This window comes from Aulostomus chinensis, chromosome 2 (genome assembly GCF_037954235.1).
Source record: "Aulostomus chinensis isolate RoL2024-O1b breed Wild chromosome 2, RoL_Achi_v1.0, whole genome shotgun sequence".
Classification (NCBI taxonomy): Eukaryota; Metazoa; Chordata; class Actinopteri; order Syngnathiformes; family Aulostomidae; genus Aulostomus; species Aulostomus chinensis.
In genome coordinates, this window is record NC_141321.1 from 23,201,097 (window position 1) to 23,345,275 (window position 144,179).

Genomic DNA, 144,179 nt, shown 5'->3' on the forward strand with positions numbered 1-144,179 from the left:
AATTATCATAAACTTTATAATAAAATCTTTTTGTTTTCATGAAGGAATACAGAAAGACACAAAATCCTATACCTACTGCTAATCTATTTTTATGCTAATGCATCTCAATATCTAGAAGATGTTCTTTACATTCAGTCATTGTTTAAAAGCAGGGCTAATGGTCTCATCACATTATTTATTCTGATGCTTCATTCCAATGCAGAGTGAATCTCCAGACCACAGCTTTGATATCTGTATCATATTGAGGACATAGTAATTACTTTTCTCCCCACAGCGCTGGCTGCCATATCCAGCACCTCCCTGCAACGCCGTGGAGCTACCCTACTAAGAGAAGTTCCAGCTAATGGATAACGGTCAGTATTACCCCTATCATGTTGCCGCTGGCTGAATGTGGGCAAAATGGCAAGGCCCAACTAAACTGGTGTGACTGAGAACGGTCTGAGATAGGGCAAATTCAACTCTGCTCTCTCTCTCTCTCTCTCTCGCTCTCTCTCTCTCTTTCTCTCACACACACACAAATGCACGCACACACACACACACACACACACACACACACACACACACACACACACTCACACACAGTCACACACCAACACACACCCAGGGGCCAGGAGCTGACAGTAAATAAAACCAGAGTCCCTCCTTAATTAGCTCTCTCCCTGAGGGGGAAAACAGAGAGAAAGTGTGTCAGTCTCTCTCCATGTTGGACACTGCACTGCCGCCCCATCCCTCTGATCATGGAAGCCAAGGAACATGACATTTCTCTCCTATGTAGTCTATATTATCCACCTCAGTAGGGAGTGATTTTAAACTGCATGTTTTATTTTATTCCTCATTTGATTGCATTCCCTGATCATTTTTAATTGTCACATCATTTAAAACCACGTGATAAACACTGATAATAACCTTAATTTAAGATGGCAGAAAAACTTAGTTTATATACAGACAACATGCATGTAAATACAGGTCAGACAGACATGAAATGCCAGGATTAATTGAGGTGAAAGTTATAAATGCTGATTAAATTAAACAGAATAAGGCCTATCTATTGTCGGTGCATCAGTGACGTCTCAGTCTCTGAATAATATCATTATGTTTTTTGGAATACAAGCTCTTCATTTCATTTTTTCTGGGAGTGACCCTCATCATCATTTTAATGGGAGACTGTAAGCATGAAAATAATTATGATGTTATAAGCTATATCTTTTTATTTCATGTATCAGTGATTGGAACATGGAGAATGACATATATTTACACAGTATATCACATACAAATCTATGAAATGTTCTCGAAGATGTTAAATGTCATAAATAGTCAGGTCCAGGTAAAATCTTGGCGCAGCTGGTTTAAGGAAAAGCGGTTCTGCTGGTGAGAAGAGGTTCTGATAGAAGTGCACTACTGACCCCTGCTGGTCTAATGCTTCACAGACAGTAAAAAGGGCTCCCGTGAACTGTTTGAAACTTCAGAGTCTAGGTTTACGTCTGAGGGGGTCCGGGTATCTCTGGTGTGGCTCCTTTCTACACTGATGATATCACCCTGACCCGCACCCTATCCTCTTTTAAAATTCTGTGTAAAACATGCTTTTCAAAGAGTGCTTTTACCAGATTTGAGCTCAGAATGTCCCACAGTTCTAAAACATTTTTATACAAAAACGCTGTCTTATTCTGCAACTATGACGCTTTTTGAAATATAATTAAAACACGTTTTACTTTGTTTTTAAGTGTTTTTGCCATTTCCCTTTAATTCTGGGGATAGGAATAGTGTGTTGCACCCCTGAAGGCTATATGAGTACAGTTTTTCATTATTTATTACCAATCATCACATGCCTTAAAGTTTGTTATTATATAGGCCTTTTTTTTTTGCTGTACTCATTATAAATAAACTGTTGATTTCCTTAATTTGAAAATAGAAAAACTATTTTATAATAAATAGAAAACATCAGCTGGATTTACCTTTAATCACTAGAACACCCTGCATGTATTTGCCAACATACTCAAAACACGTCTATTTTACTGGAAAATATTCACACCAAACAGGACTGTGTGTCACTTCGCAGCGGATTTACACTTTGTTGCTCATATGATACCACTAATCCGTGGGTCAGTAGGAGGTAGTGTATGCACATAAGCAACTGATCGGTGGTGGGGGAGTCAGGGAGTAAAATCCATCTTGTAGAAGACAAAGTAGCAATAAAGGTATAAACAGAAGGGCTGGGCCCTTTGTGTGCTGGACAGTTGCTGCTCAAAACAAATGATGTTGTGCAGCTTCATGCTCTGTTTGGAGCGTCTCCTCTGACCACAGCCGAGTGTTGTCTGAGGCAGATTCATGTTAGAAAAGGCCAGCAACTGTATGAAATCAGACAAGTACAGGACACATGTCATTAGCAGCACATGGCAGTGGCCCCGGAGCCATGGCTGGCTATGAGTGGACTATCAGTCTCCACTGTAACGAAAGGCCCAATTAAGAGCATTAATTATGCTTCCTTGGCACTTTATCACTCTCTTTTTTAGCCCGGAGAGCATTTAGTCTGAAGCAGCGGCGGCACGCTCCCTCTCATGCTATAATCCGATCTAGTTGAGGAAGTTTGTCATGTTTGGCCGAACTGGACTTTCTGGGATGAGCTGGGATATCCAGATGGACAGGGGTAGCAGGGCTGAGCTCATCCAAAGGCTAAGGATGTGTAGTCGAACAGAAAATGCAGAGTGATCTCAAAGACTGATTGTACAAGGTTCTCCTAATGCGCTGTGAAAAACCTGTGAGGGAGGCAGACACAACATGTTTCACATCAGCACGCCTGAAGACGCTAAACTGATACACGCTTAGTGTCATTTTGAATTCCTGATTGTTATATACAGAGTCAAATGTTCTTTTACTGTTAACAGTGCCACAGTGCCCAAGGGAGACATGCTGCTGTTATATATATATATATATATATATATATATATATATATATATATATATATATATATATATATATATATATATATATATATAAGGGGTTGTGAGCTTCAAGCTCCTCTTCCTTTCGTGCGGTTCACTAACTAGTAACATAATCAGGTTTACCCACTAGTTCTTTATTCTTGTAATTCTTCCTCCCTTTGAGATTTTTTCTCAACAAGTATCTTATTTCTTTAACATGAAGATATTTTACAAGTTTTCAAAAACACATTTATGTATTGGAGGATCACATCCAGTCATAATAAAAGTCTAAAAAGCCTTTAAATCACATTATAATTCAATTTACATAGTTTATAAACTCTAACTGGGAATAAAGAAGATTATAAATGTTATCCTTTTTGTGTGAAATTTTTAAATGAGTTCAAAAATGATGTGATAAAGTCCGAGTTAGCCGATTTCACCTGTAACTATAAGTCCTCTCTACCAGACCCTCTTAACCATCAAATAAGATTGTGTGATGATGAAAATGAACACATCAATTCATCTGGCCTACCATGTTTGTTCACTTCTGCATGAGGAGAGGAAAACGTTGAGCTCCTCTCTTTGTTACAGATGTCACAGCAAGGCAGATGGAATCTACTTTATAAACTTGCATAGTTGCCCAGACTTCTTCCTCTTAGAGGACCAAAAGTGAAACTGCAGCAAACAAATACGTGACATTAAAATGAAAAATAATACCAAGATCCAAAGTTCCCTTCATTAAGATTTTACATTTTTTTAATAAACAATGTAAAATGGAACGGTTCAGTGATAATTAGATGGATTTTTATAAGGCCCTTCCATTAAATTTCAGGTCATTTTTTTTAAGGTAACTGATTGAAACTATCAGAACCAGGAGAACATGCAAGTATTGTAACATAATATTCGTAGTAATAATATGTAACATAATTAGGGAAATTACATATTTTAAAGAAGTTTTTATCTCACAAAAAAAAAAATGGCACAAACAATCATTTACATTTTAATGTCTGGTTGAAATCACATGTGCACCCATGTTATTGTGCACCAGCAGCCAAAGCTACCACTAATAGGTTCACTCTGACAGCCACTGTTTAACAGGGAAGCTTTCATTGCACTCTAGCTTTGAATGAATGATGACAAAATTAAGTTTTTTCTTAACACTCATTGAAATTCAAATTGAGGGCCTTAATTTAAACACAGTCACTGAGGAAGGCAACTAACTGTCTTTGCTAAAAAAAAAAAAAAAAAAAAAAAAAAAAAAATCAGGACAGTCACAATAAAAGCAACTGTTGCAAAAGGTTATCTGCACCCAGCAGCACTATGAGACCAATAAAATGGAGGGTCTAATGCTGCAAAACTTCTTTCTTTATGATCTGAAAGGAATAAGAAAATGACCAGACATCCGTTTTCATTAATGTGCATCCTTAAATTTTATTGAAAAAGTTTTTGTCTTGATCAAATGTCCATTAGAGTTCCAACCTGCAGCACCCAATCATCTCAGTAGATGATCCAGCTCTAGGATTCCCAGATTACCAGACCTCAGTTTTCATGGCCAACAGAACATTTGCATGCTTATTGCTCTCACCGATTATCCTCACTGTGTACGGTACATTAGCGAACTGTACGATTGGCCAACCCCCTGCCTGCACAATCAACAGAGAGCGTGAATGAATGATCAGCCATTAGCAGGTCGGGTGTGAACTGTGAAAATGGGCTCTCACACCAATGACTGCAGGAGGCCTTGATTTGCTTTAGCCTAACCTAGCATCATGCTAGCAAGGCCCTTCACTTGTTCCATTGTAGTAGCGCATGAACTAGCATTAGCCTGCTCTGCCCAATGTAATGCAGTGGAATACAGACAAGTGTAGCGTGCTGAAGCCCAGTCTAGTGGAGTGCTCTGTGCAAGATCATACTAAGACTCCTTGCTAGCATATGCTTGTGTTTAATGCAGCGACCTGCTTCTGCATGGTGAGTTTACACATACCCTGCAGTGAAGGTAGTGTGTGTGTAATATCAGTAATCAGTGTACCTCAAACAGGGAGAGTATAACTAGGCCTGGTGTGGATGAGAGACATCAGACCAGCTCTCTGCCAGCCCATGTTGACTGTTTATGTGAACTTGCTGTGTGTGTGTGTGTGTGTGTGTGTGTGTGTGTGTGTGTGTGTGTGTGTGTGTGTGTGTGTGGGTCATGGATATCAAGATTGGAGTCCCCACTTTCAGATGCCACCAAGAGAGCAAGGCCCAAAAGTTGAGGTAATTAAGGAGTGCTTGTTTTGCATGCTGCGTGGAGCAGTATACTTTTAAGAAAGAAATGGTTCCTGATTGTTTGTGTGTCTTCTCATAACACTCGCTGCATCCTGCATGCTTATGCAGTATTTTGATGCATGCATGACCTCTGTACTTTATGCTAGAGAGAAGCCAGCGCTACAGAAAGAAATGGTACAGCCACGTCCCTTGTGTATGTATGTGTGTGTGAGAGTGGATCAAGCAGTGTCAGTTGATTCTCTGTGGATAGGATGCTATTAAGGCTGCCAGCATGAAGGCGGCAGCATGTCGGGTCAAAAGAAAATTTCAGATGGACAAAAAAAAAAAAAAAATCAGGAAACAGAGAACATAGTCAAGGGATCCTCAGTTGCAATGTATCAAAGTAAATGTAAAAATGACACAAAGAGAATTGGAACAACTTCCTGCCAGGGCACCTCAGGAAGTTGTTCGTTATATTATTAGCAAAGAAATTACAAAAAGGAAAAAGCTCGACAAAGTTAAAAAAATAAGTTGCAAGCATTTCTCTTTTGATTTTATCTTGACTGATGGATTTGTGCATTGCTTAAAAACAATTCAGGTTTGAAAGAAGAGAAACAGCATTTCAAGAAGCAAGAGCCAAAGATGGCGCATTAGTCACGACAGATAAACCAAGATAATTCTGACTGTGGACAATTTTCTTTATTGAGTTTGACAGTGCTGAGGTGCCGGAATGAGACAGGCGAGAGAGCATGATACCGTGTTTCAACCTCATGCTTATTTGGTTTTTCCACTTTCACACCCTGGTCCAATTTCACAGCTCTGAATCCTGGCTGCATGATGACTTGTAGGAGTCCCTTGAATCAGTGGACCAGGGCTGCTGAATGAGCCCACTACTCACCAATATCAGTTCAACACGCTAATGCTTGCATGCGCATGGTTAATTTGGTTGTTATTGCCGCTTTTGTGTGTCCCACTGGGGCCGATGCATGTTGGTTTGTGGGCCAGGTTTTAGTTCCACTCACTGGTCTAAATGTGAACATGAAGGCTGATGTGAACTCCCTCTGGGCCACTCCCACACTTCATGTGTAAAAACCTGAAACTCTTATCTGACACTGACTATATCAGTTGGGATTTTTTATTTGATTGATAGAGATTCAAGAATTTTCAGGGGAGTTGCCTTTTTGTGTGTGTCAAAACCAGTACTTGCTGGCTTATATGTTATATAGAAACTACTAATTTGACACGTTACAAAGGATCAACTGATTATAAACATGTAAATACTAACTGAGTTCAAAATTATCACCTCATTTGCATAGCGCAATAAAATGAAAAATGTATGCTGTGGGACAGTGACGGGTTAAAAACCTTGATTTCACAGCCAGGCAGCTCTATGTGTTTTTGTGCTTTAAACGATGACATCTCTGTTCCCTGCCACTGAACAGCCTAAGGACCTTAAATCTGTCATATTCACACCACAATGCATATCCAGGATCTCTTGTGCACAAACAAGCATCTCATTATCCCTCTAGATCCCTAATTCATCCATCGAACACTTCATTCCTGTTTTTGAGTAAAGTTCCATTCATATATTAACATCTCACTTTCTGCATCCCCACATCCTTAAAGGCTCATTTCTGTGGTCAGTGGCTGTATGATTATGGACGTTGTGTGGTCGCATGCTAATAAGTGAGCTTTAAAACAACTAATGGTTGAGCTTTACTATTAAACTCTCACACGAAGGGTTTGTAGATTAGTGTCGCTTTTCAGTCTCACATCTTGGACCCGTTGAAGTGGCATCATGGATGGACGTTGCCCCGATTCTAACGCAGCCTTGAAGTCACGATAACGAGCAACAGGATGATTGCGACAATGAGCTATGAGACAAATACTGGATGCATGTGCTGTAAAGTGTAAACACTCTTAACTGGATTCACCTGATTTGTGCCGGCTCATGCCTCGATGTGCTGAGCTGCGTTAGCTATTCAGCGCCCAGGCTCATTTTCAGACCTAATTTAATGGACCTGAAGTTGTAAACACGTGTATGTGAGTAGGGGATAACCAATTAGGAATACAGCAAGAGTGAACTGCGGGGATTTTTTTTTTTTTTTTGCACCAGCGAATAACGAGAAAGTATGGTGCATTTTGTAGTTCCTTCACAGTGAAGAAAACAAGAGAGAAAGCGAGGCGGGACAGTGCAGGCCCAGCTAGTGTTCCATGCTTACTTGGGTGTAATGACCCATCAATTGTGACATCTTGTTTCATCAACTTCTGCTTCTCTTCACTTGCCTGTCTGGACCCAGCCTCTCCTTTTCTCCTGCCCATCTCCCCTCCTGCCTCCTGAAATCCATCTTCTCTCATGTTTTCCATTTCTGGCCCGTGTGCCTCTGCTGCTGGATGTAAAGAACAACCCTAACCAGGCCAACAATCCTGTTTCCTGTTCAGATAGCAATGTGACTGAAATCAAGGTTGTTGTATTAGTAGGAATAATTTGTCACTTTTGAGAGGATAGCAAATGCGTTACAGATCCCTATAAACACAGATACACAATACTACCTGTTAAACTGTTCCACTGTCGTCATAGTTGTTGATATTGTTGTCAATATCAAGGCATTGTTGTAAGCTTTTATTAGCCCAATGGACCTTTTGTTTGTGCTATTCTCTAAGTTTGGAAATTTCATAGTTTCATAGTGGTTTTAGATAAGTTACTCATAATGAATTAATTCAGGTAACTAAAAGGTTCCTGGGGAGTCATGGGCTGTTTTCAATGAGGGGGATTTTACTTTATGTATGTTCGCATACAACTCCACCAGTTTACTTATGTTTTGGAAAATATGATATTTGTTTGGAAGTTGTGTGACAGCTAATGAGGATCTGATAAACTATTTGTACCTTTTCAGAGGATTTTTTTCATTTATTCATCCTGGGATTAGATGATAAATCTTACACGTGTTGGTTTGTATTTTGGATGAAATTTTATTTGTGAATCAGTACTTTATTGGTTTGGTTCAGTGATGGTGCAGATCAAGTATTAATATGACCTAAGTTCTGAGAAATGTTGGGGTTAAGAGGACATGGTGACAATGTGAAGTCCTTTCAGTTATTATCTCTGTCTTGTGAGACATAACTTTTTCTTGTACTTTTTGTTGTTGTTGTCATATTCCCCTTTCACGTAATCATTAATATTCTCTATTATTATTATTTGATTGAATTTTAGGGACATAGTTTCCCCAAACAGTAAGGTTGAGTGTACGAGGTATGAACATACAGACTAAAATTGCATTTTAATGAGAGAGAGAGAGAGAGAGAGAGAGAGTGTGTGTGCGTGTGTGCACATGTGTGTGCGTGTTTGTGTGAGTGTGTGCGTGTGTGAAGAAGCAGGGGGGGCCAGCTGACGAGGCCTCTCACTGGGACGCTGGCAGGCCCAGCTCGCTGCAGGCCCAGCTCTCAGCTCCACCTCTGACAGGCCTCATACTTATTGCTCAATGACATTCGATGTTTTCCTTCAGTTTGCTGTAAGATTGATTTCCCACATACGTTTGAAATATCTCCAGAGCCCTAAAGCAGGGTGACTGGCACTGTGGCACACACAGACACAGCCAGACACTGAGAGTGCAGAGGAGATGTGTGGACAAGACACAGAAACATGTAAATACGAAGAGTGAAAACTATGTTCAAAATCAACAGTTGTCTGTTCCCAGCAGAACACTCACATGTCCTCACAGTCTTCTTCAGGAGTACAGCAAATACAAGTCCAGAATTTAGTCAAATCCAACCACTTATTTTTAGCTCAAAGATCATGGACACACACGATGAATTAGTTGCTTGGTTTTGTTGTTGTTGTTGTTGTTGTTGTTCAAATCAAGTTTAATGAGTATTGAGATCATGGCTGGATAAAAAAAAAAGACTTGGATTACACCACATTTGAGAGTTTGCAAAGAAACGTTTAGCTTCTATTAAGTTTTGCTCCCTATTAGCTTCAAGCTAATATGAAGCTGCTATCCAACTTCTAACGTCATCAAGAATAATGCAGGGAAAACATGTATTTTGAGTTCAAGCTATCTAAGTGTGAATACTTAAAGACAAATGACACTTTTTTGATGAAATATCATTTGAATACAGAACAGATTATTTAAATATCATCTGTTGAATATTTTTACATTTCAGTCATTTATTTTTTGCATTTAAATTCAAAGTTGATGCTTTTAAATGTCTTGTTTTGTCCAGCAGAACACAATTACAGCCTTCGGGGAAATGATATTTGTCAGTTTAAAAGATGGAGTACAAACTGGTTGGTTAACAAAATAACTGCATAGGTTTGCTGAAATTAGCCAGGATGATAGAAGTTAGTTCGAACAACATTTGGCATGATGTTAGTATTGACTGAGGAACCGGTTCTTATGACAGCCTTCCACACAACCAAATGGTTGTGTGAAAAAGCAGGAAATAAAACAATTTTTGGACTTAAAACAGTTTTGTTTGTTTTTTTTACTTTTTAGCACATAAACAGGCCTTTTCTATAGATTTTATTGTATGTCTACGAATGACATTGGGCCTGCACTTGAAAACTCAAAAACTTTATAAACTACAGAAACAACGGCTGATTATAAGACTTTATTGTTTGTTATAACCGACACGCAGTCACTCCGTAGGAATTTTGCTGTGAAAATGTACGTTTGTCAGTGTTTCCTATTGCAGAAATGATGGGAAACTCTTTCTAAATGACCAATGAAGCATTTTAAGTTATTTTTATCATGCACTTCACACAATCAACAAAAATACACTCCTATATGCAACAATATAGTGTGCTGCTTGTGTTACACAATTTATGAGTCTTGATCCGTTTACATGACAAGCATTTCCTCAACTGTAAAATGTTCGGCCCTTGACACTCTAAATATATTTGATGATGAATTAACAAGTACTTATTTTGTTTACACGAAGCTTTCATTGTTCTCAAGTTCACCCGGTTCACTATGGTGATGTTCCTTTTGCTAGTTTAAGCACAAATTGTGTTGTGCAGTGTTGATGCAGCGCGGCAGCCTGTCAGTCCCTCTGGCGTGACTCCTTCTATCAAGTTCATCTATCTCCTGAGGTGCATCATGATTGGTTAGAGCCTCATGATGACCCCCCCCCCCCCCCCCATGAAAATGGATCCTCACTATGTATTACACCGTGTCACGTCTCATCACCGAGCCACTGAGTTCATGTACCGCTTTGTTTTCTCAGGAATGGGACGAGGGTACAGATCTACTGTTTTAAACACTTTAATGCAATTTAACAATGCCACGTATTCTTTTCACGTTTCATTGGGGTCCTTTACGTGTGAAATTGCAGAAGCTTGCCCAGCCCGAGCGACACGGCACAGCAGAGGCAGGGTCACGCCGTAGCGCCAGATGTGGGAGAGAGAGCGAAATTAATTGCTACACATTGTTCATTGGGTGTGTGCGCACCTTCATTGAATTAGCCGCTCTCAGGGTGTGACTGTTTGAATAACGGGAATTAGGTATGAGGCCTCTCACTCACAGCTGAAGCCAATTGGTGCCATTGCATCCAATTAGCTTATCTGGCCCCAAATTCACATGCTTAACTTGTCATTTGTTAGTGCGTAAAGCCAGAAAACTATTTCACGGAGAACCCTGGGCACACCTCTCTAGTTTTTCAAAATCCATTCAAGTGTTTTTCAGAAGATGCAATTTTATTTTTAAATATTTACTTGATTCAAGTGACCTAATCAGATAGTTCTAATAGTGATTACCTGAGAGCTTTACATTCGGTGAAAATGGCAAACCAATTATGGACAGTCAGGTTGAGGCCATTAATGAGGATCTTAACGTCTTTTATTGCTATCAGATGAGACCTCACATTCTGGTGGAGAGCAGAGGTAATGCATATTAATGACAGTTGGATGCAGATATTAAGAGAGTATGGGGCTCTCTAATAGCCCTTACCATCCCTTCATCTATATACAGAATGACAACACAGCATTCCTCACATTGTGTCCCGATACAACTTTTTTTTTTTTATCACAGTTGACCTTATTAAGGTAAATTTAGCTCATTGTTTGACATTACTGCATGATTTCCATCATATTCCGCACCATTACCTAAAAACCTACAGTTTCAAGAATGGCAGTACATCGTCATATTCTCTGAGGTCTACAATTACCATCTAACCAGCTCATGCTGACCCTCACACACACACACACACACACACACACTTCCAGCATCATTCATATCAGATGTTACAGTGGCATACTCACCCTAATAGTGACCCTGGCCTAGTCTCTAAAGCTCTAGCCCCACCCAGCAGAATAGCGCACCTCGTCCCTCCACCTGCCCCCTCTTGTCTGCATTTTCCTGGGCAATAGGAGAGTGAGGGGGTGGAGGGGTTGATGGTGAGGTGGTGGGTGAGGGAGGGATGGATGGGGGACGTAGTGGCGGTGTGTGTATGTGTGTGGGGGGCACTCTGATTCCCCTGGGGCTGCCTGCTGGAGCGAGGTGACCCAGCTTGTCGCTCGGTGACCTGTGAGAGGGACATTATGAAGTGTGAGTGGCTGTCACCCTAACTGCCTGTGACAGCACGGCTCCCGGCACAGCTGTGCCAGCCTGCCCCAGCCAGAGACCCAGGGCCCATGGAGAAGGGGGCGGGAGAGAGGCCGCTTTGGTGATGGCGCTGGATGGGGTAGGGTGTTCAGAGAGTGTCTGTGGCAGAGCAGGAGGGTTGGTGTAGAGGGAGGAAGGAGGTGAGGGTGGTCAGGGCCTTTGCTCTTACCAGCCTTCTCCATTGATTCCTGCGCTTAATGGATGGCCCTACAGCCCTGCAATGTCAAAGCCAGCTCAGCTTGTCTTTCAGTTATAGGACAGCATGAGGAAATGAAGGTAGAGGTGTGAGGCCTGCTGTTCGTTTACAAAAGCAGAAATGGATCCTTGTGCTGAACTTCTTACAACTTTGTCAGTTTCTGCTCTCAGTCAGAAGTTTTTCCTTTTTGTGGCTGAACATACTCAAGATGGGTTTGGAAGACGCATGATAGCAGTCACATACAAACATCCTGCTGTTTACCAAAGCAACTCATGTCCCTCATTACTTTGAAGACAATTCTTTTTAAATATACAGTATAAATTGCACTTTTGCTCTCATAACCATGGTGTCATTATCAAAGTTATGATTTGACTCAGCAGCTGGTGATTCCTCTGACCAACCAACCCACAGGCAACAAAAGATTTTTCCACAATTCTAGACAAATGTTTGTCACGTGAGGTGGAGGAACGTAAATTGGTGCTCGCAATCCAGATGAGTTTTCCTCCTCCCTGAAGCCAGAGCTGGACAGTAGCTGCTCACTCTGACCCTCAGGTCAAAGACAGGCTGTTGAGAGTTGCAGAGCAAATATGTTCCACTGTAAATACAAATTTAAAACATTTGGTGGTTGCATAAAAGTAGTACAAGCCACTCTGAATTATGTATCTGTGTTGGAAAATGAGCGCTGTTTGACAAACTCCCACTGCAGATCGAGAGCTGCGCTGCTCTTTTGTGATCAGAGGGGAGGCTGATCATCGCAAAACCAATACAGGGACATTAAATGTCCTTTTTAATTCTCATGATGTTGAGATTCAAAATGGTCGACCTAATGTCAGCTAATGCGTTAAATTGAGATAATCAAAGAAAATCTGTCGCGTAAAAAGGTCCTTTTCTTATCACTAGGCACTATATACCAGTACATTTACAGTACATCTTCTTTTACTTCCAGTGTGACTATATTGTCAGTTAACTATGAAGTAAAAATTCCATTGGCTTGGGTGGCAACTTCAAATCTTTATTTTTGAGAGTTTTTTTTTTTTTAAATTTTCTCTTGATTCTCCTTTCCACATTTCATCATGTCCATTCTTCTCTTAAATAACATCTCTTTCCCAGTGAACCTCCCTCTGTGTGTCCCTGTGTCACGGCTGACCTGCATCCTCTCTCTGCAGGGTCTCTCCTGGTTGTGCCCAGCTGGCGCAGTTCGGATCGGCTGGGCAGAGGCAGGAGGCCGTGCCAGCTCTACTGGTGCAGAAAGGGGCACACCCGGCGGACAGGCCCAGTGTTCGTAGCAGCAGCAGCAGCAGCAGCAGCAGCAGCAGTCGTCTATCCCCCTGGCTTTAACACACACATATGCCTGCATTTATATTGCTGCAACTGAAACGCATGCACACCAGCATCAGCGGACCAATGCCAAATAGGCTTGGTCCGACTGGGACCTTGTTAACTGGGACAAAACATTTGTTTACACACTACACTAGAGGGAACCAGCACACGGACACATGGAGCCACACACACAATTGTGTAGCAGGATAGACACTGTAGAAATTTCTCATAATGGAGCCTGTTGAAGTCTGAGATATAAAATGTTTCATATTGAACAGCATGCATGTTATTGACCTGCATTTATATATATGCGTGTGTGTGTGTGTGGGTGTGTGTGTGTGTGTGTGTGTGTGTGTGGGGGGGGGGGGTCACTCTGGAGATTGAACTGAAAATTTGTTCTAGAGGGTACAGGGCCGTGAGTTGTGTGATGTCACCAAACCTCCCTGGCTCATCCCTGCCTTTGATTGTCTGACTGACATTACTACTACATGCCCCGCCCCTTTATCTACTACGCACATTGTTTCTCTCAAACAAAAATCACCATGATAATCTCTGACTTTGATCTCGGCCATGCTGCCTGTCATCTCAGTCAGTGTCGGGCTGGAATCCTCCCTGACATCCTGTCAACTTTGATCTCTGATTTGACGTTGATTGGACAGACGGTTGTTGAGATAAATGAGTGTGAGACTGACAGACATGCGGAGATTTCTACTTTATAGAGCGATGATGGAGCTCAGGCCTCCTGCCTGTAGTTACCAGTGTTGGTTACATTGCATGGTTAGTGTTTTTTTTTAACAATACATTATTGCCTACTGAGAAGAGCCTTTTACTGGAGTACTTTTGCATTGACAAAAATGAAAAGCCCTTTATATTCTTCATATACGCTGACTTTTTTTTCTAAATCTTTATGAACTATGATGTATCATAAAAGTATATATCACAACAAAATCGCGTGAGGCACCTTACCTCACTGAAAGATGGAGACTCCACAGATGATAGATGTTCTTGTTCTATTCACCCACAGTTCAAAAGAATGGGAGTCATTCCTCCTGATAGATACTTTTTGATTTTTTTGAAACTTTGAAAAAGTAACAAAATAACCGATAACTGCAAAATTTGCGCGTCACGAGTTACATGTTTTCATACCTGCTGCCAATCACGCCAGCCTCATCCAACGACTACTTTGTCAACCTCACCACCCTGTAAACAACGGGGACAGAAGAGCACATCACTTCTTGACATATGATGTTGTAACTTGCGAATCGGCTGGAAATTGAAATGTCAACACGAATGTAGCAATTCATATGAAAGTTATCTATGCATCTGAAAGGGAAAAAAGGAAACTTATGGATTTGCATACTGTTTGATTATCGGGGTCCTGGGTATTCATCCAGACTTCCTTATTTGTATTTGTGCCCCTGTGTGTGTTTTGACCTCTTTCGTACAGAGAGACCCCCAGTTGTGCTCCAGTAGCCAGCCGAGCTCACTGAAGCAGATCCTATATGCTCACTGGCATTTCACACACTCAAACGTGTGCATGTAAACACACATGAATAGCATTTATTCTGCTGGCGCCCCATGTGACACACACAGATACGCATGCAGACACTGGCTTGGATATGGAAATAATGGCTACAGATTTATCGTCTAATATACACCATGCATATCACCTCTACAGCAGAAAACCTTTAGCCAAATTTCTGACTAAGTCCAGCACTTGAGCCAGCAGGTCAGCCCACCCTCTGCTGTCCCCAGGTTATGAGGCATACTTCCGCCTTAAAAGTTGTACACCACTACCTTTTATAATCAAGATAAAACCTAATTGAGCTCACCCATGCAGAAGATGCTCTCGCCTTTTTGCGCTCACACACTTTTTGAGAAGATGGGGGCCTATACTGTTTCAGCTCATCCAACTGTGAGATTCTCCTTTCCAGGCCTGCCATCATCTCACTAATGGTGTTTCTATCTCTTCTCCATAGGAGGTAAATGAAGCTTTTAAGCAGGGTGGAGGGAAGGGGGACCACTGAAAAGATTAATTGACTTTCTGCAGAGCTTCACTTATTCTCCACTGGCACCTTTGACTTGTGAGTGTATGTGTGTTTAGACTATGTGATTATATCACAATTATTATGGCAATTTGTGGTTGTCGGGAAATATCTAAGGTTGTGCCATCAGCCATTTTATCTACACCGACTGCTCTTGGTATCTTTATGCAACTAGTGCAGGGCCTGTTGTTTGAGAGGCAGGGCCATCGGTAGTGCCATGCTACAAAGTATCATTTGCTATCCAGAATCTAACTTTCATCTAGGAACTCTGACCCTGTCATGAAGCCATCTAATCACAATGGGGCTTAACAACTAAAAACAACTTTTGACAGCTAAAAAGTGGAAGCGCTCATCCAAATGACTCCATATGCAGCACAGCACTTTCTTCAGCCCCCAGCAAAGCACACGCCAGGTTTGACGTCAGTCCGCTAACGACCGTTAAGGAAAAGACCTACGGACTGAGATTTCTTGCTTTACAGAGAGAAAATAAAAGTGAAAGAAAGTCTTTCAAAATATTATTTTGCTTGACTTGAAATTTTAATTGACATGAATGTCATTTTAATTTGAAATTGTTAGTTGAAATAGAATTGCTTTGTTTATTTGACATGATAAAGCACATTTTCATTAATGAATAATGCGACAGTAGTTTAAATGTGTAACATCGTGTTTAAACAACAGATGATAATTCATTTTTGAACTTGGATTACTTTGTTTGTAGAAATTAAGCTTATATTGAAACAGACGACTGACATTTTTAAATTCAACAGGTGAACTTCTCTAAGTTTAATCAACTTGAAATTTATTTGATTGAATAAGCATCAACATGGAACTTCACATCTTCTGTGTAGGATGATGGACAAGGTACACACTCGTACTGAAGTAACTTTGACTTTGAATAGTCTAATGGTGAGAGAGAAGAGCTGAATGTGTGAATGTCCAGAGTGAGCTCCCCACCCCCTGCTCGCTGCTGTAAACTCCACCACCCACAGCTGCAGACACTTCTCCTGTCACGGTGATAATCTCTTTGTCAGGAGCCGTCTGTTGCAGATTTATCCGTCTGATTCGGTGAATGTCCGAGTGGCAGGTCTAGCTTTAGTGCCACAGGGTGTCCGTGTCTGTGTGTGTGTGTGTGTGCGTGTGTGTGTGAGAGAGAGAGAGAGAGTGTGTCTGTGTTCCCCGCGCCATCGGTGGTGGGATCTTCATCCCTGTCACAGTGTGTATGTTACTTGTCTTCGGATATCTGTTTTAAGACAGAAGAGGAATGCTGAGTGGAAGAAGAACAAGGGTCTGGTGCTGTAGCTGTTTGGATCTTACATTTAACACTCGATTTAGCTTCAAATGACTGTTGTTTGAGTCCGCCCTTATTTTGTGTCTCCTGTGTGTTCACTTTGTGATAATAATACCATTCTCATCACAGGAAGTGATAAATAGAAATTATCTTCTGCCAGATGACTCTGCTTCCTGCATAGAAAGAATTTCAAGACACTTGTAAATCATTAATTAGGTTGAAGTACTCTTTAAATCTAAGTTCTTCACTATCACTATTATTGGCTGTCGTACCAGTACTTAAGTACTACTCCACAGGAAAGGGTTCTTCAACATGACTGTCTTGACCTATGCTTTTGTTCCACACAGCTCAAACTTTTCATCTATCCTGGGAAATATTCAAATACGAACGTGCTATTTTATAAACTGACACATGTATTCTAAGGTGTGTTGAACTCTGGCCCTGACATGTTCCAACCCTGACTAGCAAACCACAACCAGCCCACAGAAATTTCATCGCCTCCCAATAGATGCAAATATAAACATGTCAGTGCTTGACACCAACAATCAAAAACTCCAGTACAAGAATACAAAGTTGTGCTAACAACTGTAAGTGTTCTCACTAGCGGGCCGCCACTGTGGCTACCATATTAGGCCACCAGTCATGAATGCCTGCATTTGAAGCTGACTAACACATTCACTCCAACATAGGAAATATGGCAAAGTTGTTTAAACCCTTCATCCATATTTGAGTACATTAGGCAACAGGTTTGGTTCTAAAGGTTCAAACCCCGAAGGAAAAAAGAAGTAAAACACTGATTCATTTTTGTTGGAGGATTTCGATTTTGAGGACACTGTAGATCAGTTCGGGCATCCCCTCTGACCTCGCTCTCTGGACCCCTGAGGTCCACGCTTGTACCAGCTGGAGCAGCCTGGCCCATGATATTCAATTCAGAAATTCAAAACCGTGGAAAGACGGCCACAGTGCAGTACAGGTAAGTCTCTCTGTGATTCCCACTGTAAAAAGTTGAAGTTTATGGTGACATTTTGGTTGCTGGTTAACGGCCTAAGATAATTTTTCCACATTTACAGCTAAAACAGTAACCATGGAGTATTGGCTATGACGTCATGTTCTGCCCTATAACTTTGACTCTAAACATTGATTAATTTTTTAATATTTTGAAATAACAGATAAGGGGATATTAACATGAAGAGACTTAGATTGATAGACATTATATTGTCTAATTGCTGGGTTAAGTTAGTGTTTCTCAGAGGTCTTTTTCTTTCTTTTGCCTTTCATCTCTTGCCTCCTGACACCTTTCCCTTCCTCTATCTGTTGTTTGGTCTCCTCTTGTCACTCCACTGCAATCATCTTTGCAGGGGGGCTTGTCATCTGTATCTACTCATATCCCACCATCCCTTTTGCTCTGAGCACTACTGCACTTAAATGTCAGGGTCTGATGAGCCTGCCACACCCACCTGCCACATCAGCTCAGCGCCTGCTAAAAGCTTTTATGGAACAGAGTGTGAAGCTGGTGGTTGATACAAATTAAATAGTTTTTTTCTTGGTTTTTTTGTAAGGTCTGTAGCTCTAAAACAACTTCCGGAAAGAAATGGAAGATGGAGAGAGAGAGAGATCAAAAGCTGTGTGAATGGTTGCCATCTAGTGGTTTTCACAAGCTCTTGCTGACACAACTCAACTATGAATGCAAGAACTCCCAGTCTAAACGTCCGTCCATCTTAGAATCAATTGACGAAATAACACAAATAAGACTGAAGTCATAACTTGAGTTGGTGCTTCAAGGAAGTTCAGGACTGAGTTGAAAGTCTGTGCAGGATCTGCGGTCCAAGAGGTCAGAATTCTGGATAACTCTGATGTTTGTCTGTTTCTTGGTACGTATGTAATGAAACCTGATGTTCCTGGGTGCATGACATTGGATTGAGTTAGTTTAGCAGGAGCATGAGACAGCGGTCAAACACTCGCAGCCACACCGGTAGCGGGGCTTCCACAACAATCGTCATTTCTTAAGCTGCTAGAATGAAATAGAGGAAAATCATAATTGAGTTGAGAGTCAAAAAGTAAAACAGGAGCTCAGAAACACGCATGTGCATTCGTATCGTTCCATACTCGAGTTTCTGTTCTGCCCAATGACAGGAATGTTGTGAAGAAACAGCCATTTCAGGTGTCAATGGAAGTGGTGATCGAACCAGTCAGAGATCGAAGTCAAATGTTATGAAGGAGGTTGTGTGATGTCACACAATTTTCTGTCTCATTTTCAAGACCATTAAAAACTACAAGCAACGCAGTGTTGTGCTTTAGTGAACCCGGCCAAAACAAATCAAGGAAGCATTTCATAACATTAAAAGTTTTTGGTATTTTTTTAGTGATACAGATGAAATTCTTCTTTCAAATCTATATTGACCTTAAGATGCACCACCCAGACTGTAGGCAGATTTAACCGTAATGAAATTCATGGGTGGTGAATTTTTCTTCCAAATTGTGCATGTTTTTTTTATACTCTCCCTCTTCATGTTGCGCGATCATCTCTGATGATTGATCAAACTGTTGCTGCTCGGTCACGTCCGTCATAGTAATAAATACTATTATAAAGCAGAATTGTTTCATTTTGTCATATTACTACAACTACTTCACTCACCTTTGTGTAATACCGAGGTGTCCTCTCATATCGGTTTGCTATTGCTTTTTAATCTTCTGTTCCACTTCTTACCGCATTTAACAACAATATCCAATTGTTTTTATTTCTGTAAAGTACTTAGTAAACCTGCCATTCAGAAGTGTTATATAATAAAGTTTACAATTAAAACTTCTATAGTAGGCTTCTTTTAAATATTCAGATCAGAGCTCAGTAAGAAATTTCACACATTTCAGGACTATTTCTGTTCTTTTCCTTTATTTGTAAAACTTTGGCATTCTAGCCAGCAATGTCAATAATTGGCCTGGTATAGACAGTATTTACAGTCTCAGCAATGGATGCACAACACAATATCATATGTACAATCTCAGTATATCTGCATGATATGTACACTCTCACTGCTTGCTGATAGCTGTACATCACATATACATCTTACCTCTTGCAGGTGGTTTTGCATGACGTTATGTACAATCTTGATTATTTAACAATATTTACATCTTCACCTCATAGTTGACCAGCACAAAAATCTTTTCTGCAAGCTCGTAAACCAGCGCTACTGTTGCTAAGCGTTTCATTCGGTCTGCATATACTGGCCAATATGACGCCCAGCATTGTTTGCACATCACAGTATGGTTTTACCTCTGACCAGTAAGTATGTATATTTGTGCATCATAATCTACATTCCCACTGGTTAAACTGTACAAGAAAGAGGGCTACTTATATCTGCAAAGTTCAGTCTTAACCTCGTACGTTTGAAAATACAACTTAATATACACAGTCAGGGCAGCAGCAATAAACCATATATTTACACGGGACTGACACAGTGGTTCTCAAACATATTGGCTCTCAGACACTATCAGCAAACAGAATCCTAACAGCAGCCACTCAAGCACGCACATACACAGAATAATGAACAATGATAATAAATGCTGATTTAAACATACAAAGTAGTATAGGCTGCAGGGTTTTGCAATGGGTGTGGCACTAACCGGAGAGTTTTCCGTGCCTCTACGACTAGTCTGAAGCCAAGTAACAATTTCAACTTGTTTTAAAGCTACGCAACAAACTAGGTTCAACATAAATACCCTCAAAGCTAACTGGTCCATCTGACCCGGGAAGTGCACAAGTGGCACAGTAATTGTTATTATTATTAACTATACATATCATCAAGATTCAAAGGCTGTATTTATGGAAGACAACAATACATACAGTACAATAATTAAGCATTTTATGAGCAATAAGACTTTGATGGTGGTATCAACTAAAGTTGTAATTCCCTTTGGTAGGATATTTACATTTACAACATGCATGTCTCTGTAGAATTTGATTAGAAGGACACAGCCTCATTCAAATTTATCAGACTATTAAAGCATTAAATATCCGTCTGCATGTTCGTCTATGACTACATTATCTCAACAACCGTTTACCCGATTGACGTCAAACTTGCCGCGTGCATTGCTGGTGCCTAAAGGAAGTGCAGTGCTGAGTTTGAAGTCTGGGGTCTGAGATGACAGTCAGATTAATTGCAATGACAGTCAAAATTCTGGAAAACTTTGAGGTGATCTTGGTTGGTCATGAAGTCAGAGATTGTCAGGGAGGTTTTGCGACACCACAGACCCATGGCCCCGCCCCTCGGGCACTGCTCTAGCATGAGTAATGTATGAGTAATATGAAAGACGTTATTACTACCGACAAACAAGTACCTGTTAAACTACAGAATGAAAGTTAACAGACTACTAGGCTTTTTCATTGTGTTACTGAAACAGCTGATTTTGGCTACCCGACTAATATGTCCCACTCTCAGCTGCTACAGTTGTGTTATGTATGATACGATATGAGTTCAGAATTCATCTATGTAACGGAATACTTGGAGGTCTCAAAGTAAAAATGATTAGTGCAATTCATAGCTATCGCATACCGTTGCTAAAACTATTAGACAGGTCGTCTAAGACAGGCTCAGGATGGAATTAACATGAGAATTACATTTTTATTTTTCTTCATATTTGGTCTTGATTGTTATCATTTGTCTACAGGAACATTTCAGTTACGACTGAAATGCCCAAAGGACAACAGAAAAGGCTTTGTTTATGTTGAATGTTGAGTAAAATCACTGTGACTTCTTGTTCAAGCTAACAAATGAGATGTTGGATCAAACTACAACAGATTTGTAGTTTCCAGGAGGTTTTGACTGGACTGGCTCAGTCTAGAGAAGACTCCAAATTTGATCACATTTTGGGTTATTGGATAAGTTCATTTCAGCTTCTGGGCTCAGTGGCAATTTGTTACAAGTTTTGTGCTTTCAGAAAGAGAGTTCATCTTTTTATCTTATTATACTATTGGTATATTAATTTTCTTCTTATAAGTCAAGTTTTGATTGTTGAGTCTACTCCTTCCCTTTAAGGTCTGAATTCATATTTGGACTCCCCACTTTCTTCATCCCTCTCCGCTGGGCCAAGCTGGAGGACTGGACAGGCTCCAGGACCGGAGCAGGAGCACAGCGCCTCAGAGCAGAGTAGGTGGCAGACAGTGCCCCCTGGTGGAATATATTAATTCATATTAATAATAGTCCATATGACCAAACAACTATCAGACAACGACACCTGATGGAGAGACTGAGAAAAACATTGAGACGTCATGTTGCAGAACACTGCCACAAATGCTGGCATGAACTTTTGAACCCAAATTCATCCTGACAGATTCCTTCAGATGTGAGTCATGCAGGATTATACTGACACTACCACACTAACACATAGAAATGAAACGGCATTCAGCAAAGAGCTTGGTTTTCTGGTGATATCCATGTGTACGGATATCACTGAAACACTAAATTAAAAAAAAATACTGAAATAGAAATGAATGGAATATAACTGCTGTTTTGAATATAACTGCAATGGCTGTTTGTCAAGTGAAGAATTTGACAATGAAAAATACAAACAACTCAGTCAACTGATCCTTGTTTTGTGGGTCACCAGGTATGTTCAGATATAATAATATATTTGTGTTTATGATGAACACACATTGAGAGGTCTGACCTTGACAATGAGCGGATCTTGTCTGGAGAGAACTGTGTCAGAGAGCTGGTCTCTCTCCACAATCCAAGGATGGCGAAGAACCTAAAAAACAACGAAGAAGAAATCTATAGTCCAACCTCAAAGTATACAAACAATACAGCAAAGCTAACATATGCTACATGTATGTATGTATGTATGTATGTATGTATGTATGTATAAACTCACATTGTATGACGGTAATGATGTGATGTATAATACCTGTCAAATGATTTTCCTTTTTTATCTCAGCGCAATTTCATAAAAATACATTGCCTGTGATATATTTGTCAATCTCCACTGTCACAACTATGGTGAAAAAAAGAACTATGAATAAAACTGCATTAGTGTGAATGCTGAGCTTTTGCCTTGTTAAGTATCCTACCTGGGGGGCAGTCAGGCGTTGGTGAGGGTCCACATGGAGCATCTTAGTCACAATGTCCTGTTAAACGTATGAATACATGAGTGATTTAAGAAAATTTGATGGAACTACTTAAGTATTTTTGCGCATGTCTCTATGATGTCATGCATTCATATCTGACCTTGGCAGCATCTGACACCAGGTCCCAGTTACCTCCAGTGATGATGAATTTCCCACAGCCAATTTGAGCCAGAATTTCTTCTGCTGTGTCCTCAGGGCTGCTGGCAAACGGGCTGAAACTAGGCAAAAAGAACACACCGAAGATTCTTTTGAGATATAATAACAGAAAACAATATTATTTAACCAATTAAGTTTACTCAGAGAATATAGTGTGTCTTATAAGAGAGAATATTAAAATATCTTCATCATTTCATCAAATGTTTTTAAGGGAAATATCCCTTTGATACATTTACACCTGACAGTTGTCCTACACTGCAATACCCTGTCACTGTTACTTTAAACAAAACAAAAAAATCAACTTTAAACTGACCCAGCAATCATGGTGTAGAGCAGGATCCCCAAGCTCCAGATGTCACATGCTGCATCATAGCCCTGCTTCCTTAGAACCTACACACACACACACACACACACACGCACACACACACACACGCACGCACACACACACACACGCACGCACGCACACACACACACACACACGCGCACACACACAAAACACACAGCTATTTGTATTTGTGCACTGGCTGATGAGTGACTGGATGCTTCTTGTAACGGTTCCTGATTCTGTACCTCGGGGGCCATGAAGGTAGCTGTGTAACACGGGGTCATTAGTAAGCCATTCTCAGCCCTGAGCTGTTTAGCAAAGCCAAAGTCACATATCCTGAGGCATTCTGGGAGGCCTCTGTCATCACAGTAGCGAATGTTACTGGGCTTCAGGTCCCGATGCACAACCTGAAAAATGACAAACATACACACACGCAATTATTGTAACACAAAACTTGTATGGTGATCAGCGGGATTTTTGATGTACATTTTAGATGAGTTCCTATGGCTCTCTGTCCTTCCATCTTACCCCTTGTGAGTGTAAATATTCCACAGTCTTAGTCAGTGTACAGATGATGTCTGATGCATCTTTCTCTATAAAATTCGGCACCAACAACACTCTGTCCAGCAGCTCATCTCCTCTTAATAGATCCTGAACCAGGTGCACACACTGGCCATCGTCAAACACCTGTAGACAGAGGAGCACATATGCATGCATGCATAGGCAGATGTGTTAACAGGGTTTATTGAAAAGTGTTGTCAAAGATCAAATTCTGTCCCTTGTTAAACTTCTCTCAGCCAGCTGTACTTGTAGCAGGTGCAGCACTCTAAGTCAGACGTGATTGTGTTATACCTACATCCTTCAGGGTGATAATATTTGGATGCTGTCCATATCTTAACAGGATCTCAATCTCTTCTGATGGATCTTTCCTCGCTTTGTCAATAATCTGCAAAAAAAAAAAAAAAAGAGAGAGAGAGAGACCGCATATTTTATAACAGACACTGCTAAGTAAAGAAGGTGCTGTTTGGTATGGCCACTGGGAGGCACCAGAGCAGCTTCAGGTCACCTCTGTATAGATTCAGTATGTTCACAACATATTTTCCCTTGTACCAAAGTCGTGCATTTACATTCTCATCTCCAAAACTGGCTCTTATTTAAAAGCTCAATAAACCCTGTGTTGAGGTTTCGGAGTGCGCTACCTTGACTGAATACTCCACAGCAGTAACTCTGTGCAGACATCTTCTGTAGACGGAGGTTGGTGTCTGTCCAATGTCCTCCTTCAGCTCATAGACATCAGTGAAGGCCACATCACCACGGAGATGCTGCAGAGAAACACATAATCACATGGAAGCAAATGTGCATTTATTACTTGACGATGAGTCATATAAGTAAAGTTTAGGAAGGTCGGTATCATTTAATAGTCGTTCACTTACTTCTTCAGGCTAGATATTATGTTCAGATGGAGAAGGAAGTAATGTTCTCTTCTGTTCAACACATTCTCACAGCCACCATTTCACTCATCACTACCTGTCAGCAGTGGGCAAATGTGCCTTCTTTCTCACAGTCACTTTGTAAGAAGTAAGACATTTTGTTCTATGATTTCAACAAAAGTGAGGATTGATAGGATGGAAGCTGAGAGACTTTGAACTTTTATTTGCTTCATTTATGACAATACAGTATAAAAAATGTATAACTTGTCACTGAGCAAAGTCTCCTGTTTTTCATGATAAAAAAACTGAGGTGACAACTGTGTCAGATCAGCTGATTGGACTGTGTCTCTGATGGCTGCAGTCCTAACACGCACATTTCTGTCAACCTAACTGCTGTTTCTACTGATATTATGGTTTGAACACATTTTTATCATGGTGTTTTACTCTGAGTAACGAGCTAGAGTCCTGCTGTTCATGTTTATCTGATGGGATCAGTCCACCTTGTGGTCTTAATACTAACGTAGCATACTCAAACAGAAATGTCACTCGAACACAACAACTCATGATATGTAAATCCTCATGAAAATTAAAGTGTTTGTCACAAGGCCTTTTCATCGATCTCTGTTACATGGACCTTGATGGAGGCCTGAGTCGTCATTACTTCACTCATCCAACAGCAATTCAATGCGTTAGCGAATTTTTTTCACTGAGAAGATTAGTGATTAGTGGAGACGTCTATGAGCTCATCTCTTAAATGAAAAGTGAACCTGTGCTATGGGGTTGATGTTGTTCATCTCCTGGCGGGACGGCATCACCGTAGTAACACTGGGCTCCTGAATTTGATTCGTCGCAACAAAGCTGAAACCACGAAACAACTGGTGTGTGTTTGCGCTGGGAGGGATGCCAGGAGAGTCTGGATAGGAAAACAAACATATAAGTTATACTTTGTTTGACGTGATGCTGCTGTGACAACTACTGTAGATACTATGTGTTGTGTAGCTTTAATCTACCAGTGGGTGTTCTGGAGGTGAACTCAGGGTCAAAGTGGAAAGTATCCTCAGGTCTTCCAACAGTTGGTTTGAACGGAGGCCTCATTTCTTTCCTGTACAACTTCTACAGAAAAAAGACAAAAACATTTACATAGTACAGATGGATCAAAGGCTGAATTTGAAACCTGGAAGGAAAAACATGTGTCACTGAATGGTCCACAAGAGGAAACCAAATTAAATGTATTCAAGCTGGATGGGAAAACCCTACAAAATTTCCTGTAATCAAGGGAAAGAGACACCTTTATTATGATGAGTGTTGTTTGACCTGTCCATCATGTGAGAGGAAACACAGCCTTACCGTAATTCCTCAAGTGTATTCCTGAAAATAAGCGTCACTACTGTAGTGTCAGTTTCCTGTAAATAGCACATCAGGTCTGCGTGAGAAGTGTGAGCACTCTGACTAAATGCTCCAAAGGGGAAACTACTAATTACTGTAAGTATTAATAACTTTTAGGAAGTTTAATTTAAAAAACAAAGCTTTACTGAAATGGCATTGAATGACATGAACATTGACTATAACCAGAAATGAGATTTTGCCCCCAGAACATTGATGTCACATTAAAACTGACCTTTGACCTTCTGCTCACTTCATAATTCTATGCTATTTGACATCCATCCATCCATCCATCCATCCATATTCTACCACTTGTCCTGTTAAGTGTCATGGGGGGGGGGGGGGGGGGGCTATCCCAGCAGCCTTTGGGTGAGAGGTGGGGTTCACCCTGGACAGGTCACCAGTCCATCACAGCACCAACACATAGAGACAGACAACCATTCACACTCACAGTCACACCTACGGTCAATTTAGAGTATCAATCAGCCTCGTCCTCTCTTGATGTCTTTGGACTGTGGGAGGAAGCTGGAGTACCAGAGAGAACCCACACAGGAACAGGAGAACATGGAGACTCCACACAGAAAGATCCTGTGCTGGAGCCGGGGCTCGAACCCAGAACCTTCTTGCTGTGAGGCGACAGTGCTGACCACTGCACCACCGTGCTGCCCCGCTATTAGACATCTTTTAAAAAATGTTGTAATTGTTATTAGTATGATGAATAATGGCCGATTTATTTGTGTAACCACATAAATCTAGTCTGGGTTGAAGTGATTTCCTCAAGGGGTTCCTGAGATTTGTATTAATGAGAACAGGACAGCCCTTAAAAAATGATGTCTTATGTTGCAGAGTCATAAAATCATTGTTTAAGACATCATGTATATTTCTGGTGAAACCCTTATCAGTAATCCATATTCTTGAATCATAGCACTAGCCATAAGGTCCAATCGAGAGGGCAAGGACACAATTCTAGTCGGGTTTTCTTCTGTAATTAATCAGAAACGTACTTATCTTTTCTTTGAGGCCTGCGCATCATTCATTATGGTCTTAAAAAAAACATACTAAACCTGCGTCCTCGTCCTCTCTATTGAATTGAACTGTCCATGTCCTACTGCAACTGACATGTCAGGGCTGTTTGGGAAGCGTGAGCACATTGACTAAATGCTACATACAAAAGCTACCAGGAAAGAAAAACAAACTGATTTAATTAGCATCGTGTGGAAGAGAGGGTAAGCTTCTTATTGATAGCTTGTCATACCCTGCCAGCAACACCATCTGTAAAAGGGAAAATGCAATATTTGGCAGCGAGCAAGTAGGTAATGTAGTGAGGAATTCAGGGAGAGCCAGTGGTTGGAGTGGAGATTAGTACGCATGTAAAGCAGATAATGGTGGATTTTGTTAGAAATGAGAGCGTCACTAGTCACAACCAGGGATAAACAAGATTCACAAGCATGTCCAATCCAGAACATTTCTGATGAAAAATGGCTGAGTACAGTACAACAGTGGGGCCATGCAGCTCTGTAGAAACAGTATATCTACAAACTCCACCTCTCTGTACCTCTAATAGAAGAATAAACTCTTTTTCACTTTTAATCTTAACAAACGTGATATAAATAATTCATTTTTCTTACTGTGGATTTTGCCTTTGCTCATTTTGTCGTACACTGCCCACTGAGCTACATCCTCACTGCTGCTGGTGAAGGCATAAACCCTTTTTAGAAGAGAACTTCTGGAGGAGATGTAAGGGTTAATTTATGGTTGTGCAAGTCATGTGTGTAGCAATATTTGTACAAGGGCACACCTTTACCGAGTTTTGTTACTGAAGATAAGAGGATTTGTATTGTAAATTACATTAAAACAGGGCATAACAGGCAGAAAGGAGGATAAGAATAATAAATATCTTTCTAAAACTACTGGTAGGCCAACTTACATTCCAGTCTATCGATGCAAAGAAACAATGCCTTTTAATCTCTTCCACTCCATCTGGTCCTGCACCTGTGAACCACACAGACGCAAACAAATTAAGAAAATCATATCATGACTCTGGCAAATAAAAATAAACACAGTTGCATTTCCAAGGAACTTCCATGATGGTATCAAATGTGTTCGGATTTTTTTCATCATATAAATCGTATTTCTCAACATCACTGACAGACTGTTGATGCTGATGTTGATTCGACCACATGAGGCGTAACAGCATGAGCTCCCACAGTGATGACGTGTGCCATGTTAGTTGAGTCAATTGTTTTAAACTTCTGAGTGACTGAAGCAGGTGTTGCCTACATTTGTCTAAGATGAGAAATGACCTCAGTATCCAGCATGGTGCAAATGGCCGTTGTAAGGGAATGCTAATGTATAAACATGAAAACATGACTTTATTCCATGTGATTCCTGATGTGTGATGTGCACAGCACCTAGTCGATTAGCGGGGTTCCTCTTGAAGAGTGCTCTTAATAAACTTTGCACTTCAGGGCTGAGGAACTGAGGCATTCCCAGTTTAGCCCTGCAGACAGGAGGAGAAACATGTTCACGCACATGTCTGTATGTGTTCGTTAATGTGAAAAAGTAATATTTAGGGTTGGATCCATTTCATGGAAACTGAATATAAACATTTTTATCTGAAATTAAGTTTCTCTGAGACCTATCAGGACTGTTTCTGCTGCAGCTGAGGTGAGGTTGCAGGATTATGGTACGATAAAAAAATGCATTAAAATACTCACTCCTAAAATGAAGAAATATAGTTACATTAATAGGAAACATAAACCTAGACAGAAGGAGACTGCTCTGTCAGAGAGTGCTTAACCATAACTTCAACAACTTAAAGCCAGAACTTTGAGAGTCGCTTGACCGTAAGAGTAACAGCAGATGGTTGCAGAAATGGTCTTACTTTAGAATAAGCGCCATTGTTTCCTTACGATCTTTTCCTTGAAATGGCAGTGATCCCGTTAACATTTCAAACTGTAAAAAACATAATAATTGTCAATTGTTAATATATATATACATATATATGTATGTATACATACATACATACATATGTAGATATATACATAGAGATGTATAGATATATAGAGAAATACATATACACATCTAAATATTGAATTTCAAAACGTATACAGTGTGTATTGTTATAATTTTTTTTGAAGATTTTATCACAGGCAAAAAAATCGACAAGTTATACTCAAATGTTCAGCTTTTTTATTTGGTCTGGTCTTATGTTCGTGTAAGCCAAGGGCAGTTAGCGGTGACACCTTTCCCTGGTGCCCTGATGTAACTGCCAGCTGTCAGTAAATGTCAACCTCCTTTTCAGTATTAGCAAAATAAGCCACCAGCGAACAAAACAAGCAACATCTGACAGATGCATGATGGCTAAAAGTGATGGGTCATAATCTGGTGGATATGGTAATTATGCAGCTTTACAAGCAAAGGAAAGCCAAATTAAGGAACGCTGACACATCATCTTGTCTCGTAGGGTGTTGTTAACAGCACAACCAGAAATTACAATCATCACTGCCTCTATAAAATGACAATCTTACCATAAGTACTCCAAACGACCACCAGTCAGCACTTTGCGTATGTCCTCTTCTGTTGATGACCTCTGGAGCCATGTACTCTATCGTTCCACAGAAGGAATACGCTCTTTTATCATGATCGATGGCCTCCTTACTCAGCCCAAAGTCTGAGGACAGATACACGCCGAAGATTAGAGGACAGCTGGACACAACAGGAGTGCAAAGACGGAACAGCTGGATGCACAAACCAGTTATTTTTATGTGTCCTTCTTCATCCAGAAGAATACTGTTGAGAAACATAAATACTGAACATTAAAAAAATGAACTGATAAAATAAACGTTAATAAAAGGAGAAGCATGTGAGACAATACTTTTCAGGTTTGAGGTCCCTGTAGATGATTCCCAAACTGTGTAGGTGGTCCAAGGCCAGAGCCAACTCTGCAAGGTAGAACTTGACATCCTCCTCTGTAAACATTACCTAGAACAAATAAATAGACATTAATGGTGACGTAAGACAAGTTACAACAACTGAGCTGGTAAATCTGATTCGTAATAACATCCTACAGTGTGATGCACTTTTTGTGGCTCTCATATTAGTGAAAAAGCATCTGTCTTTCATTCATTTATTTGTTGGTCAACTCAGTTTGTTAGTTCACTCTAGAAAAAAGGAACTGCTCCCTGAAAGTGAAGCAAAACCAAGTTCATAAACAAGACGATTGTTCTTCAGTGGCTCTTTGATAGAAAAAAAGAGAACCGAGTTGTATTCGGTGAGACATTCTTCTTATTGTGTTGCCCAAACTTCACTGCCTGACCTAAATCCACCCTGCTTAACAGGAACAGAGAGAGCCAGACAGTCAAATGAGGTAAATGTGTTTGAAAATGCAGCCGTAAAACCAGTGATGAGGCAGATTTGCAAATTAAAAGTATAATTTTTTTCTTCATGTGATCCCTTTAACTTCCGTCATTACTCCCCTCACACAGACAGTGATGCCAGATATACTGACTTCTGAGGCTTCTGCACCCATGTTTTTACAATCAGGAATGGATTTTCAAAAGTTAAACCTTGTCAGATTTTAAGCACACACAAGACAAGAGGAACGTAGCCTTCAGGTATCACACCTACCTCCTTTGACAGGCGAGTGAAAAGGTCTCCTCCTCGGAGGAAGTCTAGGATCAGATAGAGCTTCCCTTCTGTCTGGAAGGCTACGTGCCCAAGCAAAGACACACACACACACACACACACACACACACACACACACGCGCGCGCGCGCGCACACAAAGATGGTGAGCATATTTAATATGATAAGGTGATGGACTAGAATAAACGAACACAAATGAAATGTTGACATTATCTTTCTTTTTTGTCTTTATTCACACCTGAAAGATGCTGCCAGCACTGGAACGGAATGAGCCAAGGGTCTTGCTCAAGGGTACCTCAGTGGTGGTGATGAGGGAAGGGCAAGTGCTGCTTCTTTATTTTCTCTGTCATTTTCAAAACTGACAGTCCAGGCAACTCTTTGGTAACAAGACTGCCTCTCTAACCTTTAGATCACCACCTTTAGACCAATAAGTGATTGCACGAACCACAAGCTCAGCAGCCAGGCAGAAGCATTATATCACTGCATGTGTCAATCTGACGCCAGGGGATTACTGAAAAAACTGTTTGTCCCCAAAAGGCAACCTTTTTGGTTTAACATAGGGATAGACTGTGATTTTAATGGGACAGATATTCAGATCTGCATGTAGACCATCAGATAATCAGACTTACCATAGTGTAGTTTAACGATAAATGGATGGTTCACTTCTGCCAAAATGTCTCTCTCCATCTTGGACCGCACACGATCCCGAACTGATGAGGAGATAAAGGGAAAAGAGGAGTCCATTTAATAACATTCAGTTATTTCTATTTGCGTGTGTGGCAAGCCTCTAATACCATATTTAATATGGGATGAAACTACATTCACTTGATTAAAAAATGTAAATTGAATTAAATTCATCCCGTGGTGTGGCTCATCTATAGAGCGGTGGCAACTACAACAACTGCAGCATCTGTCTCCTTGACAAGACGAGACACTCAACTATCTCAACTCCGAGGGTCCAGGTTAAGAGGATTAAGGCTTGTACCAAGACACAAAATCAGAACACGACATCTCAACCTGTTTTTACAGTACATCCTCGTTTATAATAATCCCATTCGACGCAAACACATTTATCTGAATAAAAAAGTACAAACTAACCTCTTTTAACTAAATCCCCTGAAATGTAGGGCACACTGTGATTTCAGATAACATAAATGATGTTGCAACTAAAAAAAGTAAACGCTATATAAATGCAAAAACAAAGGCCTCCTCTTAATTACAATGGGTTTTTTCAACAACGTTCCTACCTTGCTTTTTCCTTCAGAATCAGTATTAGTTGTAGCTCTTTTACCTTTCAAGGTGGCTTTCTTCAGGACTTTCATGGCGTATAGCTGTCCTCTGTCCACTCCTCGGATCTTTCTCACCAGAAACACCTGAGAACCATCATCAACGTCGTCATACATCACTTTGGTCATGTTTTCAGAGGCGATTCTGCCAGAATAATTAATAATTCATGTACTTCCCATCCCCCGGCTTGATCTGTTTAAATAGAGACTTCGTAACTTTGTAAACTAGCTAGCATCATTAACATGAAGATGTAATGGTAAAGTATAGCGTTGGGTATTATTCAGAAATGTTTATTACCAGTTACTTTATTAATACCTTGACTTTGGTGGCTGATAACAGCACCTGACAGATACCTGTATTTCTTTCTTTCTTTATTTTTACACAGATCGAAGTCACAAAATTCAATTTCCTTACAAATTATGCTTTCAACTCCTTGGCATTTTCACACACTCCCAACTTTTTCTTAACATGGGAATACAAATTGATTTACCAAAATGTGACAACATAATTAGTCTGTTCAGCGTATTGGCATTTTCCCACTCAAAGTAGTTTTAAATCACTAAAAATAAACCACCACTTACAAATTTACTCCTTGTCATGAGTGACAAGGCATCTTTCGATACTTCACAATACTAAAGCAATAAAAGTTTGATACCCAGTGCTAAAAAAGTCGCTGTCCGAGCTCCCCCCAGACCTCTGAGCTCTTCACCCACCTACAGCTAGGAACTGCAGTACAAAGGAGTGTGATGGAGGAAACTAGTCTTAGACTGTCGCACCCACATCCAGTAGTTTCAACTATTTCCCAATGCTTGTGAGCGTAGATGAAAATTTAAATATAAATGATGAGGATAGCATTTCCTTGTTTCTTACAATAGGGGTGAACACAAAGTAACCCTAACCCAAGCTCAGCCAGACACATAAAACTGTCTGCAGGCAGTGGTATCAAGCTCTGGGCGTGGTGTCATGGCTTCTCACTTGGCTGGTTGTGTCAAAAATAATCTTGTATCTCTAAAGTCCCAATCTCGGATCACATGGATGCATAGAAGCTGGTTTCCTCACAACTTTTTTTGAGATGGTCTGGTGGTTACAGTCAGTTGAGTGTTTTGTACCTTTCCATAGGACCCCTGTCCCAGCACCTTAAGCAGCTGGAACTGAGAGGGGTCTGCTTTCTCGAAACCTTCTTTAACATGGTGGCTGATGTCAATCTCCTTCAGTATGCTTTCATCCTGAGGACAAAGAGGCAGATGTCACTATCACTATGACAACAGCAGCAGATAAAAAAATAAAACGAGCATAACATCCATCTGAAAAGACGGATAAGCTACTGCATTATTTAAAATGTGTTCACTTAACCACCGTGTTGATCAAAATAAATCTGCTGCTATGTATGAACCATTATATTAACTCTAGAGAGGTGCAGACAGAGGTCAGTGGCAGTGATGCGGAGTATAATCAACTGTATACACCCTATTCAATCCGCCCAGTGAAGGACACGAGCGCCTACCTACATGCGGCGCAGCTTAGACTCGACAGTTGGACAATTGAAGTGCTGCCGCGTCATTAAAAGATAATAGCTAATACCCCAATTTCAATCAGAACATACATTTTTTTCCGCAAATTGTTCAGTCGCACCCATGTGCCCCATGTGATGTGTTGGTTGAATTAAATGGAACTGTGTGCTCTACTTGATGGTTTTCAAAGTATTTTGAGGTTTTGATCGGATCACATGCTGTACAATGTTTCTATAATGAAAAGAGTCTGATCACACGATCACTGGGGATAAAAAAAAAATTTCAAACTGTGCTTGCATAGCATGTCATTGTGGCTCGGACACATTTCCAGGATGTTGATGTTCATATGACTGTATCTTGTTCCTCTTGATCGACGCTTTGTATTACACTCATTTTCTTAATGTTTTTGAGGTCTTTTTTTTTTTAATTCTTGTTTCTGTGGCATGACTACAAAAGATTAAAAAAACAAAATAAATCAAGGATGAAGAGAAATCCATGTTAAAATTTTACCAGTGCTAAACTATGTGACTTCATGTACAGCAATAAAATGATTTATGAACACAAATCAATATTCACCAAACCTGAAATATCCCAGCAGATCTTAGCTGGAGTATGCGACGTCTTTGTGTTGCTCGTTTCCATTACTTCTCCACAATGCTGCAGCTTTATTCATTTATTTAATTTCACGTGTCCTGAAGTACAGTGAAACAATCGACCTAGATATGTTTGAAAATACCTTTTTATCTTTCTCTGCTATTCATCAGTCAGACTACAATGAGTTGTGCGATGAGTCTAATTCCCTCATGCACTAAAAGGTGTGAAAACAGGCATCACACGCAACTGTGGGGTTCCCTACTAGTATAATTATCAAGTAAGGCAATTGATCTCGATTCTTTAGAAATACCTTGAAATTTAACCAGAAACAGGTGAATTTGTGTCACCCTGCAGTATGCATTCAAGAAAACCCACTTTTAGGATCCAATATGTGAGTAATGGCTAAACCTTTTTTTTTTTCTTTTTTTTTTTGCAGTGTAAATCCTAAAGAAATTGTACCAGTGCCACACATTAATCCTCAGCGTAAGAGGGGAGGAAACATGAGAGCATAGCAACAGCGTCGCTCTGCAGTTTCACAGAGGAAATGGTGTTGAAGGACTTATTATGTCAGCATGTTAAAGTTGATGTCACTCAATGATCATAAATTTTGTTTCAGTGCGTACAGGTTTTAATGCAGAATGCTACACTCTCTGTTTTAGCTTCAAAATCATAAATAGCACACTTAAACCAAATGACAGCGATTAAATGATATAAACAGTTGATTTTCCTAATTAGGAATTTGCACAGATGCTCCAGAGGTGATGTAGGGCCTTAATGTGAACTAATTTATCATTCTGCTTTAGTTTATCACTAGCAGCCGCCTGCAGTGACTGATCAGGGTGTGTGTTGAAATCTAACATGGTGAAAGTAGCATCCTACTGTGAGCAGCAGTTTTTGTGAGATCATTTATTCCCAAACAGGGCGGCAACAGTGATATCAGTGACATAGGAAACAAGGTTTCAGTAGCTTGTGGGATCTTTAACTTGGGCCTCTCCATGAAGGAACGGGAACCACGCAGATCATCAAAGCATCTTGTGACAAACACAGGCAGGCAGCCTAGCAGGTAAACAAACACACAAGCTGACATTTGCCAGCCAGAGACAAGCTCTCAGACCGACAGGTAGATAGCCTGTCAGGTTGATTCATCCGCATTTGGTCACAACAAAGCAGTTCTTTCTATTTATATTCCAAATGTTCAAGTGGAGGAGCTGTAAACAGCATACTGCCTCTCCCTCCTGCACGGGCCTGTTTGGGTTATAAATAGACCTCCACTGTTGTGGCCTCCACTGAATCAATCTGTCTGGGCTCATTTATCTATCAACCTGCCAGCTTGTTTGTCTGGTGCATGGGGTTTCTGTCTCTCTGACTGCATGAAACCCAAAACCAGAGCATCTCTGGATTTCTGACAGACAGATGCAACAGCTGTAATGATGCAGCAGCAATGACATCACTTCACATTCCACAACAAACCAACTAACACACATTCTTCACACATCTGTCCCCAGGAGTGTTGTGACAGTTCTGCCACCGCATCTGCACTCAGGCTGCTTCCTTTGTGTTGTGTTTAAAAAAGGGAGGTTTCATCCGTGGCTTTTTAAATCTACTTTCACAACAACAGTAATTAGTCTGGGCTGTAGGAAATTGTAAAAAAAACAAAACAAAACAAAAAAACTGTGTCCCTGCTTTGTTTTTGTTTGTTTTTTTCTGGGGAAGGCCCATGACACACACACACACACACACACACACACACACACACACACACACACACACACACACACACACACGTGTTTCACTAACCTCTAGCTGACAGAAGCCTGTGGTGTTCTTGTTCCTTGCTGCCTTGTTCTTCAGGTAAATTGAAAACCATCTCCGCACAGTGAATTTTCGCGTGCTGGTATCCATGGCAACGAGTAGAATTTCATATCTAACCCATTATGATGGACATCTCCCCGCAGGATTGGGGGGTCCCGAGGTATTAAGAAGCAGAAACAGAGCTGTTATTGGTCGTCTCTATTTGTCCCGCAGTTTCACCATTGGCCCATCCTCGATGCAGTCGTCGCTTTGTAGCCCCCCCATCATTCACATTCGCCGCTTGTCTCTCTTGTCTTGTCTCTCGGCTGCAGTGGACGCCAGTAACCCTGCAGATGTAGTAGAGCCGTTAATCTACGGGCAGGTTGACGGGTTCGGGATTGCCGTGTGCGCAGCAGCAGACTCACTGCTGCAGGAAGAGGTGACGAGTGTAAATCTGTTCCGCTGAATCAGGACGCGTGTGTGTGAGCTCCTTTTTCACATCCCTGCTGCTGCCAGTGCGTGTGTGTGCGTCTCTCTCTCTCTCTCTCTCTCTCTCTCTCTCTCTCTCTTTCTCTCTGCAGAATTGTCACATTGTGTGATAGCTCCCCATCCTCCCTCCTCCCTCAATTCTCCCCTGTTCAGCCTCTCACCTCTTTCTCTGCTCCAGCAACAGCTGGCGAGGTCACATGGTGTAACCCTGTCTCTCTCCCTTCTCCTCTGCATGTCACCCAATGACGCAGAATAAACTTGAGAAAGGATAAAATCAAGCTCGTATAAAGGCAACACCAGTAGAACGTAATGCTGCGGAACATTCAGTGCAAAACGGGGCAGCAATCAATTATAAAGCCAATACTGATGCATGACGCAATCACGGAGAGTACAGTGTGATCTGGTTGATTACTGGGCATGTGAGTGTCAGAAAGGTACTGGGATCTGTCAAATCAGCAGCTTTGCAGAACTGCAGTGTTACATAACCAGAGAGAGAGAGAGAGAGAGAGAGAGAGGGGTGTGTGTGTGTGTGTGTGTGTGTTTATTTAATGAAAGAGGGATCAATCAGACCTGCAGCTCAACCTGGGTCACAGGCCTAACCTGGCCTTCCCTCAAAATTATTTATTTTAAATTATTTGTTATATTCAACTCTGATGTTTAAAAATATTATTATCCCTACAGTTTTTTTTTTAAATACATTTAACAGGATTTGAAATACAGTTAAAATAACGCTGGGACACAGTTACAGGATATTTTTGCTTTATGAAAATGTAATCAGATGTGTTTAGTCAGTGTTGTGTTGTAGGAAGGGATTCAGGATTATGGACAGGAGTCTTTGTTCTGATAGGATTAGGGTTCTAAGGAGATCACAATATTAATATTCATTCACACTGATACAAGCATATACAGTGAAATACAGGCTAGTTAATATGCTATTAACATAAACAGTTCTGTATTTACATCATAAATACTGTCAGAAATCATGTGGGACATGATGAGGCACTTTTTATATTTGATGTTTTTATTGCAACATACAACTATATGTTATGAATAGTGGTTAATTATATATATATATATATATGTGTGTGTGTGTGTGTGTATATATTATACATGCATGCACATATATGTATACATATGAATAAACTATAATCTTTGTGTATTAGCTACAGCAGGAATATACTGAAATGTATATTAAGAGTGTGTGCTCAACTTTCCAGGACTTACATTGACACAAATAAACATAAGCACATCCAAAACATACATCTATTTTATCTAAGGTGCACTGTGGTTTTCCTCACCACTGTCTCTCTATGATCTATTAAGTATAACGAAGGGCACTTCCTAAATTTGTGGACACACGACTATTTTTGTACATGGTTACCCAGAAACACGTGGTAGCTCCTCGACTTACCCTTCCTCCCCAACACATCCCCATCATTGCAAGTTACACAATTCACTGACAACAAGAGGGAACACTGAGTGGAATCGATTTTTTAAAATTTTTTTATTGATATTCAAAAATTGCAAAAATCATCGATTTGACATTACAGCACTCATCAACGGGTGTTGTACTTATAATGACAGTGATCAATAACACTGATTTACACACACACACGCACACACACACACACACACACACGAGCCTAACAGCTTCAACTACACATGCTTCATCATATCAGTGAACATGATGTTTGTGCTGGGATTATACGGAGCAGACCGTCACTTCATCCTCGAGAAGCTAGAATATTATTCTGCGTCAGCTGACTCGTCTGACATCTTACATCATGTGTTTGGAGTGTATTGTAAACCAGATTTACTATCTAGTCTATGAAATCTGTTAGGACTGATAGACCTCATCATGGTCATAACCCACTCTAATACACTGAATTATGGCATATTTACTTGGTAAACACTCAGCACCATCTCAATATCATGATGTAGCAAAGACATATAGTGGTTCAAATTCAGCACAGCAGCACTGGAATAAATGACCAGGAAAAACAAGGCCCGGTTCTTTTTTACATCTATTGTTTGAGAAATAATCACAGATCATATGTTGATTTAATAATTGGGGACGTGCAGATTGTGAATTGTAGGACTGATCTTGAAACTGATGATTAAAATAATGTGGCCGATAGCTGACTGACATATTCTTTTTGTTTGTTGGTGTTGTTTTTATGATTTTAATATCGCCTTTGTTCCAAAGAAGCTGTACAAACAGCTGCTCTGACCTGAAGCAACCTCATTGACACCAGTTTTGAAAAGGACAAACCTATTTTTAGAAAAGGTCAGCAAAGGAGGTACCTCCATGAAGACAGTAGTGCAGAAAAACAAAAAGACACTTAAAGGGAAACTTTTCTGTAAACTCCGTGGTAAACAAAGCCATAGTCTGTGTGTGCCAGATGAATTTACAGTACAGCTGACTGGTACATAAAGAATATATTTGTGTAAAATATTTTTTGGGTGTGTTTGTGTGTCAATTTGTAAAAGTAAGACTGTAGTGTGCTGATGGATTTCAGTGTGTGTTTCAAGGGAGAGGTGGGTAGTAAACTGGTATGTCAGGCTTACAGACACTGAATCCAGATGCCTTGTTGACACTCATGGAATGGTCCCAGTCCTGTGCAATCTGTTTTTCACAATCCAGGCGGGTGAAGTCCGGGGTGAAGCAGATCTCAATCTGACCCAAAATTTGAACATCAGCATTCTGGCAAATCACAAAAAATAAACAGTTTAACATCAAAGTGTGAGATAACATGTGAATCAGAGAAAAGAGAAATTAGACTTCTGTACCTGTGATGGATGGAAACATTGGATCTTCGGCTTGATACCATAGAAGTTCTCTAGGACTCCTTCAATTTCCACAAACTACACACCGAGCAGAGAAAAGGCCATCATTTTTACCTTACAACAAGGCACTTTCATCAGTTATAATTAACTTATTCAAGTGGAAAGATCAATAAATGTGCTTGTCTTGATAAATATAATCAAGGGGTGCCATTTGTATGTGGATAACTTTAGCCTGAACAAGCTTATGCCGGCCCATCTTTTCTCATAATACCACTTTGTTGTTACTTGAGAGGCAACCGTGAGTGAGCCAAAGCGCGAGGCTGTTCTCTGTCAGAGCTCCTCATCTGGCGAAAGGCAACTGTAGCTGGACAATGGGCCTAGGCCTACTGTGCCTATACTTTTGCATTTACGGTAACCGACTCTCACCATGGACCTTCAAGGGTCAACTGTATCAACAACCTCTTCAATCAGCATCAAGAGCCTGGGAGCAAAGTTGAGTGGTGGAACAATTGACACCACAATACGGTGCCCCCTATTGGGTTAGTGTAAAATTTGAAGTGCTCTCAGGTTCAGATCCTCTATAAATTGCACCTTTAAGCTCTTCTTCAGCTTACGCTCAATGTCAGTCCTATTGTAGCATTTAGATTCAGAGCAACACAAGCATAACAAATCATTGTGAGACATTTAAAAGTAACAAATATAATCATTGTTTTGTTTTCTCAACAGACATTAATCCTTAGACCAAAACAAAATTTCAAAGCATATAAAAGTTATAGTGCATCATATTTTTGCAGCCTATGACATAAGCTTATGGTGGCAGTTGTTTGCAATAATTAGGATCCTGGAATTAAATAATTATATCAATATAGCATTTTTTTTTAAAGGTACTGTGTCAATATTCCAGCCACTAGTGTCAATATTGTATCACAATAAATCGTGCACATTTAAATATATTATATAAATACAAATAGACTTACTTTGTAGAATTTTTGTGATGATGGGACGATGTCGAACTTCTTCAGAATACTAAAATAACAGAATCAAGGGTTGTTATTTGAGGTATTGATGCTTTTATTCTAAATTAATTTAAAAAATAATTGCTTGAGTGAGAAAGCGATGGACGCCACCAGTGAAATGGCCCCTGGAGGAGGGAGGAGGTTATAGTGGGTAGAAAAGTAGAGGGTTGGTGAATGTGTGTGGGAGTTATGTACCTATCCAAGTCCACGTTGTGGTACAGTTCCAGCGCCTTACTGAAGTATTTATGTTGACTATTTAGAGAAGGTGATTTGGCTGCACAGGTGCCATGTTTGTGCCACTCATACTTCCTGTTGAAAGAGACAAAGAAGGTGCCAAGTATTTCACAATTATAATGCAATAATGCAAAAAACACACTTCATTGATTCAAGATCTTGGAGGGACTGGTAAAAAAAAGGGGAAGGCAGCTGATACACATCAGTGAAAAACTAGATCCTGGGTCAAGGTTAAAAGTCAAGGTTAAATTATATTTAAATACCTCAATATTTGAAATGTTTAGCAAGTTTAATACTGTGCTGGAGGGGGCATGGGAGTTTGCCCAACCAGTCCACATGTGTTTTGTGGATCTGGAGAAGGCCACAGGGGCACCCTGTGGGGGGTACTTTGGGAGTATGGGGTGGATGGCCCCTTACAAAGGGCCATTCAGTCTTGCTCCCGGAGGAGTGAGAGTCTGGTCCGCGTTGCCGGCAGTAAGTCGGACTTGTTCCCGGTGAGGGTCGGACTCCGCCAAGGCTGCCCTTTGTCACCGGTTCTGTTCATCACCTTTATGGATAGAATTTCTAGGTGCAGTTGGGAGGTGGAGGGGGTCGAGTTTGGTGGCGGGAGGATGTCGTCTCTGCTTTTTGCGGATGACGTGGTCCTCTTAGCTCCATCAGGTCACGACCTCCAGCTCTTGCTGGGACAGTTTGCAGCCAAATGTGAAGCGGCTGGGATGAGAATCAGCACCTCCAAGTCTGAGGCCATGGTCCTCAGCCAGAAAAAGGTGGTTTGCCCACTTCGGGTCGGGGGGAGTTCCTGCCTCAGGTGGAGGAGTTTAAGTATCTTGGGGTCTTGTTCATGAGTGAGGGTAGGATGGAGCGGGAAATTGACAGGCGAACTGGGGCGGCATCCGCAGTGATGCGGGTGCTAAACCAGTCAGCTGTGGTGAAGAAGAAGTTTAGCCAAAAGGCGAGGCTCTCGATTTACTTGTCAGCTCTCGATTTACTTGTCAAGCTGCGTTTCAAACCTCACCTATGGTCATGAGCTTTGGGTAATGACAGAAAGAACAGGATCGCGAATAAAAGCGGCTGAAGCGAGTTTCCTCCACAGGGTGGCTGGGCTCTCCCTCAGAGACAGGGTGAGAAGCTCAGTCATTTGGGAGGTGCTCAGAGTAGAGCTGTTGCTCCTCCATGTCAAGAGGAGTAAGTTGAGGTGGTTCAGGCATCTGGTGAGGATGCCTCCTAGACACCTCCCTCGGGAGGTGTTCCAGGCATGCCCAACAAGGAGGAGGCCTCGAGGCTGACCCAGGACACGCAGGAGAGATTATCTCTCGGCTGGCCTGGGAACGCCTCGGGTGGCTGGGGAGAGGACAAGGCTTCCTTCCTGAGGCTGATGCCCCCGCGACCCGGACCAACCAGATAAGCCGAGAACGACAACAACGAAGTTCAATACAAACCTCATCAACCTTAAACCACAACAATAATAACCAAATATTTGTGACATGACAATAAGTCAAGACAACAGGAGACATTGCTTGTATAGAGGAGCCAGCAGCCAACTACCCCCCAGCAAAAAGGAAAACGGAAGCAGTGACTGACCAGAAATCAGATGATGTAGGTTTCAGTAAGTCAGGCCAACTCTTCTCCATGTCTGGGAGCAGGTCCTAAAAAATCAAACAGAAACAAATATTTGTTGTGTCTTTTCGGCAGTTGCGATGAGCTTCACAGCCATTTATAAAGAAATAGTCAGAATGATATTATACCTCTATTTCAGAAGAGTTGAAATGCCAAGATGAGTTGCATTCCATCCCTTTGTCTGGCCTGTGAACGATAACGTACTCAGATTATCAGATATTTCATTTACAGACCTTCACTCAAGCATTGAAAGATTTCATTTAAGTGATTCACTTTTCAATACAAATAAGTGTAAGGTTTGTATGTATGAAAGTATCCCTGCAGTTACACACTCGTATGTGTCTGTTAAAAACACATCCACACAAATACCAGAGTCCATGAAGCGTCCAGTAGCTGATGTTAGGATGACAATGCTCCATCTGTAATCGATAAAAATCAGAATCAATGAGAACACAAAAACTCAACCTGTAATGTGTTAGCAACAATCGTCATGACACACGAAAGACACAATACATTTAGTTGATAGTCTCATATTGAGAAGAGGAGACAAAAAACACACATCCTGAGTTCTTATGTTAAATAAAAGCATTTATAGACTTATTGTAAAAGAAATATTTTGTGTTTGTATTCAGAAGAATCCTTTAATACATAATCAAAGCCAGTTATTATTATTAACCAGTAATATTGTAAATCCTACGTATTTTACAGTATAAATATATATACATATATATACATATACACACATATATATATACATATATATACATATACATATATATATAAAAGAAGAAGTTGGTAATTTTTGTGGTAGACATATATATATATATATATACACATATATATACACACATATATATATATATACACACATATATATATATATATATAAAAGAAGAAGTTGGTAATTTTTGTGGTAGACATATATATATATATATATATATATATATATATATATATATATATATATATATATATATATATATATATATATATATCTACCACAAAAATTACCAACTTCTTCTTTTTCTAACTGAGGAAAAGCCAGGGTAAATAATCCTGCAACACTGAGGGAGGATGGAAAAAAGCCTTGTAGTCTAGACAATCTCTGATTCAGTTATACACTCAATAAGCAGCTAAATGGAACCTGCCCCATTTTAGAACTTCTAAAAATGCCACATGGGGTGAAATAAAACCAACAAGACACAAAATAGGAGTACAAAGTTTTGAACCATTAGTGTTTCTCTCAGCACAGCAAACGAGATACGAAAAGTGCAGTCAAAGCCGCGAAATAAGGGATGTGTGTGTGGGGTGGATAAAACACAAGACACACAGTCTTGTGACTCAAATCACATGACCTCTAAGATTAAATCTTCAGTCCGTAATTTTCTGGACTAATGGAACAGCCTTGGAATAGGATATAACTTGAAACATGTAATAAAAGGTTATATGTTTGTTCATTTTTTAAAACAAAATAAATAATCAATAAATACACACTCAAAGCAGTCAACATATCAAAATATATGACAGTTAAACCCTTATCAATCTAACCTACAGTTTACATGAAATTAGGCTCTCGTTAATCTCATGAATTACTTGTAAATAATTTAACTTGAATGTACGACAGGTAAATTAATGTGTGAAAAGGAAAGAAACTCACACTACAGAATGTGCTGGGCCAGTGGTGGGTCAAGATCAGTTTGGTCCACATGTTCCTGAAATATAAACACACACAGCCTTGTTAGCGATGCAGAGGGCTGCAGCATTTATGAACCCTCTACCATTAAATTCACTTTTAGGTAAGGCTCCTCTTTACTTACGAAGACGAGATAACGAAGGCAGAAGACAGAGCTGCTGCCAGGCAGAGCAGCAGAGGACAGCTGAGGCTCATGTCTGAGGAAAAACAAGGAAAGTTTCCACAAAAAAAAATCTGTTCGTATCAAGAGCAGCAGGGTAAATAATCCTGCAACACTGAGGGAGGATGGAAAAAAATGGGTTAGGGGACAAATTTGGTTATGTTCAATCAACATAATTTTCTATAATAATGCATACTGATTATTTGCAATTATTTTGACAGCTATTGTAATATTCATATCATTTGCAATACTAGCAAGATTGTTAACATTACACCATTATTCTCACTTTCATTAAAGACAACATCAAAATAATTATTCTGGATTGGTGATTTTTGTGCAGATTTGTATTAAACAAAGGATCTTTCCTTTGAGTCTAAAATGTGATGTGGAGACAGGAAATGTACCACACTTTCCACAGTATTTAATTTAAAATGTTATTACCTCACACAATTACACTTTAGAACACTGCACTTTCCTGCAATTTGAAAACAGCAGGAAGGTCATACTGCTCTTCTGATTAAGTGTGCAGCCTGTCCAAACAGCATCCTGTCCTATTTTGAAGCAAATAATGACGTGTAATGAGGTGTAGGGGGTAGTACTAGAAAAGACAACAGCGCCATTCATTTTGAACACTGAGTATGGCTTTTATTTCCAATGGAGCTGTTGTGGTAGAGGACGTTATTATCTCCAACTGTGTAAGTTTAGTGTCGAAAGACAGGCAAAAAATTGCAACTTCAAATCGATGGTGAACACATCCTCTTTGCAACGTGACCGCAACCACTTGCAGGGTTCTCTCACAACGTAAAGCTCTTTAGCTGCTGAATAATTACACAATAAAAAAAAAGTTTGGCGGTTAGCAAGAAAATGTTCCCACACCAGGACAAAACTATCACGACCGAGTTCACAGAATCATTAACAAATACAGGACACGAATAAGCTTGATACCGACGGGCAACGTTTGTGGTCAGGAACAAACAATTACAATTGTATCATATTACTTATCCGAATAGAATCAATAGTTCGTAATTAAATTGAGCAAAACGACAGGCTACAAAGCTTATTTAGAGTATTTGGTCTGTAAAACAAGAAAATTAAATCGCCAACTCAAATCCGCCGGACCCAACAACAACAACAACACACTGTAGACAAACCACGACACACAGGAAAAAACCCTAACTCACAAAAAACTTTAACATAGTTTAGTTGAAAATAACCACCTAATTCCGGATGATTCGTTGTGTTTGCTCGAGCTCCTTGGCGTTTCTCCTTCAGTTAAATCATGTTAATCTACCACTGCAAACTGAATCAGCAGAGTACCAAAGTTGTTTACGTTCAGCGGCGAGGCAGTTCCGCACTACGTCACCGTGTTTAGCCAATCGGGAGCGTCGCGAAGGGCATGCGTCAAGTGTGAGTGTCTTAATCAACTGACCAGTTGTATGCCATTCATACTGATTTTGAGGGATTTTATTACTATTTTGTTTTTTTTTACGTTTTCTTTGAAAAAAGTGTTTATTTAATTTTTTTGACACAGTGGATTTTTTTGTTACTGTCAGACTGGTACTTCTTGTTTTGAAACGTTTATATTTTTATGAATTTTCTTACACCGGGAACTTAAGTTTATAATGAAAAATAATGAACATTTGACTCTAAACTCTCTTACTAACAAACAAAACATGAGAAAGATTAACGTTTTGTTTTTGGGGTTTTTTTCTTTTTCGCCAGTATAAGTTCATGACTATCTGGAAATGACGTGGCTTAATTCTTCACACTTTTTGTGCAACCTCACACTTCATTAGTTTGTATATTTGCTTGTTATATTTAGCAGCACGCTAGAGTTCTACAATGCTAAATGAACTCATACTATCATCAATGGAAAGGGTTCATAAATAATTCAATTTTAAATAAACCTGTTGCCATTCACTATTCCTTCTATTATATGCACAGATTAAGCTTTGATTTACTGTACTTTTTAAAAGTTGAAAATTGTGTAATTTAATCCCTCTTTAAACTGGTAAATGTATTTCATGCCCATTCATGTTTTTGTCTGCACAGACTTTCACAACTCCATGTGAATTGGGTAGGATTCATTTATTAAACGTATTACTTGCCCTGGGGTTCCTTTTGAATCAACGACTCATTATAATCTAATGAGAAAAATTAAGCTTTTTGAGAGGAGAAAATGTGAGAATAATTCATTTTGCTATGCCTGCAGGGACAGCGGTGCCAAAAGGCTTGCCTGGAATTATCAAAGAGTTATTTGGAAAAAGCACAAATTGACCACACAACAAATAGCCTATTACATATTCAACAATAATGTATAATTTTGGATTTAATTATTTCATCCGGGTAAATGTGTCTCCCAGACTCATGTACTAAAATTAACACTGGGCTTTGGTTACAGAATACTGGGAACTACCACTTGACCAGCAGAGGGCTCTTTTTGACCACAAACAGACAGACAGACTGACAGACACACACACACACACACACACACACACACACACACACACACACACACACACACACACACACACAGGATGACACCTGTAAATAAATAGTACTTTTTCACCTTTATGGCAATCAAATGACTTTGGAATGTTTCCTCGTGACCCAGACACACACACCTACTCACTCACTGATACCGATACAACCAAGCTGTCTGTACCGTAACATACGAGCCAGTTTCAGTTGGATCTGTCATCATTAGTTATCTGTCTGTCTGTAAGTTGAAGCTGCCTCAGGGGGTGTTAATTAATAGAAAATCAACATGACCAAGTGCAAGCATCACCTCCATCATCCTTCCCTCTCTTTCCTTTTCCCCTGAGTAACTCCATATTGTCCTGTCTCATGGAGTCTCAGATGTGAAATGTGTTTTCACACTGTGTCAGGAATAGTATTTGCTGTAACTGTAGCTACTTTTATAAATAGGCTTTGGCCAAAGTTCAGCTTACAACACAGTGCTTCAAGATGTTTCTGAGTGCAGGTGGAAAAGGAAAAGGATTGCTTGTAAAATACAGCTGGAGCAATTTAAATGTATCCGCCAAGCAGCTTTTTACTGCAGATATGCTGAATCTTGCAAATGTCAAACTCTGAATCGCTTTTGAAAATATCGTATACATCAACAAATACACCTACATGCCATTCAAAAAAATAAACCCACCCTACTCATACACATCATAATGATCAGATTCTCAGCTTTGGTGTGAGCAGCTGCTGTAGATTCAATAGTTATTGAACATCAGCGGTTGAGTAAACATGGCTTCCACCAAAAATCCACCTTTGAATCAAGGAGTTTCCCTGAGCAGCCCTGAGTCTTGAAGGATACTGGTTATATATAGGCAGCTCTCTCTCCTTATAAGGCTCCTCTCAGGGAGAGGCAGGTTGGGGGCTGCTTTGAGACGGGTGGTGGTTTTGTTGGCCTGGTACTCGGTTTAGGCTGACTCCCTGCGGATTCAGGCTGACATCCGAAGTCGCAGCAAAGGAAATCTCAAGGGGTGAGAAAATCTTTATTAAGAGTATATAAACTTTTCTGTCGCTAGAATCCTCTATATTTATATTTTCCATGTGCTTTTCCTCTAAACCCAAGTATAGCAGGTGCAGTCAGAGGGATGAATGAATAGAAAGGTAATTAGGGTATAACCATAGTCTTCAGTAGAGCTGATATCAATTATATGTGGGGGTTTAACTGTAATAAATGAAATGTGCTGACCAGTCTTGTTAGGATAACTGCCATGTCTGAGACAAGACACAAAGACTGTACATCTGAGTGTGTGTTTTTCGTAATTAAACTTCAGTTAGATAAAACTGATTGCTTTGTAAAATTTGGTTGTGACTCTATGGGTTTTTGCTTCAACTGAAATATTGTTGTTGTATTGGGATTTTAATAATGTGTTGACTTCTCATAACTTGACCATATACATAATATGTGCACCAACAAACATTTAATCTCAAATGAACAAGCCAATATTTGATTGTATTAAACTTGCCGCAAGTTAGCACCCAGCTAGAATTTAAGAGGTTTGTACAGTTATGGCTGAGAACTGCAGAGGTTTATGGTTACAAACAGAACGGCTCCAGTGTCATTTGGCATGCAAATTCATGTTGGCCCCACTGAGAGAGGCAGAAGACGGCTACTGAGGTGACAGGCTGACAAGGCCAGAATGTGACTGAAGGCCTCCGATCGCTTAGCTGAAGGCAGTTGAGCTTGGTACTGTACATAGCTAAACTGGAAGTACTCTGTCTTGCTTTTATCCTTCACTGTACAGCAGTTTCTGATATTTGCACTTGAAATATGATACATTTTACTTATTTACAATTTTGGACTTCAGTGTTTTCAGTGGTACAACTGTTTGACATGCTAGTTGACTTGCTTTTGGATAGTGAGAAAAGCACACAATGTTTTCTGTTCGACATGAAGATAAAGCTATCAGCAGAATATCTTCCAGGAATAATTCTTGAATATGAATATCAGCTTTTAACAGTTTCTAACTCAAACTTTTCTGCTGCAAGAATTCAGTTGTCTTAGTTTACTTTTGGTCTCAGAGGTCAAGGGTCAGGGGTTAAGGGGTTATGGTATCACCTATCTGACTGACAGTTTAGTGCTGCGTTTCAGATGAGTGTTTCAAACTGGACCATCTCTACCCGTGGTGCACGTCTTAAAGCTTTCAGGGTCAGGCTGGGCAGGGACAGTCAGTTCACATTTCATCGGACCTCATTTCTGGTGTCTCTGCAGATGCAGGTGATGTAAGGCAATAATGCTCTAACGTCACGCTGTGTGTGTGTGATGTAAGACGACAATGTGATGAGTCGGTTATTCAGGAAGTCTTTTCATATCCTTGAATGTATTCAATAAAAACTAAATAATCAGACAAGTTAGTGAAAGACTCATGGTGTTCTCGGTTGTTCCGTTATTCACATGGGAGATTTCATTAGACTGTTGCCTGACAGCAGTGTTGATGGATGGTGCAAGAGAGGAAGCAGCCTCGTCTGTGGATGGTATATATTTATATGTGTGTTGTCCTTTCTCTCTTTGTTGAACCAGCTGTAGCAGCCCTCGACTTCTGATACGGTGCTAGTGACTGTGGCTTGTCAGTAAGAACTTGTGATAGCTCATATTCAAAATATCATGCTGAATTTACAGTTGTCCAACTGTTGGTAAAAAAATTTAGCGCAGCTGTGACGCAATTTACTGCTTATATATATCATTGATCCATAAATAGTTTATTACCTCCATGTGTTTTGTTTATGTGTGTGTCACAAGCTGGTGTCACCTTGTCATTGTGGAGCTGCAGTTAAGTCACGTGTGTATGTGTGACCACATGTTGAAAATCCTTGAGGGTGTTTGTTTTTGTGGAGGTGTAAGATCGCTAAGTCAAACATATTGTCCAGTGGTGACTCCAAAGAAGAGTTTCCAAAAGCCCAATAAGCTCCTAAGAAGAACGACCTCTTCATGTGTTCATAATTGCAATCATTAAATTGCATCTTTTTTAGGAAATTCTGTTGAGCCATCCCTGAGAGACGGTAGCCCCTGCGTGTGTGTACAGTATATGTGTGTGATGGGTGTGTCAACTGTTATTGTGTCAGTCTGTCTTTGTGTCTGCTGTTGGTCCCACAGGTCAGTATCATCAGTGCCACCATGTCGATGTGGATCAAGAATTACAACCATGCATACCACCACAAACAAAGCAAATATGTGGTTAAAGAATACAGCAGGTACAAGATACGCTCAGATGCTAATTAAACCTTAGACATAGATTAGAATGAAGCTAACACACAGTATTTTAACAGTAGAGCGCTTTGTCTTCACTAAACCTGCAAATGTAGCCATGTAAACACACAGCATAACTGCATAGCTTATTAGTCCTGGAAGCAGGTTTTCAAGTTCTTATTAACACTGTAATGTGGTGGTTGACATCAGACTAACCTCCAGACTAAGCTTGTTTAGTTAAACTAGAGAAGTTTTGTTTGTTTGTTTTTTTACAGGAGATGGCCCATGCTTGGTTGTCAAAGTTAGTAACATCTTGAATTGCATATGATTGATAATTGAAATTCCTGCAGTTCAGTTGTCTGCAGTTATTGGGTGGGCTTTAACAGAAGTTCTGCAACATGATTTGATTACAGTGTCACATTTCTGTGTTATATATGTATTTTAGGTGTGCGTGGCTGCTGTTTCTTGTTGTCACTTACCATATAAAGAATCTTACCTCATTTAACTTACTGATGCTGCCTTTTTCATGCCTTCTTTTTTTCATTCCTAATGCTAATATGCAGCTAATCTGTACTGCTGCAGTAGTGATTCTGCACTAATTTCCTCACAGAATGTCTTGTCTTTCAAACTCAAGTCAAGAGGAAGTGTGTGTGTTGCTGTGTATTGCTTGATTAATGGCAAGCTGATTTGCTGAGAAGATGTAAATGATCTTTTTTATGTTATTACTTTCCCTATGGATGAGATTATATTATGATTATATATATGATTTTTCCTAATGTGTCTAAAGGCCACAGCCTGTAGGCTCAATCCCCTCTTCTAGAGAGCAGCACACACCAGTTTCACCAAGGATGAACCCAAACATTTTTGGGTTTTAGATTAGATCAGATTAGTTTCAACTTTATTTTCATTTGACATGTAACAGTTACAAGGCAACAAAAAGTTTATGTAAATGCCTGTCCTAACCTGGCATCCACCTGCATCACAAAACATTTTGTTTGTCAACGCGAGCCTCACCTTCCTTGAACAGCTCTCCTGTTTCGTCAAAGTGGACAATCCCCTAAACAAGGTTTTTTTTTTCTGTCACTGGATTACATTGTCTGGACTGCAAACCACTCCCACCTACGTTTCTGTTGACCTGGTCTGACTTTTGTCTAAACAACACAGAGCTCCCTACTTCTAGCTCATATTTCCAGTTAAGAATCTGTCTATACCAGCACCGCAGCAACATCTCAGGGGTTTTACTCTTAATTTTACAGTTTTCTGTTTGGGTTTGCATTAAATGCTCTTAAAAAACAAACCCTGTGGCTCTCAAACCTGTGTGAGGTCAGCCGTATGAGCAAGCAGAAGAAATTTTGCGTCAGACGACACCTCCTCTGGCCTTGGAGGGTCAGAGGTTAGGGACCGTTTGATAGCTGCTCTGTGAGGTCAGGTCCAGTTAGGGAGAATGTCCTGCATTCTTGGCATTGATCAGGCAATGTGGCGACAGACTGCATATCGCCTGTTGCTGAAGACAAAGCAAACTCCATGACAGCTGAACAACTAAGTGGGGAATCACTTAGAGAGACAGGTTTAAGTGTTATATAACAACTACATACACCTTTTGAAGGATGTACAAAGCAATAATCATTTAGCAGTTTAAGGTTTATAGTATTTGTATGAATCTGTTATGCCGACTTAACTTACTGTCTTCCTCTAGCTCTGAGGAGATGGTGGACAGATATGAACACAAAACAAAATCTTGCATCCAAGAAGTGGTAAGAATCTGAAAATCTCTTCTATCCAAACCTGCATGTGCACACTCCCCTTGCCAGCGCTTGTACTGATACATCAGAATTTATTATAATGATAACTGAAGTTTATATAATTTTAATAACATCTAATGGCAGCTATGGTTAATGAGTATTAATTTGTTTTGTCTTCTTTGCTTGTTTGCCTGTCCAGGTAAAGATGAAGATGTCAGACAAATATGTGCGTGAGGAGCCCATGATCAGGGGACCACAGTTCGTGTCCAGACTCAGATCTCACACGGTGTTTGAAAACTCTAGGATCAAAGTCTTCTGTACTGTCGAGGGCTTTCCCCTGCCGCTTGTAAAATGGTGAGCAAGGCATAACAATAAAATAGCAAATTAGAAATAGATAGTAGTCCTAAGTAGACACTTTTTTGTCCTCCACCTTTCTGTCCTTCACTTTCATCTTTGTAATAATGACATAAAAGTTCCCTGTCATGGTTCTACAGTTCTTAATAGTTGTAAGCTAAGGTTTTCCTCTTCTTAAGGTTTAAGGATGGTGTTATCCTAGACTTGTCCTCTGGAAAGTACCTGGTTGAAAGCAAAGGTGGACTCCATTCTCTGGAGATTCAAAGGTACAGTAAATGCAGATATCAGAATTATTCAAAGCCAACTTCTGGAATTTTAGATGATTAGCTGTTTGATAAGCACGTTTTCATTGTAGTTGTAACTTATGTTCTATATGCACTCTTGAGCTTACTGATAACATTCACATTTCTGTTGACTGCAGACAGCGGTCCAGCATTCCCAAAAGTAACAAATGCAAATTAAGAATGATAAAAAGAGGTCAATAAGTGGAAGTGAGGCATGGCTCAGAGGTAGGGCGGCCGTCTAGTAACCAAAGGATCGCTGGTTCGATCCTGACTTCCCCCGGTGACCATGTTGAAGTGTCCTTGAGCAAGATACTGAGCCCCTTATTGGTCCTGTAATGGACTGCCGACCTGTCCAGGGTGAACCCCGCCCCTCACCCAATGTCAGCTGAGACAACTGGGGTCCAGCCCCCCACAACCCTTCATGGATGAGTGGTGTAGAAAATGGATGGAGGTTGTAGTTGAAGCAAATGAATAAGATCTTATTTAAAACTACACTGAAATTCCACAGGATGCTTTTAAAATTACTTCCTTACAGGCAATACTTCCTGAATTATACAAGGTTGTAGTCTTCAGGTTCTCAGCAGTTCCACAAATATTGTTTTTATCACATTAAAATATAAACCAGTCTACCAAATTGCAGTAACTTCATTTGCCTGTTCCAACTCTTTGGCTTTATGTTTCCGAATGTTCACGTTTTTCCACTCCTCAAGCAGTTTTTGGTGAAAATAAAACCATCCATGTGCTGGTAAAGATCATTTGTTTATCAATTGTACTACCGACTGGTCAATTCTCTGTCCCAGTGACTCGACCGTCAGATCTCTACGTAATGAGTGATAACATCATCCGCTGACGATGTGGCTCGGCTGAGTGGATGGGGGGGGGGGGGGGGGGGGGGCTGTATCCTGCTCTCTGTTCGGTCTTAAGAAGCTCAGCTGTTCAAGTGCTGACCTCAGTGCTACCTGATACTCCAGGATACTTTCACTCCCCTCTCAGATCCAATCACACAGCCACAGCTAAGCCAGCAACTAAACTCACTCCAGCACCCCATCAGTTTCCCAGGAGGTCCCAGTAGTCGGAAAGTAGCCATAGGAGTGTCAGAGATTTACATACTTTGCATTGAATTTTAAGCATTTAACATCTTTTAGGATCAGTTTGTGGTATTTCTCTCCTTCCTCCCATTCCAGCCTACCAATACAAATACTTTATTTTAGTTTTGACGATCTATACTCTATCATGCAGCAGTAGGTGTACTTTTCACATGTATCCCATTACATTTGAGGCATGTTCAAAACATTTGCCTCAATCTGGTGCATTACTAATTATCATTCCTCAACTGAAATCACTCCTCTATAATCACTGTTAAAGTGAAATTATGACTAAAAACATTAATAAACTCCAATTTTTTTCTTTCCTGACTTTTGCTTCAGTGCCAATCATTATCTCAAACTGCACTAGTGACGTCTAAGTCACAAGCAATTTGTAGTCACTGGACTTTTCGAGTGTCAAAATGAATGACTTTGACTCAAATGAATTTCAGATACTCTCACTTAAATTAATCTGTGACCAAGAAACTGTATTTCATGTCATGTTTATCATTAGAGTGCTAACATCATGCAAATCAAGGATAGCTATCATGCCATCCCCCAGCTCCCAGCTTTACTTACCTCTACCAATACGGTCAAAGAGGTCTGAGGATTTCGTACACTAACACATTCCCTACAGGTTGGAATTCCTATGTTAGGTGATGCTGTGTAACATGAGGTTGGTAGTGCATCTGGCAGAGAGGGAGATTGAGAGACCGCAGGAAAGATAGAGACTCGAGACCAAATGAAGGAAGAACGAGACTGAACTGAAGAGTTAGATCTATTCATCAAGCCATAAATATATGTTAACAACTACGAGACTGAACAAGGTTTGCCCTCTGTAGCAGCCCCGTCTTGCCTCTTCATCTCATTAAAACTCCGCCGCACTGGGGAAATGTCTGTACATGATCAGATATTGTTTATCTGCGCAGGATAGCTGTGGGCCAAAACCAATACTGTCACTGATAACTGACCTCACTTTTTATTGTGGGTTATAAAAAGGGCTCCAGATTGCCTTGTCAGCAGCAGATCATTGCCGGCAACATTGTTCTGTCATGTAACATATTACTGCTTATTTTGTTGGTGTGTAAACCTTGTAAGGGAATCCCTCTGGCATTGCTTCAGGGGTTTGCTTTTCTGTTCTTAGTTGTTAGCAGATCCTTGTGGATATGCAGTACAACTGACATTTGGTATTTGCAATGTTTTCATAAAATTTCTGTATAAACATGACTTAAGACTCATAACCAACCAAGATTTTAGTGTAAGAAGATGAACAACTTTGCATACCTCCTGGTTTAATTTACACGCTCATCTGTGGGAAGTTTTAGGGTACATTTTGATTTTATTTTGTATTTATAGGTGCACCACTGATGATACAGCCCTTTACCATGCTGTGGCTACTAACCTCCACGGACAGGCCTCCACACAGGCCTCCATTATTGTCAAAAGTAAGTCCACGAATCTGATTTGCGATTCACAGGTCTGTGTGATATCTAGATAGATTTATCATTATACATCTATACATGTCCTGAAATATCAAAATTATTACCAATTTTACATCTTGACATTTGAGGTAAAAATAAAGGTAGAAAAATAAAAACGTGCAAGTAAGTAGTATCAATTTTAATACCTGTGTGTACAGTTTACAAAGTGTGTACATTGATTCATAATCCATATGGATTTGTACACTGTACACTGTGCACACAGATTTGCAATCAATAGGCATGTTATTGTAATCTCTGCCCCAAGTTCCCAAGTTTGGCCATGGATCTTGTGATCTTTGCCCTAATTACTGCACTATATGTGTATATTTGTGAAAAGTACACAAATCCATTCATGTGCACATTTACATGAAGGACTATTCAACAAGTGTGGCAACAGATAAATGCAGTTGACCTGGAATTAATTCCAGATTTATTGCACTTTTGTTTATTGTGTCTGATTACTTTCTGTGAGTTGGTTGTCTCCCATCTTACTGTGTAAGTGGCCATGGAATGCAAAACCTGCTGATAACCATTCACTGTGTTTGTTTTTGAATCATGTAGGGTACAAGCCGGAGGATGAGTCCTGCCCGTTTGGATGGTTGCCTTTCACAGGTGAAGATTACAACTAAGCAACTGGCTGTAAAAACACCCCTGCATGTCTGAAGCTGCTAGAGCAAAACCTTTTCCTGTTTCCTTGTGACTATGGTTTACTGATTCTCTCTTGTTTCCTAGCTTCCCTGCTTCCTCAGATCCAATATACTAAAATCAACATCACATTTGTGGATAAGTTCAGCCCAGTGTTTGCCAGTGAAGGAGAATCTGCCACTCTGACTGCCTCCATGATCCTGGAGCCCAACCTGATCAACCTGCAGCCTGACGCACAGTGGTATAGAGATGGTAATTGCTATGCAGTCACATTTTATGACAAAGTAATTACTTTTTATGAAATTGCTAGAAATATATATACTACCTGCCTGTGGCTACCACTTCCAATCCAGTCGACATTGCCTCAGCCAGAGGCATGAGAGCGTAAAACGGCAACATATTTTAGACACTATTTTCATTGCTAATTAAATGTGCTGAATTATAGAAATTCTGCCATGTCGTCATCTGTAGACATAAAATTAAGGTGTGGCATATTGTAAAAATGGATATTATAATTGCTTTATCTTTTATACTACAAGCTGCTGTCTATGGTCTTGGCACATGTTCAATTTTCAGAAACACAAGGGAGATGATCCTGTTACTCTTTGTGCCAACTCCAGACATTCGCCTGTTTGATTCTAAATGGGTGAAGATTGAAACTGGAAGAGGAGTCAGCACTTTGACTCTCCCTAACCTGTACAAAGATGATGAAGGCCTGTACACACTTCGCATGGTTACGAAAGGAGGCACTGCAGAACACAGTGCATTTGTCTCTGTTGCAGGTGAGGAATGGTGCATGGTTGGACCATCACATAGAAGTTGGTTACTGGATAGCAAACTTCATGCTGACTGTTTTTTTGAAGGGAGCTCTAAATCACAGGGTACTATTACTGGGTAATATTCATGTATTATTTAAAAAAAAATCACACCAATTTGATGAATTTGCTTCATGTCCATCCTCTCCAGAGCCAGACAAGAAAGTAGATACTTTCGCTCCCCTATGTATTAGGAAGCTAAGACCCACAGAGACCTGCTGAGTGCTAGTTAACTTAGCACAGTGAATGGTAGTGAGTGGGACGGGTTAGCATATCTTTTAGCCTACTATACGTGCGGTCTGGCTCCAGTGAGGATGGCAAATTAGCATATCTCCCACAAAAAAGTATGAAGGTTTCTTTAATTGTCACTTGATAAACCTCTGTCATTGGTATTATGTTAATGTTGAATATGTATCAGTTACGCATACTTACATGATTTTCTCTGGTGCAGATGGCCCGTCCCCAGTTCCCAATGCACCTGGTGCTCCTATGGACATCAAGATCCACGATGCCAATAGAGACTATGTCATTGTGTCATGGAAGCCTCCTAATACCACCACAGAGGGTCCAATCCTGGGATACTTTGTGGACAAGTAGGAGTTATTGATAAACACCATAGATAGATAAACAGAGCTACAGAAAGAAATGACTGTAAGTCATCAGATGAAGTTGGCTTCACTTGATCTTTACCCCCCAAAAAAAGGGGGCGGGGGGGGGGGGGCTGGAGTTATAATAATTTGGTTTGAGCAATTCTTCCATTTCATAACACTTAACTCTCCGGCCCCCAAATTCTTGTTAGGATCTTCTCTTAGGATTTGACAGGCTATTTTTTTTTAACCATTTGTTGAACTTATTTTGTTCTTGAACCCATACAACCTTAATACACATGTCTAAAAATGATTTTGACCAAACATAGTATTCTTTGCAAGTCATCATTTAGATTAGTTTGAAACACAGAAGTTCACCTCTTCATCCATTATGAATGTGACGACAAAAACATGCTAAAATTATACTTTTAACAATACCTGTCATCCCAGGAGGGCATTACATCAGTGCGAACATTTTCTTAAGTCCCGTCTACGTAGTTTTATCTTTTGTTTTTCTGTTGTTTTATATCTCCTCCTCAACGCCTCTCTTTGTGGTTCTTTTTCTCTTCATTTGTAGATGTGAGGTTGGAACAGAAAACTGGGCTCAGTGCAATGATCACCCCATAAAGATCTGTAAATACCCTGTGTCTGGGCTGTTTGAAGGACACTCCTACTACTTCAGAGTCAGAGCTGTCAACTCTCACGGAATCAGCAAAGCATCCCGCATGTCTGATCCTATCGCTGCTCTGGACCCTACTGAGTTTGAGAGGCTCCATGGTGGGTTTGACTGGATAACACAAGACAATCCCTGATCTTAATGTTTCGATGAGTGTCTCCTTTAGTCAGGGACATACCAAATGCCTCTGAAGTTTAGATTCAGTTCAATTCATTAATATTTACACTCAATAAACAGTTGTGGGAGTTTTGCTAATTGCTAGATTAAATTTGAAAAGGGCTTCAAATCATAATTTAATGTAACTGGCAAATTCCTCCAGCAAATTCTGGTCATTTACAATATTTATATGGCTTAGGTGTCATACACATATTTTTTAAAATACACACAATACTGATAAATTAAATGTATTTTAACAACCTGTAATGTGCAATTGACAATTTACTGGACTTCTCACGTACTTCTTATACAGGAATCTGCACATTTTCATGATATTTCAAATATCTGGCTGTCTGTGTATTTTTTGTCATCGCAGATGAAATCAGTGACATGACATTAGTATAAGTAAATTAATCAACAATAATATTAATGAGCTCATGCGCTGATTTAAACCTCAGATTTAAAACCGAAAGCACATGAATCCCAAATTCTACCACATCAAACTCCAGAGAAAAGTCACTTTTTCTCAGGCAAATGGATGACTTGTCTGTTTTTTCTTTCTGTAGCCATAAAACTAGGAGGAAAATTGGATGTTGTGTCTTACCATGATGAAGTTGAAGGTGGGTTTTTAATCAAAATGAAATTACCATATTCAATTACAATATACTAAATCCCAAAATGAAATTACTATATACATATATGTGTATAATGCAGCTGTTATTAATCATACCTGTGTGTTTGTGTATCTTTGTAGCGGAGGGTAAACCCCCAGGTGCACCGTCAGGAGTTTATGCCTCAGAAACAGACAGGACGTATGTTGTTCTGAGCTGGAAAGCCCCTGCATACTTTGGCAAGGCCCCCATGTGGTACTACATAGAAAAGGTAAAACACACCTCAGCTTAAACGTAGCTGAGGAATGTATCTTGTTTGAAAGCATCTATCGATTTCCTGAATGTAATTTAGAATCGAAATAGTCAACTGCAGTTTGCTCCTCTCTCCTCAGCAAGGAAGAAAGAAAAACCAGTGACACAGTAGTGGTGTCCAAGATCATTAGCTGTGTGCAAGTTGAGATATAGTTGTCAGTATTTGGTCTGACAGTGTTTGATGTCAGTAAGTGCTGGGGTTTTTTGTTGTATAACTACTTGATTCTGCTTGTCAGTGGTTGCACTAGATCTGAATGACAAAAACAAGGCCAGAAACACACCATGGGATATGATTATATGGAGGTGTAACTGCTGTGTCTCTCACTCTCTTTCCTCACAGTCCATGGGCAACAGCGATGCCTGGCAGCGTGTTGACACTCAGGTCCCCATTCGCTCCCCTCGTTATGCTGTTTTTAACCTGGCAGAAGGACAGCAGTATAAGTTCAGAGTTTTGTCCGCCAATGTCCATGGAACCAGCGAGCCGTCCCAGCCGACGAGGCTGATTGAAACTCTGGAACTTAAAGGTCTGCATCTGTCTTTCTTTGTCACACAGATCAATAAAAGCTTCTCTCAAAGGACTGGATATGAATTGTTGTTAATGGTGAGTTTTATATGTCTGCTCCCAGGTGTGCCATCAGCTCCAGGTCAGGTGGTTGCGACTACAGAAACTGATAGTTCCGTCCTCATTCAGTGGGCTCCTCCCAAAGAACCCAACAATCTGATTGGCTACTACATCGACCAGTGTGTGAAAGGGTCTAAAGACTGGACCTCAGCCAACCACAAACCCCACAAGTCCACCAAGTCTGTGTTTTTTTTTCATTACCAAACAAATCCCAGAAAAAAAATGCGCTCTACTGTTTTGTGGTGAAGTGTGGTTTTTGTTCATGATTCCGTTACTCTAGGTTTGTGGTTAGTGGTCTGACCAAAGGAGAAACCTATGTGTTCCGTGTCCAGGCCATCAATGAGATCGGTCTCAGTGATGAATCCCAGGAGTCTGCACCTCTCTCTGTCAAGGCTGCCCTCAGTCAGTATCCACATGTTTATGACCCCGTTGGCTGCAATTATTACTACCTGCTCATTTTCTACTATGTCCTCATCTATGTCTGTGATTTTAACTGTCATCTTTCTAGCTACCCCCTCTGCTCCTTACAACATTGCATTGCTGAACTGTGATGGACATTCAATGGTTCTGAACTGGCAGAAGCCTCTTCACTCTGGAGGTGCAAAGATTAAGGAGTATTACGTAGACAAGAGACGCAGTGGGACAACCATGTGGAGGGAGATTCATATCCCACCACTCACAGAAAGAGTTTATAAGGTAATGTCTGACATGAATATTTATTATCTTTCTCCAATTATCCTATATAGTAGGGTCCAATCATAGGACAGATATTGAAGTTTTATATTTCACACCGAAAACTTTGGTTACAAAAACATATCTTTATGACCTGCTTTTCCAATTTGTTTCTGCAGCAATACTGAAAAAGTTGATAATAGTTTTCAGTTTATTTCGTGCTTCGAGGAAAGAGGTACAATCCCTGTATGAGAGGGAGCAGGGAACAGCTTTTTCTGATTTCAGGATGATAATATCTGCCATCTTATTAATTATAGTAATCTCATCATCGACAGGTGGAGAGGCTGACAGAAGGAGCAGTATACCAGTTCCAGGTGTATGCGGCCAACCTCACTGGCCTTGGACCAGCTTCCAAACACTCAGCCGACTTCACCTGTGAGGCCTGGACGTTGCCCGAGCCGGGTTAGTAATCATTAAATAGCTGCCAAATAGCCTTAATTTATATGGAAATTTAGGGAATGTAATTATTCTGATCTATTTACACAATCACATCAAAATTATTGCTGTACCTTCCCTTGTTGACCCCAGGAAGAGTATAGTAACAAATGGTAACAGCTTACGGACAGAAATATACAAACAAATACATTTAGGGAAATAGAAGTCATGTTTTAATTTAGATGTGTTTGCCTCTTTTCACCCTGTTTTATGTGTCCTTCAGGTCCTGCATACGACCTGTCTACCTGCGAAGTGAGAGATGATTCAATAGTGGTTCAATGGCAAAAACCTGTCTACACTGGTTCTGGACCAGTCTCTGGTTATCATGTTGAGTATGCAAAGAAGGGCACTTCGGAATGGACCACGGCCAATGAGACAGCTGTCAGTCATCGCTTCCACAAGGTGAGGGCACCTTTTATATGGTTTTGCTATATTTAGGATTACGAGAGTTTATTCTGGGAGAGGAAGATTATTTATCTGGCATTTGCTTTCCAGTGGAAAACTTGTTATCAATGACAGTATCTTCATATGACAGAGCAGCTGACTTTGTGCGACTCTGTGCAAGGTCAAACAACACTGTTTTTTGTGCAGCGAGAGTGCTGAAAGAGTGGCATTAAACTGGGTAACACTGACATCTAGTGTTTAAAATTAGAAATTGCAGGCTGAGTACACCTGTGAGTTGAGCTTTCGCGGTAGGAAAATAATGATGAACTTTCAAAAACAAATAGCTACTGCTGCTGATGTATCTCTACATCATCTCCATAAAAATCTGACATTCTAATTATAAGATAACAAGTAATGACCAGACATTTTGTAAAAACGTGCTGTTAGGGTTAGTATGATTGAATATCGATGTACTTGTCAAATTTATTCCAAAGTAATAATTAAGACTTGTGTATCAACTATCATCATCCCTGTTTCCTTGTGTGTTTGCTCTCTTAGGTAACAGGTCTGGAGGTGGGCTCTTCCTATGTTTTCCGAGTGCGTGCTGTCAATGATGCAGGAGTTGGTATGGCCTCAATGGCCTCTGAGTCCGTGACTGCCAAGGCTTTGTCAGGTACCATCACAACATAACAGATATTATTCATCTTGTCTATATACATGTTTTCACCATATCTTTGTACTTTAAAGTGACACAGCTCTAACATACGTTGTACTTCGTTTGAGTTATAGATAGAAGAGAAGAAGCAGCAGCTTTATAAAAGTGACAAAAATCTGCTTGAAATTAAACTTTGAGGATATCTCCAAAGTTGTTGTTTTTTTTTTGTTTGTTTCTTTAAATGACTGGGCGGTACAAAATTTAAAAAAAAAAAAGTCAATCTGCTTGTTTGTATCTGTTCACTGAAGGTTCCCAGGAGGTGTCGTGCTGCGTGGACAAAAAGACAGGTGACATCGTTCTGTCCTTCGAGTCCTGCCAAATGAACGAGGGCTCTCAGTTCATATGGAAAAAAGATTATAAAGAGATCACAGATTTCTCCAAAGGAATAGTGATTCAGACGGAAGCCAACCAGTGAGACCACACACACACACACACACACACACACACACACACACACACACACACACACACACACACACACACACTTGGAAATTTTGAGAACATCTCTCAGTCTTTATCTGTCTGCGTCTCTCTCATGAATCACAGTTCTAAGCTGATCTTAAAGAATGCAGATAAAGAAGACTTCGGGGCGTTCTCTGTTTCCGTTTCCAACACTGAGGGAGTTTCATCCAGTTACTCAATTTCTGCTGAAGGTGGGTTCATTCAAGATTCAATAACGCTTTATTGTTTTTCACAAGTTACAGAAATTTTACCTCAAAGGCTCAACATTGCACAGACACTCTAAAATCTCAACATACACACAGCTGCAGAGCTGCGGCTGGCAAGAACGACGAGCACTGGTCATCAGTGCCTATTTGGAATTGTTCAGGTTAAAATTATGCTCAAATCCACAAGACAATACGCACAACAATCTTGAACCTAAATGACTGTTGTTACATCTCATTTCATTTCACTTCTGAAATAAGTTCAACTTCCAACTTGTTCAGCATTTTCATCACTTACATATTTGTTTAATGCATTAATTAAAGAGCTAACTGGCAAGTGTTCTCATCATGAACATTTTTGAGAAATCAGGCGCGTTAGAGAAAATGACGATGAAAGTAAATGAGACGCCGCTTAAAAATGATCACATGTTGCCAAGAAATTATTCCATTACACATCTAATGAAAAAAAGCAGGAAATATTGACACATAATTTTCCGTAGCTTGCGGCGGTTTGTGTGTTTAACTGCTGCATCTTACTAGCAAACGGCTTTCTTTGCGAAAGTTTCACCGTTTTGACTTGCTATTGCACCACTGTGCTGCCAGGCTATAACATGTTGTTCCGTGTGCCTTACACTGATTGCTTCCCATTTGGCCTGCAGTTTTTCAGCCAAACTCATAATAACTCTTGCCAGCTTACATGCTTCCATTTATTCCATTTACATCACAGGTACAGTGGGAGGGCCTGCTAGTCTGCCATTCCAGGTTTTAATGTGCTTTACTCTGAGAAGTTTCTGGAAGGTTTTTGAAAAACATCACACCAACATGTTTTATCTTCCCTGTGGCTATATTTGCTTTAGTTTTTTTTTTTTTTTTTAAATTCCCCCTGCTTTGCTCTTAAAGCACTGACTTTGCGCACAACCTTACTACTTGAAGTGCCGTATTATTAGTGCATGTTGCATTACATTAGTATAAAGTTTACCATGTATTACTTGTTTACGCTCAAGGCTGAATAAATCCAATTATTTCTTTGTGTGTTTCAGAGTTGGCAAAGATGCTGGCACTCAGCTATGACATCAGACATCCAAGTACGTACCTCTGGCTGACTCTTTCCATCTGTCGTAATCCCTCTCTTTGTCCCTCTTAATCATTCGTCCCTTGTATTTTTCTTTACTATGTCTTTAATCTGTCTTACCCACTCTGTATTTTTACATTTCTCTCTTTCACATATCTCTCTTCTTTGTTCTGAGTCTCTTTGAACCTTTCAAATATATATTTTTTTCTTTCAGAAACACATTTCTTTTTATACTTGATAAAAAAAGAGAAAAAAATAGTCTTACCTTCTTTTGCATCACCTGCTTACCCACCACTCACCTCCACTGTTCTTTTGCATCCCATCTGACTCTGAATCTGTCTCCTTCTGCTTCTCCTTTCTTACCAGTCATCCCGTTGAAGTCAGAGTTGGCCTATAAGATTTTGGAGAGAGGCAGAATGAGGTTCTGGCTGCAGGCTGAAGAGATTTCTGCAAATGTCACCTACAAATTCTTTGCTAACAACAAAGAACTATCTGGAGCTGATGTAAGAAGCGATGTAGTAAAATAGTTAGAAAGAGAAGGGAGGAAGGGAATGTACGATGATGATAATACAATCCGATGCACTTTGCAATATCAAAATGATAATCACAGGATATAAGCAGCAGCGAGCAATTCCACAAGTATGTCAATCTCATTCCATCAAGAATAAAAAGTGTACTCTCACATGTAAAACTATCTCCCTGCAGCCCAACAAGATGGGTCATGACTTGTCTACAGGTGTTATTGAGTTCATCATGGACCACTTTACTGTGGAGAATGAGGGGACATTTACCTGCCAAATCACAGATGGAGGTGGCAAAGCTCAGAGCTCCCTGGTTCTGATTGGAGATGGTAAGAGAGTCCGGGTCTGAATGAGTCTGATCACTCACTAACAGCGTCTGTCTTTCCAACCTGGTTAAACTTGGCCCATGTACTGCTGAGCCAGCTGTATTTTACTGGCCAGAACTAATATGTTGAGTCTAGTGTGCTAAAGGCACTTAGCATCGTCAAATCATTGTCTTTGGTCTGCTAATCGGGGGAAATGCTGGCAAATCTGCTCTCAGATGGACACAGCTTGTGGAGACATATACTGTGTGTGTGCGTGTGTGTGTGTTAGTTGTTCCATATCGTTGAGATAAAGAGTTAGTAAGTCATTATGATGAGATAACGTGCATTGTATCAATCTTTGATTCTCGATAAATTAACATCGATAACAAAAAACTGTCAGGTTAATTTAGCTCGTGATATCAAGCTTGTTACTATTATATTACCTGTGCTGTTATCGTGACATAAAAATATGAATTGCATGTAGGGTTTTCTCAGTGTCCGTACTTAGATTCAACTACAGAGGCATTATTTACATGATGAGATCTTACTAATCTACAAGAGGAATTGAGAGAAACTGCTGGTAGTTTAAAAAATGTTGATGATGATTAATTTTCCAATCTGACAAACTTTTTAAACCATTGTTATTGACAAAATATGAAACCTTACCCAAGTCCTCCCCAGTACAGCGGCACTTCAGATTTATATTCTGAAAACCTGATTAAACAACTCTGTTACAGTATGTTCAACAGCGAAGACATTACTGCCATAATGATTGTTCCATTATTCTCTGTTTATGTGTACGCAGCTTTCAAGGCAGCGCTGGCTGAGGCTGACTACCAGAGGAGAGAGTATATCAGAGTCAAGGAGGGTAAGAAACATAAAACCCTCATTTAAACTTGTGTCAGCTTTAGTCAACTTCATCTGAGCCGAACAGAAAACTACATTGCCTGCGGGACAATTACTTAACGTCCCCCTCTAGACAAAACTGTTACAACTATTGTTTATTCATGGAAAATGACTGAGGAGTTTTTTTACAGTAATACCCTCAGTGCACAAATGGGCCAGGGGATGTACAACATAGTAATTATATTAATGAAATGACACGATGTTAAGTAAAGCCAGTCGCCAGAAAAGCACAATATATTTATATGAATAAAAGCTGTAATGATGAATAATAAAAGGAGTATATAGCAAAAACAGAAGAAAAAAAAAACAGTAACATATATAAATGAAATAAAACAGCAGATTTTTCTTCTTGTATCTTCACTTTGATTTTTGGGCTTCACTGTGTGGAGTCTTTATGTTTTCACAGTGTCACATAAAAAAACGAAACAAAACAAAACCAAACAAGATTTGTGACATCACAAATAGTTTAGAAACTAATCAAGATCCAACGCTCAGCCTGCACAAGTGTGACATGGACACTTGAAGCCAGGAGTGCACAAACACTGAGAATTACCTTTATTGAGAATGAGAAGAAATCTCGTATTTAGTGTCTTCTTTTTTGAAATGAATATTTAGATATGTTAGAATTTCTAAAGAGGGGAAAGAGTAGCTGACATTGAGGTAATTATATTTCTTTTCTTGTGGAAAAAAGCCTGCCAGACACAAATATAATATAATATGAATAAAAACAAATATAAATATTTATCACCTTATTTTTGCATTCATGCATGTATGCGTCTTTAAATCAGGAGAGAAATAAGCAAGCATTACTTAAACTGGGAGTTGTAACCTGAGAATAAGATCACAACCCTACTGAGCTCAGACATTCATAGAGCAGAGCTCGATACTCATTGGTACCAGGTATTTTGCATTAAAAGTATAAAACCATACGTTGAATTATGCATGAGGCTGTGTGAGTGACAATAGAGGTCCACAATTAATTGAACATAATTGTTGTTTCATCATTTTTATATCCCGTTTATCCACAACAGGTCCCCACTTTAGTGAGTTCCTGTCACTTCAGATTGGAGACGACTGCTCTGTAACTCTGGTTTGCAAGGTAAACACAGCAGAACTCAATAATTATTGAATATTTCACTCTGAACAAAGACATTTAACATGCGGACAGCTGATGAGCCATTCTGTGGACAGCGAGTGCAGTATGTGAGATTGCTGTGAAAATAACTAAAAATACACTGCCATATTTTTGTCTTGGATTGGTTTGCATGCAATCTATTATTAAAAAGTTTAAAATAAAATGAAAGTACTGTTAATATCCCTCAAGGCACTCTGATGCATGATTTACCTTTGTGATAAGTGCATTTTCAATTATGAAGAAAAATAACATGAATATTTAGCAAACCAAGTGAATGAATTATGAGCATAAGCTGCTTTTCAGCCTTTTGCAGAAATATACTTCATTTGTAGTTAACATAAGTTACATATTTAAATTACTACAGGTCGTAAATGGCTCCGGGGAAAGAGTGGCCTTTTCATCCAGGAGTGAGAACAACTGCCAAAAATGAGTTATCTTGTCTTCTTAATGAACCAAAAAATAAACTGCAGTTTGTGCATTTCTGACTTATTCCATTTACATTTTGAATTATAACATCATAAAGTATGCATTTTTAATGACATTATTATGTTTATGGTATATTGTCTATGATCGAAGTTGGGCCAGCGTATTCTGGGACTGCCAGTATCTTTGGATGATCTCAAAAAGAAGCAAAAAAAACACCTTCTTTTTAAACGGTAACTGCATTGAATACTTTAATAACGTTCAAGATTCTGTGTTTCATTGTAGGTTGCTAACTTGAAGAAGGAGTCTGAGTTCCACTGGTACAGAGAAGACAAAGAAATTATCCCTGATGTGAAACCTGACTTGGCATCAGGAGTCTGTAAACTGCCACTTAAGTTGGTAATTACACTTTGGTATTATCATTCATGGCAGGCAGGATACTGTCAGCACTGCGCTGTAGTGCTAATCATTATGACAACATTTTGCTCATACTATTTGTTAGAAACTTTTTGAGAAATGAACGTGTTTTCAGAATTCAACATTCGATGTGTTTCTTGTTGTCTTTTTTCAGTTTTCATTGAAAATATCAGGAATTTATAAAGCCACCATCAGTGATGAAAGAGGAAAAGATATGAGCCAAATTGACATATCTGGAAAAGGTAAACACAGATAAGAATTCTTACTGAATTCATCTTAATGACTAATTTGAGAAATAATTAATCTGAAATAAAATTAAAACTCTCATTTAAAAGTGGGTGACAGGATATTAACGAGTTGTCTTACTGAATTTGTATATTACCTTTGTACTTTGTAAAAAAAAGTTCAAGTCCCATGGTAGTTTGCTTTCCTATGTCCTCCACTTTCCTGTAAAGGTTTGTGTGAAATGAAGATTTTATACTCTCATTGTTTCACACAGACTTCACAGTGGTGCAGTGGTCAGCGCTGTCGTCTCACAGCAAGAAGGTTCCAGGTTCGAGTCTCAGGTTGGGCACAGGATCTTTCTGTGTGGAGTCTCCATGTTCTCCCTGTTCCTGTGTGGGTTCTCTCTAGAACTCCAGCTTCCTCCCACAGTCCAAAGACATCAAGAGGAGACGAGGCTGATTGATACTCTAAATTGACCGTAGGTGTGACTGTGAGAGTGAATGGTTGTCTGTCTCTATGTGTTGGCCCTGTGATGGACTGGCGATCTGTCCAGGGTGAACCCCACCTCTCGCCCGTAGCCGCTGGGCAGCCCTTAACAGGAATAAGCAGAAGACAATGGATGGATGTTTCACACATCTTTAAATGTACCCCTGATTTTGCACAAAATTAATTTGGCCTTGAAGAGATATTATTATCTGACAGATAACTATTTAACTCACGGATCAACACATCCATCCGTTTTCGACCGCTTATCCTGTTAAGGCTGGAGCCTATCCCAGCAGCTTTCGGGTGAGAGGTGGGACCTTGACAGGTCTCTAATCCATCACAAGGCCAACACATATAGACAGACAACTATTCACACTCACGGTCAATTTAGAGTATCAATCAGCATCGTCCCCTCTTGATGTCTTTGGACTGTGGGAGGAAGCTGGAGCACCAGAGAGAACCCACACAGGAACAGGGAGAACATGCAGACTCCACACACACACACCGGGACTCGAACCCGGAACCTTCTTGCTGTGAGGCGACAATGCTAACCACTGCACCACTGGATCAACACATAAGTGAACAAAAATATTCAGTTTAATTCAAACCAATCAAAGTTTATTTATATAGACCAAAATGACAAATAGAATTTGCCTCAAGGGGCTTTACAATCTGTACGAGGTTTCACACACTCAGTCCTTACACCTTTGATTTGGTTGAGGAAAAACTTCCCCAAAACCTCAGGCAGAGCGCCAGAGGAGGGATCCCTCTCACAGGACAGACAAACATGCAACAGATGCTGCAGGTACATATCAACAGAATCAGGAAATATACAACATTTGAAGACTAAACAATTTGATGCACGTAAATTATGAATATATGCAAAAGATCCCGATGTTGAGCAGCATCAGAAGTCGGCAAGTGAGCCCTGACCTCACAGCCTCACATCCACCCTGGAGACACTGCTGTCATAACAGTGAATAAGCCACAGATTCTCCCAAACACACAGCAACTCTTCAAACCAGGAATCTGGTCTATGTTTAATGAGTTGTTAATGCAGCCACCAGAGGGCAGTCATGTGACTTCACATCTTCTTGGCTCTGTACCTGAACCCAGATATCTCTGCCTCTCTTGTAGTGTTTGACGAGGCCATAAACAAGATCACCCAACTGGCTGGTAGGTATTTGCCCTCTATACACACGCTCTCTCCCTCTCTCTCTCTCTCTCTCTGTCTCTCTCTCTCTCTCTCTCTGTCTCTGTCTCTGTCTCTGGCTCTCTCTCTCTCTCGCTCTCTCGCTCACTCACACACACACAAATGCACACCAGACATCAGTTGGCTCACTAACAGGTATTCATATTAAACAGTACTAAACATCACCTCCACCATCTTCATCCCACTGAATCTAACATGGCATCATCCCACCACAGTAATAAAAGGTTTAGTAAATCCATCACTGGGCTGATACATTTCTGCTGTAAAATCCCACAACTACACACACACTCACACACATTTATCAGCATGTGGCAGGAGTTGTCATGCTGGAAGCGTTTGGCCATCGTGCCATCATGTGGTGAAATCACTTTAAAATTCCACTGTGCTGTCAGAGTGACAGTGTGGAGGGGCATCTTACTCCTATTTTAAGAGACAGTCACCTGATAGCTCTGCAGTGACTGTTACAGCAGTGGTTGCAGAGGAGAACAGGGTTTATTACTGAGATAATGGGAACCATGGCGATGTCACCAGGTGGATGACATACTTGCACACTTGTAATGTACATATAAAAAAATTCCCACAGTTGAAAACCCCCTCTTTGGTAGAACAGCTCTTTTTTTTTCCAGTTATCAAGTCCATAAGGGTTTTATTCAATAAGAATAGAAACACGCTCAAATCAGCATTACACAACATATTTTGCTGCAGGTCACAATTTAATCTAATTTTATGACTGTAGCTCTGGGGACTAGGCTTGATTATCGGTGATTTCAAACGTGCCCTCCACAACCTCTCTCACCTCCATCACCACCTCTAGGAGCCAGTGCAGCAGAGCTGGTGATTAACTGCACAGCGACAGGCATTCAGCTGCAGTGTCACATGAAGTATTACACTTCAGAGATGGACATCACCTGGTATCATGGGTAAGGAACTGTTTGAATTATAATGGTAACTAGTGCTGCATGATAGATGTATGTGGGTCATATTATAAATATATTACAATATAAATTCATTTATCATCAGTCTGTTTCTTTGGTTATCGAGAAAAATGCATGCAAATTCCTGATAATTTGAACTGTGTATTTCTCAACCAAACAAAAATACAAAAATAGGCATTTGTGCAGTACTTCTCAAAGTAGTTTTAGGTTTTTTTTTCAGTTATATAATTGCATAGGCCAACGTTGTGAGTGTGATTTGATTAATCATGCAGTACGAACACTAACTCTAATAATCCAACTAACAGTGCCATTAAAAGCACAACTATTTCAACCACAGCTACCGTACATTTTTGAGATTTACCACTTTCCAGTCTCCAAATATCTTAGCAGTCTTTGATCGTTTTAAATGTTTCTTTTTTACAATATATCAACAAATAACTTGCAAAATGTTTTTCAGTATAATTCCCAGTTCTATCATTAAAGTACAAGGTCAGACAAACTGGCCAAATATTTCTAGAGACTGCGACAGTATAAATTCATTCAAGAAGTTTACATGTGTATATATTTGGTGCAATTAAGAAACGCAAAACCACGATGACTCTCTTCCATCATTCATTTATGTATGTTGGTGTCATGCACTTGTTCTTACACGTCACAGGGGCCACCCGACAAGCCCATGTGCACATTTCTCCTTTTTACATCCAAATTACTACTGCATGCATTTCTGAAGCATTTGTATCTGATTTATTATGTATTTTGCTCTTTATGGGCAATAAACCTAAGTAAACTTAACCACTAAAACAATGACAAAATGTGGTAATTGCATGAGTTTTAGAGGGAGAGGATTATTGTCTATAAACGAGCTGAACATGGACACATTGTTTTGCTTTATTCTCTAGTGAAACTGCCAACGGTGACAAAAATAATAAGCTACATAATAAAACCTGTGATAGCTGTTGGCAAGTATTTTCATTGTCCTGGTTATTACAGTAAAATTGTCCTGTTTTGTGACAAAAATCACACAACTATCATGTTCTATAAAGTAACCAGATTTTTCGGCACTTAGAGGCACTCCGATGTACTCTAGAGATTATAAAATGGGCAGAGAGTATGAGAGCGGACGGAAAGAATGAAAGATTAAAAAAATAAAAACGGGGGAAAAGAGGAAAAGATGAGCAGCTTTTCTGTCATTCAATTATTCAAAGAACAAAAATTATGGAGATTAGATTTTTAACCTCTGCTTGTTCTGTTCTGTGAGTGTGTGTGAGAGTGACAGATAGCAAGAGAGAGAAATTGGTATCCCAAGGCGTAACATTAGGCATGCATGTAAACATGATTTTCCATTACCTCTGAAACAGGCTGCATCCACTCACATAAACAATGATTGAACACACACACACACACACATTAACCTCTCTCCTCCCTTCTTCTCTCCTCAGTGAGACTAAACTCCTCCACAGTGACAAGATTGTGATAGGAGGAACCCCTGCTATGGCAACAATGGAGGTATTACCTGCTTCTGTACATGGCAGCAGTATGTGTGGATTCCTCTCTGGTGGGTCCTACATCACTGATTTACAGTGATGATGGTGCACCTCAGGCAATGGCAGTTAGTCATCAACATTGCTTAAAAGTCACCTTGGAAGAGGTCAAACCTGGGCAACCTTTAAAGTGAAAGAAATAGATAATTTCACCTTTAGAACGATATCTAATGAATAAAAACCTCATTCATTTTAGAATCCATTAAAGTTAATTAATTGAACACTGTATCTTCCTTTTCCTTTTTGTCAGAAAGTGTCATAATTGTAATTACCTGGCAAATAAATTAACTATGAATTATAGACATACAGGTGGGATTAAGCAGTCGGACACTGGTTATATGATGGGTTTGTTGTTGCATGACAGATTGGTTAATTAACTCACTGATGTACAGGTGATTGAGCCGACAGAGAAGGACAAAGGAAAGTACTCCATCGTGATCACCGACCCTGAAAACGCTCATAAGCGCACATTGGACCTCAGCGGTGATGGTTAGCGTGATCATTCTTGTCTCATTCACTTCCATCTATTAGTATTGCAGCTAAAGGAGTAACAAACAACACAGTTCATTTTCCCCCCACCATTTTACAAGTGTTTTATATAGAAATGCAGATATCGAAATTCTATTTGTTGTTTTTGTCTTTTACAGTATATGACAAGGCGTATGCTGAGTTCCAGAAACTCAAGTAAGACTCGTCTCACATCCCAGCCCTGCCTGAATCTGCATGCTTAAGTTTGCCAGGATATATCACCGGGTTAAATCATTTTAATCTCAATGTCAAGGCTGTTTTTGAAACCACATCAGTTTAATAAGTTCTGTGCTACAACTCACTTAACTGGTTTCTGGGTATAGAAACCAAACAACATTCAACACAAACTTCAAGAAAACGTATGCTGTCAAGAGAGTCCACAGAGAACGCTCTGATGGAAAACGTACAATGTTTCCAATAATATGAACCGATCATAAAAATTATAAAATCTATGACCTTGCTTAAGGGGGTAATGCGATCACTGGCATGTGTCTGTTTGTTGTCAGTGGGATATCTCCAAAACAAATGGATGGATTTTGCTGGAAAGATTTAGAAAAAAAAAGAAAGAAGGAAGGAGCAATTAACTTTTGGAGGTGATCTTGATCAATTTGTAGATCCTGGAAACTGAAGATTGTTCGAAGCCGTTACCAGGATGTAACTATTACCAGTTCTTGTTTGGATTCATTCGCAGTAGTTTACCGTTGCTGTATTTGGTATTTCATTACATGAGCTATGACTTGGTTTAAATAACGAATAGAACATCTATGAGGAGTGAAGTTGCTCAGAGAGTAAACAGAAGGCAGTTGAGCAAAACACATACACTGTGTTCTCGGTCGAGAAAGCATCCCTGTACCATGAGAGGAGTGACAAAGTCAGAGACTATATAAATACAAAAACAACCGCAACTATCTTTACAGACTGTTTATATCGGGACGTTCAGGGTGAAACAATGTCATCTATTATGAGCTTGTCGGGTACTTTTCTGTGTAATACAGAGCAAACATTGTAAATAGAGCATGGGAGAATCCTTCGCTGCCTTTAAGACAAACTTTTCAAAAACCTACTTGACTTCTTGATTTTTTTTGTGTATTTTAATGTTCAAACAAAAGACAAAAAAATCAAGGCCAAAAATAGAAGCAGCCCAGTCATGAATGTCCTTTGGAGTCCTTGGCTAATTGGGCCGAAGCAAAAAAAAAACTCCTCACACTGAATTTTTTAAACCTATTTAGCAAAATCAATTGAAATTACAAACAATAAGCACTACATGCAGAGTGGAAGCTGCCCAAGTCCCTTTTCTAATTAACATTCAAAGAGACATTTAAGCGCAACATTTCTCCAACACACAGAAACAAGTGACACCCTGTTGCCCTCCTGATTGAGCGCCGACATGCCACGAGTTCCCCGAGCCATCTGGTCCTGTGGCTGACCTCTGGTCCTCATGCTGCTCTGACAGTCCTCACCCAATTATAACAAAGAATCACATTTCCCAGGAAAATATTACGTGAAGTCCCAGAGTAAACTACTGTATAACTGTGGTTTAGCACTTGATCTAAATTACCTCACTGACACAAAATGACAGAGATATTCAGCATGATCAGTTAGTAGAGCCTTCAAATGGAAAGGATCATCATCAAAATGCGATAAGATCAAAAAGACTATTTGTTCAGAGGCTACTTAAGACTTGCACATACTTTATTTGGTGATGTTGTTTTTTACACATTGTATACGATCAATGTCCTGCTGTCGGAGACAGAAATATCTAACTTGTCTTTCTCTGTGTATTAGGGCTGAAGCCTATGCTGAAAAGAGTGAGTGCATCCTTCCCTTCTCAATTTTGTGCAAGAGTTACTTTTCCAGACATAAGGCTGTTTAAAAATAAGTACACAAAGCTACTGGAGCTTTATAAATCTATCATAAATAGAAAAAGATGATTCATTTGTATAATTCACCGTGGTTTGTTACAGACCGTGGTCAGGTGGTAGGAGGACTGCCTGATGTAGTCACCATTATGGAAAAGAAGGTAAAGTCTGAGTGTGTGTGTGTGTGTGTGTGTGTGTGTGTGTGTGTGTGTGTGTGTGTGTGTGTGTGTGCCTGTGTGTGTCTGCTTATCTAAGAAGGCTTGTTTATTTCTATATCTCTTTTTCTTGCAGACCCTCAGTCTAACATGTACAGTGTGTGGAGATCCAAAGCCTCAGGTCTCCTGGCTGAGGGGTGGAGTGGAGGTCGAACCTGATGATCAGGTAAACAACAACAGTTACAAGAAGAGATTCAAACACAATCTTTGTCTTTCCTGCCAAACACAACTTCTGAATAGCTGCATTGACATGGACTGGAATAGTCTAATAATATTCAGAATAATGCCTCATGTAACCACCTCAATAAGAAGAAACTGAACAAATCAGAGGGAATTATCAGTCTGTCTGAGGTATAAAAATGTGACAACCTTTACAAAAATAAAATATTACAGTGTAGCTGCTCAACCCGGTTGATTCTCTCCAACTGAAATAAATATATGATAGAGAAAAGTGGAAAACTGAAGAGTCTTTAGGTTGGAGGTGGGGGGGGCACAAAAGACACAACACATACTGAAGACCATAAAACTTAAAAAAAAAAATCTATTCCTTGATGGACAAAAGGCTCTAAACAGCATGTTTTAAAAGATAATATGTTTGAAAGATTGAAGCAGATATCTGCTGATAACGTGAAGCAAATAAGAAACAACTGGAAAAGTCAGAGCGGCACAAGTGGTTTTGACATCGATAACGTTTACTTACTGATGTTCTTAAGGAGGAAAAAATCCTCTCCCACCTGTGTTTGCTTCCGATATTGCAGGTCAATCAGAGATTACGGCATGATTAAAAGGAAACGCTCGTATTCTTCCCAGTAAACAATGTGGGTTTATCTTGAAAATTGGACTGGCAGGTGGAATCTGTCGTTTCTCTGTTACATTTCCAGATTTAGACAAGTCACCGTGGTTAAAGTGGCATTCTGATTGAAAGCACATCTCACCTGATCACTTCTGTAGTGCTCATGTAGGCTGTTACATAGGAATGTCTAATCAGGAAGATTGCAGTCAGACTGAAGAAATATTGTCCATATAAATGCAACAACTGACTCCTTTGTTGTGAATACTCACCTTATGAATCAACACAATTACAATGACTTCTGTTACCTTGACTGGTGATTCTAAGGAACCCTGTGTTTGTGTCTGCTCTAGTTCCTAGTTACTTTTTTTAGTTTCAGTTTTATGACTCTTGGTAAATCCATTGTGTTTCAAACTTTAGTAGATTTTGAATTTAAATAGCCAGAATCCTAATCCCTTCTTTACCATATATCCTTGTTGGAATGATTATTTGCCATAGGGGTATCCACACAGCCTCCATATTGCTCAGGTGATCAGGAATAAGGGAAACACAAAGCTTCAACTGCTTTCAGAGACTTCAGCGCCACTCCTGAATCCTCGTTGGGGAGATACCTAGGTGATTAGCAGCACACTCCTCGATGGGTGATGAACTAATCAGACTTCCATAACTCACTGACCTACTTGCCAACTAGAATAAGAGTACCGGTCTGTCCCCAGCCAGTGGCAGCTCTTTCAACAGCATCAGCATCCTGCAGCCCCTACCGGCTTTGAAGATTCAGTTTCAGAAACCTCAGTCCAGGTGGAATACGAGTGGTTTGCCCTCTTCTTTGTCGTTCCCTCACCTGCTAATAATCTGTCTAAAACAACAACAGACGTCCTTGGTGATGTGTTTCCCAAACCTCAGGAGTACCCCGTACCAACCCACTTGCCACCAAGGCTATTGAAGATATTACCAGTAAAAACAAACAGGAACACATACAGATACACAGAATATTGCTCTTAAACTCAAGAGTATGCAGCCACTTGCCCATTTATTTGGTAAAAATCTTGATTTTGGAGTATGTTGAATCAGGTTATTCCATGATATGTCCCTAAGAGTTTATCCATCCAATTTATATAAACCGTGCAAATGAGTTGGCAGAGAGGAACATAAAAATAAAGATACTTACTCTGATTTTATGGAGTGGTCTCAAGAGGTAGTGATGCATTTTTATTCGGTCATATTCTGTTTTGGTATTTTTAAGTGGTCCTGAGTTTGTTTTCCTCCCACTTGTGTAAACCTTGTTACTCTAACAGAGCTCATTAGAACAAAAGCAAATTTCATATCACAAGCAATTCCTGTGTCAACTATCTTACAAAGCTCAACAAAAGAAAAATAAAAGGTGTTTAGAAATTAAAATCATGCTAAACTGCCCGTGTTACCATCCATCTATCCATTTTCTAGATCACATATCTGCTAAGGGTTGCGTGTACCTGTGTTACATTTCTCACTTTCTTATTTTAAACATTTGACTTCTTGTTTCAGTACGTGGTCTCCCTTGACCAGGGAAGGTTTGCCAGTCTGACGATCAAAGGAGTGTCCATGGAGGATTCTGGCAGATATAGCATGATTGTCCAGAACAAATATGGAGGGGAGTCTGTGGATATAGTGGTAAGTATTGTCACTGTGCGCCGCAAATAACTGGATTTACCCAAAGCCTTGAAATTTTCTGACCATCAGTGCTGGAAATCTTATATTTTACATTGTGGTCCAGCAGTGAGATGTCTTAGTGATTGAATGGGACTTAGAGCTAATACAAGGATCATATTTGACCTTGCGATTTGACAGTTTCAACAAGAAAGGAAGTCAGCCCTTTTCATTGTGTTACGTACATGCAGAGGAGCAAATCTATGTATGGTAAATAATCTAATATTGGAACTGGAATTATGCCCTAATCTCTTGCTCTCCAGGTCAGTGTGTACCGCCATGGAGAGAAAATTCCTGAGGCCAAGCCAACCGTAACCCCTAAAACAATCATCCCTCCTAAACTCCCAATTGAGATCCCTGAAGCCAAGGCACAGCCTGCTCCTAGCCCTGCCCCCAAAGCTGCCAGCCCCGCCCCTTCCAAGACAGCAGCAGGAAAAGGCGCCAAGAGTCCCACTCCAACTAGGAGGAAGTAGGAAAAAGGGAGATTATGAATGAAGTAGAAACATATTCACACAGCGGTGCACATTTTGACACCCAATAGTTTAGAAGCTTGTACGGTACCCTTCAATATTATATCATTAAATTAAAAAAAAAAAAAAGTTTAAAAAAATAGGGAATTAAGAAAATCCTGATGGAAAGCGAATAAATGAGAAAAACTGTACCTGTGTGAAATTACTGGATGAAAACATCAAACCTGAAATGTTTCAAGTATGAAATGAAGTAATGGCTGAGATGCACTGAAATGAACTGAAATAAACTGTATGAAAGCTGTTATCATTTATGTGCCATACATGAGCAAAAGATTCTGTCAGTTCAAAAGCAGTCAGTTAGCAATGCAAAACTTTAATACAGTTGTCCAAGATCAGCAGTCGTTGAGAGTTTTATGATTTCAGAACAATAGCAGTGGCATAATTACCTATGCATTAGCATACTGGCAAGAAAAAATTTCAGTGACGCCCTCATCTTTGACAGTCTGCAATATATTATGCCTTTCTGATGAAATTCTTATCATCCCCGCACACACCATGACCACCACTACCACTTTGAAGATGGATCCAAGTTAAGTCATGGTCTTGTGGACAGAGGTGGGTCCACTCTGCCTTTAGGGAGGGGTGACCCTGCACATAATCAATGGCTCGGCTCACTCTCACTCTCATGAAATATGTTTTATGCATTAAAGGTTTCATTTACAAGTTTCAGAAAATCAAAAATGGTTCCTGCAGGATGCTGATGCACAATTTTGTCGTGAGTGCATCACGTGGACTTCGAAGTCACAGCTGCTGCATCCAGGAAGATGAATTTTTCACACTGTGCAGTTCGTATCTTCTTTCAAGTTTCACCAAGAACATGAGAACACAGGTACAGGGAGAACCGGGTCCAAGCCATTACTGTGTTGTCACCTCTTCAACAGTGTCATCTTTTGGCTGCACATTTAATAAGTCTTCACAGTAGTGAGATATTGAACATGGAGAGGGTCAGCTGGCACTCAGTCACCACCTAATAAACCAGAGCAGGGCTGTCACTGTAAAACTGCTATTACTGACCAAATTCTGTTTATTATTGACATTAATTTTATTTCCGTTTAATTTCAAGCAGGTTTTAACTGTGGATATGCTGTTTAAAAAAAAAAGGACGTGTGCATCAGTTGTGTTTCCTTTTAGTGGTAAGAGCTAATATAATAGGTTTCATAATGACTAAGTTCACATATTGCACATTCATTTCATTTTATTTCTTTTAAGGAGGAAGTATAGAGACATTTTTGCCTAATTTTTATTGTTTCCATTTCCTCAAATAGTTGATGAGCAGCTCTCATTAAAAAACATACTTAAGGAAGATGTGTGTCAGGGGTGGCCAGACTCATGTAAAGTAAACCAAGGGCCAAATATTGGTTCGTTTGTTCTGTTCATTGAGTTGGTCTTGGATGGTCAACTGCTTCGTAACAACATTCTTCAGAGAGATAATTTGAGGGCTTTTTCTTATTTTATGGCAGTGACAGTTATGGCATAGTTAACATGCTTCTTTGAAAATATCCAACTCGTGTTGAGTCTTGGTTAAAAAAACACAATAATCAGATTCAGCCTTTTTTGGGGGGCATTTATCATAACTTTGATTCTGTCTTTATAACATTATGTTACTTGCCTGTCAATTGAGAGAGCCAGTCAGCTTTAGTCCACTCTAAACATAGAGAATAGACACTGCCATTTAGTGGAATGAAGTTTAATTGCAGTATAGACTCAGAGAGGAACAGGAATGAGTCACAAAACCCAGAAATTTTGCCATTGTTGAACGTCGGGTTCCTTCTCTCACACTCAATGGCTTTTTGTTTAAATACCTGAAATCCTGTCAATGGTAAAAGGAACTAAAGATATTCTAACATTTTGCTCGATGGTATAAATACTTCAGTAAATACCACCCTTGTGATTTTAAGCTTGTTTCTTAAAAATAAACAAAACCAAAAAAATGGGCCAAACAAAAATTACTGACATCAAGAACAGCCGACAGTCATCACGCTGAAAACAGAAGAAGCATTAAGCTAAGGGTGACAAAGTCATGTGTATTATATGCAGCCTAATATTATCTTTAACCTCTAGCAAGTGCCTTAACACTCCAGAATCAGTGTGTTCATTTGTGAGGAGCATCTTCTGGAACAAAATACGTTACCAGTAAACCTTTGTTTGCTACAGAGCTTGTTTTCTGCAGTAATCTGCAGTGTAATAAAGAAACACATAACCCCATTGGCTTTTGCTGCAGGGAACCCTTGGATGTCCAGGTTGGCCTACAAAAATATGTCATCCCTGCAGTACTTTATTGAAGTCATTCGCATGAACATACATTAACATAATACTGATTATTGATTTTCTTGAGGGTCGTTTTGTTTAACTTTGAGGAGGTTACGGGCCAGATTTAGATGATCCGCAGGCTGTATTTTCCCCTTGAGTGCACGAATTCTACTTAACAGCCAATCTAAATTTGACAAAGGTCATGAGGTGGAATCAGGAACAGACGGTGGTAATGTGGAGGACTCACATGCTATAAGGAGGAAGGTTTAGAAGCCTGTTCCAGGGCGCAGGAGGAAGTGATGGCATAGCTGATGAAAAGATTGCTGATGAGATGTGTGGTTCATTAAAGCTGATGAGAGGAGCAGACTGAGAGGAGAAGAGAGAGGGAGGGAGGGGACGAGGATAAATTCATTGTTTCTATGTTTGCGGTTGCTAATAGAAGAGAGAGACTGCACTTTGCTGAAGCTGTTTATTCTGTCAGAGAGAAAGACTCCAAGAGGGTGGTTGTGAGAGCGAGAGTACAGGAATAAAGGAGAGCGAGATTGTGAGGTTGTTTTTGGTTTGTGTTACTTTTTTTTTTTTGATGCGTGTGCTGTGGTGGTATGAGAGGAATTGTGTGCTAGTTGAAGAGTTGAGAAAGAAGGAATAGAAAGGACAGGGAATTAACAGTAAGAGAGGGCATTTGTGATAGGTTATTTTGCGATTGCTGCTCTTGTACATTTTGTACATGTAGACAGAGCTCAACATGTCAGAAAACGTGTTCCTAAATGTGAAAAGAAGGAAAGGAGTGTGAGATGAATGCAGATAATGCTGCGCTGAACGGCAATAAAGGAGCTTAGGAGTGTGACAGAAAATCACAGGAGGTGAAGGAGACGTGTGTATGTAGGAGAAAACACGGAGAGAGAGAAAGAGAGAGAGAGAGAGAGAGAGAGAGAGAGAGAGAGAGAGAGAGAGAGAGAAAGTCAGATATATGAATCATTTTGATGTTTCACTGATCATCTGCTGTGAGATCATTTTTCTGACTTTTTAATTAATTTTCACATTTTTAATCAACATTATTACTCAGAATCCAAATGTTACCATGACAACTAAGTTATAATTTCAATAAACTTGAGGAGGGACTCATCTCTGTGAGCCTGCACACACATACACACACACACACACACACACACACACACACATACACACACACACAAACAGATGCATGCATACATAGTGACACACACACACACACACACACACACACACACACACACACACACACTGCGGCTATCTAAATGGAATAGCTAGCTAGTACTGATAGCATGAAATTGTGTTTCCAAATATAACACCGTGTCATTGGAGTATGTGACTGTGTGTGAGAGGGAGTGTGTGTGAGTGTGTGAAACAAGACTATATAATATATTCCCTTCTATACGCCTCCATACGGGGGCACTATTGTAACATGCTCAAACAGAGACGGCTACTCAGTGTTAGGTACAGACTCTCTCTCTCTCTCTCTCTCTCTCTCTCTCACACACACACACACACACACACACACACACACACACACACACACACACACACACACACACACACACACACAGACCTGTCCTAATTAAAGCAGTGCTGTTCAAACAATGAGATAAACTAGGAGCAGAGACATTTTGTGGGTGTGCACTGACACACAGTCACATTTTTATACAATGAACACACACACACACACATATACACAAACATTGCATATACATTTGAACTGTGGGGATAAATGCTGCAATTATTGTGATGATCACATTGATTATCCCTGTTTTGCCTAAGGACAGAAAGGAAGAGGTGCTCAGAGGGATATGAGATGAATGTGGGGAACCAGGGAAGGAGGAGAGAAAGGAAGAAAAACTAATAAAGTCAGGAGAAGGCTTGTGTTGCCATTTCAGCACAGGTGATCATTTCTTTGTGATTGAAAGATACTCATTGGACGAAAGAAAGAAGGGTAATGTGGAATAGGAGGGAGAGGGACATCGGATGTGGTGTGAGAGACAAAAGAGGGGAGCAGGGAGGGTACAAAATGGAAAAGAACGGCAGAGTAGAAGAGAGTGAGGCAGAACACGAGTAGTGAGGGAGTATGACGGGTTGAATGAAGCAAGGGGCTTCAATCTGATTGAGACAGCACACTGCATCAGATGCAGATTGTTGGCTTTCACATTACCTCATGGTTGTAATAATCCTAGAATTAGAGTCACACACTTAAAGCCATATACTTCACTCCAAAAAAAAGTATTTTGCCTTTCACATACTCACAATTAGGTGCCTTGAGCTCATGAGGGCTTTTTCCCTCCCTGCATCACTGCCTTGTGACTGCAGGAAGAGCCAGCCATGTATATTTAGCTTTGAACTCATGGCGACTAACTGCTAACAGTTTTGGCAAAAAAAAAAAGCAAAAAAAAAGCAAAAGAACAAACGGCACAACTGCCCCAAAAGGTCTGTTTGCAAAGTCTAAAACTCATTGTCTGGTATAATCCATGTCTTTACACACACACACACACACGCGCGCACACAATCTCTGCACATGCTGGGTTATAAATATATAATCTGACATAATCAGCACAGCTGGAAGGTGCCTGTTCATTGATTAGCCTGGTAAAGGTTGAATTCTTAAAGCACTCAAACTACCAGGGGGACGATCGCCTCTGTCTATCCCCTTTCTGGGATTCCAGAATAATTTAATTTTGCCTGTATTTCTAGGCTGAAAGTGCTGAAAGCCTCGCCATCGTAAGCAAGCGCTGTTCACTTACAGTATCTCCAGTGGTGTTAACTGATGCTTTGCGGGGAGTCATCGTCTGCAGAGAGGTCAGATAGCTGAGGTGTAAAGCAGCTCCCCTGGAGCTCACAGAGATTCTAGCAAAGGCCTCAGCAGGTCCTCGACTACGTGGGGTCTTAAACCTTGTGTTGGTCATACTACACCTTGTCTAGTGGCCATTTCACAGAAGCCTTAATGCCACACTGAGGAAATACTTTAGGCCCTCTCACACATTGAACCCAGAGGCCCCGTTAGAGTAAATAAATCATCCTCTAGACTGAAAGAACAATCGTCTATGTTTAAACAAAGCCATGGGGACGGCACATTGGTGTGTTGATTCATAGCAGGACAAGAACAGGAACACGATTGCCATGTTCCTGTCGATCCTCCCTGGTCTTCTCCTTCTCATCCACGTTGCAGAGGCACAAAAGTTGGTTGAATTTTGAATTTCTCACATTGATAAATATGACTCATAATGTATTTGAGCAGGGCTGGTCTCAGCTTGTGTCAGTCTGCCCTGAAAGGAAATGACTCCAAGATATAAAGAAGAGAAAATGAACAGTCCTTTTCTGAAACTTGTGAGAAGAAAATCAAGGTAGCTTGAATGGAATTTGAACATGGGAGACAATGAGAGTGGTCTGTGATTTTAACTTGTGCTGCTTATTCCTGGAAAGCTGATTTGAAAAAAAGAAAGAAAGAGAAAAATCAACTCAGTATTACCATACCATTTCTTAATCTGTCTGTCTCTGCTGCCTCTAACCTTTATCTGTCTACTCTATTCATTTCCACCCCCTTTCTTCCTCTGTTTCGTTGCTCCTCCTTCACTCTCTTTCACTCCTTCTCCAATCACTGTGAAATTGCAAGGCGGCTGGTTGGGGACTTTTCTGACAGAGAAATTTGGCTCAGATCAGAATCACTACCAAGCATTCCTGCATTGCTTTCCCAATTTAAATTATTTTGCAGCTTCACAGGCACACCCACCCAGACAGCCAGGCATACACACATTATCACGATGCAAGTCTCTCACCATCTCTGTTTTGTATATAATCATTCTTTTTGTTACTTTCTCTTTGTCACACACATATAAACTAGACTTTACGCTCAGAAGTAAAGAACGCCTATACAGTTGCTTCACTGATTTTGGTCTGCTGAAAAAAACTAAACGAAAACAAAAAATGTGAAAAAGGAAATGCTGCTGCTGCTGCTGCTGCTGGATAAAGAGGCCAAAATGTGGAATGACACATAAACTATGAATAACGTACAGTATCTATCCTAGTGCAAGCTTGTTCGGTAGAATGCTCGATGCTCGCCTCTCTCCCAGACCGTATACAACATGAATTTTGAGTGGTAGTCCCTGATGCACGTCAACATATTGAAGTCACACAGACAAAAGAAGCTGTCAAAAAAATAAATAGCTGCCTCTCACATGGCAGTTTTAATTTTCCTCGATGTATGGTAGCCAAGCTGTGGTACCAAGATTATTATGTGAAGGCAGAACTCCAAGTTTCTCTCACCTGTCTGTTCCATGCATCAGATGTACTTCGAGATTTTCTGTGTTGAATTGCTGAGGCCCAGCGAAGAGACATCTGCACCTCTAAGGGCTAAGGGCCAGATTCAGAGGAAGAAGCTCCGTCAGATAATCACCCACTTCAAATTCAACTTTTCACCCTGCCTCAGAAGCTATCACACCATCAGCAGCAAGCAGCACAGCCAGGAGTCCTGAGGATTCATTCAGTTCTTGATTGTATTATAATAAATTTTCAGCAGAGACTCATCAGCAGGGGAAGGTGTAGCATTTTGCTTTGTTACTGGAATATTATTGATTCTCATCTAAAACCTTGTCGTTTAGTCCATCTTCTGTATGCAGTTAAGGGAATTAACTAAATTAAATTCTTCTTTCACACCACTGGGAGTTCACAAAGGGTATATTTAAAGATTAACTTGAGGATAAAAGAAGCCAATGGGTTGCAAAGATAACGGTTATAAAATTGTGTAACTGTTGCAATGCTGCCAGGTAAACGCATGTTTCTGTTGTGGGATTCCCTCGCTCGCTCACTTACAGCGAAGCGTTATGTAATGTAATCCGACATTGTTTGGCCAAAGCTGAAGAAAGGCGACGGTAGTGAAAGAGTGCAACTCATAAGATGAACAGTTGAGGAAATGTTTCTGGAGTGGATGTTCAAGATTAAAGATGGATTTAAGTAAAAGTGCCCAAAAGCAATGACAAAGACACATAACGTTTGGCGTAACATTTTCTCGTTGGAGAGCTAAAAGAAGAGATGGATGTCATGTTGCTCCTCCCAGACAGGTTGGTGTTTGTTATACTTGAAGTACAACTTACAGCTAGTGCAGAGAATTCTTGTTCACCAGGTCCTGCAGATGAAATTCTCCTCTGGCAGTGTAAAGAGAATGACTCAAATCTGTTTCAATGCTGCTGACTGACAGGTTGTGAATTAACAAAGCCAGTGAATTCATGCTGTCTCATGCTCACTGACAACTCAATCGCTTTCTTATCTTCAAACTTTTGTAATCTTTAGCATTCTCAATCATCATCAGTATCAAATATTACTGGAAATGCACTAAAAGAGAACAAACTTCCAACAAGGCCAACAGTTAAATCTTTTTCATCTCCAAAAATAAAAGCATCATATTTATTGATGTATGTATTGCTTAATAACTTGTCACTATTCTAGCTTTGCATTTCTGTGTTTTGCTGGACTGTATCATGAGCACCATGTCATGCAATGATTTATTAGTTATATAAACCCCCAAAACAAAACTTATTAAAACACTGACACACTTAGTGTATAGTATAAGGTTGAAGCTCTGCAATCATTTCTTTGTGCTGATTATAACAGTTTTAATCCATTTTATTTTATCTATGTTTCTGCTTGAGAGTTGTAAAATAACTTATTTAGTGCAGTGTTTAATGTTAAGTCGGGGAAAAACTGTTTTCAAATTATATATTGTTCAACAATATGTGGTTTTATATTTCATTCTGTGAATAAATACCATTATAAGAGCTATAAAATGAGCGAAAAAGCTAAAGAAGGAGGAATAAAACAAAACCACCGGGAAAGAGCGTGAACAACTGGATTTCGATGGGGGTTTTCTATGGTGTGTGTGTGTGTGTGTGTGTGTGTGTGTGTGTGTGTGTGTGTGTGTGTGTGTGTGTGTCAGCAGCAGGATGCTGTTGCTCCTGGCAGCTGGCCCGTACACTTCCCCTGTCACGGCCAATCATTGTCAAGTAGACCGCAGCTCCTCCACAAACACAAACACACAGACACTTTCTTGCTCTCTCTAGTAATATAAGGGTCAGCTATTCAGTCACCTGTACCTGCTTTTACCTTCACTTTCATACACAGAGTTGATGACACCAACCAGCTGCAATAAAACTCTGCATCACAAGTCTTCGATGATGTAGAGACGACTCAACCGGAGGATGAAGCTACATGCATACTCAGTGACCCTGGACATAATTGAAACATGTTTGTGTGTGTGTGCGTGTGTGTGTGCGTGTGTGTGTGTGTGTGTGTGTGTGTGTGTGTGTGTGTGTGTGAGGGGAGGGTAACGTAAGAGCGGTTCTGATGTTTTGAAGCAGCCGAGTTGTGACGCTAAGAAAGAAAATCAAATTAATAAAAAGAAAGGAAGGTTTGTGATAAGTGAAAATGATAAAGGAAACAAAATGATTTATTTTCCTGTTTTCTATGTGCAAAGGTATTTTTGTTTTATTGGGACATCAGACCCATTTTTCTTCAAATATGGAGAAACAAACCAATTCCATATTTGTTCAAACTTCTGAACAAAATAAAACACAAGTAAAATAAAACTACAAACCATCAAACCAGCAGTTGGTCTGCTTTGAGTGATGTATTATTGTTTTGTAGCTTAAGCAGCAAATTGTTTTCCTAGACACTATCTGCAGATCTGAAATTGCAAATAGGAAAACTATAGATCTCTATCAAGCATATAATATGTTGTGATGCAGTTATTACATTTCTCATCTGACCCTCTTAGGAGAAATTTGATTTTTGCATTTTAAGAAATGACATCAGGTCAGTCTGGCTTGGTTTCAGCGATTTCCTGTGTGGGAGGATACATCTACAGCACAGGCAATGGAAGAGCACAGTTCATTTAATCAATAGGTTTTTAGTAAACTCATGGTCATTCCAGAAATAGTGATGAGAGAGGGCAGGGCACAATATGTGTATCTAGGTTTCTGAAATGGTTTTTCCAAAATGTTGTTGATTTGAGAAATGACCAGAGGGTTTGTGCTAGATGTGGGGAGGTTTAAGCACATCTATTACAGGCCTCACCAACTAAGCTGCTATTTTTGCTGCATTCTATGAAGGAGGAAGGGAGGAATGATTAACCTGAGGTTTGGCTTTTCTAAACAGAGGGGACCTGAAACTGGAATAATAGTTGACCTGCACAAGTCTAATTTGGGCAACGGGAAGGATTCACAGATGAAGTTTTTGGCCTCCTACAGTTTAACTTAGATGTCATGAAAATTCACCCTTGGAGGGTAGGTGGGGTGATTGATCTTTGACCAAGTGATGAACCTGAAGACAGCAGAGACAAAATCTGCAAAAATACAACTTAAAAAAATCGAGTTTCTGAAAAAGCTGACGCTCGTGTAGAGTCGAGTTTAGATGGTGGCGACCTCAAGTCATCAGTTCAAAAAACTGCTGATATCAAACACAAATGTTTCATATTGTCCTGATTCCCTTTAGAAAATCAGAGACTTTACTGAACTTGTATTGGAGCAATAGATGGGCTACTTGCTGCTTTTAACATTTATTTAAATCCAGCGTGTTAAGCAATAATGACATTAATTTCAATCAGTTATAGGTTGCACAGAGATGAGAAACAAATATTACTGGGACCACTACAGAACTACTACCACTGGACCTGGTCTTGTTATAATTTGTTGGCTACTCTGTTAAAGACAAGCTTGGGAAATAAATGTTTAAGCCAAACCCAAGTTTTTGAATTTGTGGATGGCGTGGGGAGTATAATAAACAGACACCACTTGTTTAAACATACACGTTCCAAAGGGGAGACGTATTTCAGCCATCTCGCTGGTCTTTTGCCAGCATTTGAACACCAACATTTAAAATTGAAATGGGCCTGTAGGAGCTGCCTTCTTGAAAGCCTTTGTCTTTTTTTTTTAAGAATGACAGATTGAGGCTTCAGTTTTTGGCAAGGTTGCTGCTGATTGATGGACAATGACACTTGGGTTCCATGTCACGTCACTCATTCAGGAAAGCTGGCATGGAAATCCTACACTGAAGCAGCATGGATGAGAAACACTATGAGTTGGCTGCTTACCTGTATCACTGTGAAAGAGACTATGCAGAATATTTAAGGTTACAAAGAAGTATCCATCGATAATTGAAAGCTATATATTACCTGCTAAAGCAAGTTTTTGTTTTTTTTACAGCGGATATATGGGTGGAAATTGAATGTATTAACTTGCACTATGTATTTTTGTTCTGCCTGGTATTTGCTTATTCTATACAGATAGTGTCTTAAATATCCTGCACATACATTTATTATAAGTACACTACACACTCAGCCATATTCCTGAACAATGTAAAGGATTTAACAAATATGGTCTTTATTTTGTATGTTTATGTTTTTGTCCTTGTTTCTTATGTCCTAGTTTCAAGGCAAAGACAATAGCCAGCATGTGGGACACTTACATAATACTGTGGAGGTAGCTACGATAGATACAGTGGTGTGTGTGTGAGTGAGTGTGTGTGTGTGTGTGTGTGTGTGTGTGTGTGTGTGTGTGTGTGTGTGATATGGGGGGAAATAACATTTACAGAAAAAAGCATGAAAATAGATATGAAATAAGAGACCCTAAAGAAAGAATGATATTGTGAAGGTGGTTAAGCATAAGAGAGGGGATTTTATTACCTTTAGTGCAGTGTGTGTGTTTGTGTGTGTGTGTGTGGGGGGGGGGGGGGGGGGACTGTGTTCAAAACGTATTTGTTTTGAATGATGAAAGTTAGGATGAGTTAATACAGTCCCAAATGCCCCTTAATTGACTTAACATAATGTGTGTGTGTGTGTGTGTGTGTGTGTGTGTGTGTGTGTGTGTGTCAGGTGATAATGACAGCAGCTTAAGAGCATCAAGAGCCGAACATTCTTCATCCAATTCATTCAAACTCTCTCTATTCTTCTCGCACCTCCACCGGTTTCATTTTTCTCTCCGTCTGTCTCTTTCTCCTCAGGTCAGTCAGCAGTTTTTTTCCTCGCTTTCCTGAGATACTGAATTGATCAAATTTGTTGAGCTTAAAGGGGGATTTTGGTAGCAGGCACACATCTCAGTAGTGTCATCTCTGCTAGACTGATCTCTCGAGTGGACTGGGTATACAATGATGGTGGATACAGCCTGTTGCAGTTAAAATGTATCCAGCTAATATATCATATATTTCAAGATGAAAGTGTCGAGTTGCACCATAGTTTTTAGACTAGCTTTGTCCTCTCTGTCGTGAAAGAGTTACAAGCAACAAAAGCTCAGTCTACTTTTTAGGAATCCAAGGAGAGAATAAAGTTACAGGACTTCTACAACTGGCTGAGGAATCGAGAAAAACAGCAGGTTGTGGCTGGCTGCATAAAATGTTAGAACAGGACATCAAGTTCACTAGAGGTAGTTGAACTGACAAAAAAAATCCAGTAAAATTCAAAATACCCTCACAAATCCAAAATTTCAGTAAATCAATCCAGTCAAGTTTTTTTGAGAGCAAATTGAATTGTTTGATTTGTCATTTCAAGGGCCACATTGTTCACTCGTGTAAAAATCAGGCTGGTTTTATCATCAGTACTTTTATTTCTACAGTAAGATGAGTGACTGACCATGCCTGAGTATCACTTCATGACTTTGCAATCACATAAACTAATAATAATGTGTGCTCATGTCATCTTACTGTTGTTGGGGCCCAGATGTTTGCAGATTCCCATCACCTTGAAAATATGCAGTCAAACTAATTGCTCACAATGTTTGTCTGACATTGTTTGTGCAGAAAAACAACTATAATTACTGCATTAAAACTCTGAAAATGACACCTAAACTCTTGTCCCTTGTTAAAAATTCCAGATTGCCTAAATCTACATACATATTTTTCAATTCACACGTTTAAATTTGTGTCTCCTGCTTCTCTGTAAAGTCCATTCTCACTGTTCTAAGACTTCAAATTCAACAATTTTCCTTTGTCTGTTGAATTTTTGACCAGAGTCAGCTTTCAGAATGTGACAAGAATCCCATTTGAAGGACCACCTCTTAAAATCTGAAAATTTACACTTTCCTACACCAATGAATGTAAAAATAGCCTTCTAGTAACAAATTCTGCACACATAAATCATCCTACACAGTAATCTCAAACACTCGGCTGTGGGAACAAGAAAAAAATCAATTTTGACTAGAGGGGGACTTTAATGTACTTAAATGTGATCTGAAAAAAGAACCGAGATCAACACTTTCCCAGTCTTGGAAAGATTTTCAGGTCACCTCACACTGATTCACATGGAAGAGCTCTCCGTGTGCCCCCCTCCCCAGAAAAGGTGAAAAGAAAACCCTCCAAGTCTGAAAACCACTTTACTGCCCATTATTTTCTGCTTGACTCAAAGACACCTTTTGCAAAGTTGAATCCAACTCAGTGAACTATATCAGATACCCCCCACACACATCGCTACCCCTTTGCCAGGTTCCTGTTGCTGTCACTTGGTTCCACCAAACCCACAGGACTGATATCTGATGCAGGACCAGTATGGTAATTTGGCCCATCAATCCTGGGTCTGTAAGGTGTAATTTCTGAGTGAGTTCGAAAAGAACCAGGCGTGATCAGAATCTGAGCGAGTGCCGAGGCTCAGTGAGGGAGAGAGCAGAGGTCAAGACTTGCCTCAGAGAGCATTGCAGATTAGCAATGCTAACATTAGCAACCGTGGCATGAACGAGCAATCGATACATTGCTTTAGGATTAATGCAGGAAGATGTGCACATGACAAGAAACTCATGTTGTCCTCCTGCCTCCAAAGCCTGCTGCACGGTCAAACTACAGCTCACTTTGAAAGTATTTAACTGAGTTCCGGTCACATCATCATTTCATATTCAGATCCCCATTTTCTCAGTCCGAGCAGTAGTTCTGTTAAACTGTACCACTGTGATTCATATGGTACAAGCCTCCTCTGATGATGACTATGCCCCCCCAAAGTCAAAATGAAATCCCTCCATCTCTGAAAACCACTTTTACTGTCTACTATTTTCTGCTTGACTCCAAGACACCTTTTGCAAAGTTGAATTCAACTCAGTGAACTATATCAGATAACCCTCCCTCCGAGGTTCCTGCTGCTGTCGGGCTCAAAAGTCACAACGATAAGTGGCAAAAACGTATTGACTTCTGTCAAACAGTGCAGAAAGAAATAAGAAAAAGAATCACTTGGAAATGTGCCCTCACATCTCATCTCTGCTGGACAGATACATGGTAGATTAAAGTAGCTATTTCTTCAGTCTATCCATTTATTCATTCTCCAAACTCAGCATGTTCTGTGGTACTCAAATCACACATTGGACAAAAAGCATGTAAACATCATGAAAAGCTGGTGGTCTGACACCAAAGTTAAAACGCCATTACTAACCTTGGGTGAACATGTAGTGAAACTATGCTATGCTTATATAAAAACATGACCAGCATTCTTTTCTTGGCCAAGGACCCACAAACTGGTGATGATGAAATGATTGCTGGAGCAGGGACCCCCTTATTCCAGTAATATATTTAAAAAATGATTGCACAAGGATTCGTGGGTGAAGAAAATGTCTTTTTTTTCTTACAAATGTATCTTCTTTTCAAATGATGTAGAATGCATCCTAGTGTGGGGGATCTTAGTCAGCTCAGGACTGACTAGGCTCCTTGCCATTCACAGGAACCAGCCTTGTGATTGGCACAGCAGCGATTGGGGCGGGTCCTCCTCTTTGTCAAAAAGGGCTTGGAGGAACAGGTCTAGGCTAATATATATATAATATAATATAGCTATTTGTCCAAGTGTGTGCAACTTTCTTTGAAGGAAATATTAAAGTTCTTCTTTCAGAAATAAGTAATTTTCACACCATTAAATTTGCATTTAGATAAATATTCTACATATCTATGGCTCTTTGTGTCGCTAGTGCGTCATATACAAGCCTTTCATAAGAGAAAGAAATGAATGTAAATTTAGATTGAGATGTCCTGAATGAAGAGGGGTCTGATGGTGAGGAGGTTTCAGAGCTGAGCAGTGTGTCATGGGTTGATTCTGGATCTGACAACAATCCAGAACCTCTACGAAAAATGAGGCCAGGATCCTACATTACGCTTGACGCTAAGCCGCCTACTACAGCACATGTAGAGGCTAAACAATAAATAAACTAGCCTATTTTTGCTTCCAAACTGCCTGCAGCCCATCTTGGCTTGTAATTATTGTGACTGATATGAAACAGCTTCTACTTGCTCACTTCCGTTCCTATCAGTAATTCTCTCTCTCTCTCTCTCTCTCTCTCTCTCTCTCTCTCTCCCACACACACACACAGACACACTATGTGTTCTATTCCGATGTTATCTGGTACTTTTTAAGCTCCTATAGAGTTCTATTATTGTTTAATGATTATCAGGGATTTGGGGAAATGGTGGCCCCAGTTCTATTGTTAAAACACCTGTGTTACCATGACAGCAAGTGGACCTGGATTAGCCATGTTGTTTCAGTCTGCAAGAAATAACAGAAAACCAGAATGTACACTTTCTTGATGGAGGAGGTAGATTATACACATCAGGGTCATTCACAGGCTGGAAGGGCACTTCATCATATCAGACATAAGGTTTGACCCATGAAGAACTGTAAGTCTGGGAGCTCAGGCTTTCCCGACTACACTGTGCTAAGTGAGAAATTGAGTTGTACTGTAGATGTAGAACTGAATTTTTTTTCACTTTCAAGGAGGAGCTAAAATCAAATAATGTGAAAGACTATGGAGACAGTAAAAGGCCAGTTTTTGGGCAAAATGTAATTCCAGGGATATAGGTGTTTGATAAAGCACCGGAGAACAAAGCTGCTGGGGCGGCAAGGGGAAAGGACATTCTCTTATAAATCTCTGTATGTCTCTGTCTCTTCAGATTCTATTACAGCTGACTGCCACGCTATCACAGGACCATGATGTGACACCGATGTATGTGTTAGTGTGTGTGCGAGTGTGTACGTGTAGGTCATAATAACCTCTACAGATTTCTGGCTATAACACCTGACACCCACATGCAGTATGCGTGCAGCGTGCGCACACACCAACATCTATGAAGGGTGCTAGAATTGATTTTACACAGAAAGCTCCAATCCAAAGTTTATTGGAGTTGCCAACAACTAATGCCTTGCCCACCTGGCTGAGCCGTTTGTGTTGGTGTGTGTGTGGACTTGCTGACCTAGATGTCACTTTTATTCTTCTGTCACAGGACAGACCTGTTTACCCTTTTCTACCCTTAAAAAGTAATTTTCCTCTCTCTCGGATTTCCACTTTGCATTTCAACTATTTCATTTTCAACCAACCAAATGACCTTCCATAAATTCCTGAATAGATCCATAATACACTTTTTGGCCACTGATTTTGAATTAGGATGTATGGCAATATGGTCACACTCGATTCACATCCCTATTTGATCAAAATTTCACATTCAACAATTATGTCTTGTGGTGGAGGTATACTGTACCTCACAGCAAAACTATTACTGCTAAATTCTCCCTGAACTGTGATAAGTGCACAGAGGCAGGACATCGATGTAAATAAAACTCAAGTGAGTCGAGACTGAGACGCAGAATGCGGTGAAAGAAAGATGATGATGTTCCATTTTCCTCAGAAGCCAAAAGTAATTTCAGAGATTTGAGTGATCAGGCATCGTCTTTTCAAAGAGAAGATCATGTATCACGTACATTGTGGGACAGTGACAATGTTAAATTACAAGAAAAGAAAACGAATCCTTTACTGGTAGTAAAAATCAGGAGGTTCACATGACATATCATGGTTCTTATCGTTTAGAGCTGTTTCTCATTATATATACAAAGGCCTCAGGTGTACTTCACCCATTTGGCATGATATTTATCCACTTACGAGATGAAAAGGTGGAGTGTAACAGGCTGCCACGGAAGTGCACCCAGCTGGTGGTCTGCCCGTGCCAGAGCAGGGGCTTTGAGGAGGAGAGGATCCCTGACAGAAACAGACTCAACAAGAATGGCACGTCTGAGTTAAGGTCAGATATTATCACGTGTGGCACACTAGAGTGTTTGTACAACAGGCCAGGACCACAACATGTGAGGCATATTCACCTCACATCTGCTAACAATTCAGGCTATCTCTTCATTTCACCTCGCGTAACCTTGAAGGCAACCCGTTCATTATTTTAAACTGTTCTAATCTTGTTCTAAATTCCTGTGATGTTTTCTTAGAGATGTTTTTCCATTCTCCATCTGTGAATGAGAGATTAGAATCAGTCCTCCAGACTGACTTCAGATAAGCGCTCTTACTATTGGAATTCTTAAGCAGCAGGGAGTAGTGTTTTGAAGCCTTGCGGCCTGTACCAAATATATTAAACTACATGAGAGAGAACATCAGAGTTTGTTGGGATAGTCGTAGTGGGGCCAAAAATTTGAGATAGGAGATGCTAATTTGGAGATATCGGCAAAACTGCTGTTGAGGGAGGCCATGCTGTTGTACAAGCGCCATGAATGATTTCTGAAGTGGGGATTAAACTGATAGTTTTCTCCAAATCCATTGTACGTTTGCCACTATAAGGACGGTCTCCGTGGATGTCACAGGAGAACGGCACAGACAGCTACATTTTAATAAGTACGATTAAAAAATGTTTTATTACTTGCATTCAAACATCAGTCAAATTTTATGTTTGTCACACAGGAAAAGGTACATCCTTAAATTCAATCTGTTGCTTGTTAAATTTGCATAAAAAACTCAGGAAAAGGATCTTTAACTACAGGGTCTAAGACTGTGAGAAAGAGAAAGTTAGACTTTAATGTTTGTCAGAGGTAGACAGGAAAAGGACCAGACTGATACTCCTGCTAAATCATCAGGATGGAGGCTGAAGAAATCTACATCCTTGAGTGACAGCAGCGATGAGGAGGACTGTGCTGCTCGTGCTGGCCGGCTCTACAGACTCCTTGAGCACAATAACTCATCTGTCAGGAAGCCTTTTGCTTGGGAAGACAGCGGGCACTTCACTTGGAAGTTGCAGAAGTTGCTGCATGTTTTGATGGGGGTGATTGACAAAAAGAAGATATGGGAGAGGTACAGGCTGGCTATAGATGAAAGAGTGTGTGCTCAAGTGCAGTGGATACAAGAGGTGTGGCTCACTAATAAGAGTTGGTTAATTGCGGTGTTGACGATAACAACACATGGATAAAAGTCATCCATGCCACATCTTAAACACGTCTATGACATCCTGTGGAATCAAAGCCAGTCTAAGTGAACTGTACGACATGAACATGGCAGGAAGGAACGTCAGTTTATCGCTAACTAGCAGCCACGGATGCTTGAAAAAGATGGATATGAAGCTGGTGAATGTTTTAAAAAAGCAGTCAAGGTGAGTTTGTCTTATTGGTTTGTCTGATTTCAGGCCAAAAGGAAATTAAAATTCCCCCCAGAATTCCAGCTGATATGATGCTTCGAAGAGACGATGTGCTATCTGAGGTAACTGAGTTTTTACTTGTTCTGATAAACAGAACTTTGACAGATCAAACGTATACTCACTCATACTGAAATCGAACTCTATGTCTGAGTGTAAGGCATGACATAACGATCCACACTGACTTAGCTATGGGTCGCTGTTATACTACCATTCAAATATATGAAACACAACATGTGGAATCTGCTGATGTCTCATCATCAAGGAATCATCCACGAGCCTGTGAAAAGCAGTAATTATTTTTAGTATTTCATGGACAACGTTGTAAAAGCAGTCTCCCTTCATAAGTGGACTCAAAGAGAAGCGTGTTAGGTGGCAGGTTACAGTGTCTTTTGTACTTTCAACATTTTGTCCATCTTCAATTGCAAAGAGTTTGTTCTCCAGCTGATGATCATGTGATGACTGTTGGCATTCAGACAATAAAAATTTGTTTTGTTCAAAAATTGTGTTTGAAAATCTTGAGTTCATTTCTAAGAGGAAGGGGGGAAAAAAAACATTCACCAGAATTTTGTTTCCCTAATTGTACTGTAGAGTTTGTTAAATATTTCATCTCGGGGATATAGCTGTGTGTCTCTGTTTGCGGGAAAAGTGTTCGCCTAACTTGCTGCCATGTTGAATATCCACCATCATACACCACTCTTGTTCAGACAACCAAGAGAGAGAAAACAACAGCATCGAGGAGCAAAAGGCAGAAAAAGACACAGTGAAAAGACAGAGGAGAGTAGCAGAGTGGAAGATGAGAGGAGACTCAGGAGGCATTTGCCCTAAAGGAATCCTGAATTTCCATTGCTTGTCACAGACACACATACAGAGAGAGAGAGATAGCAAAAATAATTCACTCACGCTGCCAACTGTGGATGTTGCCAAAATGATAATCATGCCTGAATCCCTGCAATGATGCCAAAATCCATTGCCATTTCCCATTTTAGGCGATGGGCCAATACAATAAGTACATAATAGCATTTCAGTGTTTCCCCAAGATATGTTTTCTGGCAATGTTAAAGGGCTCTTGAAACAGTATTTAGATGTGATACTAAAACTCTCCATTGAAACCAATAATGATGAAACTCTGTGACAGCAAACCACATGGTGATAAAGTTCTCCTGTTAAATCAACAACTGTCTGCAACAGATTAAACCCAAAGCAGCAGATGCTCTAATCTGTGATGTAGTCCAGAGACAGATGCTTGACCTCCTGCCCCGATGATGAGTTACAGACCGGCAAACTCTCGTCACCTAAAGCCTCCACGGACTACATGATAGATATGATCATGGCCTGATTGGCGAGAGGAGGAGGAGGTGGACGGCCTGTCCTTACACTGCCTTATACAGCCTCTGGGACGTAGAGACCAGCTCAGCAATGCTACGACCTCCTTCCACCTTTTGAGACGTCTTAATTGGTTGGATTGTTACCCTTTAAGACTTTAGAACAAAGTCTCAGTGACATCATCCATTGGTTTGAGCACTCTCACAAAGCTTATGGTCTATTTCAGTTTAAATGAAATGATATATATATATATATATATATATATATATATATATATATATATATATATATATATATATATATAAATGAATATCATTCTGCATTGAAAAGACTTGAAACAATTGTTTTAAATCATAACCTCATTAGGAAAATGTTTCCTGAAGTCATATAACAACTGAGAAGTCAGGTCATTACAAATAAAATAGGACTGTGCTGGACACATCAACTAAATGTAGGTTTTATTTTACTTGTCTGTTAGCAGGATAACACACACACACACACACACACGTGTATAAATTGGTGATGGTCCTGTGGGAAAACACGCATGCCTCCTGCATCAGTACTGAATAGCAGAACAGAACATGGAGAAGATTAAGTATTGGAGAATTTAATTATAATTAAACCACTTTGGTACTTAAGCATCTTTGTGTCTTTTCACCTATTCAGATGTCACACAATTCACTTGAGCCAATGTCAAGGTATAAGCCTTGCAAATGTATTTAATTACAAAAACAAAAAATAAAAGTACAGTTTGGTTGTCTCATTTTTAAAACTTGTGTTTTCATATTTTTATGTAAACTTTTTCATTTAAAAACTATGTGACTTGTGGTTTCATTTAACAAACAATACTTAAGTGTGAGTTGCTTGAAGTTAAAAGTAGTGAAGAAAGTAGGAAAATATGTATTTTTTCAAGAAACAGATTTTCTTCAAACCAGAATTGTGTGGAGTCCCACGGTTAAAGATAGAGAGTAATTGCAGTCCAGGACACTTTAGGAATGGAGACAACAACATATTGAGTGAGACCTGACAAAACTGTGACTAAAAGATGATCCTTTAAGTGGTTAAGATGGATGCGCAGTATGAGACCATCAACTCATTTATTTAAATAATTCAAACAAAGATTAAAAAAACAATTTATGAAAAGGCTATTGTGTTAAATTTCCTCTCAATCACAGGAGGTACAAAATAAAAACATAAAGGAAAGAAGGACTTTATGCTGGACATTCAGAGAATGTACTGAACAATGAATGACTTTCAATGTAATTGACTTACACGCTATAATTTGGAAGGAAAATCAGTTCCATGACTGACACCTGTACATCGACTCATATCAGTGTTGATGGTCTGATTCTTCATAATAAAGCTTCTTGAAAAAGAGATTAAATCTCTGTAATTATAAAAATTAAGGTACAGTTCCTCAAAAATAATATTTAATTAAAGTAACAAAGTATTTTTTCTCTGTTGCTTATTGTAAATCATCTTTTGATCACTTTGATCCCCCATTTGCACCTCGTATTAAAATGCAATCTGTACCCAGACACGTTAACCCGATAATAAGAGATGCAATCTTGCCTTGGGGTTTACACCTGGTATCTTTAATACCTGCTCGTTACCCTCTTTGAGACTGGATCTCTGCCTCCAGAGCAAAACGTGCAAACTAGTCCGAGGAGGCGCCATTTCAGCTCTAGGCAAGGCGTAAACATGACAGGTGTAAGATCACCAGAGATGCTATTACTGCACCACCTGTTTCTTTTTTGATTTTCCTGTTCGGAGAAAAATAGAAGAGTGGTTCTGTTCGCCACAAATGCTGCTATTTTAAATATGAAAACAGGGAATTGGCCTCTATGCATAAGAGGTTGGAGTGAAACCTAGCGGGAGCATGACGTTTTGAGGTGTTTTGGCAAATATGAATGAATGTTGCTGAAGTGCTAAATTTCCTTCTTTCAGCAACCTTTTACCGTCACCGAACTTGTTACACAGAACTCTACCCAAATGATTCCTTCTGTGGGAGCACACCTCCTCCCAGCGGCTGAGTGCTTTAAGTCACCTAGAAAATATTTCAGTGTCCCGGCCACCTAGTGGGCATCGTAAATGTGACCACACGAAAGTAGGAAGTGACAACGTGGGTCGGAACAATTTACTTGTGTAGCTGTGAGGTTTGAAGACCTTTTTGATACATTTTCAGTCTGGCTGATGAAGAGCTTACCCAGTGGTTTGGGTGGTATTTCTATTCCAGTCACACGAACACCTGAGTGATAAACTAACCTCCTGAATGAACAAAATGCCACAATGAGACAGTCAGCGCCAACATATTTCCCCTGGCGACCCTGCAGAAACATGTCATTTTAGTAATTTATATGATCAGTGATAATTTTCCAATTTTCTGCGTTGGTTATTTTTCCAAATTAAAGTTGCTCATTTTAACCTTTTCCTTTCATAGTTTGTTTTGAAAAAAGCCACCCTGGGGTGTTCCCCTCGAATCCACCCCGAATCCCTCTAGTTTAGTTACTTAAGATTAGACGAGCTTTTCTTGTAAGTCAGGTATCTGAGCTGTTTGTTTATTTTGTTTTCTGCAGCCCATCAGTCTACAAAAAGTGATTCTTTTGAATGTCACTCTCAGGGCCCTGACCTTTCTTTTCTTTTTTTAATATTGACTATTTGTTTTTAAATGAGGTTACTCAGGCAGCTTGGAAGCATTGAAGAAGTGATGAACTGACTGGATGGGTTATGTACATTTTTAACATGTGATAATGCTGCAGTACATTTTCTGCATGTACTGTCAAAGACTTTATTGAGGCTACATGAAGTCGACAGTGACTGAAATATTAAAACCGGAGATGCTGTGTTTTTCATGGCAACCCTGGCATGAAATGGATATATTCCACTAAAATAAATTCTGATCCACTGGAAGAAGACATTTGACAAGGATGGATTTTGGAAGGCTGAACACAACAACAACAACAACAACAACGTATCACTATTCTATATCAAACTGTTGTAGAACTGACATTGAATTTTGGTCACCTGACATAAACATCAACCAAATATCAGCTGAGTGCCTGCTCGGTCCTGTCAAACACTGCTTTTATCAATGCCAGCATTTGTTTTACTTCTTGGGGGTTAATTTGTTGTATCCGTTTTATTTAATTTTTCTTTTATTTGCTTTTATCCCTCCTCTGACTTTGACGTCTTGCTCCTAGCGTCCTATTTCACTCATCTCTTACTTTGGTCTTAAAATGTTTGATCCTGAAATCTACTGTAAACCAGCTTGCAGCCTTTGTTTTGTAAGGTGCTGTAAAAACAACGTTTCACCCACTACATGTTAGCATTCTGGCTCATGCTTCCAACCAAACCATACGCTGCAGCTGACTGGTTGTGCTTCTCTTTACCATATTCAGTTTCTCAGTTGCTCCCAATGTTTCTGAACAAGTGTTACCGTGGTTATATACTAAAAAAAAAAAAAAATCGTTTTCATTTCCGATACCATAAAAATAATGAATCTGTTTTAATGTGGCCTTATTGCTGCTTAAAAAAAACAAACAAAAAACAGTAGGAAGTTAGTGATCGACAGTGTCTACATAGCGGCACTCACGGATGCAATGAATAAACCAGTCAAGTTCATCCAGTGCATGGTAATTGACCTCCAACATAGGGTGTTATCATTATCAAAGTCATGACTTATTCATGACATATAATCCAAAGGCAAACAAAAAGTTCTTGAAGGCACACTTGGTCATGAATTATCCTTTACTAATGTCAAGATTAGAGTGCTGCTCTTAGAAATTATTCATATGCACGCTGTGTTGAATGTAAATCTAAATGGAGCAATTTGTCCATCAGGTGAATAGAAAAAGGGTTTTGTCTTCATCCATTGTCGATTCATTGTTGTAAGAAGCTGGGACTATTGTGCGTGGGGTCTGAGCAGTCGGTCACAGGGCTCACATACCTGGACAGAGAAAAACATACTCCCAGCAGGTAATTTACGGTTCGTAATTAATCTGGTCTGAATGATTTTGTAGTGTGGAAGGAAACTGGAGCACCTGCAAGAAACTAATGCAATCATGCAAATCCCATACAGAGGGGCCTCTGCTGGGATAGTCAGATTTGAACCCAGGACGTTACCGCTGTGAATCCATCACGTATACAAACGGCACAGGGCACCATGCTGCCTGTGTCTGTGCTGTAATTTAAAATAACCAACCAAACAAAAATCATACTGCGAGGTAAAGTTCACAAATCACAAGAGCAGTTTACAAACAGCGTTACAAAGGAGGACTTGTATAAAAAATTTATTCTCAAATATTGTTCTCAAAGTAGCTGATAGATAAACTGTGAGTCTCTTTAACAACAGGTTATGAGGCTGCATTCACACACAGTAGCTGTTGTATCACTTTATAACACTCCATGTCATTTCTCTCCTGCAATTTATTATGGGAGGACACAAAAACAGCAGTAATCATCCTTGAAATTCATAACTTGAGAGTACCAATCATAATTACCAGTCATGATAGGAGCCTCCAAAACTGTTGCAGATTTGCTAATGCTGCTGCTAGAGCCTAAATTTACCACATTTCGGTTTTCCACTCTGAAACCAGAATGTCTCGACAAGGAGGACCCAGATTCAGTCCCTCTGACTTCTCCTTGTTTAGACAGACATGATATTTTGGGCCAATGAGGTGAAGTCATCAAAAAATCTTTTGCACCTGTGGAAACTGCCATCTCTCACCCAGCTGTTAGGATCAGCCACACACAGCTGCTATTACACAGGAACACCATCTTTTAAAGGAGCCTGCCAACTTCTTGTGATACACACGTATTTGCCATTTTTACCAGAGCCAGATAAGAGAATATGTACCTTTCTGTCCTCTGTGCATGCAGTAGCAAGCTCAGGCTCACAGAGACCAGCTGAATGCCGGTTAAATTGTCTCAATGAATGGCAGTGCTAGCATACCTCAGTCAAAAACCCTTAGCTACACTTTTCTACAAAATGTTGTCGATCTTTCTTTCTTTGCTTACATTTGTATAACATTTGCTTGGAAAAAATGAAACATTACTGCAACACTGTAAATCCTCAGACGCGTAAGCGCAACTACTTTCCTCACCTGCCGCAGTGATTAAGCAGCACCTAAAAAGTTGCATTGTTACTTCAGCTAACAAAACAAAATATTTGTTAACAACTTAAAGAGCGACTACTACTTTAAATCATGAATTGGGGGGGGGGGGGGGTACGTCTGCACAGAACAAAATCCTAAACATTATGTTTGATGGCTTTTGACAAAGGTGTGCTAGCACTTCGTATCGCTACCATTTATTGCACAAAGCTAACAAACAGTCAGCTGATCTCTGAGGGTCTCAGCTCCCTACAGCATGCACAGAGGAGAGGAGGATCTTCTTGTCTGGCTCTGAGGAGGAAAGCAAATAAACATATTTCAAACAAAGTTGGCTTTTTTCTCTGAAGGAATTTTCATTGTCAACTCATCCTGGAACTCTGAGGCATATAATTAATTAAAAAATATCTCTAAACCTGATGTTTTAATGTCAGGAATGAACTCGGATGATTCTCTTCCTATTACAACATAACAGGCTGGGTGTTTTCCATCGTCAGGCGTAGACTCAACAGTTTTGGTGTTCAAAAGAAAGACATCCTCCACCGTTGCAAAGCTGTGGTGGAGTTGGAAAAGATATCTCCTTTCCTGTGATCAAAGCGTTTTAAAGTATGAACCGAGGAAGATTTACCCTGGCTTCCACAAGCTTTTTTGTTCCTGTGTAAAAGCAACAGAAATGGACAAAAGAGATCATATGACATTTTGATATTTGATTCTCGGCTTGAACCCTAGATCTTTACATGGCGTATAACAGTAAAAACATTTACTTTAATGAACAAGATTCTGTTGTACCCACATCATTAATCATAAAAAGTACAGCATGTTTAATAATTTCTTTCTTTCTTTTTCTATATTTTTTTTTTTACAAATTCTCCATAAAAAATAGATTTCTGTACAAAAATGTTATCTTTTGCACCTACTTCAAGTTCAGCAGCACAAGATGATGGTGAGAGGTGACAGAGATGAGGATGATGATGGTGGCGAAGATTTTACTAAAAACATGGATGGCGATAACAACCTCCTGATATAGGTCTGCCATTTATAAACTCATCTCTGTGGCATTTGTCGAAACAATATTTGCCAGCACACATTTACAAGCAACAAACAACCATTTTCTGCATGTTAATAAGAGTTGCTGAGAAAGCATCCTGTTAATGCAATGTGTGAATGTAGTGCTCACATGTGTGGTGTCCCAATCTACAAGCTGCCATGTGCCAAAATCAAATTATTCATGGTTTGTGCTGATGAGCGAAGCAGGGCTGCAGTCAAACTCACGCTCGCTTTAGACACACCAGGTTGCAGATTTTCTTCCAAGCTCTAACGCTGGACATCTGGCATGAGAAGTTTGTCCAGACTAAATTATTAAGAAGTTCTGTCATATTTAGGGCAATGCTGGACAATTAGATTCTAGTACAGTGGGAAAAAAAGCAGCCCATTTTTAGTCGGGTGTAAATGTGTAAGTGTGTGTGTGTGTGTGTGTGTGAGTGAGAGAGAGAGAGAGTGAGAGAGAGAGATGCAGCATCTACAAAGTGTGCACTGCCTCACAGTCTGATGTGGCCTCCGATGGTTTGTTCCACTGGTTTTTCCTACAGTACAAATTCAGAAATGTAAAGTGACATTACTCCATGTGGTATTTGAACATATTTTAAACAAACTCCCATCCTGATGCAATTTATAACATGTTATATTTGCATTTAATGTAATTCTGTTTAATACCTGGTGGAAAATGGCACATCTCCCCCTCTGTGACATTCACTTGCAATGTGTGGCATTTATAAATCCAGCTAGTGTTGTTTTTTTTTAAGCCTACAGCATCCTGGGCCCCTTTGTTTCAATGAGGACTGCTGACAAACACTTTAGAGAAAGTGTGAGACAAATATGGAACTGAGAAAAGTCTCAGCTCAAGCTTTCTTTAAAAACATTTACTGGGTTATTTATTTTTACTTGTAGCCAGTTGTTTCATACAGTGAGGACCGCTGACGATGCCAAATGAAGGACAAATACGGAAATGTGCAACCTACACAAACTGTAAGAAACAAGTAATAAGGAGAAAAGTATCCAAATTCTTAGCACAGTTGTGTCATGTGAGAAAGTGTACTGAGTGAATCATATTGTGTGAACCTATCCAGTGACCTTTGGTGTTCAAAAGAAGTCTTGCAGTAAGGACTTTGATTTTTTTTTTTTTAACAAAAAGTTGTGTCATACTTAAACTTTGACAAGTGACAAGTATTGTCATGGTTGAGGACTGTCAGCTCAGTAACCTTGATCATGGCTGGCGATACATTTCCTGACACTCAGCATCAATTTCACACAAACGGATTTTATTTGCAAGTATCTTTCATGCTGAGGACATGAAAAGGTTAAATAATGTTACACCATAAGTAGCGGTTAAGATTGTTGAATAGTTTCTGAAACTATTTAGTCATTATTCATTGACAACAGTGCCTTAAAATGAAAGTTACTATTGTAAAATAATATTTTATAACGTGCCAACATAGTGATGCCCAAATTATTTCTTAGGCACAAAAAAACCATTAGTTTAAGGTTCTAGGAAGTTGGTCAGGCCACAGTTGTGACGCTCCGTGCTAAGCAGGACTCAAATGGGACTCGAGCATCTGTCTCCTGCTGCAAAGTCACCACCCCAATCGTGAAACTGTCACCACCACCAATCATGGGACATTGTTGCACCAGAGACAACGTGCAGGCATGAAATATACTTCCAGTTGAATGAACTACTTAGGAATCTGTGCTCGGTTTCACCCCAAAAAAGGAAGTGTGTTTCCATGTGCACAAATAAATAATAAAGTACGAGAGAATGACACGAACTTCACTGGGTCTAGGTTGACCCATCACATGCCTTTAATCAGAAGAATTCTCTTCCCACTGGTCGAGTAGAGTAATCCTTTATTAATCACTTGCTTGCTGAATTCTACTGTATAAAAGAATATGCATCTGTAATATATTAAATAAATATGCAATACTTCTTTTTTTTTTTAGCAAAAATCCTGCACTTTTACCACCCAGGACTGTGTCCTCAGTAAAACCCTGTGTGCACTTCCTCCATGACTCAGTACATCTTTTTTTCATGATTTTGAGTCATGCTTTCCAGTCCAGGTACTAAAGTGAGGGAAATGAAATACAGTATTACAGCAAAATAGTTTCTCTCATACATGTCCCTGATATCAATATAGATTTACACTACACTGGCGTAAGCCACAGCTGATCTGAGGCCGAACCTACCATGAAGGAATAGAACTTGTTTAAATTGTGACTGCAAACAGACACTTTTGTCACTTGCTCCTGCACAGCTATTAATTGGGTGGGGGGGGAAATCTAAGTCTACAAGGTTTTCTGTTCAGGCATAACATGGAGCTCATTTGGCATCCATGTGAGCTTCCCGAGACATCGCAGGAACTTTAGATTTCTGCTGTAGGCTGGAGACTTTATTATGGCATACGCATGTGCAGCAACCTTCAAGGTTCTGCGCAAATCTTCACTTTTCATTTGGCTCACGTTGTGACTGCGCAACAAGCTCAGAAATCTAAACTCTGTAGCTCCTAACTTTACATGGCAGAATAAACAGGGGACAAAAGTGGAGTCTCAGTGTGCCCGTTCAGGCACGCTAGGAGTTCTGCAGCGTTCTGTCATTAAGAGTTAAAAATAAGACCTTTTATTACGCCTGTGGAAACCTTGCAGCCTCTTATTTTAAGACTCTTTTATGCTCTCTTGACTCCATAGAAAATCTCGAATGATTTAATTAGATCAATTAACTGGAGTCACTGGGTGCACTCCAGCAATAAAAAGAAATAACGCTCGCTATAGTGTGAGGAGATATTTGTTGTTTACAGATGTCTTGTTGATTCAGCGCGGTGAGATGTGAACATGTGTATTCTGTCTTGCAGCATCTTTCAACTCGTTCCATACAACAGCACAACAGGTCTGGGGATCTTTGGATTCAGGGCCTCATGTTGGTGGAAGTGTGCTCGTTCTAAGTCACTTCATTTAGAACAGGCAATTCTGGAATAAATTGTTTTTGTAGACAGACCCTGATGATCCCCCCCCCCCCCAATATTCTAAAATGAATCTGCAACCTTCTCATGCCAGATGTTTGTTTTCTTTCACATTTGAATTGTGGAGGAAATCTATTTTCTGAATGAATTTGGTGTAACTTTGTATTGTAACATGTTTCATGGATAAAACCCGCGCATCAGATTATTTTCTGACTCTTAACTCCACTCACCACTTAATATTGTATGTATGAATACATGATTTGTGATGTATTGTTTGCCACTACATGATGATCACTGAGAATGAATTATGGAGAAAAAAATTGGTAACATAATGTAAAATTCACGAGGTCAATATAAATCATGTAGGTCAAAACAAATGCCTGAAATGTAAACCGAATGCGATGTGCATGGAAGGTGAAACAAACAGGAAACAGGCCTGAAGACACTGAAGGACACATCGAAAGCAGTTACATCGGTGATCTGAACCAAATGCAGCATCTTTCAAAAAATAAAAATATTTTGAGAGTACACTGCCAGAAATAACAAGCTTAGCAAGTGATTTCAAATCGTTGAATGTTCTGGAATCCGTCAAACTCTAGGTTGTTCTCGTGTGTTCATGCAACATAGTCACCCCTGAAGGATCTGCACTTTTTCATTGTTTCGGTCTTCTTCAGTGTTGTGATCGTGAGTTTACGTGAGTTTTAAGGACAGAGTAATTCATGTGAACGATACACTACACTTCGTGGCATCTGGGTTTAATTTGTAGATTCAAAAGCATAAATGTGGAAAATATGACACCTCACCCATGGATAGGCTTTGGATAAACTGATTGTGTTGTGTTTGTTTAGGATGTGCCACAGTGAGAATAGAGAAAAGTGATTGTCTACATTTTGAGATAAATGTGACAGGATACCCTCTATATATTAGTCTAAACATTGTCCAGTAAGCCTTCATGTCTAGCTAGGCTGCTGCAGCCACCATCCACATGCACTCATTTAGGGGTCATGTGACTTAGTTTACATTTGGGGAGCTATTCAAGAAGTGACTGTGACCATTTCACCATCTGATTGAAGCATGTTTCCATACTTTAACCATCTGCATTATAGAGTCTTAAATTTCAGATGAACGTAGGTCATTTGCATGGTATTTTCCACATTTGTGCTTTGAAATATTCATTTATTCCTGATGTCTGGTGATTTTTGTGTGAATTACCCTGCAAATAAATATCAGCTGAAATGCTGAAATGTGTCTCCAGCGCTGACCTTCTGACCCGGACACACCCAGGACATTGGGAGCTCCGGCTCTTTCTTGCTCTTCTTCTCTTGACTGCAGACCCAAGAGCTTATTTTCGTGGAGTGTCCTTGCATTTTGATCTGTTTGAAAGTTATTTTGGTTAGTCAGAAGGCTACAATTAAATTAGTTACAGTGAAATTGATGAAAGTAAACTGTGAAGTGTCATTTCACATTACAATCACCTGCGCTATGACATAAATTAAAAATGACTCATCTTATTGAGGCTCAGAGCAATAATATTTCTCACCTATTCCCACAAATACTACCATGTTGAGGGAATTCAAAACTACATCCTGGCGCTATCGGAGGAGAGGATAGCTATTTGCTTGCGTAGCACTATAAGGATTCTGTGACTCATTGTCATCTGCATTTCCATTGGCCTGATGTTCTTGGAAGAATATGCAAATGATGACATGTAGAGAAGCTGCAAGTACTCGACTAGTCAGAATTCTTCAACACATAGCCCAGCCCCCAAAGTTCCTGGGCCATTGTGAAAGTACTACCTCTGGAGCAGGGACTTTCCTGGGTGTAAATCAATGGCCCAGGCACTAAATTTAGACCTTAGTTACAGTGGTTGAAACAAACAGGGTTCCTCTGCAAGTTCCAGGTTCTTGGGTGAAGTTCCTGTGATGAAAACGCAGCTAATTTGAGTACTTTCCTTTTAAAAGTTGGACAGTGTTCTCCAAACCTCAGAGGTGTAAACTTTTCCACTTCCCACTTGCTCATGAACACACTATTAGTACAACGTTTTGGTGTAAAATACCAGTGAACACAAGGTTGCACCTGCTAAGCTTGTGTATTTGTTGCAGTGAGGTTCCAGCATCATCACTAAGCATCACTTACAGCAAACGAGGTATTTCTCAAACAATGTAGGGCTCAGGGGTCAAAAAATTATAAATGTGCATGTTGTCTTCATGTCTGTTTGTCCTTTCCCTTGAATGACCAAGTCTCAAACAGATCACTCTTTAAAAAGGTGTGTTGAAATAAGAGAAAGTGCATCAAGATGTGCAAAATGGGTTAATGCATGAGAATGTGATGCGTGGTTGGGGGATTCACAACACATCTTTTTAAAGACAGAGAAACAGTCGCACAATGTTTCTGATAGCTTACACTGTCTACTACTACAAGTAACCGACAGTGAGTTCATACTGTGATTCTATTTTTTCTTAGTGTAAAGAATCACATGGTGTACTTCATAGTAGACCAACAGAGTACAGTTACACAGGAGAAGGGTTTGATACCAGTAAATAAGATTACTACACTGTACTGTATTGTTGTAGTAATAGTCTTCAGTATGAGTTTTCAGAAACAGCCACTGTTCTACTGATGGGAGAACATGGTGCCATTATGACACACTTGAAGGCCAGAGGTCCACAGGTAAACTGATCCCAACTTTCTGGTTGGCTAGCATTTTGTCATGGCAACAAAATAAACAACGTTATAGCATGTGGTCACACTTTCTGCTAACAGGGAGTGTGAAATATAAATGTGTATATACAAACACTCTGTAACCCTGTATTTAGTCATTTGTCATCTTTTTAAAGATAGAAGTTTTGAATAAAATTCTCTTTTCTTAATGACTCATTTTTCAAACCCATTTCAGACCCAAAAATTAGTCTTTTTTTCCATTACCCAGTCAGAAAAACACACTAGTGCAAAATTTGTGCGAGTTTATATAAAGTTTATATTTTGGGGTCCCCAGCAGCAGTGGTTTGGGAAGTCCCATGGGGCCACTGGGCTTTGAACATAAGAGTCTGTTCATCAATATCTTCACTGAAGAAAAATGCCAGTAGAGACAATGAGAGATAATTTGCCTCTGTTCCCAACAACCAGCAACCTGTCCTTGTCTCTCTTTTCCAGCAGACTAACAGAGGTGTCCCTCTGTCCATTCGTGTGTGTCCGTCTGTCTAATTTCTACCAGTCTGATAATTGGTTCATCTGCTTCTGGTTTTGTGGCTGGAGAGTATACGATAGAAAAGATAGCAGTCATCACTCGGGTAGTATTCCTGACCAGAGACATGAAGACATTTCCTGGATTTGGCCACAGCTGATTGCAGCAGCCGATGATCCTGACAGCTTATTGCCTCCAGGCCTCCCCTTGTTCAGCCACCACGCACAGAATCCTGGCTAGTCCAAGAACAGGAGTCAGTTGTCTGACTGCTTGATTGTGTAAGACGGGCTTCTGGAAAGCAGTGAATTGTGTGCACCAGCCCAGCATCACAAAGTCTGATGGTTAAGCACAAGTCTGCCTGGTGCTATAGGGTAGAATATCGTATATAGGATCATTTTAGTGCCTCTATGGTATATTTAAAAATGCCCAAAACATATCATTAACTAATCAAAATGTCCCTCCATTAGGGAAAATGTCAAATGCTTGTTGTGGTTTAATACAGTGCCAAATACCATGGGTAGACATAGTCATAAAAGGCATTACAGTAAGTGGCTTAATGTCAAGACAATCTTATTTTGTGATGTCCTGTTATGTTAACCATTCAGTATGCCAAGCAGGTTAACCCAAACACTGTCACTTGACCCTGGGCTGTCCAGCATTAGCCTACCACTGTATGAATAGAACACCGGTGTCCAGAACGAGCTGAGCTTTAAAGTAATTGATCTGACTGAACTTGTCACTGCTACTTCTCAGCAGTGTACATTCAGAGTCAGATTCCACCTAAACAAGCTGCGGTTATGTAAAGAGTCCAGTCCTGTCAAGTCCAGCGTGATGTCCAGCGGGAGCTTTTTGGTCCAGCACCAATAAAGGTTTTGTTTTGACAAATATGAACTTTCCAATTACTACTTGATTTTTAGAGGGGTGAAAGGGTGGACTAGTCTATGTGCTTCCCCTGAGGGTAGGACCTCATATCGGTCAAACCCATGTCTGGCCTGCAGCAGGAGAGTTAGTAAGCCTATACCACTGTGCAAATTTGGCATGGGGATATGGGATTAGGGTGGAGTGAACCCATATCATGTAATTGGGAAGATATTAAGAGGGTCATACCAAGCCCTGTCCATGTTGAGATTGGTCAGCTGACACTGGACGAGCACTGTTCTATCGAACTGTTGCTCTGGTTTGACTAGTTGTACCACCTGCCTGCGTACCTGTCGGCTACCTTGTGTACTGTTTTCAACTGTTTCTGCTCTTTCAAACAATTGGAGTGACATGGTAGTTCAGGCAGGAAGTGGAGCAGAACTGCAGTACTGTGCAGAAGACCAGATGTCACAACACAGACTGCTCAAAGTCCAAATCATGATTTTGTTCATTTGTCCCGTTGGTTTAACCACACTGCAGACAGCGAGGTCGGACTTCACCACTCTTTAGATAGTGGTGGGTATGTTGGACTATACCACAGTGCAGACCGTATTGAGTGTGGTGTCGAACCGCACCGCCTTAGCCTCAGTGGGCTTCATGTTGGTGTCGTACATTGGGTTTTCAAATGAGGCTTGACCATTGGTGCTTTCATGGCCGACGTAGCCATTGAACTGGACCTTGGGACGCGTCCTGCAGAAGGAGAACATGATTGGGTCAGTGCCAGATATGTTTGCAAAATGACATGCACTGCAAATCACAACCAAACATGCAAGCCTTCAAAACACATAACATGCACTCATGAGACACTGAGCTCAGTGTATTTGCAAACATCCTAATATTTATGCTATATATTATGCCATGTACTCCAGAGACTGGTGAAGGGAGCAGCAAGCTAAGGATCCACATATTTTTCTCAGGAGCAGATGAATTAAAGCACAGTGAAAAGGCCAGTCAATAATGGTTTACATTTGTCAGCTGGCCAGAAACCTGCCTCCAGTGGGATGCTTATATTGCGGGATGCTTATATTGCTCAGTGTCTGCTGGATTTTTAGTTTGCCTGTAAATTTGTTTTGGAGACTTTTGACTCCCAAGGATTTCAAACATCATCTAATTCAGCTTTAAGTGAAAGGATTTCAACTGACTGCAAAATTGCAGTATTTATATGAAGTTAAAGCTTTAGTGCAGAAGATTACATCATAGACTTTGTTGTAGCCTATAAAACTGTTTCAGCTGTAAAATGAAGGATAAATTGTTTAGTGTTGCACAACATCCATGGAATGGCATGTTTCACTATCAATTTGGTCTTGTAATATTTGGAAAGTCTATAATAGACACAAGATTAATTTATTCATCCACATTTAAGCTAGTAGAGGGCTAACCAGAAGTCGCCGGCTCAGCAGAATGACTCCAGTTACTGTGAAATGAAGCAAGATGAACCTGGTGTCGATGAGCATTATTAGGACTAAGGGGTGTTTACTTATATGAAAATGTGATGCACTGTAGCTTTTAAATGATAAATTTGATTGTTTCTATCAATTTAAACATTGCAAGTTTAGAAACCATGTACATCATGTTTTTGGGTTTTTTTCCCATCTTTTTTTTCCCAATAAATAACTGATTTTACAAGTACCGGATCAAAGAAACAGGACATATAAGATTTGTATGGTGTATTGATGGTACGTCAAGCAGAAGAGCAAACTATGCATAATTTCAGGCAATCAGTATCGATTAACAATGACTGCATTTCCCTTTAACTCTTTCGTCTCAACAAATTCAAAAATCAAAACTGTAAACTTAGAATGCCCTTTCTAGACATGCTGGTCAGCAGAATTCAAGCTATCGCCTGCCTCAGTGGTTCCGCTGCTTCGTGAGTGTTCCTGAATACATACAACTGGCCATAATCCTGCAAATGGTAACCACTGGTTTTAGTTCAAAAGAATATATTATTACTCGATCTGCCTGAGAGAGGATTTAAAGAAACTTACAGCAGGGATTCAAACGGATATGCAGTGAAATATCACTACCTCCTCCTAATTTGTCTGTTTATTGCAGATTAGATTTTTGGATAATCAGGTCCTATAATCCAGTTAGATATAATCACTTACTCCCTAAACCCTGTGGTACTATTAGCAGGGAGGAGTGCTGTAGCTGAAATGCTGTTTGACTCTGACCTCATTAAGAGTGTGTATGTGTGTGAATGTGTGTGCACTGGTAGAAATCCAACCCTGGGGAGCCAGGAAGCCTACCCTACATGCTCAACCCATTACTTTACAAAACTGCACAGACACCAACACACAACCAAGACCTCCCTGCATGGCAGCAGTTCAAATCGCTGCACTAGTTTCTGCTTGTGGCTGTAGGTGCAATATTTTAATTTTATTGGTAGAATGAAAAACAGCACACATAATTGTCTTGACAGTGCAATAAATACTATACAGACATACAGGTCAAAGCAGGAGAAAACTGCAGTGTGCGCACACACACACACACACACACACACTTTGCCTTTGAGACTCACATTTAAAGTTGTACTGTAATGTTTTGTGTAGTGTTTCTGCTGCCTTGCCTCTGCAACTATTTAGCATACAACTGTTAAGTCAGGATCAAGGTCATAACCCCGCACTAAATTACAATTAAAGAAAACTACACCAAGAAAACCCGCAAATATTGCAGTTGAGTAGGTGAAATACTACCAGTGCTTAAAGTGGAAAGAAGTGCCGGTACTAACCTTCACTATTTCAAATGAACAACCACTTTGCCACACTATTATGTTATACTAAATTACTGAACCATATAATAAAATACATTACGTATGTGTGTATCTTGTAGAGTAAATAAACCTGTCACTAAGTTGATGCTCACAATGTTAGACTGGCACCAAAGGGCACAATGACTCGAGTCAGACAAAGGAAGAAAAAAGCACTTGTGCCTTTTCAAGCACTGATGTGTTGTAGATGAAGCAAAAACACCTGCAGCTACTGTACTCAACTACAAGACCAGTAGAAATGATTGGTCTGACTTAGGAACTTTGGTGAGTGTCCTCAAGTCCCACTTGTGATGCATCGCTCACTTTAGCAGCTTGTGAGACATCCAGAATGCAATAAAAAGTCTTGGAAATACAAAGAGTATAAAATAAAAATGCCTGCACTGCATATCGGTGAGTACCGGCCCATTTTCAGCACTGAATACTTTTGTTCTTGATGGTATCATGCTGACAGAGAGATGACAATGAGATCAAAGACGAAAAAATGTCCTCCCTCTAGCTTCACATGACTGCTGTTTTGACACAGTAGGGCTGCACTACTTTATGTGTGTGTGTGTGTGTGTGTGTGTGTGTATATATATATATATATATATATATATATATATATATATATATATATATATATGTACAGTCGTCCTCAAAATTATTCATACCCTTGCTAATTCTTGTGATTTTTTTCATTTAGTGATGAAATAAATGCATGTTTTCAAATTTGTGTATTACAGTAGCTTTATGTGACCAACAATTGAAAGAATGACAACAATACAAAATTAAAAAAAAAATAAATTCTGGATTATTTTATTGATGGAGTTCCAAAAAAGGCCAAATTCAAAATTATTCATACCCCTGACAATATTTCAACAAACATGTGCCAAATGTGGTAATTTTTGTCCAATAAATCCTTCAAGATGTCACAATGGAATAAAACCTTTTATTTAACATTATTGGCCAAATGCTAAAGCGAAAACAGGCATCTTTCCAGAAGAGTATAAATAGTGGGAAAGTGTTCAGGTCATTGTCAATATCTGGTCATCATGGTAAAGAAGAAGGAGCTCAGTGAGGACCTACCTCAGCGTCTTGTTCGTACCCACAGTGAAGGAAAGGGTTACAAGGCCATTTCCAAGCAGTATGGTGTCCCTGTCTCAACCGTCCAGAGCATCATCATCAAGCACAAGAGTGTCAACACTGTCAAAAACCTCAGTGGGCGTGGCTGAAAGCGTAAGGTGTCCCCCAAACTTGCCAGGAAAATCTGCCAAGAGATCAACACCAACCCACGGACCACAACCAAGGCCCTAATTCAAACACTTGAGCAGACAGGGACAAAGGTGTCACGGTCCACCATTGAGCGAGTTTTGCACAGAGGAGGTCTCCAGGGACGTAAACCTTGGAAGACGCCACTGCTCAGGAAAAAACTTCTGGTAGCTCACCTGGCCTTTTGTAGAGGTCATCTGAAGCAAGATCCCAGCTTTTGGTCAACCATCCTGTGGTCTGATGAGACAAAGCTGGAGTTATTTGGCCACATGGATACTCAATATGTATGGAGGAAGAAAGGAGAAGCCTATAGACCAAAGAACACTATGCCCACTGTCAAGTATGGTGGTGGAAGCATAATGCAATGGGGATGTTTCTCTTCCAGTGGCACAAGGAATCTCGTCAAGGTCCAAGGTACCATGAAAAAGGAGGATTACATCAGGATACTTGATGAAAATGTCAAGGAATCTGCTGTGAAACTCCAGCTTGGCCAAAACTGGATGTACCAACAAGACAATGATCCTAAACACACTGCCAAGGTAGTGAAGAAATGGTTCAAGGACAATAACATCAATGTCCTGGAATGGCCAAGTCAAAGTCCTGACCTCAATCCCATAGAGAATTTGTGGCATCACTTGAAGACCAGAGTGATGGCGAGGAAGCCAACCAACCTGACCCAGCTTGAGGCATTCGCCAAGGAAGAGTGGGCCAACATCCCACAGGAGACGTGCAAGAGGCTTGTGGACACGTACAAGAATCGTCTGGAAGCAGTCATAAAGAATAAAGGCTATGCCATTGACTATTAAATAAAGATGATGGACTAGGGTATGAATAATTTTGAACATGGCATTTTTTTGGACTCCGTTAATAAAATACCCTTTCATTTTCATTCTTTCATTTTATATTGTTGTCATTCTTTCAATTGTTGGTCACATAAAGCTGAAACACAAATTTGAAAACATGCATTTATTTCATCACTAAATAAAAAAATCACAAGAATTAGCAAGGGTATGAATAATTTTGAGGACGACTATACACACACACACACACACACACACTCCTGATCAAAATCTTAAGACCAGATAAAAAAATTGCAAGAATTTACATTTTGTACTGTTGGATCTTAAGAAGGTTCTAAGTAGAGCTTCAAAATAAAAACCCAAACCTCCTAAAACAGAAATTAAAGTGTCAAAAACTGAGTAATGAGTAGCTCCACCATTAGTGTTGATCACTTCAAAAACTTGTTTTGCCATGCTTGGTGCAAGTGTTTCAAAAAGGCTAGTGGGAATGTTACGCCAAGTGGTGAAGATGGCTTCACGAAGGGCATCCACTGACATCCATCCCCAAATGTTCTCAAGTGGATTTAGATCAGGGTCAGACAGGCATCGTGAATTGTTGCGTTGTCCTGCTGAAAAACCCAGTCATTACCACACAGACGAGAGCCCTCAGTCATGTGGGATGCCCGCTGCAACATCTCCACATAGCCAGCTGCTGTTTGACGCCTCTGCACAACCTTGAGCTCCATTGTTCCAATGAAGGAAAAAGCACCCCAGATCATGACCCCTCCACTGTGCCGCGTAAAAATCATCTCAGGTGGCCTCTCCTTGTCATGCCAGTAACATTGAAAGACATCAGGACCATCAAAGTTAAATTTTTTCTCGTCAGAAAATAAAACTTTCTTCTACCTTTGAATGTCCCATGTTTGGTGCTCCCTTGCAAAGTCACAACAGGCAATTTTGTGGCATTGAAGGAGACCTGGCCTTTGAAGACTTTTTTTGTTTTTGAAGCCCTTCCTTCGCAGATGCTGTCTGATGGTTACTGGGCTGCAGTCAGCACCAATAATGGCCTTAATTTGGGATGAGGATCGTCCCATGTCTTGACGGACAGACATTCGGATCCTCCGGCTCAGTGCCGGTGAGATTATTTTGGGTCTACCACTTGATTTTTTTGTTCCATAACCCTCAGGATCTTTTAAGAAAAGCAAAATGACTGCCTTACTGCATCCAACCTCAGCAGAGAGGCCTTGTTTATGCAGCTCTACAACCCTATCACGTTCAAAGACAATGAGCTTTTTTGCCTTTGCCATCAAGAGATCTTTAAAGTGTGATTACTTGACAGCAAATGACATGGAATCCAAAATTTTGCACAGACTTTGGCTTTTAAAGGCTGTGGTTAAACCTTTGATCAGCTGCTGAACAACCTATTTCAGTTAAATTGTTGTTTTCAATAAATTGCCTGCTCAGAAGTTTTGGTCTCTTGTTCCCATTTCTTCTTTTTGCATTTTGAAGCTCTACTTAGAACCTTCTTAAGATCCAACAGTGCAAAAAACAAGTTCATACAATTCTTTAACTTGTCTTAAGATTTTGATCAGGAGAGTATATGTGTGTGTGTGTGTGTGTGTGTGTGTGTGTGTATGTGATTTTTCCTGATCACTGATTGCACCATTAATGTTTCTTCTTAATTTCTGTACACTGTAGTTTACAAGTTTTACTTTACAAAGCTAAAAATCAGCTCAGCGACAAAAATTGCAGCTAATGTTGCAAATGTGCAGCCATACTACACAGCATTAAAAAAAAAATCTCAAAACTCAAAACAAGGGATGACGAGGTTGACGGAGGATGTGGCGGCGGGCGGAGGTCTGGTTGCTGTTAGAAACCAGGTTAATCACAGGTGTCAGTCTTACCTGCCGCCAGGCCCCCAGGTGTCTTTTGGTCTCTCATTGTCATCTGTGTCAGCAGACAATGTCCTGCATACAACCATCAGCTTTAATACACATCACACTTTCACCTGACACAAGCAGGTTGTGTTTTAAAGTGCCGTAATGGTACCGTTTGTGTTTTACTAGCTCTACTTCTGTTCATTTCACACTTAACCCACAGGTGATGGGGGGGGGGGGGGTGAGGGCAAATAGACAACAAAAAGCTGTAACAACTGTTGTGTACCGTGTGCCGCAGTTTCCAGATTAGGATCTACAAGGCATAAATTTGTGCATCAGAAACAATAAAAGGCTGCAACACCAGTTGAACTACATTAATCTGATGACTGCAGAAAGTTATGTGTCAGAATCATTCCCTCCAGGAAACTCCTATCTTCAAACTTTTTATTTTTTCATTTCAAAGTTTTTTTTTTTAACTTTTACTGAACATGATAAATGGCTGTTTAGACAAACTTCTCGGTATTACACTCTGCTGGTTTTAATTTAAACATTGATGATCTAATTCTTACCTGTGCTTGTAGAGGTAGAAGGCAAATCCAGACAGTATGAGGGCGAAGAAAGGAACCAAGATGGCTGCTGCCACAGAGCTACTGTTTGTATAAGGGTTGGATGGGTCCATTGCCAGGGTTACGGGGCCTGAGAATACAGGAACAGAAACATCTCAAAACATAAACCCTTTTGTCTACGAGCGATAGATGTTTCTTACATTTTTATTCAATAGATGTCTGCCCACACAAAACTAAACTTTCAAATATGTTTATTGATTTAGCAGAAATATCGCAGTAGTTATAATTCATTTTTTGTTTCATAGCCTGATATCCAACAATGTCTGGGGCTGCTGCTCTTGTACTGACACCTACCTTGCCGCGTCAGATGGAACTTGCCAAAATCTTTTGAGTGAATGTGCCCCTGGTAGACAAAGGTTTTCTGGTCTGATTCTGCCGTAACCTAAAAACACAGCACACAAGCGACTATAGTGTGATAAAGAACACACTGTATAGGCAGGTTGATTTCTCACTCATTGTCAAACTACCAATTTGCTTGGTCAACGTTAACTGTATTATGAGTATAAATCTGGTAATATCTTCTAATGTAAATATGATCTCATGCTGTGCATTGATTTTCTCAACTCAAAAATGTATTCAAACTTTGTGTGTCAGGTCCTCTCTATACATCATAAGTAGCTCGTTTAAACTCAAGTGGATCCTTGTTTTGGAAACTGAAGCAGCTCTTTAAGTTCATTTTCAACAAGTAGAAATATTTCTTCCAAGGAGCATAACTGGGTCATTTTCAGCAAAACTTTTCTTTTTCTATTTTTGTTCCACAACCTGATGGCTAGGCTATGTCTCTATGTAAATATGAGCATATTTTTATCCTTTAACGTTGCTTGTTGCTATCTTCTACAATGCCCCCAATTACGTGCTACTCCCCCCCCCCCCCACCCCCGTCAACAAGCCAAACAGGACCAGATATTAATTTAGTGAAAATATGACCAACAAAAGTTTTTGTTTCAATACACTGTAAGAATTAAAGGCAAGGCAAGGCAAGACAATTTTATTTGTAGATCCCGTTTTCACAAAGAGTATTTTTTCTCAAAGGGCTTCACATGGCATCATAACAACATCCTCTGCCCTTAGACCCTCACATCGACTGAGGAAAAACTCCATAGAAAACCCTTTTAACAGGGAAAAATCTGAGAAACCTCAGGGTGAGCAACAGAGGAGGGATCCCTCACCCTGGACGGACAGACGTGCAGTAGATGTTGCTACAGACAAGAAAACAGTTTACAATACAAAATGTGGGAAACAGGGAAATGTTAATAACAGTTGAAGAAGGAAGCTTCTGGAAGGGGAGGCAGGGAGAGCAAGCCAGCAAAGGTTTTATTAATAAAGTAGCTTGCCTAAAACTATATGCAAAAAAAAATAAATAAAAAAAATCCTGTTGTGAAAGCTATGCATCTACAATATGACTATTTTAGTGTTTTCACTTGGGAATAGTATGAAAATGTGATGTAGTCACTGGTGTCTATACCAACAACCATACTCCCCACATGTGCAGGATATGATTTGTATGCTGAGGCATTTCTGTAGCACATCAGTGCTTCCTTTGTAATGGTATGCTGTGACACATTTCATCTTATTCTAATAATACCTGTTGCACTTGCCATATTGTGATTTTGTTAATATTTCTATGGATTGTTCAGCCCTAATGTCCCAGACTGAATATTTTTATAGTCTACAGGAAGAAAAAAATGAACGCACAATACAAATTTGCATTTATTCAACAAAATCTGAGCCCTGTATTTGGGATTTTATGGGGAGTTACATGTGTGAACTATTTGTTTGGCAGTGCGGTAAATTCCTGGAGTCTCTGTGGGATGCCTGGCAACAGCAGAGCTACAACAAGGCTGTGTATGAAACCAGCCTTGTTTACCTCGCTACTCCATGTATCATAGGCGCTCAGTACTTTACAGTACTGTGAGCAGTAAATTGAGATTTTAGACACTTTTGAATCTCTGTCATTGTGCATCAGGATTTTGTTTCACCACGGTGATTTTAGCATCTACAAAGTGTAATTCACTGCATTTCGGGATTGTTGGCAGAAGGTAGTGTATACACATACCATGAACACAACCAATAGAAATAACAGGGTGGAAGACAAACCTGCCAAATAGGGTGTGATTTCAGACACTAAGACTCTGGAATACATTTAACCACCATTTTTGAAAAAAATGAAGTGACTAAAAAAAATATATAGCGTCATCATTCGGATCTGAAATGCTGCTCTGAGGCTTTTCTGCGTGTGTGTGTGTGTGTGTGTGTGTTTCCACTCATTTCGGTAAGCTGAGCCAGACAATAAATCATGGTACAAGCATGAGGCGTATGCTGATGTTCAACTAACAGCCAGAAAGTGAATGTGTTATTTCCAAATATTCTTATGATCTATTTAAAATTGTTCAGGAGATAATCCATGAAAAAGATGTGAATTACATAATAATAATAATAATAATAATGATAATACTCATACACATTATTATTACTATTATTATTATTATATAAGGCATGTATTGGTGCACCACTGAATGTGTCACTTTGAAAAAAATGATAATTAGAGTTAATTGGGTAGAGTTAATTGGGTTTCAAGTCTAAAGCCCATCCATGAGAGAAAGTCCGCGGTGCGAAATGTGGTAAGGAGAGTAATATGTAATGATAACATTGTTGGGTCATGTAAAATAATTCAATATTATCACCAGACTTTAATGACATCATAATTTCCTGTCTTTATATAATTCTGTTTGAAAAAATAATATACGTACGTATCCATCCATAGCCCAGTTGTCATTCTTGAATTTGCTGTAGTAATGCTCTGTTGGCCCTTTCACCTGATAGACCTTCAGCAGCAGCTGGTTTTCCTCTGACTTGTAGGTACCTGGAAAGACACAGCAAAGATAATTATCACTGCATCCTCCTAGTTTTTAACAGCAGATTAACACCTCGTTTGTTTTGGCACCAAGACGCTACAGTGAAGGCTTTGTTGTTCAATTGCATTAACATGTGAGCTGTGCCGTCCAGCCATGAGTGGGCAAACACAATAAGGAAGCATCCCATTCTTTGATTTACAGTCAAATTGGTCTCAAATCCACATTGTATGTCCTCTAGTATTGGTATTATTTTGCCTCTGCAGTGTCCACACTGATAACCAAATGAGATCCAATTTTATACGGGAACTCAGTCATGACGAGTAGGACAAGATAGTGATGAGGACTCAGGGTTCGCAGACACGTCATTATCTGAATCTGGGATCAGATAGCAGAGCAACAGTGGAGGGTCTGTAGCCGGTGTTTCTGTAACAATTATTGAACAATATGAGTCCCTAGATCACATAACCTGGAAGCTACTGAAAACAGAAAATCCCTGAATACATTAAAAGAAGAAATAATAATGACTTTTGAAATAAAATATTTAGATAAAATGCAGGAGGCAGTAAAAGGGGTTGTGGCCTGTATTTCCAGTCAAGTACTAATATTTGGTACTGATTTGGAGTCCTGAGGTCTCGTAACATGGAAGCTCTTGAAAAAAGAAACAACGAATATTGGATTGATAATGCAGTTGCATTTCCACTGGTGTTAAGTGAGATCACCATGCTTCTATGACCATTTCCAGAGGGAGTTTGGCCAATTGCTCAGACCCCATTCAGGGTGGCCTGGGATGTACATGGAAGGACTCTTTTATAAGTTTGTATGCAAATGTAATCTGGGCCATATTGACAGGTCTAAACTGGAGGAATGGTGCACTCACTCAAACTAGAGCAACATCATAATACTATAATTAACCTGAAGTCTGAAACATTCACAAAGCCAACTGAGATCAATTATCTTGGGAAATTTGATTTGCCTGTGAGACACTGAGGAACAGTTTGTATTGTTTTGACTTCTACTCTTCAGCAAGTGCATTGCTGCCTTCCATCTGGTAAAAACAACAACACATTTTTTCTTAGCAAAGCAGAAACAATGAATATATTCATTTACATACTGAGCCGGTGAGTGAGATCTGATCACAAGTGGCCACCCGAGACTCCTAAGTAGACGCATTTCAGTAGCAGGTGTTATCTGACGCTCTTATAGCTGTCCACTTGTAATCAGATCACCCCAGACGCATGCTAATGTCTGAACAGGACCAACAGTACCAAGGGATGCTGATAACAGAGAGACAGGATGGAGGGCAAACAGACAGACAGGTTGACTGGCAAACAGACAATGGGACACCTTGACATTTAGAATTATCATATTATATTTCCTTTCCTTTGCCAAGCACCTGACACGTGACTGAGCAAAGATTGACATTTATCCTTCAGCAATGTGTCTCCACATGGTTAACTACTGTTTCAACACACAAACTGTTTGATATGACAGAAACATCACAGATCAAATCTTTTATATGATGAGAGTGAATATCTCCCATCTGCAGAGAAAAGTAACTGATCCTGGGATCAAGCTGAGCTACTGATTGTCAAGTGTGTATGAGTTTTAGTAGTTACTTGCGGAACTACAGAGGCTCTCACTCATCTGTTAAGCTAACCCTGCCAGTCACATCCACCTCACGTACAACATACTGAACATGTTATTGTTTCCCCATGGCTGTTCTGTCTTTGTGTTTTCTGCAACTTACTGATGACTGACAAAGGGAACCTGTGAGCCAGGACTACAGAAGTGGCTCCTTATTCTGACAGCTCTTCCTCCCTCATTGCAGCCAGCACAAGCTGCTGCTGCTCATTACCATTCTACCTTTTCTTAAATCGAACTGGGTGTGTATCTCCTGAAACCATTAAAGTACTGTTCTCAAACTCTGACCTGGAGAACGTCATTCATGCTAACTCCCTGTTTTCTGGCATTAAGAGTAAGTCTCTGTCTTCGACTTCCTCAGAATCCAGCAGCAAGGCTTCTTAGTGGATTTCAACAGACAACATGACATCACCACCATCCTAACATCTTTCCAAGTTTAGAATTGATTTGAAGATTTTACAAATCACTGTTAAAGCTCATCCGGTTTTGCCCCAAGCTACACACATGTTGATTCAATAAGAGTCAGTTTGCAGTCTAGATCCTGACGTGCGACCCTCTGACTCGTTCTGAAGTTGAGGCTAAAATCTAAAGATGATCGTGATTTTGCCATCAGGTCCCCTTGGATTTGGCAGAACCTACGTGAGGATATAAGGCTCACTGGAAAACTTCATTTTATTCTAAATTACTTCTTAAAACCCATTTGCATAGACTTGCTTTTATGTGATGTCCTCTTGTGTTACCTTTTTCTTTTTAGTCTTATTATTTGTCTTATTCTCTTATTTATTTGCTCTCATGTGATGAATCTCTCTTCTGTTTCTATTGCTCTTTGTTGATCATTCCTGTCTTATATTAGTGTGATTATCTCTCTGTTGTTCTTATTGTTTCATTTCATTACAATATTGACATTAACATTTCTGTGTTTTTGTCTTATTGTGCTAACCCTCTGTCAACTTTCTCTTCACCTCCTCTTGCCTCTGTTTGGCTTGTTGTTGTCTCAGTGAGTAACAAGTACTTTTCAGACTGTTAAAGGTGCTAACATGAAATTTATTATCATTATTTTTCAAGGTTCAAGTGGGTCATAACACTCGGCGCGGCCATGGGAGCTCATGGGAACCAGTAAATAATACGGCCACTCATACCGGAACAATGATGAAGTAGATGCAACAGCATTGGAGTGCTTTGTAATTGTAATTCCCACCAATGGCTATAAGTATTATATCATTTACTGTTACTATGTATTCTCCAGTTTGCCAAACCATAATCAATGTTCAAAAAAAGATTATATCATAGTTATGTGTAATTATAGATGTCACAAGTGTGACTGAATGTTGGATCTATTAACTTACTGTGTGATTCAACTTTCCCTTATTTTAGTAACGGTACATTTCAATCAAATCTCAGTTAAATAAAAAAGGCCGCGAATTTGAAGCTGAGAATGAAACTGCAATGTTACAACTAAGGGCCATTTTATTTAAACTTTCAACAGGTTTAATAAGAAAATATGAATTGCAGTATTTTTATACTTTCATGAGGGCTTGGGGTGTTTTTCTCTTACTCTATAATACTCTATAAAAAAGGGGTCATGGTTTATTAGCTGTACTTTGTTTTCTTTTCTTTTTTTAGCTCTAATAAAATCATTGCAGGTTATTTCAGTAGCACTTAATGAATTAGACTGTCACTACTAACACTTGTTTTTACCTGACAGTCTGATTGACACGCCACTGGTCTCCAGTAAAGTGATGTTAACTCTACCACTGGTCGCATTGAACCCAGTGACGGTAAATGTGGTAGGCTGTCTCTTCCCCAGATACTCGTAGAAACCTCTCCACTCCGAGTTTTGGGAGAAGACATCAACTGGAACTGTGAAGACACAAAGACAAGAAACAATTTAAAAGTTTGATTATTTTCACAAAACATTAAGCAGCTCCTCTGCTGCTACTATTACCACTGGATGTCCAAGTCCTGTCAAAATGGGTTTGTTGGAGAATCCCATCCATATTAAATAAAATATTAAGGATGGATTTTTTTCCCCCCAAGGCCAAAGTTGTTAGATTTAACATTTAAGTGCTGCAATACAGGCAGCTGTCAGGATAAAAGATTGGAGCTGTAATGTAAGGTACAACACAGAGTGTTAACAAAACACTGGACTGTACTGAAGAATTCTGACCTCTGATGTAAATTCCCCAGTGCCAAAGGGATTATGTGCATGTTAAGTAGTTCTTTCAGTTTCTGAGGATGACTGTGTTCATACTGCAATAGTGCTGTCTTGGTCAAATTTTCTTAGTTATTTGCAGCATTAGTAAACCCAAATTCATCAGCAGCCCAATGTTCTTAAAAAAAAAAAAATCACAAAATTTAAGCCCTTTTCTGTGGTGTTCCTCTCTTTTGGCTGCATCCCAGATGCATGTATTGTTTATAAAATTCTACGTCACATGTCAAGATGTTGCATGGTGTTGCACCTGAATGTGATTATTTATTTAGTGTGAGCCTACCTGCGCTCTGGGCTTAGTCACTGTCATTCTTTCACTCTGGAACAAGAGTCCAGGTGGAGAACTGCAACCTACCTACTGCATAGATAACTCTGGGACACAGGCCAGTTTATTGTACATGCTGTTTAAAAATAGCATAATAATGCCACCTTTGATATGCTGTAAAGACAAGCTGCCAAACTTGAAAGTGCAAGAAGTACATTCATAGCACATCTCGAGTCTATGTACTGCGTTGTTGTAATTGTTTATTCTACATACCTCGTATTTTGTTCTTCTGGACATCTGACTCTCCCCTGCCTTTAGGATTGACTTTGACTCCAACTGAAATGACACATGATTTTGTTTAGTTGTCTCTGTGTGAAAACAATTCAGTGTGTACCAAAAGAAAACAGGGAAATGATTCATTCAATTGTGGAATTATAGTTTTTGAATGGATTCATTTCAGTGATATTCATCGTGTTGTTGTGGTTCAACAGACAAGAAGGAACCACAATGCAGAACATCAGGTTTGTCACCAGCCTGATTGAGCAGAAACCCACCTCATTCATCCCGGTCATTCACTACCTGTCTCCATGTCTCTTGTCTTTTAGGGGGTAGAAATATACCTCCGCATCCACAATACGCATAAAACTGATTTAAAAGATCCTATCAATAATATCAGGGTGTGCTGGAGGCTTCAATCTTCCACTCCCAAACTCTTTGTGATGTCACAAATCATTCTGTTGGGCCTGCCTCTTAAAATCCGTTTTAAAGGGCATAGAGAACATTTACAGTTTAATCAGTGAATTTGGAAACATCATTCTAGTGTGGAGCTCTGCACAAATGTACACAGTGAAGCTCAGACATTCAAATGTTGGAGGAAGATGGAGGGAGGGTTTAATAACGCAGGATTATGACCTGCAGTTCAGGACCAACAAGCACATTTTTTAAAGATGTCTACCTTTGCAGAGCGGGGTTTTTCCAGACCATCTCCCATCACTCTTACAGGTTCTGTGCTCTGATCCTCCCGCCAGATAGAAACCATCTTGACACGTGTAAATCAGAGTGTATCCCAAGGTGGGCAGGTCCATAGATCGGACATCTACGTTGCTGGGGGTCTCTGGCTGTCTGCATGAATGAGCTGAGTGAGGGGAAACAGATAAATGGATATATCTGAGTAAAAGGCAAAGAGGAAACTTAACAAAGGAAACGTACCTTGTCACCAAACTACTGGAGAGTAAATAGAGTAATTACATTAATATTTAATCCTCACCTATGCACTCAGGTTGAGTTCCGCTCCAGGTTAAATTTTCTAAGCATGTTCTTGTGGTAGAACCAAGGATATGGTAGTTCTTGCGGCACTTAAAGGAAATCTTACTGCCAACCTAGAAAGTGTGAAAGCACAGTAGGAGATACTTTATCCACTGTCCACAACTTCTTAAGACCTCCTACACTTAACAGCACAAGGTAATTGTCCTTTATCATTTAGGTCTCTTTTATTCTTTAGGTTTCATCAAATGCAGGACATCGAGTGAAGGACATTGCTATTCCTGCATTACCTGCTATGTTCATTTTCCTCTAATGATTGTAGTTCTTTCTTTTTCTTTGGAGAGATGTTGGGGAAAATTTCATTAGGGTATCTAATTATAGGTCCGAAAGTGTACTGATTTGTTGATTTGCCTAATTCCTATTAAGGCTTGTGGAGCCACTATATTGCATTAGCTTGTTGTAGTCAAATCAGGTTCTTTTAGGTGCCCCAGGCAGCCTCCTCGTTAAGGTGAAAGATGCCGCGCCTCTCAAATGTAGAATCATTGTTAGTCAGATGGAGACCAATAATCATGTATTTACTTGTTCATTGCAACTTGCTTTTTTCTTGCTTAAGCTCTCTCTGAATACTGCTGTTATGTTTTCTCCCTCTGGCTCTTAGAATTATAACTGTGGTAGTTCATGTATTTATAACCAGTTTATTTTTTAATTAAATTAATAAAAATCTATACAGGTATGTGTGTATACATATACATATATATATATATACACACACACACACACACACACACACACACACACACACACACATATATATATATATATATATGTGTGTGTGTGTGTGTATATATGTATATATATATATATATATATATATATATATATATGTGTGTGTGTGTGTGTGTGTGTATATATATATATATATATATACACACACACACACACACACACACACACATATATATATATATATATGTGTGTGTGTGTGTGTATATATGTATATATATATATATATATATATATATATATATATATATATATATATATATATATATATATATATATATATAGTTTCTAGGCTGTACACCTGCATCCATTTAGCTTTTCTGTGATAAAAATATGGGGAAAAGCAGGTGTAACTCACCTATCGCAGCTGCGGAGCCTGAGTTTATAGTGACTATTTTAAATGCTTGGAGAGAGAATCCCGAGGGGCCAACCAGTATTTCAATTTTCTAATTTAAATTAATCCAATCCAATAGTTATTAAACTATGATTTTTAGTGAGCTAGAGTAAATGTTCCAATTGTACATTACTTTTTATGTGCATGAATAAATTGATAAGTATTAGATGAACTTGACTTGTTCAAGCTTTATATGAGGTAGTTTGATCAAGTATTGAGTCAAACCTGGAAGCCCTGGGCCAGGACGGGGACACCGTATGCTGGTGTTCCTGGGTCACGACAGCTGTTGAAGGCTGGATCTACACACACACACACACACACACACACACACACACACACACACACAGACACACACACACACACACACACACACACACACACACACAGCATTATATCACATATTTTACAATAGTTCACCAAATCAAAGAGGAGTTGTGACAGCTTGGCACTGGTATTCTATCGTATCTCATGAAGAAGTGGCCAAACTGTTTTATAGCAGAGGAACATGACAGACATGTTTTGATGGCTTTCCATTCCTACACAATGATTTTTTTTCCCCTGGTGATTGCACTACTTGTTTGAAAATCAAATTCATGCTATCAGAAAAAGAACTACATATTGCCTCAAAAGAGATATGTGGCTGCTTTCCTAGATAAAAATCTTCATAGAAATCAAATGCTGAGATCAGAACGACACACTTCATCACCCGAGGAGATATCTCCAGCCCTATCTAGACAGGAATACTAATGCTAAAATGTTGATATGGGTAAGCGCCTCAATCTTGTTTACCAATAATCTGATTTCACACAGTCTTATTTGTATCTTGTTGAGAACATGTTTTCCTTTGCAGTAAACAAAATGTGTGTTACAGTTATGTAAAGACATTGATAAAGAGGGCCAGTTTAGGATGGGGCGAGTAACAGGGGAACGCCCCTGTAACACTGAGCTTGGACCCCCCCCCCGTGGCCAACAATACAATAATAATAAAATTCGGCTCTCGCTTGTTGCACAAGCAGAGACATGAAATGTGGAACAAATGTACGGTTCAACAATCCAGTAGGAACTCTTAGAGTGGTGCACCGTCACTGGCTAAGCACACTTCAAAACAAGCCAGCTGCAACTTTTCCACTGGCAGTATTTTAATTACCTATACAGGCTGGTTGTTGGCCACTCCAAATCCCATCAGCTTGACAGGCTCTTGAGGCTGAGCCTACCAGTAAGTAGGGGGCATGGCAGTAGAACCTGACCTCTGACCTATGTAGGGGAAAACAAAAATGTTAACACAAGAACCCTCCACAAAACACAACCAAATGACGAGCAATAACACACGCTTCCTGCCATCCCTGAATTTTTTATTCATGATTTGATCAAAACATCAACTTAATTCTGTCTTTTGTGCTCCACAATGTTTCAAATTGATACACAGACATAAGGACCAAAAAACCCCCCAAAGGATTTATGGATTTTTTAAATCAGCTTTGCTGAATCAGCATTGTGTAGACATCATAGCAGTTCCGGGAGTGGTTTTGAAGTACAGGCACTCCTCAGTACCTCCTTTTAAAGCATATACTGTAAGTGTTGTATCACAATATCTGACCCAAGCAAATATGACAACTCAAGTGACACAAAATGACTGCGGTCAAAGAGTGATCAAAAAAGCTATGACACTGAAAATTTGGGGCTGAGAGGAAAACACAAGGGAACAAATATCATGGAAACACTCCCAGTGCCTCAGCATTACTCTCAAAATGATCCTTTATAATAAAAGACGATGGCTGTAAAGTGACACTGTCATCCAGCTCATGGATATCAATTTGTTTGGGTGAAGGCAGCTATGGGGGTTGCTTCAGGTCTAAACTGACCCAGTTCTGAACCGAAGAGGTCCCTTTGATGAGAGGCTAAAACATCCTCAAGTATCTACAGCGAAGTCCAGTACCTTTGATAAAACCCTGCTTGGACAGGTTTTAAATATGCTACGTATCCTTTGTGCATTGAATACCTGCCACAAGTATTGATCATGCAGAAAACAAGTCATTAGTCAGTAATCGACACACTTCACCACTGACCGGTAGGAAAAGATGTTCCCTTCTCTGAATCCTCCTCCGGGGGAGCCTGGATCACCACACAATACAGCTTGAAAGACACAACAAATACAGTTAAAACTAGAGTGCAAACATGCCTTTTTTGAGTTAGTAAGCATCAGATTATAGCCTGAAGGCCAGCCAGTCTCATTTACTAGAATAAAGCCATAACAATTAGCTAAACACTGGGCAACGACTTCAGTCCCTTCCACTCACTGAATGCTACAGTTTACAAAGTCTCCCTTTCTATTTCAACAACCATCTCTGAGTTAGCAAGCTGGAAGTTAAATATAAAGCTAATGCTAAACATGGCAAGTTCTAACAAAGAAGGGCCGCCGGCTTAGTTCTTGAGGTGAATAGCTGTATAAACTTGAGAACATTTGCATGTTTGTCCACTGCTAATGGACAAAAGTTTCTTAAACCAAGCCTGGCCTATTGTGGTTTCTCTGTAACACTATTTATCAAGGAAACACACACAAGCCAGAGAGTTTTTTTCTGCTTAAGTAGAATGAAAACAAGATGAGCGAGATGTCTCTCCTGTGCTGGCTCAGTGACACAGAAGGCGGTCTGGTGTGATGTGAGACTTAAGGCTAGCTAACTTACGCAGACACTGCGGTATGTCTCCAGTCCATGTTCCATTCCCCTCACAGGTAAAGACGGCAGGAGTGGACAGCTGGTAACCATGGAAACAGCTGTAGCTGACGCTTGATCCCCATGAATGGTCAGTTCCTTCCACTTTCCCGTGAAGTACTTGAGGTGGAGGTCCACACTGGATCACTGAAACACACACAGCACAAGATCGTCCCCTCATGTAAGAAAAGATAGTCCAGCATGGTGCTTGTCTGGGTTACACTGCCACCTCACAGCAGGGGGATCAGCTGTGAGGTGGCAGTGTATGCATGGAGTTTGCATGTTTTCTCTGCCAGCAGTATTCAGCAGTACAGCTCCACTTGAGACTGCATTTTGCTTATATATGTGAATGTGAGCCTGTTCTATACCTTCATATTGGATTCCAAAGCGCAGTATGTTGTTGGGGAGTCAAGTGAGTGAATAAATGAATATTGTTTTGTTCTTTTCCTGATGCGGCTCCTATGTTGTATCATCGGTGCAAAACAAACATTTAACAAGTAGGTTGACACAATGGGGTATTAATATGTCATTTAATCATTACTCACATCTGGAATTGTGTTTTCTTTGGCAACAAATAAATCAGCACAAAAGAACATAATGAGCACTCTGATTGTGAAAGCCAGAAAGACAAAACACCAGTGATGACATGTCCCTTGTGGATAGGTAGGCCCTAAGATGTGGAGATCTTAGCTAACCAACAATTGATGTAGAACCGCTGCTGCCGAAAAGCCTAAATAAGACTTATTAAATCAACATTGTCACATTTTACGAAGCAAAATACTTCAAATTCAGGGTTACGTGGAGTCCACAACAATTCCAGAAAGCACTGAAAAAGGCAGAAAAGCAGGATTTCAGCATAAAGACGCTGGCTTTTCTCATCTCAAATGTAAAGTTAAAAGCCATTTAAGAGACATTAACAACATATACGAGAGGAAAGCTTTGGCACTGACCAAAAGAAAAAGACAGAAGAAACATCGGACAGCAGAGTTCACCATATGGACATTTTTGTACCTAAAGTACTTGACGACCAAGGTCACCACATTTAAGTTCACTAAAATACACCAAATATTGTCACCATATGGACAAAGTTTCTGAAGAGTCTTCGGGGAATTTGTATCATCTGTGATAGTGTTTCTGTCTCCGCTGTGTTCATGAGAATGCGTGCTATATCCTAAAGCCTGCAAGGGTAAATGTTGGCAATGCTAACCGCAAAAAAAAACATTTCCTTTGAAATAATGTTCTGCATTTGGGATTTGAAGAAGAAATACATATTTATACTTCAGACTCCTACATGGAATTGCTATTTATGTCATGCTAATGATTCACACAAGCCCATAACAAACTTTCATAACTGCTTGTGAATGTAACCTGATGTGAAATGTTTCAGTGGATCAAATCAATTAGTTTGCATTAAATAGCATCTGCATCAACAGGGGGTCTGCGATCACAGGACAGTGTACTGCGTATGCATGATTTTACTGCAGATTCTAAGAAACTCACTGCATCAATGTAATTGTGTGGCAACTGTGTACGTTCATACGTGCATGCGCATTGTACGAGGGTGGATGTCTTTGCATAAAATTTCATTACATCTTAATGAACATCTGTGTGTGTGTGTGTGTGTGTGTGTGTGTGTGTGTGTGTGTGTGTGTGTGCGTGCGTGTGTGTGTGTGTGGTCATGTGCCTAACTCCCTAAGATAATGATAACCATCTGCGTGATTTCAAACATCTAATAAAATCAGTGTAATTCTCGTCTATCCAGGAGACAGATGGTTTCACATTACATTCACTCTGCGACGACACTGACACACACACACACACACACACACACACACACACACACACACACACACACACACACTACAGTCGATGCAGCAATAAGCTGTTACAGTTGTGAAGTGAACATAACAGACATATAGATATGTTTACGGACAGAACTCAGTAATTTATCAAGTATTGTCCCAACAGTCCTACTAAATGTACCACACCGTATGGACATCTTCCTTGCCTATCTGTGTAATTGCTCCTGCTCTCTCTCCTTCTTTCCCTTGATGTAATCCTTTCACTCACCATCTTCATGTATTTGTTTTCTTTGTTTTCTACCACGCTTTTGTATTTGACCAGTCTAATGGATGCCAAATCAAAGTGCCATTAATGAAAAATTGTTTTGAACTTCTAAAAATAAACACCTGTTTTTATTCATTATGGTTTCCAGGCAACAGTGTGTGCTTGCTGCAAACTAATCAGTTGACTAATTCTGGCATTGTATGTCACCATCGTCCTGAGGAAGCCTTGCATCTCCCTGAAGTCATCCTCCCACTCCAAAATCCTTTCATTTTTGCAAGTTGTTTTTGCCACTTGAAAACATGTTCTGCATGTTGTAAGAAATCATTTTAGAAATCCACACCAATACATAACGCAGTTTTTGTTGTGTGGGTCTGGAAACAATATATGGTGCTTAGCCAAAAGCTAATACTAATTCAAATGGCTAACAGACTGAATGTTTTCCTCCTGCTAATCACACCTTTATTGTTGGGAATCAAACTTCAGTGGTCTTACGCAAGAACACTTTGATTAACTTCAAAACTTTAAATTCTAGACCAATGTCTCGACAGGCCTCTGATGCTCAAGGAGTAGTTCAAGGTTCTGAACACATTTGTGTTTGTCTCTCTTACAGTGAATCAGTCGGGTTGCTTTCACATGAGTCTGGACAAAGAGCTGCACTGTCACTGCAATCAATGGGCCTCATTCATTTAATGTTCTTACGCACAATTATTTTAGAGACACTGTAATGACTTTTTTCAATTTAGTCATACGAATCAGGAGAAAAACCTGATGGGGATTTATTACTCCTGGCTCCTGACAACTACTGCGTGCCTCTTTGCAAGCCTGGTGATTGACAGTAACAAGAGGTACACAAGTGAGTTACAAACAGCCATCATGCTTTGCTTCCTGTCTTTAAGACTTATTAAGGGCTAAAAAAGTACTACAGAACAAATTTGCACATTAGGTCTTTTCATAGCTGCCCATTTTTTCTTAATTTGGTTATAAGAAAGAAGAAGAAGGTTCATCTTCAGGCAATACCTGGAAATCTCTATAAAAGACTAAGGGACTGCAGGACCGTTAAGCTGCTGGGCAGCATGGCCCCACCTATGGGTCAGAGTGAGAAATCCTCCGCTATGAGCATTTTTTTTTCAGTCTGATGTAAAGGGAATGTAGCATGTAGCATGTCCTTGGAATGGGAGAAGCGAGGCTAACAGCTGGTAGCATCCGCTCATATGACGAACACTTTACAATTCCAACAACAAGCAACTAAACCAGCACATAGCAGAGATACTATGACAATTTATTTTCACATTAGAAAAAAGGCAGGACTGTCCTTTGGCCATCAGCTGGGTGTTTGGACACAGTCTATTTAAAAGTTTATTTTCAAAGACCACATGTAAAATAGTTTAAATATATAATGAATTATACAACTCATATATTGTTTATTAAACATAACATAAAAAATGGACATGGAACTACAGAAACGGCACCAACCAATCATTTCACACGGCATTACACCGGTGTGCTCCTGAGTTTTTAAAAATAAATGATAAAAAAGAAATAAATAAAAAGAATAGTTGAAGAATCAGAGCAGTGGGAGTGGTTCACTCTATCGCACGTTGTTACAAAAAGAGACCTGAGCCAGAAGGCAAAGCTCCTGATCAATCGATCTATCTTTGTTCTTACTTCTACTACTACTGTTCTCACATGATCAGGAAATACAGGTCATGAACGAAAGAACAAGATCACAAATACGAGCGGCAGGAATGGGTTCCTAGGAAGGGAGGCTTAGGGATAAGGTGAGAAGTTTGGTCATTTTTGAGGAACTCTGAGTAGAGATGCTGCTCCTTTGTCTTGAAAGGAGCCAGTTGAGGTGGTTCGGGCATGTGATCAGGATGCCTCCTCGACGGCTCCCCGGGGAAGTGTTCCAGGCACATGGGAGGAGGCTGCAGGGCAGATTGAGTACTCAGATGAGGGGCTACATCTCCACGTTAGCCTGGGAACACCTTAGGATCCCAGTCAGAGTTGGTCAATGTGGCCAGGGAAAAGGACGTTTGGGGTTCCTGCAGGAGTGACTAGCTCCCTGACCCACTTTTGGGTAATTAGTTGAAGATGGATGGATGAAAATTAAAAAAAAAAACATTGATGGCCTTCAAAATCGTGTGTATGTGGGTTTTAAGAATATATTTCTTCCAGTATTAAGAATGTTGAACAATAAATGAAGCCCGTGGACTCGTTACTCTTCCCCAACACACTCTTCTTTCTTCTCAGGTTTCATACCTCAACCCCCCTTTGTCTTCCGTCTTCCTTTCTCCTCTCAGCCTCTTTTCTTTCTCTGATGCATCTCTTCTTTTCTTCTGCTTCAGCCCTCTTTTAATCCTCTTGCATTTCTCTCTTGGCCTCCTCACACTAATACTGCCGCGCCCTTCCTCCCTTTGTCTTTTAGGCATATCTTTCTTGGCACAGTTCCCCCAGTCAACACATTTTATGGGCTTAATCACTTTTCTCACTGTGTGTTTACAGGTTGGGAGGCAGGTATTGATTTGCCTCTTTTTGTTTCTCCCATCATTCACTTCCTCGCTCTCTCTCTCTCTCTCCCGCTCCTGCTTTCTCATTGTGGCCCCCCTGATGCCTCATCACCTTCACTCTCTTTACTTCATTCACCTGCATGATGATTTTTTTCCCCACCTTCATAGTTTCCTTCTAAACATCTGTATTCGACTGCGTCTTTTTATGCTGTCTCTTCTGTTTTGGTGTCAGTTCTTCAGCGGGTTAAAGCCATCGGTACCAAGCAGATTTTATGAAACTTGGTGTGCAGAGTGGGGCAAGTAAGGACCCTTTTACTACAGGCACAAATCTGGACATTTTTAATAATGTCTCAGGAAAAATGATATGCACTTTGGCGGAGGTCGGCATTCTCAGAGTGCTCTTTTACTTATCTAATGAGTTCCGCCTGCCACATTCTTTCCTTCCAGCCTAAACGTGTTCTTCCCTCTCACTCACTTGATCGTTTTGTCCTTCTTATTTCTCATTTGATTGATTTTGCCTGTCATGTTTATGTCTTTCAACCCCTTCATTCAGAATCCTTGTGTTTCTGCATGTCTATGTATGAAGAAAATGTTGTTCAAAAACAGGACGAAACATCAAGTGAAACCTCAGAGATTGTTTGAAGTTAGGGGGAAAAAGAGGGACACAATGAGAGGACTTGCAGCAAGCCGCTCCATGTATTGCCCATTCTTCTTCTCTCCCTCTAATTTTCTCTTTTCAATTTCCTGCTCTTCTCTCATTTTCTATCACCTACAGTATCTTCTTCGATGTTTTTCCCTCTCTCTGCATCTCTCTCAATGGCCTCTATGCCTGTGTTCTCAGTTTTTTCATCTCAGTTCAAAGCCTCTGCAACTGCTGGAGCCAGCAGGAGATTTTCTGTTTGTGGGATGAAATGACAGGGAGGATCTCAGGAAACATTCCTTTTGCTGTTGTTCAGTATCACAGTCCAAACTCTAAATATGGACTGTTGTAAAACCTCTGACTCATTTTATTTTAATGCATTCCCTTTTATTTTTCCTTTGTGTTTGTGTAAACCGAAATGGTTTCAGAAAATAAACCCCAACTTTAACAATCTGTTACCCTAAGGACCAGTGTTAATCTTGACTAGCCTCTCACTGGTTGAAGTCATTGAGATAATCTCTCGCTCCAGCTCACACTGAAATATTGCCGTTCTTCCTTGAATTGTCTCTTATTTGTACGAGTAATTCTGCAGCAATCTTTATATATCCACACCAATAACCAATCTTCACCACTCTTTGCTGTTTGCATGAGCTTTATTTAAAGATTTCTGCTAGATTGAGACCTGAAACCTTTTCGACTTTCGGTACATGCTCTACCTGGCACTTCTAAAATCTATCAATGCTTTAGTGTAAACCTGCAAACTGAATGTAGGCTGATGAAATCACTAATTCTGTACGGTCCAGTTTGGTCAAAAAGAAAATATAATTGCAATTGCTGTAGGGTTAATTTGGTGGTTTGCTTCTGTTCTGGGACCTTCCTGCCCTTCCGTCTGCGTTCTGTGCATGGAAAGCCAAAGGCAGAGAGAGCAGACGCAGCATGAAAGACCCCATAGAGTCCAGAGTCCAGCCTGTACAATGAGCAGATGGGGAGTAGGTGGGCAGGAAGCAAGAAGAGTAGGCAGACTGGAGCAGGTTGAATAAGGTTCACATTTATTTATTTGACAAAGGTGGAGGGAATCAGCTCGGCCAGTTGAACGCATGGAAGGAGATAGGAGGGTCTCCAGCTGAAGCAAAACGCAATATACGACAAACTGAATTCATCTTTATCCCTTCTGGGCATTTTACTGTGATGTGGGAGCATTGGTCAGTGTTTCCTGCCATATTTACAGGTAAATTCTATCATTGCAGACTCCATGTCGGCGGTACTTTGTCTTACCTTTACAACTCGGTTTGGTTTGGTTCCAAGTTCCATCTTTGGTGCAGCGCAAAACACTGCGTCCAGGTGGTTCCATCAGGTGACCTGGGTTACAGCGGTAGGTCACTGTGTGGTTGAAAGTGAACTCGCTTCCTAAATAGACCCCATTGGCTACTGGACCTGGGTCTCCACAACTGATCACTGGAGGAGGTGACAGAATATAGACTCATGTAAACAAGAGGTACAGTGATGGTGTGAGAGGGTGTAGTGTAGGTCTGGGCAATATGACTTCACATCAATGTGATTATTTCAAACTTCAACCTCGATTACAGAATCATTTATTCTTGTGTCATTCACATTTTAATTGAAAACACTGAAATGATGGTGGTACTTCTGCAGGGATCATCAAAGCAGAACCACAACACATTCTGTCTTTAGCAAAAACCATACTATGATTTCAGTGACATATTGATCCACTAATCAGCCCAATCCCAATTAAAATAAACTCTGTTAATCTTAATTTGGATTAATACAGGATTAAGTGGCCAACCCAAGTGTAGTCCCACTAAAACTACAGTTGTGTAGTGTTGCAACAGTACAGAAATATATTTTGACTGTTTTATAAATCCCGAAGCCTTTACTCCAACTTTGTGCTTTATAACTTCGTCTGAAAACTGATGTTTTTCTTCTTCCTGCCTGCCCCTTCACCTCGTCCTCCTACTCCTCTTTCACAGACCTCCTTCATTAACTTCCCAGAAGCACAACCCCCCTCATTTAATCCATTTCCTATGTTCTTTCTCTCCCGTCCCTCAAAATCTTTGCCAGCCACAGAGAAAGCAACACGTTTACATCTAAGACACAACAAGCTCAACCTCGTAGAACACTGTGCAGTCCGCGTTCAATTTATGTGACCAATAGCGGCAGCACTGTGGAAACACCGCCTCTGACATTATTTGGATTTGTACTCCTATAATGAAGGAAACTAGTTCAGCCTGTGCAAGCATTGTTCAAATGACATCAGCCATTGCTGTTACCATAATATTAACAGTTACAAGGCAATGGCGTCAAAGCTGTCCTACCAGAGCAGTCCGGGGGTTGTCCTGTCCATGTCCCATTTGTTGTGCAGTGTCTGGTGGTCAGGCCCGATGTTTTAAAGCCTTCCCAGCATGCATAAGCCACTGAGCTGCCGAAGGTGATGCCATCACTCAGGACGATTCTGCCGTGTGCTGGGGTGCCAGGGTTACCACACGATACAGCTGAGGAGTGAGGATATTAAACAGTGGTGATTAATCACAGTGATAATATCAATGCGAGCAATGCTGTCTTGCTGTCATTCAAGGCTGATCAGCTGTGGGCTAGGATAATGAGATTATCACTGGAGCCAGCTGGAAATAACATAAAATATGTCCTTGAAGTAGTGAGGCTGATTAATAATTAAATGTTGTTGGATTGATTCCCAGCACTGAACAGCAGACAGAGCAGTATTCTGAGCTAGAGGCTGGCAGGAGGTTAGTAATGCATCTACAGTGTACACTGTGGCTGCCAAAGTGCCACTGAGCAATGGCCTCTTTACAGCAAACAGTTCAGTTCTTGGTTCTGCCTCTTGTTAAACAACAACATGCTTTCTGCACATATGTGACAGTGTTGGGATAAACTCATCAGGGAAAGACGTCCAACAATTCTGGAAGAAAACCAACAGAAACGTGGCGCAGTTCTCATTTAAACTGTCACTTATAGACGACGGGCTCCATCTTAAACAAAGTGATGAGGAGTCACCATGGTGCCGTTGGCAGTATCTAACGAAGGCAATTGTTATTCACAACCCAGCTCCCACATTATCTAAATATGCACCAATCTGTGTGGCCATAGGTGTGTTGGGTCCCACAAAAAGGTGTGACTGCACTGTTTGTGCTTCCCGATCTTTATTCAGCACAACCACAATTTAAGTTAATGGCAAAGTATTTTTCCTGCCATTTACAGGGCGAACTATTCAGATATGCCGCATAAGTGGGTGCACAAATCTGCACAGCAATACCTGCAGCAATCCCTCACCGCAGAAACAAGTGTGCCCCCACATTAGCGATATTTCACTATAAAAAAGAGCATTTTATATTTTGAGTCCAATCAAATAGGTGTTTTGAGCTCACAAAGATGTTTTATTTGCTGCGTTGCTTCTTTCAGAATGTAGACAGAACTAGCCACGAATAGTATGCTTGAAGCTAATGGTGCCACAAAGATGTGACGCGGGGGTGAAAGAAACATCTTTGTAATGTATCATTTCAAAAGAAATTCTGTGTGCATTTCCTCCACTAATTATTTAAATCTTTGAAAGGATCAGTGTGTTGGGAGCTTTCCAAGTGGTTTTCATTGTGTTTTACTTGTTTCTGTAACGATTTTCATAAATTAGAGATTACAAAGGCAGCTTTTAGCAATTGTAAACATTTCCATATGCACGGTAATGTCCCTGCAGCAAATATTGTGGGACATTGAAGCAGCAAAACAAAAAAAATTGTAGTTATAAATTTGACAGGACAGAAGAAAGTCTCCAGGGGAAAAAGAATTAAGCTTTTAGCTTTTTAGAGAGACAAAAGAGAAACTAGTTTTTTTTTCTCGGCAGAAAATCAAATCTGCCATTTCAATGGGCAATGAGCCAAGTTGCAAGCACACCTAGCTTTCAAAGAGAATGGGAGATGACACTTCTATGATTAATTTAGAAACCAAATACATCCCCTTTGTGCTGTGCACCTGATTTTGTTCCTATATTATCCATCGTTTAACTAATTTGAAAGGACTGGACACGCCCCAAGTGCCCTGACTCAATCTAGACCCTGCAATATAGATTTTTTCAATAAAGTAATTCCCAAGTTATATTGTTAAAAAAAAAGAAAAAGTGTCAGTGATGTAAGAGTACACATTTTTAATTTGACGTTGTCTGTGCACTTGATGATGCAGCATCCATTAACTGGTGTTCAGAGCTCCTCCGGTCGGTTCTCCAATGAAGCCTGTACAGCCTTCTGCTTTGTGTGCAGGATGTTGTTCTCCTCGCAGTGGATCTAAGGTGTTTCCTGTTTATTCTTGTGGGTCACTAAATGCCTCTTCAAAATATTATCTAGGGTCAGGAAAATGATAGGATGTCTAGGCTTCCTTTGAGCCTTGAGAATTTAAAACAACATTGTTGGGGAGAACACGAGAGTATGGGGAAGGAGAATGACTGCGGTCTCGGTGAGTGATCCATAAAGCCTTACAGCACTTTAAAAGAACAGACAGGAAACCAAGCACAGCACATTAACTAATAAGAACATGAAGGCATTAGCAATCAAACACCTATTGATGGGAGACATCAATGTGTGGGTAGAGTACACCCTCAAAGAATGTCTACTGCCAACCTGTTTGCTGTGTGTGTCTGTTGTTAGTACATACACTATGTGTCTACACAGACATGAGCAACAGTGTGTTCGTCTGGGTGTGTTTATGGATTCCTGTGTGTGTGTGTGTGTGTGTGTGTGTGTGTGTGTGTGTGTGTGTGTGTGTGTGTGTGTGTGTGTCTCTGTGTGTGCGCGCACATGCGCATTTATGGATTTTTGTGTGTGTGTGTGTGTGGACGCGTGCTTTGTGCCTCTGATAAACGTCTCATCCTTTCTGAATCAGCTTTTAACCACTATTAGCTTAATGAAAAACAAGTGTAAACAGACATAAAGAATTAGTGTCACACAAACAAACACACACAAAAACACTGTGTGTTGCCTGCAAAACTAGAGGGCTTGATAAGCAAAAAAAATAAGAAATATAAATCAGCAACACAGTGTTCTCAAAATTACAGCAGGATGTAGTTACACTTGTTTTTTAGAGATTGGGTTGCCTGAGTTTCTGTTAGAGGATTTTCTCCCAAAATGAGATACAATCTGACAATATTGATTATTGCCATGAAAGAAAATCCCATTATGAGCTCTTGTTAATAGAAACATGTAATATTCTGCAGTTCTGTATTTGTTATAGGGTTGGTGTTTTGGGTAACAGCCACACAATAATAAAAAGCCTGCACCGACATTGTATGACTCACCCCAGTGTTCCCTCTCCACTCACATTATTGCCAAAACATCTACCCCACTCTATAATCTGCATCAGACAATGACGCCGTTAATGTCAGCACTGTTTTATTCAACCTTCTCTATGTAACATAGGTGGGAATAGGGAAGTTAAATTAGGCAGCAGTTTAGGATTCCAGGGTCTCTACAACACTGTGAGGACCCAATTTAATTTCCTCTAAACCCTCATGGGTTTAAAGAGTGTCTTTGAAAACTGCTGTTGTATAGGAGGCACTTTATTACCACAGTGTGGAAGATCCAGCTCAGTCAGTTATGAGTAACACACTTCAATCCTTTGTATCTAGGCCACACAGACATAAACACCCTTGAATTTCTATAGTTTTTTTTTCTTCTGTTACTCCCATAAACAGCTTCATGTTGCTGCAGTTTCATATCAAATGATGTGGTAAATGATCATTAATTATGAAACATAGGTATTATATTTTATTGTCTCATATGATAGTTGCGTGAATTAAATATCCGGGTGATTGCAGGAAACATCTGCTGAAGGATTACATACAATAATTCTTACTGAATCCTGACTTCAGTTTATATAAATATACACCCCCTCAACTTCATTTTATAAGCTCCATAAGACTGACCTACTGTACAATGTTGTCTAATCTGTGTACGCTTTAGTTCCACTATATATATATATATATATATATATATATATATATATATATATATATATATATAATTCACAAGGTATGTAATATGCTTTAAACTGTGTTTGGTTATGAATTAGTTGCTTATTGTCACTAACATACCAAGGAGCCCCATATCACGGTACAGTATTCTTCAGAGAAGAGATTAAGCTGTTCGACACTGGAGGCTGATCTGATTTCTTTACATTTCTGAATAATCCAAGTCCGTATTCCACCAAATACATGAAGGGTTCACTCAGAATCTGTAATATTGCGTTTTACAGTGCAGTTTTTTATGGCATTATTGGGTTGGGATGCAAAGGTACCGTAACTGTTTCACATCATCAGTTAAGTTTTAAGTTAAGTATCTCTGAATTTGGTTCCTACCCATAGAAAAAATAATGCGTATATAATGTTATTTTTCTGCATGAAATAAATAAAATTAAACATCTCTTTTTAAGGTGAAAAAATCCGCAAGAAACTGCATATAAAGCACGAAAAAGCACCCAGGAATTAACTTAAGGAAATACAGTATGTTTGAGGTTATTTTTGTGTCTACACAGTGATATTTTTCAGAAACCTTCTCTAAGCGCATCATATACAACGCCATATACATGTATTAGCTCAGTTTGTTCCCTACAGTTTAGCTTTTGGGGAATTGAAAGTTGCAAATAATATATGTACATTTATTTGTTGTTGTTGTTTAAACATGATCTCTGTCTCTTGTCTATTACTGATGGGAGCAACCCTCTGTTAAGACAGGAAAAACTTGCTCTTAAAAAGATATTGCTGCTTCATAAAGAGGAAGTTCAGCATATTTATGTATTATCCAGATCCCCTGTAAAAAGCAAGCAGTATATTGAACGATGAGATGGGGTTACAAAAACTGCATAACACCTCACAAATACCTGAAATACGTACAAATGTTCTTGTTTGATATGTGCAAAAGAAGCAAGCTCAATGGCAGGTCCAGTATGTTGTTTTTATGGACAGCATCCATGGTCAAGTTACTAGAATTTGTGTCATCACCATGAAGGAAAAGAGGTGTCTGACATATTTCAGTTTCAATGGGATCAAATCTCATCTCCATGAAAAATAAAATCATTCTTAATGATCCTTGAAGTGTGACCAGTAGAACATTTATGTAGTCACATAACCACAAGAATGTGGATGTTTATTCTGCTCCCCACCTTGACAGACCGGCTGCGTGCCACTCCAAGTGCCATTGTGAAGGCAGGTCCTCTCAGCTGAGCCAATCAGAGTATATCCCGCCTCACAGCTGAAACGCAGGAGGCTCTTGGTTTTAAATTCTTCGCCTCCCAAACGGGTACCATGGGTAGGGACCCCTGTGTCGCCACAGATTCCTGGACTTGCACCTATAGTGAGCAAAGATGCTTAAAGTTAATGTACCAACACATATACACACCACTGACTGAACTGATGAGAAACAAACATAGGGACACTTGCAGAGAAATTGCAAATACAGTCAACACTGTTCATGTGAAGCAACGACTGCATTTACCTGCCGTCCATTAGTCTCTTAATTGCTTTGATTGATGTTTCGTAACTAAAAAGGTTAAAAAGAGGGATCGCAGGTTGTCTCTCACTGGAGCCATCGTGCTAAAAATATATGCATACATGTGGGCTACAAGTCAACAATACCCACTAGAAAGCATTTGTGATGTTCTTTTCATACCCTCTGCAACAGAAACGCATTAATATTTTGCTTACTCAGACTTTTATATACAGTGACACACAGACAAACACACACAAACTAGTCAAACTGTACTTTATATTAAGGATAGGGTAAATTGTTCTTGCATTAAAAGCACTGAGCGTGTCACAATTTTGGAAGCTTAAATTCCAGCGGTAGGGATTTGTGAGTTTAACAGGCTACAGCTCCAAATACGGCGTCTTGCATCTCAATGAGGTCTTCAGCTGCTGGATGGATTGTGCCCTGCTGAGTGTTCTGTTTTGAGGCCAGCAGAGTAAACTTATTGCATTTCAGCTGTTGAGGTGGTTGATGCTGAGTTTGGAAATGATCAGTTGTAGCATTGTGAGATCTGCATAATATGTTACTTGTAGACCCGTATTTACAGCCCGTGTGGCAAAAAAGGACACCTCCACCTTGTTCCTCTCACATGCAGCTCAAGCCAGCTTTCACACACAGAGACGACCGCGTTTAAATGAATGACTGCAAGTCATCTCATTGTCTCTGTGTTGTACAGTTTTCACTGTTGAAGAAGACTGCTTTATATAGTTTGGGTTTATGGAGATTGCATTTCATGTCGATTTTTTGTTTGTTTAGCAAATAGGGAAAACATGTTATATGAAGTGTGATTAAAAGGTATCATAGGAATACATTATATAGATAGTTTGACAGATGCTACAATTTTTCACTTATTAAAGAGATGAACTGACATCACATCGGATGTTTATTCAAGATTAAACTGTTAATATCTTTAAATATGGAACATATGAAGTCTCTTACTGGAAGGCATGCTCCTCTAATGAGGTGAGTTTTGTCATTCTTCAATGTTTTGAGGAATAAACTTCAGCTTTAGCATGTGGTGTCATTGTTGAAAGTCTGCTGCTGTCATAATTAGCACACAATACATCAAAACCTGCTTTAAAAAAATGCTCAAAAATAAACATAGAAATAACTAGCAAAGTTTCCTGACAGCTCTGGTTGGGATCTATTAATATCATATACTGTAACACACTACAAGCGAAAGGTGACATTATTAAAGGTGTCAGGATTTCGACTCTAAATCAAAAATAAATCATAAAGAGTATTCTGTTCACTTCGGAAGACATCACAAACAGGATTGTGATCTTTCCTCCAGTCCACACATGCATTGGGGGAAACTCTTCAAAGATGCTTCTGCTGATGGTAGCACATTTACGAGACACTGTAGCCACTGAGTCAGAGACAACTGACTGGTACTGAGACAATGATAATGCTGTCATTCTGTGGCTGATGGAGGTATTAGGGAAATTTTGCAGAGCATAGACAGGTAAGCGGAGACAGGTGGAAGGAAAGGCTGGAGATACCAATGTCTTACGCAGGAGAATTTAATGAATTCAGCTCAGAAGAATTCAGGTGTGCAGTAGCGATCAATGTAATGGGATTACAGAGATTACGTGTCACCAAAAATCCTTCATGGCATATTTAATGGCTAAATGACCACTTGTAGCGATGCATGCAGAAACCCAATAAAAGGTGCTCTCCATTAGACCAGAATGTCTAACATTATTTGAGCTTTACGCAGCATCTCACATCCTCAACTTCAACCTTGAGGTGAGCTGGAATGAAACAATTCTGTTACCTTTTGCTGCCAAAAACTGGCAGAAACTACTGTATATGCAACAGATACCAGTTACTGAGAACAACAGCTTTAAGACAGAGAGACATTTCTTGAGAGAAATTCCCTCACAGGAGGGTGCAGCTGTATCTTTCACAGCAGGAGAGCTGCTAGGGTTTTGGGAGGGAAAAGCCCCCCTGTTGTTAACAGCAGAGCTTCGAGCATCATCTACAGAACCATCAGATGTAAGTTAGCAGATATTTTGCACTGAATTTCAGATGGTTCAAGTCTCTCCATTTTGTTTTAAGACGGATTAACACTTCTAAGTAACACATGTAATTTTGGGCGAATGAACAAAAGAATTCATTTCTAGTAATGGATAAGTAGCAGGTCAGACTGTTGAATGCGTCAACGTGAATAAGACCACACACGCCCACTCACTGTTGGTTGCTGTGCTACAAGCTTGCTAATGTGATGTCATACCAAGGAGCCCTTACAACGCATCACAAAAAGGTTTGAGACAAATGAATGAAGAGTGAAAATCAAGGAAATGAGACGGCAGATTATGGTGAGATTATCCACTCATCCATCTATTTTCTATACCACTTATCCGTGAAGAGTCGCAGGGGTGCTGGAGCCTATCCCACCTGACATTTGGGCGAGAGGCAGGGTTCACCCTGGACAGGTTGCCAGTCTGTGACAGGGCCATCAGGAGCAATTAGAGGTTCAGTATCTTGCTCAAGAACACTTCAACATGGCCACTGGAGGAAGTGAGGATCAAACCAGCGACCCTTCTGTCGCTAGACTGCCACTCTACCTCTGAGCCAAGCCGCCCCTGCTACAGTGAGATTATGTTGTTTAAAGCAGATGTGTTTTGAGTAGATATTTGAACAGTTTGGTGAAGCCAGCTGAGGGGTGAGGGGCAGCAACATGTACCAGCTCCAAGGACGCACCATGATACATTAGTACGGCACCAAGTTGTCAGTACAATAGTGTCATGGCTGCTAGTGTTGAAAAGAAATGTCTAATTAAAAAATTGTTAACAAATTCAAGACGGAGAATTGTGCCACCCTTTGACAGTATACAGTATGATATGCCAGATACAAAAAAACAACCAATGAGGACGTATTTTGGAGCATGTTCCTGAGCAGTACAGCTCACTTAAATGAAAGCGAAAAAACAAACGCTATTTTCTGACAGCTGACACAACTTTATTCCCTTTTCTTTCTTAGGATTTCGCTGGGTTTTTATTTTTAGCTGTATTTTTCATTATTATTGCAGGTTTTATTCATGTAGCTTAGTGTGTACACTGTGCAACTGTAATAAACTCACTGACATCTCTGTTATGGTTGTGTGTCTGAATGTTGAGATAAAAAGCTTTGATCA

At 39.9% G+C, this 144,179-nt stretch overlaps 4 protein-coding genes across 6 annotated transcripts in view; 1 reads left to right on the forward strand and 3 right to left on the reverse strand.

The window, feature by feature from the left end:
- Positions 1-19,493: 19,493 nt before the first annotated feature.
- rps6ka2 (ribosomal protein S6 kinase, polypeptide 2) lies at positions 19,494-36,381 on the reverse strand. Its single transcript, XM_086185681.1, has 23 exons — positions 36,283-36,381; positions 35,864-36,204; positions 33,071-33,187; positions 31,966-32,047; positions 31,304-31,384; positions 30,659-30,738; positions 29,907-30,013; positions 29,784-29,821; positions 29,560-29,702; positions 28,914-28,984; positions 28,441-28,529; positions 27,957-28,021; positions 25,657-25,759; positions 25,414-25,559; positions 24,416-24,538; positions 24,073-24,162; positions 23,745-23,903; positions 23,462-23,623; positions 23,205-23,281; positions 22,836-22,953; positions 22,679-22,735; positions 22,279-22,359; positions 19,494-21,779 (listed from the first exon to the last, which is right to left on the reverse strand). The coding sequence occupies exons 2-23, from the start codon at positions 35,966-35,968 to the stop codon at positions 21,630-21,632; spliced, it is 2,244 nt and encodes a 747-aa protein (XP_086041807.1). The 5' UTR covers positions 35,969-36,204; positions 36,283-36,381; the 3' UTR covers positions 19,494-21,629.
- A 1,502-nt stretch (positions 36,382-37,883) lies between these two features.
- Positions 37,884-45,208, reverse strand: rnaset2 (ribonuclease T2). 2 transcript variants are annotated; one of them, XM_086194958.1, is made up of 10 exons: positions 45,071-45,208; positions 43,818-43,890; positions 43,658-43,712; positions 42,370-42,419; positions 42,129-42,186; positions 41,965-42,029; positions 40,345-40,458; positions 40,111-40,159; positions 39,137-39,211; positions 37,884-39,050 (listed from the first exon to the last, which is right to left on the reverse strand). In XM_086194958.1, the coding sequence occupies exons 2-10, from the start codon at positions 43,886-43,888 to the stop codon at positions 38,874-38,876; spliced, it is 714 nt and encodes a 237-aa protein (XP_086051084.1). In that variant the 5' UTR covers positions 43,889-43,890; positions 45,071-45,208; the 3' UTR covers positions 37,884-38,873. The 2 variants fall into 2 exon arrangements, with proteins under 2 accessions (XP_086051084.1, XP_086051093.1); XM_086194967.1 differs by having other exon boundaries at positions 43,818-43,968; positions 45,071-45,202.
- A 4,280-nt stretch (positions 45,209-49,488) lies between these two features.
- myom2b (myomesin 2b) lies at positions 49,489-76,807 on the forward strand. The gene is made up of 38 exons (XM_086194981.1): positions 49,489-49,565; positions 51,257-51,314; positions 51,502-51,656; positions 51,836-51,922; positions 54,382-54,470; positions 55,068-55,118; positions 55,239-55,403; positions 55,772-55,933; positions 56,418-56,559; positions 57,131-57,330; positions 57,952-58,005; positions 58,140-58,267; positions 58,649-58,832; positions 58,935-59,109; positions 59,211-59,332; positions 59,439-59,626; positions 59,938-60,064; positions 60,321-60,499; positions 61,040-61,154; positions 61,445-61,607; positions 61,743-61,849; positions 62,902-62,946; positions 63,300-63,436; positions 63,639-63,783; positions 64,565-64,627; positions 65,697-65,764; positions 66,509-66,622; positions 66,795-66,882; positions 68,489-68,527; positions 69,379-69,484; positions 70,939-71,005; positions 71,433-71,529; positions 71,688-71,724; positions 73,354-73,376; positions 73,533-73,588; positions 73,719-73,808; positions 75,957-76,082; positions 76,382-76,807. The coding sequence occupies exons 1-38, from the start codon at positions 49,489-49,491 to the stop codon at positions 76,589-76,591; spliced, it is 4,239 nt and encodes a 1,412-aa protein (XP_086051107.1). The 3' UTR covers positions 76,592-76,807.
- A 23,127-nt stretch (positions 76,808-99,934) lies between these two features.
- The window catches only part of LOC147269485 (CUB and sushi domain-containing protein 1-like), a 406,566-nt gene continuing 362,321 nt past the window's right edge, over positions 99,935-144,179 (reverse strand). Inside the window, exons 60-75 of one of the 2 annotated variants that reach the window (XM_086185692.1) lie at positions 140,679-140,864; positions 135,836-136,012; positions 134,778-134,957; positions 128,262-128,435; positions 127,644-127,710; positions 126,725-126,831; positions 125,803-125,876; positions 124,405-124,516; positions 124,093-124,272; positions 123,411-123,473; positions 122,362-122,523; positions 118,918-119,030; positions 116,462-116,549; positions 116,111-116,237; positions 115,569-115,631; positions 99,935-109,560 (exon numbers count right to left, since the gene is read on the reverse strand). In XM_086185692.1, the coding sequence (XP_086041818.1) occupies positions 109,401-109,560; positions 115,569-115,631; positions 116,111-116,237; positions 116,462-116,549; positions 118,918-119,030; positions 122,362-122,523; positions 123,411-123,473; positions 124,093-124,272; positions 124,405-124,516; positions 125,803-125,876; positions 126,725-126,831; positions 127,644-127,710; positions 128,262-128,435; positions 134,778-134,957; positions 135,836-136,012; positions 140,679-140,864 (2,033 nt within the window). In that variant the 3' untranslated portion in view covers positions 99,935-109,400. The remainder of the gene's footprint in view (positions 109,561-115,568; positions 115,632-116,110; positions 116,238-116,461; positions 116,550-118,917; positions 119,031-122,361; positions 122,524-123,410; positions 123,474-124,092; positions 124,273-124,404; positions 124,517-125,802; positions 125,877-126,724; positions 126,832-127,643; positions 127,711-128,261; positions 128,436-134,777; positions 134,958-135,835; positions 136,013-140,678; positions 140,865-144,179) is intronic. The other variant, XM_086185701.1, reaches the window with a different exon arrangement.

What these genes read in the sequence shown, in the direction of transcription:
- myom2b (XM_086194981.1), top strand. Translation starts at nt 49,489, where the DNA reads ATGTCGATGTGGATCAAGAATTACAACCATGCATACCACCACAAACAA. An exon ending in CCCCTGCCGCTTGTAAAATG is followed by an intron (nt 51,657 to 51,835) that starts GTGAGCAAGGCA and finishes CCTCTTCTTAAG; the next exon opens with GTTTAAGGATGGTGTTATCC. An exon ending in TCAGTCATCGCTTCCACAAG is followed by an intron (nt 60,500 to 61,039) that starts GTGAGGGCACCT and finishes TTGCTCTCTTAG; the next exon opens with GTAACAGGTCTGGAGGTGGG.
- rnaset2 (XM_086194958.1), bottom strand. Translation starts at nt 43,888, where the DNA reads ATGAGCCTCAGCTGTCCTCTGCTGCTCTGCCTGGCAGCAGCTCTGTCT. An exon ending in GCCTTCGTTATCTCGTCTTC is followed by an intron (nt 43,713 to 43,817) that starts GTAAGTAAAGAG and finishes TTTATATTTCAG; the next exon opens with GAACATGTGGACCAAACTGA. An exon ending in AATGTTTCCATCCATCACAG is followed by an intron (nt 39,051 to 39,136) that starts GTACAGAAGTCT and finishes GTGATTTGCCAG; the next exon opens with AATGCTGATGTTCAAATTTT.
- rps6ka2 (XM_086185681.1), bottom strand. Translation starts at nt 35,968, where the DNA reads ATGGATACCAGCACGCGAAAATTCACTGTGCGGAGATGGTTTTCAATT. An exon ending in CAGGCTTCTGTCAGCTAGAG is followed by an intron (nt 33,188 to 35,863) that starts GTTAGTGAAACA and finishes CTTTGTCCTCAG; the next exon opens with GATGAAAGCATACTGAAGGA. An exon ending in TATCGTTAAACTACACTATG is followed by an intron (nt 30,739 to 31,303) that starts GTAAGTCTGATT and finishes TTGGGCACGTAG; the next exon opens with CCTTCCAGACAGAAGGGAAG.